The sequence below is a fragment of the Schistocerca cancellata genome, chromosome 8, assembly GCF_023864275.1.
Source record: "Schistocerca cancellata isolate TAMUIC-IGC-003103 chromosome 8, iqSchCanc2.1, whole genome shotgun sequence".
In the NCBI taxonomy this organism is placed as follows: domain Eukaryota; kingdom Metazoa; phylum Arthropoda; class Insecta; order Orthoptera; family Acrididae; genus Schistocerca; species Schistocerca cancellata.
In genome coordinates, this window is record NC_064633.1 from 396,582,726 (window position 1) to 396,726,904 (window position 144,179).

General features: G+C 41.1%; 1 protein-coding gene across 1 annotated transcript; it reads left to right on the forward strand.

The window, feature by feature from the left end:
* Nucleotides 1-18,640: 18,640 nt before the first annotated feature.
* On the forward strand, nt 18,641-83,438 carry LOC126095591 (sialin-like). The gene is made up of 8 exons (XM_049910364.1): nt 18,641-18,793; nt 22,102-22,335; nt 22,415-22,502; nt 27,876-28,120; nt 51,362-51,517; nt 56,950-57,292; nt 65,690-65,931; nt 83,283-83,438. The coding sequence occupies exons 1-8, from the start codon at nt 18,641-18,643 to the stop codon at nt 83,436-83,438; spliced, it is 1,617 nt and encodes a 538-aa protein (XP_049766321.1).
* The last annotated feature ends 60,741 nt before the right edge of the window (nt 83,439-144,179 follow it).

The window sequence follows — 144,179 nt, forward strand, 5'->3', positions numbered from 1 at the left end:
GTGAGCGCCACAATCAGGACTGCATACGACCGAGGCACACAGGGACAACACCCGGCATCATGGTGTGGGGAGCGATCTCCTACACTGGCCGTACACCACTGGTGATCGTCGAGGGGACACTGAATAGTGCACGGTACATCCAAACCGTCATCGAACCCATCGTTCTACCATTCCTAGACCGGCAAGGGAACTTGCTGTTCCAACAGGACAATGCACGTGCGCATGTATCCCGTGCCACCCAACGTGCTCTAGAAGGTGTAAGTCAACTACCCTGGCCAGCAAGATCTCCGGATCTGTCCCCCATTGAGCATGTTTGGGACTGGATGGTGCGTCGTCTCACGCGGTCTGCACGTCCAGCACGAACGCTGGTCCAACTGAGGCGCCAGGTGGAAATGGCATGGCAAGCCGTTCCACAGGACTACATCCAGCATCTCTACGATCGTCTCCATGGGAGAATAGCAGCCTGCATTGCTGCGATAGGTGGATATACACTGTACTAGTGCCGACATTGTGCATGCTCTGTTGCCTGTGTCTATGTGCCTGTGGTTCTGTTAGTGTGATCATGTGATGTATCTGACCCCAGGAATGTGTCAATAAAGTTTCCCCTTCCTGGGACAATGAATTCACGGTGTTCTTATTTCCATTTCCAGGAGTGTATTATACTAGAAATGACATGTGATTACATTTTCACGCAATTTGGGTGCATAGATCCTGAGAAATCAGTGCCCAGAACAACCATCTCTGGCCATTATAACGGCCTTGATACGCCTGGGCATTGAGTCAGAGCTTGGATGGCATGTACAGGTATAGCTGCCCATGCAGCTTCAACACGATACCACAGTTCATCAGGAGTAGTGACTGGCGTATTGTGACCAGCCAGTTGCTCGGCCACCATTGACCAGACGTTTTCAATTGGTGAGAGATCTGTTCAAACTGCCGTCAATGCGAACAAGAAGTGACCGAGACGTGTAACCAATGGCACCCCATACCATCACGCCGGGTTATACGCCAGTATGGCGATGACGAATACACGCTTCCAATGTGCGTTCACCGCGATGTCGTCAAAGGCGGATGCGACCAATATGATGGTGTAAACAGAACCTGGATTCATCCGAAAAAATGACGTTTTGCCATTCGTGCAGCCAGGTTCGTCGTTGAGTACACCATCGCAAGCGCTCCTGTCTGTGATGCAGCGTCAAGGGTAACCGCAGCCATGGTCTCCGAGCTGATAGTCCATGCTGCTGCAAACGTCGTCGAACTGTTCGTGCAGATGGTTGTTGTCTTGCAAACGTCCCCATCTGTTGACTCAGGGATCGAGACGTGGCTGCACGATCCGTTACAGCCATGCGGATAAGATGCCTGTCGTCTCGACTGCTAGTGATACGAGGCCGTTGGGATCCAGCACGGCGTTCCGTATTACCATCGTGAACCCACCGATTCCATATTCTGCTAACAGTCATTGGATATCGATCAACGCGAGCAGCAATGTCGCGATACGATAAACCTCAATCGCGATAGGCTACAATCCGACCTTTATCAAAGTCGGAAACGTGATGGTACACATTTCTCCTCCTTACACGAGGCATCACAACAACGTTTCACCAGGCAATGCCGGTCAACTGCTGTTTGTGTATGAGAAATCTGTTGGCAACTTTCCTCATGTCAGCACGTTGTAGGTGTCGCCACCGGCGCCAACCTTGAGTGAGTACTCTGAAAAGCTAATCATTTGCATATCACAGCATCTTCTTCCTGTCGGGTAAATTCCGCGTCTGTAGCACGTCATCTTCGTGGTGTAGCAATTTTAATGGCCAGTAGTATATATACACACTCGCAAACGTATATATTATTATAGACAAGTTCAATGCCTTTGAATACTGAACTTGAATTTCGTAATATTATAATTAGAAATGTTGTTTTACGACGATTACTTTAAAAGAAAAGCGCTTGCGAGGGATACGTTTTTTCCCTGAGTCCACACACATTCTGTATTCTTAAACATTTTAAAACACTTTCACATTTTAGTTTTTATTCCTGTGAGATTTCTGTTTGACTAGAGCACTTTTGTTCAGAAGTTTTTAACCATGGTATGATTACACGTGTTCCATGTAATTTTTTATTCTGATGAAGATTGCCCTAATGCAATCGAAACCATTGTCAATTGACAAAAAAATTTGTGCAACAGATGTGACTATATGCGTCCTATAATATTATGTATTACTTGAAACAATAGTACTGAATAGTGAAACAACGCGAGTTACAAAATGTGCAAAGCAAAACAGGAAATATTCCCTAAATACGACATCCAATTTTCTGCAAACTTAGCGCATGCTGTTGGTATTAACCAATTTAATAGAAAAGACGTTGCAGCAACAGCATTCCGAAATCAGGCCTCCACACCAGTACACACATCCACCTCAGCCAATGCTCGACACCCATGTCACTCTTTCACGCGGACTGATTAGTTGACAGGCACACAAACTTTGGACACCAGAGTGTCTCCTTTACACCTTAATGGGGCCAATATTCCAAACAAAACTGCCACTTCTCATACTGTCACAACCTTTTACGTGTTTTTATGTGTTCTGATAGACGATTCTGGCTTCTTCATCCTTACTGATTTGGGCTCACGTTATTCCAGTCGAAAAGTGGGAAGCGACTGTGAGCTGTCTAGTTACAGTCAGTCTTTGACACAAATTTGCTGTAGGCTAAATCTTCCTCGGCAGTATGCCTGGACTTGTTCCTGCAAGTTGTCCGCTGATACTTTGATCAACTCAGTATTGGCAAATTGCCATCAGTGATGTCTAGGAGGCTGCAGTAACTGTGCAGAGATGATGATGCGTGTACGGGATAGATTAGTGCGGAGAGCTGCATAAAAAACAGTCTTTGGACAAGACCACAATATCAACGATGCTACGTTTGATATAACTGATAGCGAAAAAAAGACTCAGCTGAAATTATACGATTACTGAAACCGTGGTTTCGCAAGCGAACTACATGTGCAACGATTGCCGACACTGACTTCAGCATAAAATGTTTTCCTGATGGGTCCGGATGTATTTGAAATTTCAAGTTCCCGATTAAGTACCCATCTAACTAGCTCAAACTTCATCAGTAGTACATGTATGACGAACAACGGGTTATTTTTCTGCTACTGTAAGACAAACGCAACAACGTGCTCGAAGGTGGACAAGTCATCTCACCTCAGTTCTATCAGTTCTCTAGAATTTTTCTGTCTGGGTTATCCAAAGTGTACACCACTCCCGTTGATGCAGTTTAAGAATTGGAACAGCCAGTTGTACATCCTTGCCGAGTTTTACGAGGTGATCCAGGTGTGTTTGAAAGAATTCGCAATTCACTCCAGAGACGGGAGCAGTACTCTAGCCAAATGCCAAAACGGCACGTGGAACATCTGTTTTAACAATAAACTCCAATATGAAACGTGCTGAAGAGTACTGTATTTATTGTTAAGGTACATCACGAGTAAAATTTGAGCTCAATTAGATGGTAACCTCTTAAAGCTTGTATTTCAAATTCGTTTGTACTATTAGGATATTTTTTTCATACTGAATTCAGTGGCGGCTCGGAACAATACATTTGCAATTATCTCGCTGCCAGTTGTATAATGGAACGTTTTTGCTCCTATTATAGAATTTTTTCGCACATGTCGGTTTTCGCTAATAGTTGTGAAAGAAACTGAACTGATCGCATGGCAGTATTAGCCGGGAGACCCCCGTCTGGGGTTGCGCACTTGTGCGTCGATGAAGATGAGACGAAATGATTAGGACAACACAAACACCCAGTCGACAAGCGAAGAAAATCTCTCACCCGGCCGGAGATCGAACCTGGGGACGCGCAATCTAGAGGCAACGAAGCTTAGCACTAAGACCACGACCTGCGAGTGCTACAATAATAGACCTTGTGAACTGCCGCAACTTATTTTGGTGCGCGTAGTGCTGTTATAAAACGTTATTCAGTTTACCTTCCTTGTAAAAAATCCTGCCCTTGCGCGTCCAGCGACGTTGTCGTGAAGTTGTCTGTTTGAGACGAAGATTCAGCGGAATAATTATCTAATTTGGATATCAGTACAGGGATTTTACGGGGAGGGGGGGGGGGGGGGTAATCAGGAACTGAAATTACAAAGCCTGCAATGAAAAGTGCACATATACAACCAATATTTTTCGACATATCCTCCATATCGTTTAAGGTATTTGTTGCTTCGTGGGATGAATTTGAGTATATCTTCCTTGGAAAAAATCCTGCCCTTGCGCGTCCAGCGACGTTGTCGTGAAGTGTCTCACATTCTCGCCTGGAGCGATTCGTCGGCCTCCTAGGTGCTCCTTGAAGTGAGCAAAAAGGTGAAAGCCGCTTGGAGTGGAGAGAAGGTGGTCCATGACGTTCCAACGAATCTGCTTCAACACCGTGGTGGTCTTCGTGACAGTATGAGGCCGCGCTTTGTCGTAAAGGAAGCTGATGCCCTCGGTAACAAGTCCTGGCGGTTTCCTCATGATTGTTTCGCGCAATCGTGTCAGGGCCTCGCGCAGTATCGGTCAGTGGTCATGGCCTTCCCCGTTCCAAAAACCCCACGAATATGAACCCACACTGTGCCATAACATTGAGGCCATCACCCTCCCGGAGGATGGCGTCACCTTAAGCTTCTTTGTGTTTGGAGAGGATGGTTGTTCCCACTCCATTGACGACTGCAGGCAGTGTAGTGGTGGATCAGTGTTTCGTCACCCGTGACAGAGCGCTGTAGAAAACCGTTCTCGTCCGTGGAGAACCGCTGAAAAATTTGTAGATTACAGCCTATGTGCTTCTCCTTGTGTAGGTTTGTCAGCTTTCGTGGAACTTTCCGCTACTGTAGGATATTGTGAACAATGTGACGAACTCTTCCGAACGACATTTCCAGTTCGGCCGTAACGGGATCGACGTGCTGCCCTGAATAAGCTCGGCCGGCCGCAGTGGCCGAGCGGTTCTAGGCGCTTCAATGTAGAACTGCGCCACTGCTGCGGTCGCAGGTTCGAATCCTGCCTCGGGCATGGATGTGTATGATGTCCTTAGGTTAGTTAGGTTTAAGTAGTTGTAAGTTCTAGGGGACTGATGACCTCCGATGTTAAGTCCCATAGTGCTCACAGCCATTTGAACCATTTTTTGAATAAACTCCTCCACGCGAGCTGTGTTTAAATCTGTTGATACCGTGCTGGTAGGCAGTTGCGACCTTCGGTGACGATTTCCTACTGGCCGCTAACTTCCGGCAACATTATGCCACATACTGTTGAGACATGAAACCTCTATCAGCTGCCTGTGAATTTTAGTCACGGTTACAGGTTTCATCCACAGAAATAGAATACCTGAGCGGATTTTTCAGTGCGATAAGTTTACCAAACAACTCGTCATTTGTGTTTAGCTACAACTAGCGCAGTAGATGCTGGCTGGCTGAAGCTCAGCACAGTTGCCATTCGAATGTATGACGATTACTGCACACTGCTTATTTCTCTGTAAGAGACGGAACTCAAGGAATATCGGTCCTGTAACCTTAGTTTCTGATCAGCCCTCCTATTTCCTTTTGCGTCTGACCCAATAGTCGGCCAGGTTGTTGCGTCGTATCTTGGCGCTTTCTAAAGTAAGAGCTAGCATTTAGTATCTTTGGTTTAATCTGTCTGCCTGGAGTCGATGGGTTGATTTTTCCCACATTTTCTAAAGCGTGGTATAATTGACGCACAAAATTTATGCTGAGGTTTCTGGACGCAGCCTACTATTTGGGCGTAAGGGCTGCAGGATGACTGTCCCATGATGTTAGGTTGTTTTCAACGTCTTTTAAGTTGGAAAGTTGAGAAGCAGCCCTTTGCAGAAGAGTGGTTAGCAGGAGAAATGTAAGTCGAATGAGAATGCTTCCACTCTACTTTTGTTGCTGATTGTCTAAACGAATAGAAGTTTAAACAATTTAGGTAGTGTTGGATGAGTCGGATGGGACTAATCTCTGTAAGGTAGACGGCACGTCGTGGACTCTCTGGGGGTGAAGGTGCTTTTTGTTTGATACTGTTTCTTGTGATTCATATGTAACGAGAAAGGTATACTGGCACCACAGAAAGCTTTTGTGAATTTGCAAGTACGCCCTGTGAGCGTTCTTGGAAATCTGACCATTTTTCCTGGTGTTTGCGGGAGATTATTGTAGCTTATTTCAGTATGTAAACGGAGATGAGAATCTAATAGTCATGGGGGATAGGAATGTGGTTGTAAGGGAAGAAGGAGAAAGAATTGTGGGAAATTTTGGGCTTGGTCCTATGAATGAGAAAGGGAAACCCTAATTGAGTTTAGCTAGTAATAGGAAACACTCTGTTCAAGAATCACAAGAGGAGGAGGTATAGGTGGAAAAGGTCAGGAGATACAGGAGGATTTCATTTAGATTACATCGTTGTCAATCAGAGATTCCGAAATCAGATACTGGATTGTAAGACGTACCGAGGAGAAGATGCAGACCGAAATCACAATTTAGTAGCGATGAAGAGTAGGGTGTAGTTTAAGAGACTAGCTAGGAAGAATCAGTATGCAAAGAAGTTGGATATGGAAGTACTAAGGAATGAAGAGATACGTTTGAAACTCCTTGAGGCTATGGATACTTCGATAATGAATAGGTAAGTAGGCAGTTTAGTTTCAGAGGAATGGACATCTCTAAAAAGGGCAATGACAGGAGGTGGAAAGAAAAACATTGGTACAAAAAAGGTAACTGCGAAGAAACCATGGGTAACTACAGAAATACTTCAGCTGATCGATGAAAGAAAGAAGTACACAAATACTCAGGAAAATTTAGGAATACAGAAATACAAGTGACTTAGAAATGAAATAAACAATAAGTGCAGAGAAGATAAGGCAAAATGGCTCCATGATAAATACGAAGAAATAGAATAAGAAAGCACTGACTCAACATGTCCGAAAGAACAGATACAATCTCCATATATAATTAAGGCTAACTGACCATTGAACTTCTTCTTCTGTGCGGATGCACACGCATTGCCCGAACTCTTACGGGACTCGGTAAGATTGTCTGCCGCGAGTAATGAATGTAGTGGGCAGGGAATTATGAATGTAGTGTGTGGACATTAAGTTGGGAATGTGGGTCTCAGAGGGAGCGTGTAAGGGGTAAATCCGTGCAGTCGTACTATCCTCTGTGCCCTCGGTGGCTCAGATGGATAGAGCGTCTGCCATGTAAGCAGGAGATCCCAGTTTCGAGTCCTGGTCGTGGCACACATTTTCAACTGTCCCAGTTGATGTATATTAACGCCTGCTGACAGCTTAGCGCATTGATTTAATTATCATTTCAGGGAAGAAAAAGGGTGTTTAGTATTAGAATCAGAATTTAGAATAGCTTTGGAAGATTTAAAACCAAATAAGGCAGAAGTGATAGTTAACATTGCATCAGAATTTCTAAAATCACTAGGGAAAGTGGCAACAAACGATTATTCACATTGGTGTGCAGAATGTATGAATCTGGCCATATACCATCAGACTTTTGGAAAAACATCATCCACACAATTCCGAAGAAAGCAAGAGCCAACAAGTGCGGGAACTATTGCACAATCAGCATAACAGCCCATGATCCACGTTATTGAGAAGAACAATATACAAAACAATGTAAAAAATAGAATCTGTTAGATGACGATTAGTTGGGCTTTAGGGAAGGTAAAGGCAACAGAGAGGCAATTCTAACGTTGATTATGGAAACAAGACTAAAGAAAAACTAAGACACGCTCATAGGGTTTGCCGAGGGATTCGTGGCGGGCCGCATCAAACCAGTCAGAAGACTGATGACTCGGAGGAAAAAAAGTTTGCACCTTAATGAGTGCGTACGTGTTTTGTAGGCAAAATAATCTTATTAAATCGTAGAGGTTTAACACCAGAGCTTTCACGCAGTGTTATTTTGCAGTCGCGCACAGAAGACAGAGAAATGAAAGAGGTTCACTCCCAAGCCCCCCTCCCCCCTCTCTCCATCATACTTAGTTAACTTCACGAGACGACGATAACGCTGCAGCACAGATCAAAATAGTATGAAGCCCAATTAAAAAGAGTAATGAAGAAGGTAGATGTATATGAAGAAAGACTACACAACACAATGTCTGATCAAAAGTATGCTCATACAGTTGTGTAGGAAAGGAGGCGGAGAGGCGGGGAGTATTGGGTTATCAGGAAAGATACAGTTAACAGCATAATGGTTTGATCAGAAGGGCTTAGTGACTTCGAACATGGACTAGTCATTGGAAGTCACTTGACAGGGCAATCTCCTCGTCGCATCCCCCACCCCTTCCGCCCCCGCCCGCCTCAGATTTAATGATAAGGTGGCGCGGTGGATAGCCCATCAAAAGCTGAACACATATCAAGCATGCAAACAGGAAGGTGTACTGAACTGTGAAAAGAAAGAAGCAAAATCGTCACGGTGGACAGTCCAAGTTCAAGATGTGCAGTATCGAGCGACGTGAAATAGCCAAGGTGTCTTGTTCAAAGCTCTCTCCTGCTTCGTTTTTTTTTTCCTCGCAAAATTATGAACTGTCCGTCTGGTCATTGATGTGCCTGTTCACTGAATTCAAATTTGTGTCTATTTGGTAGAGTAACGTCCGTTTGCAACAGCAAGATGTAAGGAAGTGATCTCCAGACGCACGTAACTCCTATTTGTTCTACATAAGGACAACACGTTATGGTACTGCGTTCCGTTTTGAAAGTTTTGACTCTTTAATTCTTTTGTTGTAACATGGTTCACACCCGTTTATTTGTTATCATTTCTGTGAGAGTTCTGTGCGGCATCTCGCCTGCTCTCAGTATTCGTCACATTTACTTGCGGCAGTAATATGGTAATATATTCTTACCACATGACTCGTATTCTGTAACCATGTATAGTGCGACAATTGCCAAGACTACAGAAGGAGAACAGATGCGTTAATGACCGCATGGAAAGTTCACAATTTTGTGGGGAAAAAAGGGAGTACGAGGGAGACTTCAACACGGATCTTCTGCTTTGCAGTCCAGCACCGTGACAACACTACCATGACGCCGTACCTCTTCCAGCTCCCTCGATGTTGCACATCTTGCGCTTGGTTCGTTCACTGTTTGTATTTTGCATATTTTTTCACTGTTCTTATTCCTATGCTAGCTCTGTGTTCAGATTTTGACGGGCTATCCAATGGGCCATTTTACCACTTTCCCAACTCATATTGATTTCTACAGAGTAGATTTCCGGTCTCCGAAAATGTGATAATACGTGAAAAGAAAACATGTTCCAAAAGTCCACAACAGAGAGACGTCAGAGATATAGGCCTACAGTTGTGTGCGTCTGTTCGACGACCGTTCTAGAATACGGGACTTACCTGTGTTGTTTTCCATTCATTAAGAACGCTTCGCTCCTTCAGAGATAACATCAGCTTGATAACATGGCTGTCCAATCGTAGCGGGTCTGTTGATTTTTTTTGGGGGGGGGGGGAGGGGGAGGGGAGGCAGTGCGACGGGGAGTTTCCTTTGTGATTAACAGATCTATCGGGGACATTTCAACTCTTCTACAGCTACCCGAATCGACTGCTGGTGATTTGATGCTCCAAAGTGGAAACACGAAGGAGCTACCACAGCTAAACCAGGTCCAGACTGATCTCAGGTACTGACGGACAGCGAACATCGAGAATAGGAGATGGTATTTGAAAAAAGATGCTTGAAACAAGCGGAAGGAATCACTCGCGGGTTCCATAGTGCGACCCGCAGGTCAGAAGCACAGTGACTGGGCGGAAGGAGTTAAAAAGAATGGGATACAATGGTCGAACAGCTCCTCCTAACCCACACGTTTCTTTAGTTAATACTCAGCAACGCTTGAGGTGGTATAAAGAGCAACCCCAACTGAACAGTGAATGACTGAAAACAAGTGATTTAGAGTGACGAATCACGCTACACCCTGCGACAACTCCGTGGAAGCTCTTAGGGAACGATAAATGCTATCAGGTATTGCGTCAACAGTGTGGTGTCACGGTATGGTGGTGTTTTTCGTGGTTGGGCTGTGGTCTCCTCACTGCGCTTGGGAAAACGCTAGATGTGGAAAGATATGAATACGTTTTACAGCGTACCTGTTTGGAGCGTTGTCCATGGAAGACAAGGACATGCGTTATATCGCTGATCCCGTACTTGATTTGAATTTATCAGAACGTTCCACATACTGGGAAGTTTAGATTTTAGCTACTTAACGGTGAAGTGGTTTTAATTCTCGCATTGTATGTAGTTGAGACAATATTTCTCGGCATTCAGGCGCTGATGAAGGAACTGCTTTTCAGTAACTGGCTCTATCAAGAGATATTGTATCCCTCACAAGAAATAATCGGTCATTGTACCTCGGTTCTAGCTCGTCAACAAAGAGATGGTTATCAATTTAAAATATTACACATCTAATGGACATATATTTTTATTCTAACAAGCACTTTACATTTTCGTATGCCTATATCACACTAAGACTATGCATGAAATATTGCTCTAAATCAACTGTCACAAAGTAGAAACAGAGCCTGTAACTTAGTCTCGATTCATCTAAGAGTAACGGCCACCTATTTGTTCTATATCTCAGTGTCAAAAGACACCTCTTAGGAAATTATTCTTAAGAGAGATGTTCTTTAAATTTGGAAGGCGATACTTTATGAGGAGTGGTTGACAAACCAGTGACATTAAAATGATAAATTGAATAACGATTCTTCCAAGCTGTTTAGGCCCAGAATGACAACTGTCAATTTTTAAAAGTAAGAAAAGGTTGATTGAATTAAAATTCCGTTTCTGAAGCTTATAGCTCAATCATAAGGTGCCACCAGCTGATTTATTAATTTGTGGCTGGGTGACAGATTGGCCAGTTAATCGTAAAAGAAAAAAAGCACACGACTGTACGACTCACTCGGTGCAGTGAACGGGGCGCCCTCGCTTTCCCAAGTCATATTGATTTCTACAGAGGAGATTTCCGCTCTCCGGAATAATACGTGAGCAAAAAACATGCTCCAGAATTCCACAACAGAGAGACGTCAAAGATATAGGCCTACAGTTCTGTTCGACGACCGTTCTTGAATACGGGACTTATCTGTGTTGTTTCCCATTCATTAGGATCGCTTCGCTGCTTCAGAGATAACATCAGCTTGATAACATGGCTGTCGAACCGTAGAGGGTCTTTTCCACTCGTCACTACTTGGCTTGACACATACCTCTCTAAAATTATAATTTAAGACCAGTTTTGAACTGAGAGGAGTAAAATTAAGTTGGAAAGAGGGGAACACACAAATGGGTGCCATACTAGTTATGACAGGCATGGATGAACTGAGATAAACGTCGTCATAGTGTAATATACACTAAAAAATATAAAACTATGCACCATGAAGGAATTATCCGAATGGGGCGGAAATCGGGAGATATGAAGTACATTTACAGGCAAACAAGTAATTAATATTTCAGAAAAGTTCGATGATTTATTCAAGAGAAAGAGCTTCATAAATTGAGTAAGTGAATAATGTGTTGGTCTACCTCTGCTCCATACGCAAGTTATTATTAGGCTTGGAACTGATTAACAGTGTTATTGGATGTGCCCCTGAGGGATATCATGTCAAATTCTATCCAATTGGTGGGTTAGATCGTCAAAATACCGATATGGCTGAAGAGCCCTGCCCATAATGCTCCAAACGTTCTTAATTGGGGAAAGATCCGGTAAGCACGATGACAAGCAGCAGGAACTCTCGCAGTGTGCCGGGCATTATCTTGCTGAAATGTAAGCTTAGGATGATTTGTCATGAAGGGCAACAAAACGGGGCGTAGAACAGCGTGTCATCGATGACAACCAAAGGGTTCCTGCTATGAAAAGAAATGGAACCCTAGACCATCATTCCGGGCTGTCAGGTCGTTTGGCAGGCGACATTCGTGTTGGTATCCCACTGCTGTCCAGGACATCTCCAGATACGTTTTCGGTCTCGACGCTCATTAACTTTAGCAGAACTGTCTTTAGAGATAAGTCCCGCTTCGAAATGAGTCCCGATGAGCAGTTACTTTTCGTTTTGTCTTAGAGTATACATACAGTTGAATGTGCCGGTATTGTTAAAATCATTAGTTGATAAGTCAGCAGAATATACTACCAAAGGAAACGAAACTATTGGTTCATATTAAATCCGATTATATAATACTTCTCACGGATATACAAATTAATTAAGTAATTCATGTGAAATTCACATGTGAATAAAACAAAACAAGATCACTGATCAATCTCATTAAGAGGCCAGTAAGACAATACATTCTACTCTCGTGGATCGGGGCCACAGGAAGTCAAGCAAAAGATACATCGTATCTAATAATATAATTTATATCTAACATATAATTTATTTATTTTTTAAAATCTATATGAATATGCAATACAGACTGTCTTTTATTTTTTTAATTAAATACCGTTTGAAGATTGCTGATATTTCAAACTATGATTTCACAAATAAAGATATTTGAGTGAAATTACAGAAACTGATCTGAATCAACAATACCTAAACGAATCGAACATCTCATCTCACAATGCATTGCTTACCAAAGCAGGCTCAGTGCCACATCTGAAATCAGTGCTATCACCCATAGAAGCCTATTTCCTCCTAGTACAGCACCAGAAGTCGGAAGGCTGCTAACGTCAGAAACTCGCATCTGCCTCCCTCGGGGCCTAGCACTAGAATCTTGCATCTCCTTCCGTCTTAAACTAATCTCAGAATGATCTTCATACTTCACATCTGAGCTCTCATCAAGCTTCGGGTAAGAAAACCGCTCCAGCTTGTTTCTGGCCAATTATCTTCTTGCAACAACTGAACGATCAGTCACCTTCATATCCTCCTAAATGAATTTTTGAAATTGGCCAGTGGAACAGTGGGAGATTGACTTGTTAACATACCCTCCTAACAAAATATAAAATTAGTTGAGTGGGATTTTCCACGTAAGGGGACAGAGGGAGCCAAACAGCAAGCGAGACAGCACTTGTTTGTTCGACAAATCGTTCCAGTACCAGCTCGTCGTAGAACTTGGGTCCTTTGAAAATTTTCTTTTGACTAACTTGGGGCTATACCACAAAAGGTTGCTCCTCGTTTCACTACTTAAAGGAAAGACGCATAATTACACAAGAGAAGGGGCGTGGCTGAAATCTGAAGAACGATTTTGTTTTCCAAGTCGCCTCACACCACAGAATTTGAAGAAGTAACGAGCTCCATACTGTAGAAGAAAAATCTTCCATGGCTTGGCCGCAGCCCAGAGTGGCTTGGTGATCTACTCAAAGAGCGCTTGTGTGGAAGGGTAACCCCAGCTTCCTTCATCTACGGTGACGAATTCGTTTTCCATCCATAAAGACTTGCCAGCTGTAGCGCAAACCCACAGCTGGCGTGAGGCCAAAAGCGAGCATTAAGTTACTAGACAAAAATTTATTATTTTATAGCGAATATTAATAATGGATCATACTCTGCCTACATCAAGAGATTTAACTATTACAGTCGGAAAATGGGATGAGGTACGGTTGACATACTGAACTTCTGCTGTTGTTTCTGCTAATTATTACTACTTTATCCACTTACTTCTTTTCTAGAGGCAGAAATTAATCAAGAAACAGAGGTAGAGGTTGATCTCAATGAAAAAACCCAGCCAAGAATTGGTGGGATCGTTTTACAATGCTACTGAACTTTGTCCACTGATACTCAACATTGTTTGTGCTGGAGATGAAGTTTTCATGCTGACCACGCAGGTGATCAGACATCTGTTTCTTATCGCTCTTCCAAAGCAAAAAGATATTCCTAACTTCCTTTGTATTCCTGTTTACAGCCGTATTCAGTGATGTTGTAACGACCTTATGATCACTGATTCCCTGTTCTACACTGGGTCGAAAAGTTCGGATCTGTTTGTCACCAGCAGATCTAGGATGTTACCTACACTAGTCGCTCCTCTGATTGAATGCGCAAGGTAATTTCCGGAAAAGTTATTTGGAACAATTTTACACGACTCCCTGTCCCCACTATGCTCTCTAATCACTTGAGTTTCCTAGCGTACAGATGCTACGTTGAAATCTCCACCTGATACTGAAACATGACCGGGAAATTTACGAAATATTTTCGAAGTTTCATCTAAAAGGTTCCGCCGTTACTGGTCCTGAGATACAACACCTCTCTTTGTTGACAAGAAATTAAGAAATTAAAAAAAAAATATTTTCACCTAAAATGAAACAAACACTAGACGGGTAGTTTGTCCTTCTAAATCTATACTTTTGCTATATAGTTCAATATGGTACAAATAGAGAAAACTCCAGACGCCACCTGCATGCAAGATTTTACTTGTAGAATGTCTAGATGCAGGCTCGTCCAAAGTGTGCCCCTGGGGCGCTAGCGCCCACGATCGCCCGAGGCCAGCGCCCCGGACGATTTCGTATAGGCCGGCCGGAGTGGCCAAGCGGTTCTAGGCGCTTCAGTCTGGAACCGCGCGACCGCTACGTCGCAGGTTCGAATCCTGCCTCGGGCATGGATGTGTGTGATATCCTTAGGTTAGTTAGGTTTAAGTAGTTCTAAGTTATAGGGGACTGATGACCTCAGCTGTTAAGTTCCATAGTGCTCAGAGCCATTTTTGATTTCGTATATTGTCGCAGTGGCCGAGCCGTGTCGCTTAGCTGGCCGTGCGGAACGCCCGCCGCGCCTCACTATGCCCCTGTACACGCGCTTCTTACGGACGACAGACCGCCGCACCAGCAGCAGTTAAAAGCATTGATACGAAACAATGCCGTTAGTCAACAGACGTAAAGCTACAGTGGATCAAGGTGGATGGTCAAGAGCAGCAGACAAAAAGAAAGAGGAGCGGCGCGTCCGCACTATTTAAAACTGAGTGGGAAATTAATTTCCTTTGTACTGCTGTCGAAAATCATACCAAATGTTTAGTATGTCATCGGAACCTCATGTGTTTAAAAAAGTACTCGATTGAATGGCACTTTAATACCTGCTACAAATATCAGTTCGAATATTTGTCGCAAGAGGTATGCCAGTGAAAGCTTGAAGAACAGAAATAAAATTTCAAGCAGCATCACTGTGAACTAAGTGTTTCCTATCGTATGACTCTTAATTATTTATAAAGATGACAAATAAAACTATATTTTATAATCCGACATGTCACTTAGCAGTGTGCCAGTTATCGAATATCAGATTGTCAGCAACAAGGAACATTTCTTTTCGGTTAATTTTTATATTTGGGTTGCATTAAATCGCGTCGCACAGACATAACAAGAAGTTTCAGGTGCGTTATTTTTTGCCACTTTCTGAAAACCCTTCACAAACGCTCTCTCGGGCAGCAAAGTGTCATTAAGAGTCATTCTTTGTTTTTGTATATTTGTGTTTTTATGGATGGGAAAACATATGTTACAGTTTGATCTATGTTTCCAATTAATTAAAACGCAAATGTTCCAATAGATAAAAATTTATTTTGCGACCACATTTCACTGTCCTCGCCAGCGTCTAACGCCGCTTTTCAGAGAAACTGGAGGAAAACGCACCTAAAACCAATCTTTTTTTGTTAGTTTTTATTTGAGTTTCAATGAATGAAACAATTAAATGTTAAAATGATAAAAGTGTTTAAAAAACAGGATTGTACAAAATTAATTGTATGTTCTTTTTTGCCGTGGTAGGAGCAGGAAACAGGTGGGCAAAGTTTGTGCGCAAGCTACAAATTCTCGCTGAGAATTGTGAAAGCAGCCGGCCGCGGTGGTCTAGTGGTTCTAGGCGCTCAGTCCGGAACCGCGCGACTGCTACGGTCGCAGGTTCGAATACTGCCTCGGGCATGGATGTGTGTGATGTCCTTAGGTTAGTTAGGTTTAAGTAGTTCTAAGTTCTAGGGGACTGATGACCACAGATGTTGAGTCCCATAGTGTTCAGAGCCATTTGAACCAATTGTGAAAGCAGGGAATCCCTTTGCGGCTGGGAATCTCATCAAGGATTCCCTGGTCGACTCGGCGGCTTGTATTTGCCCAGCAGACCCCACAGAAAAATTTGAAAAAAGAGCTCCTTCGCCTCAAACTGTTGCTCGCCGAGTTAAAGATATGGCCTCAGATATGGAGCAGCAATTGATGGAGAGAGCGGCAAACTTCATTTCATTTCCTATCGCCCTGGACGAGTCCGCGGACGTTGCGGACACATCTCAGCTCGTCATATTCATTCGAGGTGTCGACGACAATCTGCGTGTCACAGAAGAATTTCTCGACCTTATACCATTAAAAGACACAACCACGGGTTTGGATATTTTTCTAGCCGTAGAAAACGTGTTATAATCAGTGGGCTTAAAATGGGAACGCGTGGCCAGTGTAGCAACGGATCGAACCCTTGCGGTACGATGGATACGCACTGGACTTCTGAGTTTCGTCAGGTCAAAAATAGCTGAAGTTGGCTGTTCCTAATTCGCGGCAATCCATTGTCTGATACACCACCAGGCACTTTGTGCGAAGATTGTCAACATAAAAAATGTTATGGGCACAGTTCTTCAAACGGTTAATTATCTGAGATTGCATGGAGTCAAACATCGCCAATTTAAAGAATTTCTGGCTGATGTCGAAGCGGAATACCCGGACATCCCCTACCACGCCGAAGTGAGATGGCTGAGCAGAGGAAAGGTGCTTCATCGGTGTTTCTCCTTGAGGGGCGAAATAAATACCTTTTTGGAAATAAAAGGGCATCCAGAAGAACTACTTTGTGATCCTAAGTGGGTGGCGAATTTGGCTTTTTTGAGTGACCTTACTGGTCATTCAAATACTTTGAACATTTCACTCCAAGGCGACAATCACACTGTTGTTGATTTAGTGCAGTCGATTCAAGCAATAAAAAAAAAGTATTTCGTGGGAAAAACAGTTGCGGGTGAAGAATTGTGGACCCTCTCCTGCACTAGACAGCGTTTAAGAAGATGTAGATTTTTCAGATTATGTTCAAATCATTTGCGAATTACAAGAACAGTTTGAAAACACATTTTTGGAGATAAGTGAGCTTCAACCGGCCTTAGATATATTTGTTTGCCCGTTTTCCCTTCGGGCAGAGGACGTCTTACAATTTCTTCAACTAGAGCTGATCGACCTGCACTGCGATATCCGCCTAAAGGACCGCTTTCTTGTGTGTAAAACTTTGGATGACTTCTACAGCTGTCTTCCACGAGAGAAATATCCTCTTTTGCACAAGCACGCGGCTAAAGTCCTCTCAATGTTTGGCTCCACATATATTTGAGAGCACTTTTTCTCTCTTTTAAAGCTAGCTAAAACTACGAACCGTTCATTACTTGGCGATAAAAATGTGACAAATTCTTTGAGGTTAGCAGTCTCATGGAATATTGTACCAAGCCTAGACAAAATCGTTTCCTCGAAAAAGAAAAACGAGTAAAATGTTAACTGTCTTCTTTAACAAAAATGACTGTAAGAATTAAAGAGTTTTATAACCTCAATTCTATTTTTAATAAGTTTTCAAACTTGGTCAGTTAAAATTATTACGTACAAAACAGCAAACTAAACATACGATTTCTAAACTCTGAAAAGGGACACAAAAAGCTGTAACACGAAGTACAACAAAAAATATTTACTTGTAACTACTAACAGTAAGAATGAGACTCTATATCCCTTACGAAAAATTATTTCTAAAATAGAATATTTATGACTATAGTTCATTTAAGAAACTGATATATTTTTCAGAAGACGCCTATTGTACATGTGACGAGTGTGCTTGTGCAGTACTAATAGAATCAACTTGTGGGTCAGAAAACTACTAAGTTATTATTCGATTCTTGTTATGGATATTGTTTCCTAAAGCTTTGCGCAGTAATTCTGCCACACGAACATTAGTTGTTGCCTAGACAGCAAATGGTTTGCTTGTTTTACCGCTCATCGACCTCTTTTACAGAGGTGCGCTTTCTCTGTTATTTTGTTTACGTTGGATATGACCGCAGGACAGTCCAGAGCAGTGCTGTGCGGTCTCACTCGCTCCTCGCTCCGCAGCTCTCTCTCTCTCTCTCTCTCTCTCTCTCTCTCTCTCACTCCTATGCCGACACTAGCGACACACGGTCGCGCATCGTGCGCTGAACTACACTGCCTTGCGCCCGCCGGGCGCAATTCTTGGATGAGCCTGGTCTAGAGAGAGACCAGACTCACAAGTTGGGATGGAGGCAGATCAGCAGAGATTTCTTAGTCTTGGACCAATGCAAACACACCATATTTCATGACCAGCTCGTCCCCTGATTCAACGTCACTGTGCGATTATGATCCCCAGTAATCTCTCCACGCAACAAAGCAGAAATTGCAATTCCCGCAATTATCGATATCTACAAACAGAATACAAAATTCTTCCGTATCCTCATACTGATCGTTACAAATATAATTAATAATTTCTTTTCATTATTATGTAGTCTTATAAAAATGTATTATTATAGTGAAAACCAATTCGAAAAATGAGAAAAAAGTTTGAAATTCTTTACGATGGTGCAGAGTACTTATGTTATACATTTTGAAAATATTAAAAAGAATAAACAATACAAATGATGATTGCATAAAGAAATATTGCTGACAACTTTATCCTTAGACGTGCACATGTTACATTTTGCAGCTCTCTTTCCACTTCGGTATGCTATAGCAGCGATGGGTATACTGGCAATCCTCTCCCAGTATATACTGAAGGTGACTCTGTCGGTGGCTATTGGTGGAATGGTCAAGCAAGTATCTCAGGAAACCTCGGCGGATGAAACTTGTCCCCTGCCAGACACTGCAAGTATTAACTCGACAGACAGTGAGGTATGTGCAACTGCAGTAACCATAAAGTACCAAGAGTAGTGTCATCGATCATAATTTATCGAATATCACTGAGGTGACAAAAGTCATGAGATACATCGTAATATCGCGTCTTGCCTCCTTTTGCCGGCGTAGTGCGGCAGCTCTAAGTGACATGGACTCACAAAATCGTTGGAAGTCCCCTACAGAAGTGCTGAGCCATGCCACCTCTATAGCCGTCCATAATTGCTAACGTGTTGTCGGTGAAAGATTTTTTGCACGAACTGACCTCTCGGTTATGTCCCATAAATATTCGACCGGATTCTTGTCGGGCGATCAGCGTGGCGATCTGCTGGCTCGAAAGATCCAGATCGTTCTTCAAACCAATCGCGAACAGTTGTGTCCTAGCCACTTTGGGAACATGAAGTCCATGAATGGCTGCAAATGTTCTCCAAGTAGCCGAAAAGACTATTTGCAGCCAATTATCGGATCAGTTGGACCAGAGGATTAAGTCAATTCCATGAAATCACAGCCCACAGTACTATGGAGCTACCACCATCTTGCACAGTGCCTTGTTGACAACTTCGGTCCATGGCTTCGTGGGACTGCGTCACACTCAAACCGTACCATTAGCTCTAACTAACTGAAACCAGACGTTCCCACGGTTTTCCGGTCGTCTGGAGTCCAATCGATATGGTCACGTGTCCAGGAGAGGCGTTGCAGGCGATGTCGTGCTGTTAGCAAAGCCCCTCGCGTCGGTCGTCTGCTGCCATAGCCCGTTAATGCCCAATGTCGCCGCACTGTGCTAACTGATACATTTATCATGCGTCCCACATTCATTTTTGCGGTTATTTCACGCAGTTCTGCTTGTCTGTTAGCGCTGACTACTCTACGCAAACACCGCTGCTCTCGGTCTTTAAGTGAAGGCTGCCGGCCACTTCTTTGTCCGTGGCGAGAGGGAATGCATGAAATTTGGTATTCCCAGCACACTGTTGGCACTGTGGATCTCGGAATACTGACCTCCCTAACGATTTCCGAAATGGAATGTCCCATGTGTGTAGCTCCAACGAGCATTCCACGTCAAAGTCTGTTAATTCCCGTCGTACGGCAATAATCACGTTGGAAAACTTTTCACATGAATCACCTGAACACAAATTGCAGCTTCGCCAATGCACTACACTGCCTTTTTATATCTTTTGCACTCTATACTACCGTCATCTGTATATCTGTGATCGCTATTCCGCCACTTGTGTCACCTCAGTGCAATAAATAGCGCAAATAAAAGAATATCTGAAATGAAAATAAAACTTTCTTGATTTAAATGAGTGGACGCCAGATGTTGTTTTTTCCCCCCACATGATAAGTACTTCTTTTCTCCGCTTTTGCATTTATCTGATTGTTTATTCGATTAATACGAAATCAATTAGCCACATGTTCCTGATTCACGAAGGTACCTATATTCTGTTCAATTTTATATACTAAATGTACGTTTCGAAGAAATATAGTTTCAAAATTTTATGTTTTGTATGTCTCACAATAAAAGACGAAATGAGTGTAAGATAAAATTGGAGATGTTCACTGCAGAGTTATATATTATCTATTCCACAGATTTGATGACGTTTGTGGATGGAGTAATTGCGGTGGTGGGTTGAGATAACAGATAGTTGCTTTCTCCCTTATTATGAAGTGTACAGCGCATCTGTACAGCACAATATTCACAGAAATAAAGGGAATAGTGAGCTTTACATAGCTCAGAAAGGTGGTTCTACTGAGAGTCCACTAACAGTAAATAAAAACAAGGCAATATGGGGAAACATTGTGCCTCGTATTAGTGGGAGCTTCGAAAAGAAAGAATTAATCCTGACAAAAACGATTTCAGTGTGACACACGATTTCTGGCACGATGATGTTAATGAAAAGATATTTGCTGATAACATTATCAGCAACCTATGGCCTCTGTTTTTATTTTTTACGATGTTGCCGCTAGTCGTTTCCATAATGGCGTGTGGTGCATGTTATTGGTAATAGTTAACTAGTCACACATTACTGTGGGTCGATGAAAATGTAAGAAAACGACATGTAGGGGACCGCGTTGGATAACGTAGGAGTGTATGGCCTGAGTACTGGAGCTTAAGAAATGGATATTACGATAGTTGTGTCGTGTGAGTTAGTACCTGGCGCCTACAGAGCGGAAGCAAGATTCAGGAATGGATAAGGGAAAGGAAACGGGAAAGGAAACGCCATTACCGGTTGGGAAGAGTTCTACTGCATGAAGATCTGAGAAAGAACATATGCGGAACCTACTTTTTGGACGGGTACAAAGCATTGAGAGCTGAAGCACTGATATGACTTGCTACAAATGGAAACATGATTAAGCGTTGATGAGCAGAAAGGGGCGAGGGAAACTTTTAGACTATCATCTGAGCGGAACAGAGGTTATACACATATTCAAAGGCACAGTGAACTGACTTCGGTTAAGACAAGGTGTAGCAGGTGAATGAGATTATATAATTGCTCGTCGGTGGAATATTTGGAATGAGAACTACGTTGCTAGCAAGAATTCATCGGTAAGAAGAAGGAGCTGTTCAGTGTGTGTGTCGATGTAGAATGGATTCAGGCGCACTGGTGAATACAGATCAGGAGGATGTTGCACTAGGACATTTGGAATAAAAGAATGTATGATGTAGACAATTTCTATAGCCCTGGGTAGTAGCTAATGGCTACAGTGGTGTTGTATATTTATATTAATCACATTAATATCCCATTGTAGCACAGACGCAAGTACCGACAGGCCTGACAGTAGTTATTTTAATGTGTGTTACTTGGGAAATGGTTGGCGTTGTGTAGTCAAAAGCCAAAACTGAGCTCCTCAACACTTAATTACTTTTGTTTTGTTGCTGAAGAGCAAGATGTTCAGCACCCGGAATAACATCTTCATCACAAGTGGGAGGAGTGCGATTTCCATCCTCGTATGAACATCCTGATTCAGTTTAGTTAGGTTAAATCAAGTGAAGTAAATACTGAGAGGGATCCTTCAACACTGTAGCTGACCATTTCTTATGATTTGAGCGGACACCACTTTACTAAGGAATGCTACATCGCCACGGACAGAATGTTGACCTATAAACCATAAGTGTTCTTCTCTTTTTGTTTCATCGAATCTGCGTCATTTTAACTCATTATCAAGCTACCATCATGAAACTAATAGATCGATGGTGGTAAGACGACACTGGGATGGGAAGTTATGTCACTACAAAAAGATGTGTTAGAGCTGAGGCTCGTATCTTTCCCCTGTAGCTGCTGAAGGATTGTGTGTCATGTTTTGTGTTTCAGGGAGGACAATTTGAATGGGATGAGGACATGCAAGGTTACATATTGTCCTCCTACTACTACGGGTACGCAGCTGTGAACATAATCGCTGGTTACCTGGCTGCCCGGTACAGCGCCCGTTGGGTTTTCATCACAGGGCTGCTCGCTGCCGGTGTTTTCACGGTCGTGGGTCCTATCTGTGCCGATGCTGGCCCTGTGGTCTTCATGATAACACGCTTACTCGTAGGCACATTCTCAGTAAGTATTGTCCGGATGCGACTCCTATTCTGGAAATCGTGATTTCTAAAGTGCTAAACCTATTACAATATCTTTTCAGGGTGTTATCATACCAGCAATGCACGTGCTACTTGGCAAATGGTTCCCTGAAAACGAGCGACAAAGACTGGGAGGACCCATTTTCTCAGGTAATGTCCGCTGTCAATTAAGTGTGGCCAATATTCATATTTTTTTTTTTTTAGGGCTGGGGAAGGAAATTTTTCTTTAAATTTTGATTTTCTAAATGCACAGGAGTTATTCTTCAATCAAGGCTTTCTTTCACGAGATAACCAAATACAACACTGAGGAGCTGTGCGTAGGTAATAACATCACTTTGTCTCATTGTTGTCAGAGAAGTTAGAAAGAGCCCCGAACGAATTCCGTTTGAGCTAATGCATTTTATCTAAAGAAAATGCTGTCATTATATATATTGCTGTGGTTTAAAATGGTGACATACTTTTTTGCGGTCCCATATGACATCACTCACTCAGAGAACTGCCATAATGATGACGGAAGCTAGAAATAGAAATAAATCACACGCAAACCTCACAAAATGTTTAAAACGAGCAACCCAATATACACGTAGAAAAAAGTGCAACAGAAATTAAATTGTCTCCTCATTAGTATTCCTGTTAAATGTCATCCACTAGCACAGTTAATTTAATTAATTTGAACGAAGTATATTGGAAAATAACTGTCACTACTAATCATCAATTGTTGTTTTACCTTAAGGGTTGCCACCTCAAAATGTGAAAATATAATTTCGGTTTTAAATACTCACCTACTTACTACTTATGATTTTTGTCAGCATGCTAACACTGTTCGAGACAGTTACCACAGCTATAGTTATGTGGACGACACACTTGCAGTTTGGCCCTCTGACCAAGAAAACCTACAAAATTCCTGTGCCAACTAAACAGCATACATGACAACGTTATGTTCACCATGGAGGTGGAAGAAAACGGATGCCTACCACTCGCAGACATTCTGATAAAGAAGAACCTTGTTGATACCCAGGTACATTCCGTCTACATCAAGGAGACATACATGGACGTGTGCCTAAACGCCAAAAACTACCAATATCCAGAGCAATGCAAATTTGTACTCACCAGTCCAGGACACTGACCCAAGCTGTATGCATCAGGGAAAGTCTGCCTACCGAGTTACAGCATCTGCGCCAGCGGAGCAAGAGGAAGAAAGAAAACATCCAGAAGAAGAAACAAAGCCCTTGGCGTTCTTTCTGTACGCAGAGACATCAACAGCCAAGATTGCCGGGATAAAGGAGAAGCACAATATGAAGACTTTTCCGCTCAACGGTTAAAATCAAGATGTTTAGATCAGTCAAAGAACAGTTAGGGGTACGGAAACTTGACGTTACATCTTCGTTTGCGTGTGTGGCAGGCAGTACCTCGGCCAGACGCAGCGATGCATCTCGTAGTGAAGTTCAGAATATATGAGGAGAGTTCGGCTCGGCCAAAGCGGTGGCAGAGTACAGCATCACATGTTTGTTTTTGAACAGAATAAGATACTGTGCCGTGCCACAGGGTTCTCGGATTTGACTATCAAAGAGACAGTGGAAATAAGAGTACACTACGATCTTTTCAACTGGGACATTGGTTTCCAGCTGAGCTCCTCATGGGGTGTGGTGTTGGGAAAAATGGGTCTCGAACGCTCTGACGTCAGAGCGGCAGAGACTGCGGGGGCAACAGGGAGGAAGCACCAAGACTCGATGCCCAGAACCCACATCATCCGCGGGGGTCGGGAGGGGCGGGGGGGGGGGGGGTGGCAGCACACCACTGGCAGCGACGTCTATTCCGGAGGCACATGATTGGCCCACCTGTTGGCCGCTCGGTACAGGTGTCTGCAGTCCAGCTACTCACACGAAACCGACAATTCGCCTGAAGATGACGAGTAGAAAACTTGTCGAGTCGTTGCGACAACACGATGCCGGAATTCAGCTGATATCCCGAGAAAATTTCTTCAACGGTCTGTCTTATCAACATTGGTGACGCATCTTCAATAAAAAATACACCATCAACTTTGAGGTGTCAACTGTGGACTTTACCATTGTTTACAATTTAGGACTGGTTGTTGAAGGTGTAGCGTTATTTGTTTCAGCAACTTACGAATATACTTATTATACTTACTTTATAATTAAGCTGGATGTGATGCGTGGAAAACCGAATGAGTATACAGAGAAGTGTTTGGCAACTAATGTCATCTTATTAGAAAGATATTTTATCACCGTGGATAGAAACATACGACGGACTCAGTCGAGCAGACCACATACAGCTGGCCAAGATTGTCGACTAAAAATTATTTGCATAATAGAATTCGACGAAATAAGGTAGATTATTTGGGAGAAAATTCGCTACGAAGCACCTACTACCTTGTTGCCAATGAAATGTGTACCTCGAAGGATGCTATCATTGTTATATCTGTAACCATTATGATCCTCTGTTCAAGTTTTTGTTGCTGGTCGGCGCCACAATCGTTGCACTGCAGTCGTTGGTGACGGTGGAAAATTCAAAAATGCAAGACGATGAGAAACTTAGAAAAAAATAAAAATTTAAAAAAATCCATATTATTCTGAAATATCAGGTACGCCAAGATAACTTGTAAATCTTTTTACTGATTACCAGTTTCGACAGGTTTGTGCTGTCATCATCGGATGTTTAACACATTAGCAGAAGTGCCAGATGTTTACAAAATTGCAAGTCACATAGTGATGTTACGTCATTTTGCAGTAAGAGGAAGCAAGGAACATCAAGAAGTCAAACATAAAAACACGACAAATACAAAAGATACATCGTGTTGTGCTGATGTCCTAGCATACTTGTCCACTTAATGGTCACTATAGTGTTAACTGGATGAGTGGGCTAGAATCTAAGCACAACACGATGTATGTTTTATATTTGTAGTTTTTTTATGTTACTATAGATAAGGAGGACTTGGCCTGTTAAGTTATAGATAAGGACGCTGATACCGCCATCTTGGATGGTGACATCATGGGTAGGTCACTGACCTAGATCACATGACCTCATGGATATAAAGAAATTAATACTTTTTGACATTTGAAGGAAGTGAGTCAGAATGTTTATAGATATACTACAGCCGTGTTGAGTGTACCGGTGAAACAGAATTTACCCCTCCCTCCCTCCCCACTCTTTACAAAAATAAGAAAAAGTGTCCAACGAATGGAGCGAAATTTTGAATCCGGAGTTCATTTGAACCAGTGGATTATGCTATAACAGACCATACATGCACTGAAACTGAAGATCGTCACGTTTAACAGTTGCTATGATTTTAGTTTATTGCTAAGGAATGTAAGTTGTTTATGCAAATAATGAACTGAATATTAATTTCGACAATTAGTCATTTGTCTTAAACTACGCCGTTTAACATCTACTATTTTTCAACAGTTCAGTGCGTGAAACAATTGAGGACACATTTCTATGTACTTGCTACGAGCTTCGCGCTTACGATGTATGCGAATGCAATGGCTTAATGGAATCATGAGCAGGAGAGGAAGGATAGTAAGTAGGAATGAAATTTAACATCTTGTCGAGACTTGGACCATGAAAAGGCAAAGCACTAATTCCAATGGAGAACAACGGCGAAAGGAACTGCCTCTCGCTTCATAGAAGGATCGATCCCTGCACTTCCCCTCCATCTTTAGACAGAGAGTTTGGGAAAACAGAGGAAGGTGGCTTCGGAGGAATTGTGAACAATTTCCTCTCAAATATGTGTTTATTGTCACCGACCATATGTGCTTTAGTTTAGATAATTGTCTGAACTTTGGAGTTCTTTGTGAGAAAAGATGGAATACATAATTTTTAGATGTGAATCCAAGAGTACTACAAAGTGTGGCTACTTAAAATAGCAACTGCTGTGTTTGAGGAATGTGAAACCTTTCGCTCTAGAATTTATAGTACGAGAGGAGCGGCTGGGATATTACTGCTATGAAAACTTTCCCCGTATGGGATGAAAAATAAAAATATTGATTACTGTGCAATGCCACGGCGGACGAGGAAAACTTTAAAGGTGGGAAACTAAGCAAAAAAAAAAATGAAAAATAGATAAATGAAACTAACGATTACTGTCAAAGGTATAAATTACGTTTTCACGCAGTTATCAGGTTACCACCTATTAATATCAAGCCACTGAAGTGACTGCGGACGTCAATGTTCGAAGGTAATTGACCGACCAGCTTAACATGATACTTACGTAAAAAAATTACGTAAGGAATGAAAAGATATGATCGGTAAATCGATTTCAGAGGGCTTCTGCTTTATGATATTCAATAAGTAACGGGAGAAAATGTAATGTGTTTGGTCATTCTACCCACGAATAATTTGTTACCAGTCCTTTCTTTGCGGCTTCTGAAAAGAAAAATGTAAATATTCATACAAAGTTATGCTTATTATCGTGGGATATGATACTACAATTATTAAATTCCATTTACACATTTCCAAAATAATCTTCTATTTTATCTAAAGTTACGGTGCCACTCAATGGCGAGAAGACTTAAGTATGGTTCCATTTATTTTACAGCAAAAACATACAGAGTTCGTTTCCGTTTGGCCGCTTCAGAGAAAGACTCTGACCAAACGCTTTTACTATGATTTTAGTTACGAAACTTGTTGTACATAGAGAAACAAAAACAGGAATTCATGCGTATCACAGCATTAATATAGTTCTATTGCTATATTTTCATCTCACACTTAAGACGGTTATGAAGCTACACAGGGGCGAAGCATATGTGTGTTTCATTGTTAGCACGTATAACGATGTAAGTGGTAGAGTGGAAGGCGAAAGTCCTCATTCGAAATTCCCCTTAGCGCATTTTTCAACACGATAACATCATATCACTTACAGCCTTGAATGTATGGGCAACCTTCACAGTACAAGAAACATAGTTCCTACCCCGTCTTGACTGTAGATAAGTGTCGCCAACCTGAAGGGTAGAGTCTCTTCACAATTAACTTTAAACACTTTAACGTGGTTTGCAGAGCTCATTACTACTCGCCTACTGACGCAAATAGAGGGGAGAGAAAGAGAGAGAGAGAGATAGATAGAGATAGAGAGATAAAAGTAGTTTAATAGTTCGTGAAATCATCAAAACCCTATCTGATTTGATTCCCTGACGTACATACGCCTTTTTTGTAGTGTTGCATGGCGTCCCAAGAAATGTTCTGAGGTCTTAATCTTTTATCTATTTAATCATTATAGGTACAATAATTTTGTGGTTTTAGGTCTCATGTGACACTTGTCCATAACAAGTAGATGATTATTTAAAGCACTTACTTCCTACTTGATGAAATGCCCCTAGACAATTATAATTTTGGGGAAAGCAAAGGAAGTTACATAAGGGAATGATGGTGTTACTCAGCTGTTTTTAAAATTAAATCAGTTTTTCTTAATGGTCTTACACAAACTACACTTTTTACTTACAAACATGTGTTCTAAATAGCACATATAAGATATAATGGATATCCAATTTCTTTCATTTCATTTTGCAGCGGCATACTTGGGCACCGTAATATCAATGGCATTGTCTGGAACCATTGTGAAGAACTTGGGCTGGTACTCTGTGTTCTACATTTTCGGCGGCGTCGCAATAGTTCTGGTGATTCCATGTTTGTATTTTATCTACGATGAGCCTGAGTCGCACCCTAGGATCACAGAGAAAGAAAAGGACTTTCTTTTGACTCACACTGGTAGAGATCTGACAGAAAGCAAAGAGAAGAAGGAGCTTGAAAAGGAGGTAAGTAGCCTGACGCCGGAGATTTGACACTGAGAGCTGCAGCATGCCGTCGCAGGTTGTAAATACACAACATTTGTTAATTGCAACCACATAAGCCGCAATTAACCCAATTGCTACTAAACCTAAAAATGTTCACTTCAGGCATCCAAAACTGTTTCAAAGAAGGAAGGTCTCGTGTAGTATTGTGGCTGGGAGACGTCGAGTGATGGTCTAATGATAAGTTCACATGACGGAAGATCGATGCGAATTTTCAAATCGCCTGTTTAGACATCAAAAAATTCAACAACCGATCACACGAGCGAGCGAATTTATACTTGCAGATGAACATGCGTTAATGTACGGTTAGAATTGTAGATGTCGCCCGTGTGCTGTTCAGTTGACCGGGTGTTCCCGTCGTATCTTCTGTCGCGTGTGTTTTTTGTTGTTTTTTTCTGTTAAATTTGTTAATCGATTTTGAACATCACTCATATATATAACCAGCCCAAGATCCATAGAAAACAAAAATCATATCTTACCTCGAATGCAATTGAACTTAAGTCAATGATCTAAGCAAATTAACATATTCAACATCGGTATTTTATAATGTAAAAAAAAATTCTATTTCCTTATATTGTTGCTTGACTGTCTATTACAAAATCGTATAGGAGCTTATACACTTTTTGTCTTCTGTTGGTAAGAGAGTTTTAATGTTTGTCGGTAAAGCGTTTACAGTGGTCAATCAGATACTTATTAGTTTTGCAGTTTCTTGATCTCTTCTGTAGTAGCCGAAGAAAGTGTGATCTACATCTGCCTCACAATCGAATTGGCATTAACAGGATGTGATCAAGTTGAGGAATGCCGGTATCTCCCACCATTGAGCTAAAGTCACCCAATTTACACTAATTTATTTTTTGGACATTGCCGAAAGTAAGTGAAACCGAAGGCGAGAATATTGACTTCGAGCTACTGATGGATGAAGTGGAAGAATATAGCGTCGTAAATATACAAAAATATAATTTTGGGACGGTGAGGTTGGGAAGAATTGATCGTCTGTGAGGAAAAGATTCAAGGAAAAAATGTAGGGAAGAAACAATGATTAACAAATGGGGCCAGTACTTTTGTTCATATCATGCAGTCTTCATATTCAAGTCTATCTTAATAAACAAAATAGTTGTCAATTTAGCCTGAACGTCAACCACTGATGAAATGAGTCGTCCACTATGAGTAGCATTTATACCTTTGAGATATCCTTATAAGAGATCTTCGTGTGTAATTCGTCTCTCATTCCAACATAGTTGTGAACTATTGTAATTACCTTTACAATGTGTTCGGCGTCGTCCACATTGACATCTCATGGTCTATGTAATATTCTCCCTCAGTACACGCTATACTTAAAGTACACTCAGGATACCTATGTGCTGAAGTTAGCCGACAGTTAAATATTTTTTGTTCATAGTTTAGTTGCTTTTCGCCGTAGGGGTTCATTAAAGTTTCCATCAGCCCAAATGCTTCGTCAAATACTATCACATAAGGAAGTGCCATGTCGTGGTTTTCTGTTACAGCTCTTTGTTTTGGTACATCCTACAATTTTTCATCGAGAGGACGGAATCTCTGAAAATTCCTGAGTCGCTGTCTTTTCCATAAGAGCGAATGTCTACCAAGATAAGGCGACAGTCAGAGTCACACGGCGCCAACAGAACTACAGATAAAAAAAAGTACTTGAAGCCTCCAACTAACGAATAGGTCGCCATCAACGATGTCACGTATCCTCATTCCATGAGACACTGCAGAGACGTTGAAATTTAATCTAGGAGATTGGCGCAAAGTCTTAACACGCTCTCTTTCCCTCTGCCGGCCAGTATTGGCGGAAAAATTTCTTCTACCTCGAGTCGGGCGCTACCACATCGTAATGCATTAGCGACGTGGGCTACTGCAGCAAATTACTGTTTCATGGTCTGCAGACGACGGCCCGCGCTGCTGAAAATTATAACTACATGAGCAGCACAGCAGCTCACAAGAAATTTTATCAGACCTGTGGTTTTCAACCGGAAATTTGCTAACAACAGAAGCCACACTCATTGAAAAATATGGGAGGTTTTATACTAAATCCAACTAACAGAGAAGTTTTACAGCTACCCAGATTCACACGTTTTCCTCTTCATTACAGTCGCGGCACTGGTGCGTCCTGTCGGCCCTCGCCTAACCCTTATGTAGGGGGTGCCTCCATCATACATTTGTGTATGAAACTGCACCAGTAAGCAATTTATTTCACAATATTTTAATTAGTCAGGCATTAACTGAAAATGTAGGTGCATCGATGAAACAGACGCGTCGATCAAAATCGTACCAAGAACACAATTCTCAATGGATCTAGTAAGAGTCTTGCTTACAATCCACTACTTTATACAATAAAAGAAACGAGTTTACTATTAACAGTAACAATCACAGACCTTGATTTTTGAAAGGTTTTTCCTGGTTTATTTTCTTGGACAAATTCACCGCCTGGGCCATCACAAACAGACTGGTGTATAAACCGGACTAGACCAGGTTATTCTTTTCGCCTAGCGGCCCACCTTAGTCGCCCTACCACCAGCTGAGGTCCGTGATACACCAGTACTATGAACAAAGATACTCGTCTAACTTGGTGCAGTCAAGTCGATGACGTTTGCTACTGGGCTATGGGACGCTTGCACCAGCTGTTTCTCCTTCCATCACCGACCCGACAATGCAGCTAGACGTTGGTCTCACCTTTTACAAGATGCTCTTGCGGCCGCTCATCGATTATGCAGCTGTCGTCTGAGGTAACGCTGCGGAACAGCATGTCGCTCTGTTCCAGCGAGTTCAAAACTGGGCTCTTAAGAAGGAACTGTAGTTACCTCCAGACTCTCCAACAGAGCTGATTCACCTGGTGGCATGTGTCACATACTTACAGGAGCAGTTCCACGAAATGTCATGGACCATCTTCGACAGAACAGAAGACTCCCGGGATAGATCTGGGCACTGGGACACAAAGATCATCGGCGCATCCTGTGGAGTTGAAGTGTCGGCAAGTACCAGAAGGAAGGGAAGGAAACAGAGAGCCAAAATGACATCCATGCATGAGGTGGAATAGTCGACGACTCGAAGATAGAACGAACTCCCAAAAGGTTTATTCTGCACCAAACTCTGGGAAGAAGTAAACCGGCCGAGATCTCTCAGCTGCTGTAGAAAAAGTCCTCCACCCGCTGTGCACCTAGAGCGTTACTGCGCTACCTGTCCAGCACGAAATGATGAGACCAACGACTAATAGTTAACGCCTGCTAAACGCTTTGTGCCACAGTTGTAGTTACAACTGGAGGTATAGCGCGACGTGCTTGGTATCCCACACCTGGGAGGTCAGCATTTCCGTTTATGTTAGCAGCAGGAACCAGTTCTGGATTAGTAAAATGCGTTATCGCCTGAAGAAGGCGACAAAATGGACCGCTGAAATACTGTGTAAAAATGGTTGTATCATTCAGCTGCTGACACGACAAGAATTTTGTAAGCTGCAGCTTGCCTTCTGCAAGCATGATATGGAGCTTTAAATGCAACAGTACATCAAGGAATTCGGGCAGTGATTGCGGTCTTCTTCCAGAATTCTATTCAAAGCGATGGGCCACTTACGTAGCATCAGTACGAGGCTGGATGCCCGCCTTTTCAATGTAGGCAAATCTGGTCTTTGGCATATTGAGAGGTGTATTGGTATTTTCCTCAGTAAGCCGTCAGAGACTGACCGCAACATTCGTGACACAGCAGTTTTTCTTGAATATATTCTTATTTCCAATATAATAAATTTCCTTGAGACCGAAAAGCTTCTGTCCACGAGTCAGTACGGTTTTAGAGAGCATCGCTCGTACGAAACTCAGCTTACTAACTATGGATGAAGGTTTGACAGGCAGATTCCACATTTCTAGATTTCCGGAAAGAATTTGACACGGTGACCCACTGCAGACTGTCAACGAAGGTACGATCAAATGGAATAGATTCCCAGATATGTGTGTGGTTCGAAGACTTCTTAAGTAACAGAATCCAGTACGTTGTCTTCGACGGCTAGTACTCACCAGAGACAAAGATACTGTCATGAGTGTCCTAGGAAAGAGCAATAGGACTGCCGTTATTTTCTGTATACATAAATGATCTTGCGGACAGGGTACGCAGCAATTTACGGATATTTGCTAATGATGCTGTGGCGTACAGGAAGGTGTCGAAGTTAGTGAATGTAGGAGGACATAAAATATCTTAGACAAAATTTTTAGTTCCTGTGATAAATGGCAGATAGCTCTAAATGTAAAAAAAATCTTAAGTTACTGCAGATGAGTAGGGAAAACAAACCTGTAACGTTCGGATATGGTATTAGCAATGTCCTACTTGACACAGTCACGTCGTCTGAATATCTAGGCGTAATGCTGCAAAGCGACATGAAATGGAACGAACATGTGAGGGTTGTGGTATGCTAGGCGAACGTCTGTCTGTCTTCGGTTTACTGGGTGAATTCTGAGAAAGTGTAATTCATATGTAAAGGAGACCGCATTTGGAAAGCTATTACGACTTATTCTTGACCACTGTTCGAGTATTGGGATGCTTACCAGGTCGAATTAAGGGAAGACATCGAATCAGTTCTGAGACTGGATGATAGATTTGTTACCAGTAGGGTCGAGCAACATGCAAGTATGTCTCAGATGCTTTGGGAATTCAAATGGAAATCCCTGGAGGGAAGGCGAAATTATTTTCGTGGAACACTATTGGGTAAATTTGGAGGACCGGCATTTCAAGATGACTGGAGAACGATACTGCAGCCGCCAACATACATTTCGCGTAAGGACCATGAAGATATGATAAAATAAGAGAAATCAGGGTTCATACGGAGCCTTATAGACCTTCTCTCCTCTAATTGTGATTGGAACAGGAAAGGAAATGACTAGTAGTAGTACAGGGTATCCTCCGTCATGCACCGTATTGTGGCTTGCAGATTATGTACGTAGACGTAGATCCAAGAGCTGCTGTGTGAGGTTAGGCATCTGCAACCACCTCACAGTAAGTCCTTAAGAACGGCAGGGTGTGCAGTAGCAGAAGTCAACTGTTCATAACCAGACATTCACGTCACGTTCAGTGCATTCTCGTTCCGCAGTGCCAAGGTGTATCAAATCAAGCCCTGTCGTAAAATGCAAGTTCAACGTTCACTGTCTCTAACTAAGTAAATCAACTAAGTAGAGCAACTAACTAAATGTAGAGCAAAATGTCAAAATACTCCAGCGATTAAATAAAGGGCAAGAAATGGATTTCTTAGGGGAAATGCAGATATATACACATTACAGAAAATACGAAGACAAGATGCTAAACAAAAAACTTGAAAGTTAATTTCTTCAGATGCTACGACAATGTACTTCAATAAAAGTAGTAACACATATAAATAAACACCATTGTAAAATAAATGTAAGCGAATGCATGTTGTTAAGATAAATAGCTTCTGTACAAAAGCATATCTGTGGAGGACCTGTAACATATCACTGTCAACTACATCTCAAAACATCTTTGCAACAGTTTGGTTGTGTAAATTATTCTAGGTGTGTACTGTGCACTAAAAGTTGTGAGTGATGTTTTTCATGTGTGAGACTCAGCACAAATCGATCATAAGAAAACTTTAAGTACACGTGCTTCCAAATTTTGCCGATTTTACCGATAAGTAACTGAAAATGCGCTTTTGTTTATAAATTGCAGTAAAGCCAACAAAATAAAGCAGAACCTCACACATCGAAAACATTAGGAAAAATGGCATAATATTACGAAAAATGGCATAATACAAAGAAACACGCACTTGAAAATAGGAATCATTTCCCGAAACGTGTCGCGTAAAACACAAATGAAAAAAAAAAAAAAAGAAACTGAGCAGCAGTAGGTACGACAGTGACACAACGAACTGTTACGAACTGGTTTCTCCAAGGACAGCACCGAACCAGTCGCCCTGTAGCGTGCATTCCACTGAACCAAAACCACCGCCATGTGCGACTTCAGTGCTGTCAAGCGACCACTTATTGGAGAGTAGTGTGGAGATGTGTTGTGTTTTTTGATGAAAGCTGGATCTGCTTCGGCTCCAGTGATGGCCTCGTGTTGGTTAGAAGGAAGCCAGTTGAGTGTGTGTGCTACGCACACTGAATATGCAACTGAAGCTATCGTCTGGGGTGCGATTTCGTATGAAAGCAGGAGCATTCTCGTGGTTACCCACGCATTCTGACTGCAGATTTGTACGCCAGTGTGATGATTCGACCTGTTGTGCTCTCATTCACTAATAGCATTCCAGGTGGTGTTTTCCAACAAGTTAACGCTCGCTCACATACTGCTGTTGTAACCTAACATGCTCTACAGAGTGTCAACACGTTGCCTTGGCCTGCTCGGTCACGATATCTGTGTCCAATCGAGCACATATGGGACATCATTGTACGATATCTCCAGCATCATCCACAACCGTCCCTGTACTGATCGACCAAGAGCAATAGGAATGGAACTCCATCCCACAAACTGACATACGATACCTGAACAACACAATGCATGCACGTTTGCATGCTTGGATTCAACACCGTGGTGGTTACAGCGGGTACTAATGCACCAGCATTTCAAATTTGCAATAGCTTATCTCGCGCGTACATTAACCTGTGATCGTGCCACGTTAATCACTAGACAAATGTATTCCAGAAATTTCATTATTCTGCATTGATTATTTCTTGGTAATGCTATTTTTTTCCGTCAGTGTAGAACTATGTAGGATGAGTTGCGTAAGACGTAATCAACGAGTCGGTGGTTGTCCCTCGTCGAGGGTGCTGGAGAGCTCCTAAGGCCCAGAAGAATGCTCGAGATCATGATTAATTTTGGTAATACATGTGTCAGTTTCAAAAGACAGACATTTGAGATAAATAGGAATTGGCCAAGCTAATTGCGAGTGCAGAAGGACTACAATGCCTTATATTATGTTTCTCCGTGTAGGATCGATATTTATGAAAAGGGTGTGAATGGAGGTAGCAGGAGGAACAATGGCGGTGCATGATGTCGTGGTATTCTGATGCTCCTGTTTGGCATGCACACAACGATGTGACAGTCTGTTGCGGAATAAATTGAATCGTCTACAGAAATTTGTTAGCATATAGCACATTGGTTTAACAAGCCACGGCTGCAAAATTCTAACATGAATTCTTTACAAACGAATGGAAAGACTGGTAGAAGCCGACGTCGGGGAAGATCAGTTTGGATTCCGAAGAAATGTTGGAACACGTGAGGCAATACTGACCCTACGGCTTATCTTAGAAACTAGATTAAGAAAAGGCAAACCTACGTTTCTAGCATTTGTAGACTTAGAGAAAGCTTTTGACAACGTTGACGGGAATACTCTCTTTCAAATTCTGAAGGTGGCAGGGGTAAAATACAGGGAGCGAAAGGCTATTTACAATTTGTACAGAAACCAGATGACAGTGATGTTATTCAATCTGTATATTGAGCAAGCAGTAAAGGAAACAAAAGAAAAATTCGGAGTAGGTATTAAAATCTATGGAGAAGAAATTTGAGGTTCGCCGATGACACTGTAATTCTGTCAGAGACAGCGAAGGACTTGGAAGAGCAGTTGAATGGCATGGACAGTGTCTTGAAAGGAGGATATAAGATGAACATCAACAAAAGCAAAACGAGGATAATGGAATGTAGTCGATTTAAATTGGGTGATGCTGAGGGAATTAGATTAGGAAATGAGACACTTAAAGTAGTAAAGGAGTTTTGCTATTTGGGGAGCAAAATAACTGATTATGGTCAAAGTAGAGAGGATATAAAATGTAGACTGGCAATGGAAAGGAAAGCTTTTCTGAAGAAGAGAAATTTGCTAACGTCGAGTATAGATTTAAGCGTCAGGAAGTCGTTTCTGAAATTATTTGTATGGAGTGTAGCCATGCATGGAAGTGAAATATGGACGACAAATAGTTTGTACAAGAAGAGAATAGAAGCTTTCGAAATGTGGTGCTACAGAAGAAAGCTGAAGATTAGATGGGTAGATCGCATAACTAATGAGGAGGTACTGAATAGAATTGGGGAGAAGAGGAGTTTGTGGCACAACTTGACTAGAAAAAGGGATCGGTTGGTAGGACGTTCTGAGAGATCAAGGGATCACCAATTTAGTATTGGAGGGCAGCGTGGAGGGAAAAATCGTAGAGGGAGACCAAGAGATGAATACACTAAGCAGATTCAGAAGAATGTATGCTGCAGTACGTACTGGGAGATGAAGCAGCTTGCACAGGATAGAGTAGCATGGAGAGCTGCATCAAACCAGTCTCAGGACTGAAGACCACAACAACAGTAGCACATTGCTGTAATTATCTGGTTTTTGATAGCGTTGTGTTGGGTGTAAAACACAGGAGAGTTGATGCAGTGTACATACCGTTGAGAAATTATTTTACTGGTAGAAGTTAAGTCTGATTTCCATTAGCCCAACTGCTCGTAGCAGTTGCTAAGTCCCGCAGAAATACCTAGAGCCATCTTCGCTCATACACTGACGGAAAAAAATCGCAACACCAAGAAAGAGTTGCGCGACATAAATGAAAGTTGGTAGGCATATTTCTACACCTGAGAGATGATGTCTACGCAGTAGCGCCATTATGAGGATGCAAATCAGGTGTGCTTTAAATTACGGTGTAATGGTCGTGAGCGTTAGTTACCTGCGAAACCGGACGTGGTTAATTAATGTTAGTCGAGAACATCTTGCAGACGACAAAGACAGCATTATCAGTACCTCATTGAGTTTGAATGGGGTCGTGTAATAGGGCTAAGAGAATCTAGATGTTCCTTCTGTGATATTCCAGAAAGACTTGGCAGTAATGTAGCCAGTATACATGCTTGCTGGCAGCGGTGGTCACGATAATATACGGTCGTAAGAAGATCGGGCTCTAGACGGCCACGTGCCACTACCGAGAGCGAAAATTCTCGTGTTCCGCCGAGACTTTAGCGCACCGTACTGCGTCTGCAGCACCAGTTTGAGCAGCAGTTGACATCACAGTGACACAACGAAGTGTTACAAATCGGTTACTTCAACTACAGCTCCGAGCCAGACGCCCTGTAGCGTGCATTCCACTGATCCCAAACCACCGCCATTTGCAGCTTCAGTGGTCTTAAGCGAGAACTCAGTGGAATGCAGGATGGGAGTCTGTTGTGTTTTCCGATGAAAGCTGGCTCTGCTCCGGTGCCAGTGATAGCCGTGTGTTGGTTAGAAGTAGACCAGTTGAGGGCCTGCAACGAATCTGTCTACATACTGCACATACTGGGCCTACAACTGGAGTTATGGTCTGGGGTGCGATTTCACATGAAAGCAGAACTCTCGTGGTTATCTCACGCATCCTGGCTGCAAATTTGTACGTCGATTTGGTAATTCGGCCTGCTGTGCTGCGATTCATAAACAGCATTTCATGTGGGGTTTCCCAACAAGTTAACTCTCGTCCACATACTGCTGTTGTGACCTAACATGCTCTACAGAGTGTCAACATGTTGCTTCCGCCAGTTCTATCTTCACATCTGTCTCCAATGGAGCACATATGGGACATCATCGGAAGACGACTCCAGCGTCATTCGCAATCATCACTAACCGTGCCTGTATTGACCGACCAAGTGCAACAGCCATGGCACTCCATCCCATAAACTGACATCCTGCACCTATACAACACAACTCATGCTCGTTTGCATGCTTGCATTTGACATTCTGATGGTTGCACTGGTTGTTACTGTATCAGCACTTCACATTTGTAATGGATTATCTCGCGATGAGGTTAACCTGTGATCTTGCAATGTTAATCCCTTAAATATGTTGCTCGCGAGATTTCATTACCGAGATTTCATTACCGATTTCCACTTCGTGCAACTGTTTTTTACTGGCACTAACCACCCTCCTTCACCCCTGGTAACGCCAAGTGAACGTCAGGTTGCACCGTAGTTCGGAATCCACATCCACTACGGCTAGAGTAGAGACGGTTTAGATTGGGCCATGACACATAGAAGTCATGGCAAACAGAAACTCTGCCCCTAGCGATATTTCTTAGCGTATAAATTTTATTTTATTTAATAAACCAGATATCATGCAAAATCACAAGGCATTATTTTATTTAAAGTTGAGTGATTGAAAAGTTTGGTGTCGGACTGGGATCTGACGCTCCTGAGACGATTTAGTTCCATCACTTTGTTGTTTTCCACAAGATTCCTAACTCTTCAACATCTCGACGAAACGTTCATACATGAGTTCGACTCCTGGTCTGGCACAAATGTGTACATTTGTGGACAGAAATAACTGAGATGGCTGAGAGAGGAAAGTTCTGAAAGTTATTTACTCTGGCTCGATCGTGCGTTCATTCACGAGCATTCAAATTTGCCTGCTTTTTGGTCAAAACTGAATGTAATGTCCTCTGTTATAAAAAGTTGAACTGAAATAGCTATTGCGAACAGCGTGTCTCAGTACACACATTTACATAAAGACAAAACTGACTGGCGTTCACTGTGCAGGAAATTAAATCGATTCTGTGCACGCCCAAAATTTGAAACACTGACATTACATAACTACAGTATGAAACACACACTGTTCGCTGACTCATTAAAAATCTAAACTACACAGAAAATGCTTAAAATCTGAGCGGTGGAAGTGTGAGATGAGAAAGGAAAGAACCAACAAAATATGAAAGAACCTCGCCTGAAGAATTACCGCTTAATCAGCAGCAAGAGCACAGAATGAAGAAATCACGCCATCTAAAATACACTAAATTAAAACTAAACTACTGGGAGAAAGATTGAAATGATATTTTCCTACTAAAACAGAAAAAACTCCTTACTTGAAATGTGAATATTTATTCGTTCGTTACAATGACTATTCCAGATTTTAAATTCTTATTTCACAAGAACTTAAACTCACAGAAAACCGAAAACTTTTGTTACTTTACAAAAGTCTTTCAAGGCAGTGCCTTTAAGATTATGGAAAATAAAATGAATTAAACTGAAATGACCTAAACTGAGGTGGGGAGGTACGCGCCAGCAATAATTATTATCTTAAAACATATTCATAATGCAAATCCGTTCGCTCTGTTTCGTAAACGCTGCGTTATAAGTCCTCCCATGAGATTAATAATTCCTAACAATTTTATTCAGCAAAATCCTTCTCTAATATGCACTACACTAAAAGTTCTGCCAACTTATCCCGTGTCCAACACTCGACTACCCTCTGCTCTTCACTTGTGCCATAGATCTCAAGTTCAGAGATACTAGTTTCACTGTCATAGGTGGACTATTCCCCAGATGTGACACGTGACTGCTTCGCTCTCGTAACATGAAATTTCCACCCATTCCGAAAATATTCGCAAATAAATGCCCAGACCACCTTTATATGTCCACCTTTCATTTCCCCCCACCACCATTTGATAAAATACGCTTTTACGTTTTCTTACAATGTGAAAACTACCAAATTTGACAAGATACATAAATATATAAAATTTTACAAAATATGTAAATTGGAAACATGTACATAAAGGAATAGAACTTGTGGTTTTTCGTTAAAAGTCTGTGCACAGGGTATTGTCAATTTCTGAATAAACACACAATTGAAATACTTATTCATCACACAAAAAAAAAATGTCATTGCAGAATGGAAGTCATTGCAGTCCATGTAAATTCTTATCACAACTAACATCTGAACAGTCCATGATTTGGCTCAATCAATATGCATCACTATATTTGTCTATGAAACTGACATTTCAGTCTCTCGAAGTCCACTAGTGAAGTAACATCACCAATATCGCAGTAGCATGATTAGTGAGGGCTGGAGTTCATCCAAACAACCAGCAAAAACTTATCTTCAAGTGCAATGTCAAACAGTGGTTTGAGTCTGGGCTAGCGACTAACAGAAGCTTCTCTGGGAATGGAACATTTAGCAATAGCTGAAGTCTGATCGAGCGACCAGCACTGAAAATTGTCTTCTGTGAACCATAACTCATGTTAGCAGTGGTGAAGATTCAAGATCAGGAATGTTACTACAAGTCCTTCACTAACTAACCTTCCATAACAAATTAACATCTTGCCCAATATAAATTCCCATGCTCATTGAAAATTGTCTCTTGCAATACCGACTGAGATTTTTTGGCTGACAAGTAAACTGTCTCTTGCCTGCTAATGTTACATATTGGAGATAAAACTAAGTGATGCACAGAAAATCACGGTGCAGATAACGACACAGTCCTTCATTCACTAATCAGACGAAAAGTTATACCTAATCTCAGAAAAGTGTGCACTAATTGTGTTATCCCTGTCACTTGCAAAAATATTACAAAGTATGAAAATGATACAAAATCTTTCCACATGACACAGGAATATATCCACAAAAAAGAATACCATAAACATCTCTAAGAGATTACATAAAACATGAAATACGCACTTATTCAATACGCAGATAATAATGAAAATTCAAATATTCACAATGAACTGTTCATGATAAAGGAAACGGTGTGACACATTGGACAAGCAAAGAAATTACATGAGATAAAATAACAAATCAACAAAACAAGAAACCTAGTACTGCAATGAGAACAAATTCCTGTGTTTAGAAGAAATCGAAAACATATTAGAAATTGTTTTCGCAGCGTAGAGACGGTTCCATAAAATTTCGGGCGTGCAGCAGCATGAATTCAGCTTCTTCTTCGAATATTTCGGCTGAATACCGTGCAGCCATCTTCTGTGTGACACGAGGTGACTGACGCTCCAGCACTTGCCCCGTCCTTTTACAATCGAGGATCGAACCACTGCATATGCGGCCAAAGATGCACAAGGTGCCAGAGACTTTGATAGGTGGCAAAGAGGTGTCACATATGCATGGAAATTAAATCTATGGCTGCACAGTCGTTCCACACGGTGATATCGATGTGTCATGGAGAGCTGCACTGTCGCCACATGTTTGTGATTTAATTACAGAAGCTGCCCGATTCCATGATTTGTCCAAGCTGAAGCCGCTATCTCTATTAATTAAATTCGTCGCCAACCGAATGTCAATTGCTTCTTTCACTAATGAGTCCCAGAAAGAAGTAGTCGAGGCTAAATTTTCGACATTATCGTACACCACAGAGTGTACGATAATGTAGAAATTTTAGATTCGACTCCATCTTTCTGGGACCTAGTAGTGAATGAAGCAATTGAAATTCGGTTGTCGAGAAATTTAAGTAATAGAGATAGAGTCTTCAGTTTGGGCAGATCATGGAATTGGGCAATTTCTATAATTAAATCACAAAGACGTTGCGACAGTGCACCTCTGTCAACAAGTTGTGCTCACCCAAAATTGTCAAACATCGCCATGTATGCATCAAATATATATTTCATCATCTATACTCTAAAATTTCCTCAAATTACTTCCGCCCTTCAACTTATTAAATCTCACAGAAACCACTTCCAAAATCTGTTATTTATCACTTATATTTTCCTAAAATTTCATCTTTTAATCGTGTCTCTTCCAGAGTATTCACATTATACCTCAAACATTGCTCAAATTCAGACCTAAACTTCAGGATATCCACATTATTGAAACAATAAACTCGAAACCTTTTTTTCTCAGCTGTGCACTTTTCAGATCATCATATCATACAAAACCATATTTTTTTAAATAAAACCTTATATCTCGCATTATCACTTCAAATCATTTCTTTAACTCTCATTTTCTCAACCATGGTTAACCTCATCTTCACATATACCCCTAGTAGCTTATTGCTAACTCATGAGTTTCTACCTTATATACACATTTCTTAAAGTACAGAGATCACGCTAAAATTAGACCGCATGGAGTGGCCATGCGCTTAGAGGCGCCATGTCATGAACTGCATGGCCCCTCCCACCAGAGGTTCGAGTCCTCCCTCGAGCATGGGTGTGTGTGTTGTTCTTAGCATAAGTTAGTTTAGGTAGTGTGTAAGTCTAGGGACCGATGACCTCAGCAGTTTGGTTCCTTAGGAATTCACACACATTTTAACATTTGAACTAAAATTAGAGTAGCACATCACACTCATTCAGACAACACAGAAAAAAAGCAAATCATCTAACTGCAAGCAGAAGAAGCGCCAAGCAAACTATACAACATGACATCTTAAAGAAATTTCATCACTAAAGAAACACCTAAAAGCACAAAACCATAGAAAAGTAAGTTTTCCTAGTACATTCAACAGTGTATCACAGCCTAACAAAAGTTGGTTTAACCAATGAAAAATGTATTGCATTTCAACATAAATCAATCTGCCAGGCAAATGAAGAAAGATGACATTGAGACATAAAAGAAGAATAAATATATGATTATCTACACTAGTTTACTTAGATTGGTGTACCATGGCACTGTCTATACTAAATATGTGTTTTATAGTAAGTTAAAAGTGTTTGCTGGAAAATACTGTTATTAATTATTAACTTTCTCGTTTCTGTGAGAGATTACCTCTCTCATTTTTCATAATTTTTGACCATATCTTTCCCAATGATATTTCAGAGTGTAAACATTTTTCATCATGCACTTTCAAGAGGTTTGGTGAACAGAAAAGGAGGATAAAGATCAGTACAAAATGTAAAGTTTACAAAAGTATTTAAAGAAAATTTGCAAGAAATACTTAGTCATGCACACAAAACATCATCCACAAGAAATATGGTACTGATGGTCAGTGAAAGCAACTAAGTGGCGAACTGTATTCTAGCTAACATTTTACTAACTCACACATCAACTCTTTCAGATGTTCAAGCAAAAATTTTCATATAGAGTATGTAAATCATTTCATATCATTCAAGCATTTCGTATGACATCAACTCTCATTCACTTCTTAGCTTGCAACCTATTAAATGTTCTATTCTTCCAACAACGTGTGCCAACAAAAAACAGCGTCCCTAACCAATCCCTAATCATCATTACTTCAAATATCATCAATGTACTTATTGATACTTATTCTCTGCTTAGTCTTTACAAATCGATAGGTAAGAAAAGCTACATAGTTAGCTGCTTACTAAGAAAATAAATTTTACTACTACTTCCATTCGTCATTCAAAACGAAGGAGCTGGAATAATGTTTATTGCTGTTCCTTTACATACATCATGGAATTGTTTATGGTACTCTCAATATACTTGTTTATCACATACGAATGTAGTAGAAAGCAAAATTTTTTTGAGTGCCTAATGAGTTACATAAAATTCCATACATCTCACTATCTACATTATCAGGTATTGCCAACATAGTATTTACTCAGCAAATTGTGAAATATGGTGCATTCATTTGGATTTCCTTGTTCATAGTGTTTCAACTATTACTGCATTCTCATGCACTATTGTTTTAATTCTGCAGGGTCTGTTGTAGAAAAGGAAGAATTTTTTATTAGGAGACTTACCTTTACTTGATACTGCATGAGATTTGCACAACTTGTTAATGTCTTTCATTGTACATCTGATGAGGTTGAATGTGGAGAATATAATGAAATAAATATTGGCTGGACCTGTATCTCTTTAATGGATGCAGCCATACAGTGGATGAAAACTGACGATCGTTATCTGATGTGACCTTGTCAACATGTTGTACGGGGTGTAAAAAGTTCTTAATGAATACTTTGGACGCTGTTTTATCTGTAGCCTTACGCAAAGGGGCCAGTGACATAAATTTAGATGTCTAGATGTCAACTCCACTGCGACGAAAGCATCAGAAAAACGATTTCTGGATCTAACTAGTGGTCCTAGTAAATCTACAGTTGCTAATTCTTTTAGATTTAGCTTGGAAACAGTGGGACACAATGTGATATGGTGGAATGTTTGGCTTTTTGGCAGAGGTTACACTTCACAATTACTTTTTGTATTCTTTTCTCCATGCAGTTAAAATAGCATGTGGTTTGTAATTTGAGGAAACATTGCCATTGTTAGAAATGCGCATAGCTTAAATGTCTGTATCATATCAACTTATTGAAAAATCCCTCTGGAACACACACTACCCAAAGTATACCATTTAAGTGCTACGTTTAAAGAAGATAACATTTATGAAAAAATTGTCTGATACCTGTATTTCTCCTGGGGGATTTCTCCTAATGTGATCTTCATTTTGTGCTTATGCTATGTCGAGTAATGAATTTGAGATAAAGTTTTCGAAAGCTACTTTTTGTAGATAAAGCAAGGTAAAACGTATGTCCTATAAAGTATCTGTTTGTTATCAGATAAGCCAGCTGGGGTACAAGGTAAAGCATCAGCAATGATGTCTTTTCCAAGAATGTAGCAGATAATGAAATTAGGTTCCTGCAAGGTCAGTGTCCTACGACATAATGTTTCATTGTTTAACTTGCAGGTCATTACAAACTGTAAAGCTTTGTGGTCTGAGTAAACTTCTGTGTGCTTGCTGAGTAAACAGTATCTTAATTTCGTAAATGACCAGACAATGGCTAAGGCCTTTAATTCTGTGACTGCGTAATTTCTTTCTGATTTACTTAACACTCTACTGGTAAGCACAATAATGTTTTGGACAATGATACCATTCTCAGTGTACTCTTGGAAAAGATGAGCTCTGAGTCCTATTTATGAAGAATCTGTAGATAAGCAGAAATCTTTTGAGAGATCAGGATGAGGTAAAATAGGTGTGGTGAGCAATGCCTCTTTTAGTGTACCATACTCCAATTGTGTTTGACCATTCCAGTGTCAAATGGGGCTTTTGCCTGTCAAAGAACTTAATGTTGGCGTAGTCAATATTTTGTATTTAAAAAATCAACAGTAAAAATTTGCTGTTCCTAAAAAGCTTCTGACTTGTCATTTACTAGTAGGTGGTGGAATAGCTCTGATTGTTTCGTGTCTTTCAGGGTCAGGTGCAATATGTTCTGGTGAAATGATATGGCCTAAACATTTTATACTCATCTTAACAAAATTTCAATTCTCTAAGTTTACTGTCAAACTTTAAAATATGATCAACATAGGTGGCAACATAGGTGGTGATATGTCTCTTTAGATAGTGTGGAAAAATAATATTAAATCCACGAATAATTGCTACAGATGAGACGTTTAAACCAAAAGGCAGTTTACAGAACTTGCAACTCATTCGAAAGCACAAAAATGCTGTGTACTTCTTGCAGTTAGGATGTAACTCTATTTGCCAAAAACCAGAGTGTAAATCTACAGATGACAGTTCATGTACGCCATAGAAATTTTGTAACAATGCTTCACACGTCTGAGGTCTGTCTGTTTCTGGAAGAATGACAGAATCGATCTGATGAGAGTCCAAGACCAATGTATTTGAACCGTCTCTCTTTCATTAACATGCAATGGACTGTTGTAGGTTCTGACAGCTGGCTCAATAACGCCGTTTTCTAAAACTGACTGTACCTCAGCCTTCACCTTTTCTTGGTAAAGGACCAGTATTACATAAGGTCTTACACAGAATTTGTTGTGCTCTCTAACTGGAAACTGGTACTGAAATCCCTTGATGGTGCCAGGTCTATTAGTAAACACCACCACATGTTCTTGTAAAATTTTGCTTAGTTCTTTCCTATCATGTTCATCACAATACTCTGCCTCCTCTATCTTTCGCTGGATTAGCGTACTTAAATTGATTACCTGTCATAATTGTCGTTGTTTGTCCAATAATAAGCTGTATTACTGTCGACAGAATGGAGTGAGCATTGAAAAGAATCATTATGTAGGAAACATAGGCGGTTGAGCTCTTCTTCTTGTGAACTTATCCAGTCTTCAAATTTTTAAATGATATGTTGGTTCAAAATTGTTTGATTAATTTTTTCATCATTAAAGTTAATTACTGCTTTGTATTAATTGAAGAAATTGACACCTAAAATTATTTGAGTAGAGACCAATGGCACAAGGAGAAATTCATGGTAATACTTTGTTCCTGACAAGTAAATTCCAAAAGGGTCACTGTCTAACATCAACAGTTTTTCAGGCAAAGTATTGTTTTTCATCAGTTATTATATGCTGACTTGCTGATAACTGAATTGCGCCACTTGAGTCCAAAACTGCTGTGAAATTATTATTAGCAATGCAGATGTTGATTACAGGGTGCACAGTTTGTTTTGGTCCAACTTTGTTTTCCATCATCAGAATGTCCCTAATATCTTCGAGTAGCATAAAGTTAATAGTTATGGTAGCACAGTGATGTGTTCGCTATCTTTTTCTTTCAACTGCTGATACCTGAAGTTATTGTTGATTCTTTTTATCCTGTTGCTGACTGACATTGTGTGTCATTGATCTAACTTCGATTATCTCTACATGCCATTGTGGTGACGATCTACCAGAGTTCTGCCATATAGACTTGTTTTGCTGACTGTTATTCTGACATTGTGCTAGTTATTATATTTATGAATGTTTCCAAAACGATGTTTATTTTAAGAATAAGACTTCGAATCGAGGCTTCTGAAATTGTGCCTGTCTTTATAGTTGTTTTGGTGCCATACTTGTGTTTCGTAAGGATGTTGTTTATGGTCGCGTCTGTCATTGTTTTTACCATGAAATGTATTATATTATATACGTTGTTCCTACTGTCATGTCATGAGTATGAGCATTCGTATTAGCAAACTTACCATAAGCAGAAAATTTTCTGTTGAATCATGATCACTGTCTAGCTCCAATTCTTTCAAAAGGCTCAAAAATTCTTCTAAATCGTCCTTACACCTACTTGCCAACATTATTTGACGTAAATGGGTAGGTAATTTCTTGAGGTAAATTCTAATTAACTAAGATGGGTTGAGCGGATGGTATAGATATTAGTTCCACCGTATCAATTCTCGAAATACTGTGCTGGACTTGAGAATTCCGATTGTTCAAAGTTGTACAACATGATTATACTGTGCTTGATTCTATCCTGCTTTGATGTAGAGCAATATGCAGTTAAAAATGTATGATAAAAGTCCTCTTTTGATTAACAATATCTTATAATCGATCTCATTCTGAATGCTGGTTCATTTTCTAGGTATCCACACTTAAATTCTAGCTTGGCTTTAAGGGGCAATTTGGTGGTAACGCATAGATAAATTGATCAAGCCACTCCATAGGACGAATTTCGCTAGTGAAATTTCGGACAACTTTGAACTTCCGTACCGTGAGGAAGAGTTTACAATCAAATGTGTTTTTGCGTCTTAGCGCAGCGTTATCGCGGTTGCACCAAGTGCTTTGTTCGCCGTCATGCCTTGACATGTGAAACCGTTCACTTTGGTAATCTCCCAAACGCCGTTAAGTTACTACTGTCTGCTAGGTTTTCATTGTGTGGACTTGTTTTACAATGTATAAACTCTTTTCTACGGTTATTTTGTTCAATTTTTTTTCAGTACACAAAAGTTGTGACTGTACGGTTGAAATATCAACCTTTTGTTGTTTATTAATTTTTATCTGATTTTCCTTGAAATATTTCAAACATTGTTATCCGGCTGTGTCCCAGAAGCGCACAGGCACTGTGCATTCGGAATCTCGATCGTTGTTGGCAAACAAATTTGTCAGTTTTGTGTACAGTTTATCTATTTGTTTGGAAATTTACTTATTTTTTCTTTCCGTACTTCTGATCGTAAGTGTAAGGTTTCGAATTTTTGGTAATTTCTTTGACGTTCTCTTGTAATAATGCGGTCTGCTCTTTAATCTCGGTAACTATTTCGTTGGGGACGACCTCGCTAATTTTCGCCATTATATCTGAGCGATCGATTTTTTGCGTGTCTTTAATTTGCTCAATTCGGTTTCTAAAACATGTAATCGGTTAGCAATACCGTCAAACACTGGTTGAAAATCCTTCATTATTTCTTCCCTGAGTTCGCCTTGTATCTCTTGTGTCCGTTTAAAGTGCTCACCTGTTTGTTCTTGTGACTATTTACGGTCTTCCCTGAACTGTTAAAAAGGTACAAATGGTTCTAAGTACTAATGGACTTGACATCTGAGGTCGTCAGTCCCCTAGACTTAGAACTACTTAAACCCAACTAACCTAAGGACATCACACACATCCATTCCCGAGGCAGGATTCGAACCAGCGACCGTAGCAGCAGCGCGGTTCCGGACCGGTGCGCCTAGAAGCGCTCGGCCACAGCGACCGGCTCAACTGTTCAAATTGTGCATTATTTTGTCTTACGTCTGTTTGACCTGCTCGACTGTCCTATCTTGTAGCAGTTGCGACAGTTTAAGCTATTCAAGTAGCTTTTGAAACATCAGTGTTACGTTTTGATCTGAATTCGTATTGTTCGACATAGTTAAAGAGTCCGATTTGCCGGAAACAAACGATGCTAAACCTGAATCTGTGTTATTCGACTGCATATCCGTATCTATGTTATTCACTGTTTGCTATCCGATTTACTTATTATGAATTGGCGACTTATCGCTAACCGACTCTTGTTCGGTATCACCCGTTTCGGAAATTTGTTCTATTTCTGATGCAGGCTCGTTTCCCTGTGCTTGCGTAATTAGATTAAGTTCCGTGTCGCTTACTGTATTGTTGCTAAACGGTAACTGTTCATTATTAAATGAGTTAAATGAAATGTTTTTGTTGTGTTGCGTCAGATTCTGAACTGTTCGTCACCGCGCCACACGCGTCTGGTATTCATTGTTGTAACAAAGTGAGATTGACAACCGTTATCAAAAAGGCTAAAACTGTAATACTGTTTATTGCTCAGATTAAATTTCTGAAAATGCAGTAACTGAAAATATGACGTAACCGTTGCCTATCAGCAAAATCCAAAGTAATTTTTTTTACTTCGACACACATACTAAATATTTATCATATGTAATGAATATTCGTCACACATGAAGTACATGAAAACAAATAAAATTTCGCGTGTAACAATTACACAAAAACTAACTGTAAGGAAAGAAACATGAAATTATTAGTACATAAGACATGCGCTGTGCTGTGTTCTGCAGCAAACGAAAATTTATCTTATTGCTTTTCAAACGTGCCAGCAGACAGTCCGAAGCAGCTGTAGACAAGTGAAAGTTATTTCCTGTGATTCGATCGTTCATTCATTCATGAGCATTAAAATGTTTGCCTGCTTGTTACTCAATACTGAATGTACTGTCCTCTGTTATAAAATTACTATTGCGAACTGCGTGTCTCAGTACACACATTTACATAAAGACAAAACTAACTGGCGGTTCCTCTGCGGGAAATTAATTCAAAACTGTTACTAAAAACCACTACCAAATTAAACCGTGCACTGCCCAAAAACATTCATGTTTCTTTCCTTATAGTTAGTTTTTGTGTAATTGTTACACGTGAAATGCACTCTGTTGTCTGACCCTTTAAAAATCTGAATTAAAAAGAAAATGCTTAGAATTTGTGCAGTTGAAACGTGAGATGAGAAACAACCAACAAGATATGAACGGAATCTCACCTGAAAAATTACCGAATAATCTGCAATAACAGCAAGGCTTGAAGGAATCGCGTCAGCTAAAATACGCTAAAGTAAAACTAAACTACTGGGAGACAGATCAGGGTGATTTTCTTATATATTTCACAAAAACATAAATCTCACAGAAAACCGAAAGCTTTACTTTCTTTATAAACGCTTTTACGAGCATTCAAATTGAAATGAATTAAGTTAAAATGACTTACACTGACCTTAAAGACATATCCACAGTGCAAATCCATTCTCTGTGTTCCATTAGTGCTGCGTCTCTATGTCCTTCCACTAGATTAATAATTCGTAACAAAACAATTTTTTTCAGCAAAATCGTCCTCGAATATGCACTACCCCAATAGTTCTGCCAGCTTACTCCGTGTCCGGGTCTAGTAAAGCAAGGAATACAACCCGTCGGCTTTGAGCAATGACGTCATACATTACTCATAGATAGTAATATCTTCACTTTGAGCCATAGATAATAAAACTGTTCTTTGTTCCTGATAAGCGCTAGCATTGTACATTAAAATAATTGAATGTGACTTTAAAAGAGATCGCTACGTATTGCTGAAAATATTCTTCGTGTGCGATTATTAAAGTAATTGGTTGTTTCTAATTCATTCGGTACGTAATTTCATTCTTAGTGATATTGAAGTAGTTTGGACTATTAGTTTTTTTATTTTAGAACAATTTTTGGGTCTAGTGAAGCACAGCCATAGATAAAAAAAACAGTTCTGTGTTCAGGATAAGCGCTATCATTGTACATGAAAATAATTGAATGGGATTTTAAAAGAGATTTCTACGTATTGCTGAAAATATTCTTCGTGTGCATTTATTAAAGTAATTGGTTGTTTGCAATTCATTCGGTACTTAATTTCATTCTTAGTGATATTGAAGTAATTTGGACTATTAGTTTCTTATTTTAGGACAATTTTTAGTATCTCATTTTCGTTTGTAGGTATGGATTTACCTGTTCCGAAGAACATTGGATGATTTGAGACAGGCTGTGGGCATAGACATGTTGGCCACGATTTGTTTTTTTTACAAATGTGTGGTCTTGTTGCCGAGTATGTTCGGTAGTACTGCTATCTACGGGAGACCAGACTATTAGTGGTAGTGGAGGCGAAAGAAACAACACATGTAAAATTTGTATCCCGTGCTTCAGTTGACCTATATAGTTCAACTGAACGACAGGATAGTAATACTGACGAAAACGAAGAAATCGAAGTACGCTAAACTTGTATCCCGTACTTCAGTTAACCAATACCGTTCGAATGAGGTTCGAGATAAACCCATATATATATATGTGACGTGAGGTATTCTATTCTACCAATATTCCCATCCACTTTCCCCCTTCATTTTCCACAGAAATAATACTATACAAACACGCGATATTCTTAATGTGAAAATACTGCTTGCCTTGATATATATCAACCGTATTTTTTGTCTGTCATATTCCTTTGTTTCTGAACACTTCTGTCAGCTGTTACATCTGTGTATCTGTCAGCTGTTACATCTGTGTATTAAATGATCTACGGCAAATTCTGACGTCATTGGTCAAAGCCGACGGGTTGTATCCCGTGCTTCACTAGACCCCCCGTGTCCAACACTCGACGACCCTCCGCTCTTCAACTGAGCCACAGATACACGATTTCAGAGATAATACTGTCGCTGGCGTACGTCGATTATTCCACAGATGTGACACACGTAACATGAAATTTCCACTAATTCGGAAACTATCCGCAAAGAAATGTCGATTCCGCCTATACATGTCCACCTATCAGTCCTTTCTACAAGAAAAGTTTTAGGAACTTAGGAGTTTTTAGTCTAGCGAACGAACACTGTAATCTTTGGGGATAAAAACTGTAAGTGTTCTTAATTCAACAGGATGACCTCATTCGAAACCCGTGGCCTCTCATCCTGACGTGTCCTGCTATGTGGGCGCACAATATAATTTCAATTGGAGGGGCGTGGGTCAACTACACACTGCTGTCTGAGTTGCCAACCTACATGGAAAATATACTTCACTACGACATTGACGAGGTGAGTATCTCTATACCTCAGCTGGGAAACAGACACACTGTCAATGTCGGTGACGAGTATATATCACACTTGTCCACCTTTGTTTCAGGCTGGTCTCATCTCAGCACTGCCTTATCTATTTGGTTGGATGAGCTGCAGTATTTACAGCTTCCTGACAGAGAAATTAACACAGAGAGGCGTACATATTATGACTATCTTCAGAATATGGGACGCAGTGTGTAAGTAGACCTCCTAATAAACAAGGTATTTCACAAATCGCATCACAGACTTCTGGGAATTGTAGAGGGGACTTAGTAGATAAAATTTTAACAAGGAACGGATGTCCTCCCAATAGCGCCTTACTAATAGCTGTAAAATAAAATGGATCATCACTACTGAGTAAAAAGTTCTCGGTTTACTTGCCATGTCAAAGTCGGATAAAATCCCGAAACTCCGATCATTGCCTCCTTATAGTCGTTCGGTGCTAAGTCTGACTGTCGTAAAAATAGGCGAGGCCCCCACTTTCAGTACAGAGGACGGCGTTTGACTGGCTGTATTACGTCATGATGGCATTACGGGAATGATACGTACTGAAGTGGGTCCCTCCACGTCCATAGATTATACAGGGTGTTCGGAAATTCCCGTTATAAAGTACTAGGACTTGTAGAGTTGAGTGACAACATAATATTCTGAATAGGAACCCGTGCCCGGAAACGTGCCGTTTCCGTTGTAGAGGACGGTTTCAGTTCAGCCGTGTAAACATGTCCACGTCAGCTGAGGGAGAGAGAAAAGTCTGGAGAGTCGATTCTCCTGGTATGTAATGGGGTAGACAGAATGACGTATGCCTTTCTGGGAGACCTATTCAGTGCATGTGCGTTTCCCATACAGTAAACATCGTTTGGTACACGTTCTTGGAATAGAGAGCCAGCTAGTGGGTTGTATTACCCAACTTTTCCCACAACGTAGCACGCCATAGCACAATGTTTGTTGCCAAAGTTACGCAACAGCTCCGAGAAACAGGGACTCTCACCCAGAAGAGGCAAGACTCTGGTGCTCCACTGCAATGCTGCACATCCGAGTGTGATGAAGATGTACTGCACAGCGTTGAAGACAACCAGTCAACGAACACTCGAACAATTGCGTGTGCAACAGGTATTAGTCACAGTATAGTTTGGGACGTTCTCCGTGAGCAACAATTACATTCGTACCACTTACAAAGCGTTCGCGCTATGGGTCCAGCCGCTTTTCTACAATACGTTGCCTATTGCACGTGGTTTCCCACCGCTGCATCGACACACCCTATTTTCATGTTGAGTTCCGTTCATAGATGAATGTAAGATCAATAGAGACTGTGTTCTGGATTCTCGAAACATCCATATCTCGGCAGACGAAAAGGCTCGTGCCACGCATGTTCAGGGATTTCAGTACTGATTTGGTATTAACATTTGGGCAGATATTATGGACGATCATGTGATTGGGCTTGAGATGTCTGGAAAACGTGCTGGCCTGGACAACAGCTGAACACACCGCGTATCGAGCTGTGTCAGGAAAGCACGGCTAGCATGCAGCCTTGCATTATCTTCTTGGAAGATAACGTCACGGAGGCGTCGAAGATAGAGCGCAGCCACTGGCCTTAACACGTCGGATGTTTAATGACTGCTGTCCAAAATACCGGCTATGCGAACCACTGGTGATCGTCCGGTGTACTCTACAGTACGCTACACCATCAAGCCAGGTGTTGGACCCTTATAAAGATGATGAATGCAATAATTGGTTCTCATTGGAGCTTGCACACATAAGCACATCCATACCAACAAGACTATTTCTTGAATCAATGCACTTGACGATACTGCATGGTCTTACTATCAGTCTATCTGTCCTTCTAGGCAGCAGTCGTTTGATGGCCAATGGAGGGGGGGGGGAGGGGCGGGAAGAGGGGTGGTTCACTGAGATCGTGCATGGCGTTGCGTATAACCCCATTGAAACTATTTATTCCGTATAGCACGACAATCCTGACCAACGTGAGCGGCAACACTGAACGATAAACTGCAGTCTCGATATGCTACGATCCTAGCACTGCCGAATTCCGAGGAGCATTTCAAGACGTTACTCCTTCTTACAGAGGCATAACGCTGTCTTCTGAGATACATCTAACATTCACATGTAACTGTTGGATGATAAATCCGCTTCGTAGCTTTTCTGGCGTTACTCCCGCCTACGTCATGCGGTTTCGATTAAACGCGAATTTGCATATCCAAGTGTGTAGTAGGGGAGAGTGCTGTACCGCGAAACACGTTTCAGAATTTCATCTCTAGCCATCTCTGTAATAGAACTTTAATAGATTTGCTTTCTGGCATTCACCTTTTATGTGATACAGGCTTTTTCTGGAATTACAAGAATTGATACAGAAGATTAAGGTCTTTCGAATTGTGGAAAGATATTCAAAGGAACAAACATTTGTTTGAAATTTAAAAGCGTTGCAATTAAGAAAAACTTCTCAATGATGTATCTAACGATCTATGTGATTGATTACTACTCTTCTACGAACCAATAACCGCAAGCGAAATCAAATTAAGCAGAAGTGTTAATAAAAATCAGTTTCCTATTAAATACACTCCTGGAAATTGAAATAAGAACACCGTGAATTCATTCTCCTAGGAAGGGGAAACTTTATTGACACATTCCTGGGGTCGGATACATCACATGATCACACTGACAGAACCACAGGCACATAGACACAGGCAACAGAGCATGCACAATGTCGGCACTAGTACAGTGTATATCCACCTTTCGCAGCAATGCAGGCTGCTATTCTCCCATGGAGACGATCGTAGAGATGCTGGATGTAGTCCTGTGGAACGGCTTGCCATGCCATTTCCACCTGGCGCCTCAGTTGGACCAGCGTTCGTGCTGGACGTGCAGACCGCGTGAGACGACGCTTCATCCAGTCCCAAACATGCTCAATGGGGGACAGATCCGGAGATTTTGCTGGCCAGGGTAGTTGACTTACACCTTCTAGAGCACGTTGGGTGGCACGGGATACATGCGGACGTGCATTGTCCTGTTGGAACAGCAAGTTCCCTTGCCGGTCTAGGAATGGTAGAACGATGGGTTCGATGACGGTTTGGATGTACCGTGCACTATTCAGTGTCCCCTCGACGATCACCAGTGGTGTACGGCCAGTGTAGGAGATCGCTCCCCACACCATGATGCCGGGTGTTGGCCCTGTGTGCCTCGGTCGTATGCAGTCCTGATTGTGGCGCTCACCTGCACGGCGCCAAACACGCATACGACCATCATTGGCACCAAGGCAGAAGCGACTCTCATCGCTGAAGACGACACGTCTCCATTCGTCCCTCCATTCACGCCTGTCGCGACACCACTGGAGGCGGGCTGCACGATGTTGGGGCGTGAGCGGAAGACGGCCTAACGGTGTGCGGGACCGTAGCCCACCTTCATGGAGACGGTTGCGAATGGTCCTCGCCGATACCCCAGGAGCAACAGTGTCCCTAATTTGCTGGGAAGTGGCGGTGCGGTCCCCTACGGCACTGCGTAGGATCCTACGGTCTTGGCGTGCATCCGTGCGTCGCTGCGGTCCGGTCCCAGGTCGACGGGCACGTACACCTTCCGCCGACCACTGGCGACAACATCGATGTACTGTGGAGACCTCACGCCCCACGTGTTGAGCAATTCGGCGGTACGTCCACCCCGCCTCCCGCATGCCCACTATACGCCCTCGCTCAAAGTCCGTCAACTGCACATACGGTTCACGTCCACGCTGTCGCGGCATGCTACCAGTGTTAAAGACTGCGATGGAGCTCCGTATGCCACGGCAAACTGGCTGACACTGACGGCGGCGGTGCACAAATGCTGCACAGCTAGCGCCTTTCGACGGCCAGCACCGCGGTTCCTGGTGTGTCCGCTGTGCCGTGCGTGTGATCATTGCTTGTACAGCCCTCCCGCAGTGTCCGGCGCAAGTATGGTGGGTCTGACACACCGGTGTCAATGTGTTCTTTTTTCCATTTCCAGGAGTGTACAACATGTACAAGAGCGAAGAAGGAATAATAAGAGTGGAAGACCAAGAACGAAGTGCTCGGATTAAAAAGGGTGTAAGACAGGGATGCCAGCGTGGCGTCAGTCCACACCGCTGTAAGTTTTCCTACTCCCAAAAAAGAAAAGTGCAGCACGTGACGTCACCGCCCTCTACATGGAAACAGGCGTGCGGAATGCAACGATTGAGGAAAGGCGTAAATAGATTTGGTGTTTCCAGATTAAAAATTTCATTTCGCAGCGGAGTGTGCGCTGATATGAAACTTCCTGGGAGATGAAAACTGTGTAGACCTTGACCCGAACTGTGGACTTTTGATTTTCGCGGGTAAGTGCTTCACCAACTGAGCTACCCAAGCACGACTCAGGAACGCTCCTCACAGCCTCAATTCCGACGGTACCTCGTCTCTTACCTTCCAAACTTCACAGAAGCTCTTCTGGATACGTTGCAGAATTAGCACTCCTAGAAGAAAGGATATTGCGGAGACATGGCTTAACCACAGCCTTGGGGATGTTTTCGGAATGAAATTTTTCACTCTGCAGCGGAGTGTGCATTGATATTAAACTTCCTGACAGATTAAAACTGTGTGCCGGACCGAGACTCGAACTTGCGAAACATCCTCCAGGCAGTCGGCTCTCAGCCGTGTTGTGAAACGGACGCGCGCGGGCCTCTGTGCGGCGCTCCGCAATCGGGCTGTTGTTTACTCGCGCTGGTAGTGGTATTGCAGTGTAAACACATCACATCGAACGACGATGGCGCTTTCTTATAGAATAGCAACGATTGAAGTTAGTTCGATGCCTAGTAGGCACGACCTAAGGCATACGAAGTAGAGCGTTTCCTGCGTGAAGTAATGCACGTCGATCCACATGAACTTACCGGTATACATCTTTCGATCGTTTCCAGCACAGTTTACCTGAAACCCTGAAACTTGTCGATGAAGCAGCGCTCGAACGACTTCTTCGCCGTTCTACTGATGGATATCGTTTCCACCACTCTGACGGCAACGTGGGTGTCGTGACTGTCGACCATGCAGGACTCGGAGTTCGGAACATCGAGCTGCCGTTTGAATTTCCGGCTACGCTAGTCGAAAACGCTCTGCAGCCTTACGGGGAAGTATTAAGTCACTTGGAAGAAAAGTGGCATATGTTCGAGACGTATCCTGTAATGAATGGAGTGCGTCAGGTGCGAATCGAGCTGCGTAAACACATCCCATCGTACGTGACCGTTGGTGGCTGTGGAGCGATCGTCATTTATGATGGTCAACCGCGGACTTGTTCAGAGTGCGGGCAGGAAGGGCATGTACGCTCTGAATGCCTGCAGCGACGCCTCGCAACCGACAACGCTGCCTATTACGTACGTTGAGGCAGCGATGAACGTGTCGTACGCGGACGTTGTTTCCTTCCAGTTGCCGACCCCCACGGGCCCGGTTTCCGCGCCCACGACGACGCAGCCTCCATCGGTACCGTCACTGTGCTCGACAGCAGAGACCACGTCTGCACCCCAGCCGTGTGAGGAAGGAGAGCATCAGCAAATCGATTCGAGCTCGGACACGGAGATGCGGGAGGTGCCTACTGTTTGTCGTGATCCACAGGCCGCGGACACGCGTTCCTGCAAGCAGAAGTCGCCCATGCGACGAAAGAAGAGGAGGCTGTCTACAGGAAATGATTCGCGAGATGGTGACACGTTGCAGGAGGACGAGGAAAATCCATCTGCGGCCAGGGCTGTGGACCTCACACCAACGGTTCCTGGTTCGCTGCTGGCAACGTCCGCCAAAAGAGAAAGCCAAGTTGACTATGCTCAGCTCACCGATGAGCTCCCTTGCGACTTTGTGGCTAAGAGAGCGGATGAACGTCATGCGTCGCCTAATGTATCACACCTCAGCTTGGTGATTGGGCGTCCGACATGGAGATGGAGAGAATGATACCAGACTCAACCAGATGCCCGCGGCCGGCGGATCGTTGGACGGACATCTTGTCTCTGCCGATCAATAATATATACGGTGCGGGTGACAGGGACGGTCGGACGGACGACGAGGCGCATACTGCCTTAAACGACTGCAGGATACGTCATCGTACTATCAAATGACCACGATCAAAACATAGTTGTTAAACTACATGATTTGGGCAGCAGTCATTGATATGGTGTTTCTTCAAGAGATAAGGCCTGATCTGCGCCTGGATGTTTATGGATACGTGTCTTATATCAACCCAACTTCCGACGGTGGTGGTGGTACTGCCATACTACTTCGCGATGGCATCGAACCAACGGATATTCAATTTTTGCCATCAGCGAGAGGCATTGCGCTCACCATAGCCACAGTCTGCCTTGAATCTGCATGCCACATCTTCTACTTCAAAGCGTCGAGAGTGAACAATCTATTACTCCACTGAGGTAGCTGCATTGTTTCAAGGTGCTACAGAGCACCTGGTGGTGGGCAGGGACTTTAACAGCGTCTTACGTCCTGAGGATCAGATCCCTCACCACGTCCCATGTCCAGCCCTTCATGCTATCGTCAGAGATTTCGCTTTGCATGTGTAGTGTCGCGGAATAGTAAAGAGCTGGAAATGTGGAATATTGTCAAAGTTTCGTTGCCTATGCCGAGAGCCAGAGGCAGTAGGTTAGCCAAGAGGTAAGAGGATTGCACATATCGGAATGTGTCGTCACGCAGGGGCAATGGCCTGGTTACACACAACAGGGGAGAGAGAATTGCTTAGCACGCGGGTTTGTGTTAGATGGAGACTTTTGTAGAGTGCAAGACAGAGGCATAGCGTCAGCTGTACTGCATTTCACAACTTCGCGTAAGTCTGCCGTAACAACACGTAACTCTGTCGCAAGAACACCTAAGGGGCGAGTAAGACAGATGAATCAGCAGTATAAGTGAAACGAATGCGTTCATTACAAACGAGCATGACGTCAGGACGTCGCTCGTGCTTCCTTTAAATACGCCAGCTTTGATAGCAACAAGACACTTGCAGTTAGACTTGCAGTTAGATATGTACTGGGTAGCTGCGTAGCGCTCAGCTCGGTGATAGACATGTTAATCTTTATTAAGGAGAAGTTGCAGTAAGGGCGGCCCATCCAGCAGCAGACGTGAGCGGACAGTACCAGCTCTGGTCCTCTCTGCTGCCGCTGTCAATCATCAACTCAAGATTAGCAGACATCGCGGCAGACTCATTCGCCGCCAATGCTGACCACATCAGTGAGCCGTCGTCGAGATCGTGCAGGGCCTAGGCCCTGTGCATCCGCCGTCACAACTGGGTGAGCCGATGATGCTAGGGGACTGCAGCCTGTTCCGCCTGTCCACCGCGGACGAGACACCAGGAGGAACAGGGAAGAAGACGGGGTGGGATAGAGTACATTCCGCACTACGAGAATGCCTCTCGTGTCGACAGCGCCGGGACTCCAATCCGGAGCCTCCCACGCGCAGCGGCTTGCTGTCCACAGCCGAGCCGGCCGGCCAGCCGGGCGCCACCAGCCACGCGCGGCCGAAGTACGAAGTAAGGACATTCCATCACTACGTCAAAGCACGTGGCGCTGTGCTAGCAAGACTGTGCGGCCCAGAGCTGGTGTCATCGCTACAAGTCAGCGAGGACTCGGGGAAGGTCGTTGATATCACCAAGCTACATTGTACTCGGCAGGAATAAAGGTGTTATGAATTAATAATGTTTCTTTGGCATTTCTGACGCGTCCACAGTCGTTTCCTAGCATCCTGACAACTGGAGAAGTCACCGCTCGGCCTCCAGTCCACCGTAGGCGACTGGGACCACCGGGGCGCCTACACATGATACATGGACGCTAATCCACAGTGACCGACGCGGATACACACACTTCACCAGCCAGTCGGCCAGCAGGTTGGACAGGATTTATGCCTTGCGAGGTCTTCGGGCAGCAACTGCGGTGCTGAGCTGTGGCCCACTGCATTCACCGACTATCAGGCCTTCATCTGCCACGACAACAGATGAACCGTAGTAGAGAACCTTGGACTCTTAACATTAACGTTCTTTGGGCATAGGCTTGCCGTATATCCGTCACTGATACCTGACACATGTGTGAGCAGCGGCACAATTGTGGACATACTGCGCCAAACCAGCTCTTCGCTGCACCCGCATGGCGTATGGACGAGACAGAGTGCTTTGACTCCGATCCACCTCTGAGTTTTAGTACACTGTCTTGCGGAACTAGCGTCGCAACGACCTTCGCCAGAGCACCAAATGGCCGTCCACTGGACACAGGTATGGGTTCTGCAGATCACGGCTGGCAGATTGGACTTCACGCGCCTTCGATCGAGACGGCAAGATTACATCCCAGAGGAACACATCGTCAGAGAACGGAGACACCGTCAGAGACGAGTCATCACGGCAGTTATTTCTGCAGACGGCAGAGACACTCAACGACGTCTCCCATGCCCTCACACTGTCTATCTAGCAGATCAACGGCGTGACAATGACATTGAGGACGTCCTGCACGACCTGTCACCTTCGGGTAGGGCGCAAGGCGAAGCCACATTCTTGGAGGCCGTCACGCGTGAAGGAATGTGCATGGCCCTCTCGCGGGGCGCAAGAAACAAATCACCAGGACCTGATGGTCTTCCGCTTGAATTTTATAGTACCGTTTCTGACCTGATGGGGGAAGTTTGGCGGCAGATGTGCTGTGAACTCCTGGATCCGTACTTCCGCGTTGCCCCCGACTTTTTGGAGGGCATGATCATCCCTGTGCCAAAACCAAACGGAGGGTGCAGACCGCAAGACTTCCGGTCGTTGACGTTATTGAATTCGGATTACAAGCTGTTCGCCCACATTCTTCGTGCTCGTCTCCTCGCTATTGTCAAAGATGACATTCATGCCGACCAAACATGTCTGGGAGGTAGCAGTAACATACACACAGCGTTAGGCTCTTATAGAGATGTGGTGGCGTTCATGTCGGTATGCCACTTAGAAGGCGCCCGCGTGGCGGTTGACCTAGACCATGCATTTGACTGAGTTGCACACCATTTCTTGCAGGCTGCCTTAGGGAAGATGGGACTGTCCCCAATATGGGCAGGTGTGGTTCTCCGTCTCATCAACAGCGCCCTTTTCACAGTTCTGGTCAATGGCTACCGCTCGCCACTGTTCACTATTGAGCGCTCAGTGCGACGAGGATGTCCCCTGTCAGCCTTTCTCTTCCCCGTCGCCCTAGAGCCTGCAATTCATGGTCTAGGACAGCGTTTGGAGGGCATTCACCTCCACGATGAGCATTTTAAATGTTGTGCCTATGCGGACGATGCAGTATTCTTGGCGAGACCAGCAGAAGATATATGTACAGCGATCGCGTGGCTTCAGCAATACGGAGAGGTGGCCGGGAGCCGTTTCAACCAGCGAAAGTCGCACTACATGAATGTGCGCAGAGGACTGCATTTGAGTACGCCAGTGCCCATTACCAAAGTCCCGGCGATGAAGTGTTTGGGAGTGACCTTCCATGGGATCGCGCAGCATACAGCAGCAGCTACGTATCGCAGACTACTTAATGTGATCCGCACACAAGTTCGTCTCCATAACTTTCGAACACTTGCCTAATCATGCGGGTACCTTTTGTCAACGTCTACCTCGCTCCGAAACTTATTCATTACACACACGTTCTCCCGATGGCTTCTACGGTAGCTACCAACTTCCAGGCGGCCTTCGGTCATTTCGTCAGCGAGGGTAGGGTGTTCAAGAACCGTTACGAGACGCTAACGTTGCCCACACAAGCAGGCCGCATTTGAATGATAAACGTGCACAACAGGGCGCGCGCTCTCTTCCTGCGAACGACGCATCGCCTACGTACTTCGGACAAGGACACCCTCCCTTGTACACTGATTCAGGAACTGGTGCCTCAGTCCCTCCGTCCACCGGTTCCTGTTGGACATATCACGCCAGCAGTGTGTCACATTCGCTCCTATCTGATCGACATGAGTTATTTGTTGGATGTCTTGCCGACCACACGGGATCCTAGCACCAAGGACTTCTACCGCTACCTTCAACGGACGCTGCCTGCTAATGTGGTTGAACGACGACTTCCGGCAGGTGGCTGGAAGCGGGTGTGGAATAACATACACTCCCCTTTGCTTCCCACCACGGTTAGGACGCTGTGGTATGTGATAACGACTGGAATATTCCCCACCCGACAACGTCTACACATGATACATCTTGCCGAGGATCCTCTCTGCCCCAGATGCGCCACTGTCGACACCGACATGCACCGTTTCATTAGTGGTACGGCTATCGACTGCTGGCTCCTACACGGTGCATGTCGGCATTGTTGCTGCAACGGACGCTTCAGTCCCTAGAGCCCACCGAACTGATCCATCTCGATATCACTTACTTCCTTGCTACTCGTCAGAGCGCCACGGTGTGGGTGAAGGATAATGCATTGTCGTACTTTTTTAATGAGATGCAGGGTTGTTAGATTGCCGGCATTATTTAACGAGTAATTACACGATTTTACGACGCAAAGCATCGTATGGTACGCTCTCTGAGCGTTACTTGGGGCCGTTGTTTACGCGCTCTCCAGACCATTGGGGTGTACCGGGTGTGAGAAGAGACTGAGATGTCGTACATGAAGGACTGATGACAGACATCAACGGTAATTATAGGGTGTTTCATCCTTGCTGAACGAGAAGACAACCAGGACATCCCGCCATCTGACTACGGTGGACACCCCCGAGAGAAAAAAAATATAGAACAAAAAAATAATTATAAATAAAAACATAAGAACAAAATGAACAACAAATCAAATATAATAAAGTACTGTACCCCTTTATCTTTTTCTTTTTTTTAATAAAATGTTCAAAAAAAATGTTGGTAGAGCACTTACCCGCGAAAGGCAAAGGTCCCGAGTTCGAGTCTCGGTCGAGCACACAGTTTTAATCTGACAGGATGTTTCAGATGTGGTCTTAATGGCACAACAGGTGTTTTGGATATCGTAATTTTAATACTGACTATTTCAATTACGTAATGATCACTGACTGTAAACAATTGCATTTGGGCTCTGCGCTATGAGAAAATACATGTTTGATGTGAAGGCCAGACATGTTATAACATAAACAGTAGAGAGCTATATAGAAATATTACGTGGACTTTTTCCGACTTTTCTGTTTCATTTTTCCTTAGCTGTTTTACCTAAGTTAGACCATAATGTTTGGAATATTTGTAATCGAATAGGTAATGTTAGGTTGTGACCTGGGGAGGTGCTCCGGGACTTGGGCTTCGCTAATTTCATAACAGAAAAGAACTGTCTGCGCACATACACAGTATCTGAACAGCAAGTGCATAAAACCTCGGATATCTGCTTTGGAGACCAACTTGCAGAAATCAGCCACCTCCTTGTGGTTATATATGTCCTTCAACAAAACGTCTCACTGTTAAATTTAATAGTTGCATTTGGTACGAGGTACGAACGTTGTTAACAGCCACTGGATACGGGTTGTTAAGTCCTGAAACGTAGTGGAAGAGTTTCTACATCTTCAAACCCTGACTAAAACTGTTTACGTAGATACTGTAGAATTTACACATATTATTTGGATAGACTAGTATCCAGATACTATCTGGATACGCCAGTACAACTTCGGAAAACGCACAGTGTTCCAGCCGGCAATTGATTCGTCCACAGGTCCAATGCCGTTTTGAATGGTTTGATTCTGTAGTAGGTATATGTTATGATGAGGCCCTTACGTTGGACTGAGATATTTAAATCGTTGAAGTGAACTGTTAATTCAGCAAGGAAAGCTAAGTCACAAATCCAGTTTTTTTTTCTTACAACTGAGGAACATGCTGGTTTTGATTAGCCATGAACAATGTTATTTCGTCTCTTAACGCAAAGAATCGATCTAAAACCTCACTCCTGCTTAACCAGCGCACATTACAATGGTAAGGGAGATAGCCATACTGTTTGCCACATACTACAAGAAAAGTTGTAGACTGTCTATATACGGGATGAGTCATGTTAGACGTAACATCACTTTTATTTTGTGAACGGTTTACACTCATCGATACACGGTTTTCGTGAAATGCTAGAGCGACGAGGGGACGTATTAATTGTAGGATGTAAGGTCCACCAATTATGCAAAACACCGATTTTTCCAAGTTGCCAAGCATATTTCAACACCTCTGTGCCATCATCAGTGGGTTTCCGTTTTATTTAATCTGTAATGTGAACATTTTACTGAATGATTACAAAGTTATGTGGATATTTAGTTCAAACAATAATTCATTTATTTTTATTGAGCACCTGGTGAGTATGATTTGTCAGGACCAGTTGTGTATTATTTATTACAGATAGCTTGTCATCTGCAATCAAACGATGTTGATAAGAAATCTTGGTGGGAGTTAACCTATCGTCTAACCGCCGGGTGTCTTCAATGTAAACGAAAACAATGAAGATACTACGCGTCTTTTGCATTATTTAATTACAGATCTCAGACTCTGGATATGGTTTCTAAAGACCGGCTTTTGAGCTGTTGATAATACTGACGCATCCCTCACGACCACTTCTACCACATCTCAATAGAGGATACTCTGGGCCGTTTTATTAGCCACAGTGGTATTGTTGTATCTGTAAAAAGGTGATTAACCAGATTATTGGACGTGGCGATGGTTCGAAACCACGTACTCCGGTTAAATGTGCAAACTATGGAAGATCCATTCGTTTGGGTTCTAATTACGTTGTGCACGTCACTGAAGAAGCCATCAACTCGAGTTAGCAAGACAAGATTTGTCTATAGCAGCAACAAAACACACGGAGGTAACAAAAGTCATGGGATAGGTATATACACATATACAGGTACGGGTAGTATCACGTACACAAGGTATGAAAGGGCAGTGCATTGGCTGAGCTGTCATTTGTACTCAGGTGTTTCGGTTCAAAATGTTTGCGGCTAGAATATGACCGGACGACGGGTATTATTAGACTTTGAACGCGGAATGGTAACTGGAGCTAGACGCACGGAATATTCTATTTATGAAATGGGGATTATGAGAGTCACAGTGTCAAAAGTGCGCCGAGAGCACCAAATTTCACTCATTAACTCCTACCGTGAACAACGCTGTGGTCGACGACCTTCACTTAACCATCCACAGCAGCAGCGTTTGCGTAGAGTTGTCAGTGCTAACAGACATTCAACACTGTGTGAAACAATATCAGATATCAGTGTAGGACGTGCGACGAACCTATCCGTTGGGATAGTGCGACGAAATTTGGCGTCAATCGGCTATGGTAGCAGACCGAAGCGAGTGCCTTTCCTAACAGCACAACATCGCCTTCAGCACCTCTCCTGGGTCCCTAGAGGACTCGAAAACCGTCGCCTGATGAGTCCAGATTTCAGTTGGTAAGGCTGGTGGTAGGATTCAAGTGCGTCACAGACACCCAAGAAGCCAGGGACCCAAGTTGTCAACAAGGCTCTGTGGAAGCTGATGTTGGATCCATAATGGTCTGGGCTATGTTTACCGATCACTGACTAGAAATAGTTATGTTCGGCTACTTGGAGAACATTTGAAACCATTCATGGACTTCAAGTTCTCAAACAACGATGGAATTTTTGTGGATGATAATCTGCCATATCACCGTTTTTCGCAATTGGTTTGAACGACATTCTAGAAAATTCCAGCGAATGGTTTGGCCATCCGGATCACCCAATATTCATCCCATTGCACAATTATGGGACGTAATCGAGAGGCCAGTTCGTGCAGAAAGTCCTGCACCGGTAACACTTTCGCACTCATGGACGACAACAGAGGCAGTATGGCTAAATATTTCTGCAGGGGACTTCCATCGACTTTTTGAATCGATGCTACGTTGAGTTGCTGCACTTTACAGGCTAAAGGAGATCCGACACGGTATTAGGAGGTATTCCATGACTTTTGTTCCCTCAGTGTACGTTATAAAGTTGTAAGGTTTAGTTATAAATAAAAAGTACTTGTAAAATAAAGCAAGTAAACATGTGTTATGTTTAGTGTCATTAGCACTTTTCCCATCCCTAACAGTTTAAAATTCTTGTAATCCTGAATGGTCCGGGTCGTCACTCTGAAGTATGTTCGTTTTCGCCTACCATATGTTGTACAAAGCACGACAGACCGTTCTGCACATCTTGAAAGAGTAGGAGAGTAATAACAATGCGCTTGAAATGTTGGCAGCTTGCATCGGGCCTGCGATCTGCTTCCTGGCGCTGACCCTCATCAACTGCGACGTACCGGCCATCATCACGCTGTTCGTCTTCACCATGGTGTTCCGCTGCGCCATATACGGGGGTTCCTACCTCAACCACATCTATCTGTTTCCACGGGCCTACGGAAGTGCGGCTGGTCTCAACCTGACTCTGGGCAACTGCTCTGGGATCGTCACTCCGATAGTCACAAGCGCGTTTGTATCAGGCCGGGTAAGTACTTGAAAACTGGCTAATTGAAAGTACTAAATGGATTTTTTTGAAAAAAAAAACGGAAAACCTTGTACTTTTTCTTTGAACTGAGCTGGGCACATGAAATACGGGAAGTCCGTAAAATTTTCTGAAAAATATTCCCCTTTTTATACAGAACGCTGTCCCACGAGTGACATTCGTAACATAATCTGATAACTCTTTAATTGAAATATTCAAGAGTAGGAGATGCTATCATTGCGCAAGGGGAAGAAAATTGGGCATGCATGAATGTTTGAATGAAAAGAATGCGATCTCCATCGTAGGCAGATCACGTACTAGGAGGATGTATAATCTTACAGAGTGAAAAAAAAATAAAAATAAAGACTTTAACCTCACGTCCCTTCTTAAAAAACGCGAAATACACTGTAAGTTATATATGATGCACCACGAAAGAATTATCAGAACAGGACGGGAATCGGTAGACGTACATGAACAGACAAATAAATGATTACAGTTTGAAAAAAAGTAGATGATTTATTCAAGAGAAACAGCTTCACAAACTGAGCAAGTCAATAACACGTTGTTCCACCTCTGGTCCTTAAGGAACCAGTTATTCGACTTGGCATTCGCTGATGGGGTTGTTGGATGTCCTCCTGGGGGATATCGTGCCAAATTCTGTCAAATCGCCGCCTTAGATCGTCAAACTCAAGAGATGGTTGGAGGGCAATGTCCATAATTCTCTCCATGTTTCCAATTGGAGAGAGATCCGGCGACACTGCTGACCAAGGAAGGGCTTGGCAAGCACGAAGACAAGCAGTAGGAACTCTCGCCGTGTGTGGGCGGGCAATATATTCCTCGAATGTAAGCTCAGTGTGGCTTGCAATGAAGGGCAACAAACCGGGACGTAGAATATCGTCGACGTACCGTTGTGCTGTAAGGGTGCTGCGGATGACAACCAAAAGGGTCCTGCTATGAAAACAAATGGCATCCCAGACCATCACTCCTGATCGTCGGATCGTATTGCGGGAACAGTCAGGTTTGTATCCCACTGGTGTCCGGGACGTCTTCACTGTGGAGTCTCATTGATTGGAGTACAGTAGTCTTCAGTGATGAGTTCCACTTCTAACTGAGCCTCAACGACCGTCGAAAACATGGTTTTTGTCTTAGAGTGTATAATGGTCACATCGATGTTGATCCAGAAAAGTATTTCTTGTAGTCTCGACAATGGTGACTTACCTTCCAGACTGTAAAATATTGCAAGGATTAAAAATACCTTATTTCTGCTGATGGTGGTTGCTTTCACGTTGCCCAAAAAGTCCGCTAAAAGGAGAATTGACTAACAGTTCCTGCTCAGTCACGTAGTCTCGCGAATGAATATCAGAGCACATGTTCAATCCAAATGCTGTACTGATTTCAGAAATGACTGGGGGTGGGAATAAACTTTAACTACTTTAGTGAAGTTACTGATTCCTCGTCTTCTAGACTTTCATCTTTTGTATTTGCCGTGCTTGAACTAAAACTTATTGGAAATAAAGTCCATCTCTTATGCAGGACAATGTTTTTTCATAGTTTCAGCACTTCTGCGCCATAATCAGAGGATTTTCCTTATTCAAGACTGTAAAAAGTGAAAATGCGCTGCTGAAAAAAATAGTGCACCGTTTTAGATGTTTCCATTCCACTCAACATTTATTGTTGCAACTGTGCATATGATGTACATGAAATTATTACACTTATATATCAATAGCACATGCGGTACTGAGATGCCAAATACCGACGCATGATGAAACACCCATATTAGTAGGCTAAGTGGTACAATTGCAATCATTTCGGACACATGTTATTGTAAATGGAAATATATTGAGAAAAGAAATAATTTTAACCATGACACTTGTTCTTGGATGTTTAATGAATATGTAACACAAATATTAGACAGTTACAAATGTTGGTATAAACACTAAAAAAGGTTACAGAATTGAGAAAAATCAATCAAAAATGTACCACACTAGGTACAAATGTAATCACTTCCTGGTACAATTTTGATCACTGGCATCTTTCACATAAAAAGTACTTTTTACCTCGGGCACCAATGCATACTCTGTGGTACCAAACATTGCATTTTTGGCAGCGAATCCAGTCACCCTTAGCTACTAATTTTGCACTATAATAATTCAATAAACAAATTCCACAATTACTCTCGTTGTTTTCTGGCGATTTGAAGCTTGGTACACTTCTTTCATCATTAGTCACAGACGTACATTTCTGTTTATTGTTTTTGTTGCATTTGTTCATTGCTTTTCTTGTGCCCTGTTGAAAAAGTTTTCTCTTGCTGATGAGGTCTTCCAGGTTTCATCTGAAGTGAGTCTAGCTGATGTCAGTGTTTACCTCTTCCGAGACGATAATTTTTTTTCTGTGGACTTGGCAAAATGTTCTTGACAGCATCGTGCTGAGAAATGGTACTGGACCCTGGCATTACGGATTTGCCGTGTTCTTTAGCTACATCTTTTGAAGATAAGGTTCTTCTCTCATAATGCTGTTAGTAGCTTGACTGGTGGAGATTGAAGGATCAGGAGCCTCGAATAACGTCGAAGGTGCAGTTTTCTCCTCGGGAACAATGCCTTTGCAAAAGGGCATTATTCCTGTACATTGGAACCCTTTGACTGCGCATACAACGGACGCAGTTTTGCTTCAGGCATCACAGAAAATAGTACAGAATCGTTGTTTTGTAATGCTTTCATTGGGATTGCGATGAATCCAGTCAGTTGCATTTCTGTGATACTGAGCCTTTAGGGTCTTGAAGAAAGTTCTATCTAATGGTTGCAGTACATGTGTACTGTGCGGAGGCAATCCCAAAACTTCTCTCCCATTTTCCCGACAATATACTATAGCACCTAAGCTGGTATGGCTGCCATGGTTGTCAGTATTAAAAAGTGTAATAGGGCTACCCATTGTTTTGTATTTCTTGAAGTGTCGAAGCCAGACCAAGAACAATTCTTCATTAATGTATCCCGATTCACTCATCTCCGTAATGGAACCAGGAGGTAAGCCATCTTGAAATTCAGGGCGTTTCCTCAGTCCTTTAAAAATTACCATTGGTGGTAAATATGTACCACTTGCATTCATGCACGCAGCAACAGTCACATTTTGTCCTCGTTCCACGTTTGTTAGTGAATCAACTTCTCGCTTTCCTTTACGACTTACTACTTTTGTAGGTCTGTTGTTAAGAGGAAAGCCGGATTCATCCATATTATAAATACACTCTGGTTTATCAAACAAATCACATTCCTTTAAGATTTCTTCTAAATTCTGAAAATATTTACTTACTTCTGCTTCATTTAAGCCTTCAGCTCTGGCTCGCAAAAAGACCCTCGGGTTTCTCAGGCTAAGGTGAGTGTGTCTCTTAACTAATGCTCTAAACCAATCGATTCCAGCAACCTTGCTTTCTAAATTCCATGGATGTTTCAAATTATTTTTCTCAGTTAACCGAAATGTAGCTTTTCTTAACTGGAGTGACGACAGAGCCAATCCTCGCTGTTCTAGAAACACAGCTCTCTGGACCAAAGGAATTTCCATTTCAGAACTATAGGACTAGTTGCAGTTAATCCAGCTTGCATTTTCATTTTAATTTGCATTTTACCAAGTAAGGTGCTGAAAGGAATGTCATATAATTCTGAAGCAGTTCGAAGGCTCAAATGTCAACTCATTACACTCTTTATTGCCTCATCAAATGCAGCTGGACTCCATTTATGTAGATTTTTTTTCCTCGTTTTCGTGGCATCTAGAAAATAAGAGGTGGCTTTAAAAAATCGCGTAGGAAAATGTTTAAATATACAGATTTTATTTGCAATAATTGTGTATAATATGTCTATGGTAACCAATGGTGACGGACTAAACTATAGAACTGCATTGATCGAAATTGTACTAGGGTATCGAAATTGTACCGTTTTTCGGATCGATAATGTTCTATTGCCGTGAGTGAAATCACGAGTAAATAGTAGTGAATTGTGCCAAGAGATGGCAGCAGATGTCACAGAGGCTCTCTCTGTAGGTGCCTCAGAATACGCCCGAACGGAAAACGAGTTTCTAACCTCACTAATATAGAATTTTGCAAGAGCCTGGAAACTAGGAAATTTATAAAAGCGCGTTAGACTAAGTAGCTTCACTTACCTCTTAACAGGAAAAATAAAATTATATCTCCGTAGCACAAAGTGGTGTATTCTTGGAAAAGACAGGAGGAGCTGTAGACACCTGCTACGCTACAACGCCACACAAAGGCAAGTGCTACCAACACTACGAGACTGACATATGGCGCGAAACCTTATGTTGGTCGGAATTGTACCTATATCGAAATTGTACCACCTTACCCTATGTTGTGTAGCTCCAGGGGCGGAAATGCAGGAGCTGACAGTGGCATCCAGTCGAACGTACAGATGGTGAATACTATCCTGTGAAAAGTTACGCCACACCTGTTCGACCTGATCACGTAGTTCCGTAGGAGTTGTTGGCTGACGAGTCGCACGACTCACTTCTCGCCCCATCGTATCACACATGTACTCGGTTACAGACAAGTCCGTCTTGCAGAGCAGTTTCACGGTCTGTGTGTGGGTGAGCATTATCCAGTTGGAACAACACATCACCTTCCTCTAGCAAGCATGGCAAAAAGGTCTAACAACATTCTGCACGTACCGAATGCTGGTTAGTGTCCACTTCGTATCTTGCATATCTGATGGAATAGTGTGTCTACCGTTGATGTCAACAAACGAAAGTCGTCTACTCCAAATGCCTTGTTACGACTTAAGTGATTCAATCTTCCTCAATTTAGGTCAGTTTCTCATGTGTTATCTAAGGAATTTGTTGATCTATTACTAAATCTGCTGTTAGGATTAGACCTTGCAGAACAATTCTCAACCAAAGGTATTTAGCACCACAAAGAATTTAGATTCAGATAAAAGAACAATAGACAGTGTAAATAATTTACTTACAACAATGCGGGGGCGGCTGTGTAGTGTGTGCGGTCATAGGTTATCGAAGCAATTAACATACAGTTGTCATCTTTTTCCCTATTAGAGACTGAGTATGGGTTATGATGATGCAACAAACAGCTGCTGTTGAATTGTGTCCAGCAAAGGAGCTTTTCAGTTTGCGACACCCATAAGACAGAAAAGAATAATAATGATTGCAACCGCTACTGAAGAGTTGGGGCACCCAAATAATTTCTCCTGGTCTTAATATATGACGTTCGGGCTGCCGTCAGTGAATCTGAGAACTATTCATAACTACGATTTAGCTTCGTCTCCTAGTTACAGAAATTCAAATAAAGCAGGAGACGCTTAGGATACAGCTAAGCTCTGGAAACATTGTTTCTGCCTTTAACTAGAGAACTGACAACATCCTAAGTGCGAACTTTGACTTAGTTCCTGCAGTGACAGAGAATTATCCTGCTATATTCATTTGATATTTTTCTGTCATTTTGATTAAATATTGTGAATGTTTCTCACTCAAGAGGTGAAACAGAGTTACAAAAGTTATGTCTTTGAGCTCAGGAAGCTAGTTCTAAACTGAAAATACAATTCTCACCTTTTACATTGCAAATTATCCAACTTGGTCGTCATTGAGGCAAAGAAAGAGGTGCATGCGACCGTTGTCCACTAGGACAGAGGTATTGTTCACCCTTCAAAGGGAAGACTATGGCAGCTGTCGGTTGAAATCATTCTGGAAAAAAAACTTCTTCTATCACAGCTTTACCCTAAGGCAGATCAACTATCAGTAAAGGAATCTTTAGAAAACTTCTCCCTCTGAATTTTTTTTTCTATTTAGATTCAGTACACTGTAGATCTTAGAGCGAAAAACCTACAGATGTTCACACTTGCTATTGCTGCCTTTTCTGTTTCTGCAGATATACTTCTTAGTTTTTTTTAAAATGGAGAACCAACTGGAATTACTTAACTGGGGCAATGATTAATTTCCAGGATGAGATTTTCACTCTGCAGCGGAGTGTGCGCTGATATGAAACTTCCTGGCAGATTAAAACTGTGTGCCCGACCGAGACTCGAACTCGGGACCTTTGCCTTTCGCGGGCAAGTGCTCTACCATCTGAGCTACCGAGGCACGACTCACGCCCGGTACTCACAGCTTTACATCTGCCAGTATCTCGTCTCCTACCTTCCAAACTTTACAGAAGCTCTCCGCAGTATCCTTTCTTTCAGGAGTGCTGGTTCTGCATGGTTCTCAGGAGAGCTTCTGTAAAGTTTGGAAGGTAGGAGACGAGATACTGGCAGATGTAAAGCTGTGAGTACCGGGCGTGAGTCGTGCTTCGGTAGCTCAGATGGTAGAGCACTTGCCCGCGAAAGGCAAAGGTCCCGAGTTCGAGTCTCGGTCGGGCACACAGTTTTAATCTGCCAGGAAGTTTCAATGATTAATTTGTTAATTAGATTTCGTTACGTGTCTGCCCACACTGCTACATCTCCGTATTTTCGAGGTAGTTCTGTAACGATACTTCAGTATGACCATGGACTGCAAGCAATCACAGACGGTTTTTATACCAAAAGTGATTAATATCTTGTCAATTCGTGACAATTTTGGGTCTTATGTATTATGAGTACTTGTTCTATTGTAGAAGACGTCTGTTGTAAGGTCACCATGGTAAGTCGCAGTTCATTTGTGTTAGTAAAGTGTATACCTTATACCGTTTTTTCGTTAGTTTATTGAACACAACAGATAAAAATAGGAAATAAGTTAATCGTCAGCAATATAGTCTCGCACATTATCTTGCATCATCGAACTTACACTGCACTCATTCGCTTGTTACATTTTCTTCACAGCTTTAATTGAACTGTTTTTTGGTCACTGAAAAGATTTTCTTCCATTCTTTGCTTTTCTGATTTGAAACTGTACGTTATTCGCAGTTTGTGTTTTCGTGTTTTCTAATCAATGTTCCACTGTCTTTTCATTCGTGTTATTGTATGTTATGCGGTGTCCATGAAAGAATTCTTAAGGAAAATTGCTTTAAGTGACTAGTATTAAAAAGAATGTCATTTTGTCATTATGCTAGCAGTGTACGGTATGCTAATAACCGAAACACCTCTGGTGAATGAGCTGCCTGTATGCAGCACACGCAAGGCATAAAAAACAGAATGATCTACAACAGCTAATGAAGAGAAAGGCCATCCAAATAATTCCCCTGATCTTTATTTATGATGTTCAGATATAGTCGGTGAGTCTGGATATTATTCGTAACTATGCTTTAGATCGAAATCATCCTTACAGAAATGAGAATAAAACTCTTGGCTATGCCTCAGACATTTCGATTGCCGGTCGATGCAGTAACAGATAGCATCCATGTCTCTTTGAAAGGCGAGATTCTCTAGTGCTAGTCAATTCGCCACATCAGCCGCGCCAATTTATTCTTCCTGTCGCTAGTCTAATGGAGAATTGGCAACATTATAGAATACGCTTGACGACTATGTGATCGGCAGTTTACTTCCTGGTCTGGTGCCGAATTGTACTGCTAAATTCACTTGAAATTTCGTTATCATTTCCTATAAATAACGTGACTTATTCTCACTCAATGTGTTACATTCTGGTGTCAAATTTATTATTTGAGTCCAGAAAGATCAATCTGTGAAGAATCTACAACTAATCTCATATTTAAAATCAGTAATTGTCTCTGTTAATGAAGAGTCCTGCAGTGAGAGCGCACTGCCAGCACTGGCTCGTTAGCTAAATGGTAATGTGACTGCATTGCACATAGAACGCTACATCATTAGCTCTAGGTACTAATCTCCCTAGAGACCAGACTTTTTTGTGCCCTTTCTACTTCATCTATTGCCGAGCTCTAAGCTTCCAGATCGAAAATCAATAAGGAAATCAACTTCACCATCTTAAGTATCACTGCAATTTCCATTTAATACCCCCACCCCCCAGATCTGAAGGTGAAAAATTTAAGAAACTGCGATCTTGCACCCTTGTTGATACTTACATTTTCCTGCTCATTGCGACACACATCTCTTGTAGTCTTCAGTTGAGACTGGTTTGATGCAGCTCTCCATGCTACTCTATCCTGTGAAAGCCTCTTCATTTCTGAATAACTAATGCAACTTACATCCTTCTGAACCTGCACAGCGTATTCATCTCTTGGCCTCCCTCTACGATTTTTACTCTCCCTTCAGTACTAAGCTGGTGACCCCTTGATCACTCAGAACGTTCCTACCAACCGATCCCTTCCTCTTGTCAAGTTGTGCCACAAACTCCTCTTCTCTCCAGTTCTATTCAGTACCTCCTCATTACTTACCTGATCTACACATCACGGCTACAATCAGAAAAGACTTCCTGACACTTAAATCTATACTATGTTAACAAATTTCACTTTGTCAGAAACGCTTTCCTTCCCACAGCAAGTCTACACTTTATATCAGATTTGACTATATTAGTATTTGTTCCATAAATCATGAATACGACACTTCGTAATGATGTGGAACATGTCAGGTTAATAAAAGGCGTCTATACAAGATATTACATTACACAAAGTATTACATGACACTTAATATTTTTTGGTGTGGAGGGTGGGGAAATTACCCACTTACTATATCAAAAAATACATCTAATGAGTAGAAGGACTTGCCGTTTAGAAATTCTTTTAATTTCCATTTAAATGCTATATGACTATCTGTCAGACGTTTGATGCTATTAGGTAAGTGGCCAAAGACTTTTGTGGTAGCATAATTTACCCCCTTCTGAGCCAAAGTTAGATTTAACCTTGAGTAGTGAAGATCATCCTTTCTCCTAGTGTTGTAGCCATGTACACTGCTATTACTTTTGAATTCGTTCAGATTGTCAGATTGTCAATAACAAATTTCATAAGTTAATATATATATTGTGGAGCTCCAGAAATTATTCTGATTACATACTTTTGTGCAATGAACACTCTTTTACTCAATGATGAGTTACCCTAGAATATGATGCCATACGAAAGCAGAGAATGAAAATAGGCGTGGTAAGCTAATTTACTGTCAAAATTTGCAATGACCCTAATAGCATAAGTAGTTGAACTCAAACGTTTCATAAATCTTCAGTGTGTTTTTTCCAGTTCAACCCTTCATCAAAGCATACACCTAGAAATTTTGAATATTCTACCTTAGCTACCGATTTCTGATCGAAGTATATACTTATTAATGATGTCATTCCATTTACTGTGTGGAACTGTATATACTGTGTTTTGTCAAAGTTTAATGAGAGTCCATTTGCAGAGAACCACTTAATGATTTTCTGAAAAACATCGTTTGCAATTTCATCAGTTAATTCTTGTCTGTTGGGTGTGATAGCTATACTTGTATCATCGGCATAAAGTTCCAGCTTTGCATCTTCGAGAATATAGAATGGCAAGCCATTAGTATATATTAAGAACAGCAGAGGAGCCAAGACCGAACCTTGCGGCACCCCATTCTTGATTGTTCCCTAGTTTGAGAAATCACCAATTTTTTGCATATTATGTGAATTGCTTATTTCAACTTGCTGCACTCTTCCAGTTAGGTATGATTTAAACAATTTGAGTACTGTCGCATTCATACCACAGTACTTGAGCTTATCTGTAAGTATTCCAAGATTTACACAGTCAAAAGCCTTTGAGAGATCACAAAAAATCCCAACGTGTGACTTCCGGCTACTCAGAGCGTTTAATATTTCATAAGTGAAAGTATATAAAGCATTTTCCGTTGAAAAACCTTTCTGGAAACCAAACTGACATTTTGTTAATACTTTATTTTTACAAAGGTGTGAAGCTACTGTACAATACATTACTATTTCAAGAATTTTGGATAAGGCAGTCAGAAGAGAGATTGAGCGGTAGTTGTTGACATCCTCTCTACTCCGACCGTCATCAGTTATTTTGCTCCCCAAATAACAAAACTGATTTACTACTGTAAGTATCTTACTTCCTAATCTAATACTCTCGGCATCACCTGATTTAATTTAACTAAATTCATTATCCTCGTTATTCCATTATCCTCAAAGTTTTTATTTCATCTCCATAGAATTTTATTCCTACTCCAAATTTTACTTTCGTTTCCTTTACTGCTTGCCCAATATACAGATCGAATAACATCAGGGTTAAGCTACAACACTGTCTCACTCCCTTCCCAACCACTGCTTCCCTTTGATGCCCCTCGACTCTTATAATTGCCTTCTGGTTTCTGTACAAATTGTAAGTAGCCTATCGCTCCCCGTATTTTACCCCTGCCCCCTTCAGAATGTGAAAGACAATATTGCAGTCAACATTGTCAAAAGCTTTCTCTAATTCTACAAATGCCAGAAAAGTAGGTTTGCCTTTCTTTAATCTTTCTTCTAAGATAAGTCGTAGAGTCAGTATTGCCTCACGTATTCCAATATTTCTACGGAATCCAAACTGATCTTCTCCAAGGTCGGCTTCTCTCAGTTTTTCCATTCGTCTGTAAAGAATTCGTGCTAGTATTTTGCAACCGTGACTTATTAAGCTGATAGTTCGGTAATTTTCACATCTCTGAACACCTGCTTTCTTTGGGATTGGAATTATTATATTCTTCTTGAAGTCTGAGGGTATTTCGCCTGTCTCATACATCTTGCTCACCGGTTCTCCCAAGGCTATCAATAGTTATAATGGTATGTTGTGGATTCTCGGGGCCTTGTTTCGACTTAGCTATTTCATTGTCCTGTCAAATTCTTCACGCAGTATCATATCTCCCATTTCGTCTCCATCCATGTTCTTTTCCATTTCCATAGTATTGCCCTCAAATGCATCGCCCTTGTATAGTCTCTCTGTATACTCCTTCCACCTTTCTGCTTTTCATTCTTTGCTTAGGATGGGTTTCCCACTTGAGCTCTTGATATTCATACAGGTGGTTCTCTTTTCTACAAAGGTCTCTTTAATTTTCGTGTAGGGAGTATCTATTTTACCGCTAGTGATACATGCTTCTAATACCTTACATTTGTTCCCTTGCCATCCTTGCTTAGCCATTTTGCGCTTCCTGTCCATCTCATTCTTGAGACGTTTGTATTCCTTTTTGCCTGCTTCATTTATAGCATTTTTATATTTTCTCTTTTCATCAATTAAATTCAATATCTCATCTGTTACCCAATGATTTTTACGAGCCCTCATGTTTTTGCTTACTTAATCCTCTGCTGCCTTCACTATTTCATTTCTCAAAAAATGTTTCAAATGTTTCTGAGCACTATAGGACTTAACATCTGAGGTCATCAGTGCCCTAGAACTTAGAACTACTTATACCTAACTAACCTAAGGACATCACACACATCCATGCCCGAGGCAGAATTCGAATCTGAGACCGTACTGGTCGCGCGGTTCCCGACTGATGCGCCTAGAACCGCTTTACCACAGCGGCCGGCTTTCATCTCTCAAAGCTACCCATTCTTCTTCTACTGTATTTATTTTCCCTGTATTTGTCAATCGTTCCCTGATGCTCTTTTTGAAACTCTTTATAACCCCTGGTTTGTCCAGGTCCGATCTCCTTAAATTCCTACTTTTTTGCAGTTTCTTTAGTTTTACTCTACAGTACTATAGGACTTAACATTGTGGTCAGAGTCCGCATCTGCCCCTTATCATGTCTTACAATTTAAAACCTGGTTCCTAAATCTCTGGCTTACCATTATGTAATCTATCTGAAGCCTTCCAGCGTCTCCAGGACTCTTCCCAGTATACAACTTTCTTCCATGAGTCTTAAACCAAGTGTTAGCCATAATTAAGCTACGCTCTGTGCAAACTTCTACCAGGCCGCTTCCCCTTTCATTCCTTACCCCCAGTCCATGTTTACCTACTACTTTCCCTTGTCTTACTTTTCCTACAGTCGCGTTCCTATCCCCCAAGACTACTAAATTTTCATCTCCCTTAACTATCTGTATAATTTTTTTTTATCTCACGATACATTTATTCAATCTGTTTGTCATCTGCTGAGCTAGTTGGCATATAAACTTGTACTAATGTGGTCTTCGTGCGCTTCGTGTCTGTTTTGGCTATAAAAATGCGGTCTCTATACTGTTCGTAGTAGCTTATCCGTGTTCCTATTTTTTATTAATTATTAAACCCACTCCTGCAATACCGTTATTTGATTTTATATTTATAACTCTGTATTCACCTGACCAAACGTCTTGTTCCTCCTTTCACCTTAACTTTCTAGATCCACAATTCAACTGGTCATGTGTGGCGTTGACTCATTTGGTAACAACTGGGTTCATTTTAGACTGACTCTCACTGCGAGGTGTACATATTTTTGTGGTAATCCCGAAATGCTTCTGGTTAGGACACAGGACTTCAAGTAGACACTGACATCTGGGGGTCAAAAGCGCGTAATATCTTCCTAATCCGTGGTGTCGGGTAGACTCGTGTTACATACACTATTTGTTTATTAAATTAGTGTTTAGTCGTAGGGGTATCTTGGTAAGTTGTAGTTCATTTGTATTAGAACAGAGCATATTTTATGCTATTTCTCGTTGGTTTATAGAATATTATAGTAAGACGTAGGAGAAAAATTAATCATCAACAGTCTATTCTCCTCCTAAATTAATTAAATCAGCAGAATGTAGACGGTTTTTCTCATGTAGTAGCAACTCCGATTGCAGTTGTCTTGATTGCGTTTTCGTATCTTGTCACCGCATGGCATCTCGGTTGTTAATAAGAGAAGCGATCTGTGACAGCCCCAGCCCTTCGATGCAGTGCTTAACACAGAACATCATCTTTGTGACACTAGATGCATAACCTTATATTTTGGGAACTCATACTGGTCTATGCTCTGCTTTTTACTAGCGCCAACCATAAATTTGAGTTTATGAGGTTAATACACAATAGTTTAACATTACTTCCTTAAATCGATTTTTTTTCCTTTTTTTCATTTGTAGGTCGGCTGGTTGTCCTTTTTTTAAAGTCTCTTTTTCTCAGGAACGTGTAACGGTATAAAGATGGAATTTATGTCAGATACTATTGTTTACGTTCTTTGTCGATATAAAAAGTTTAAGACTAAAGTCACTGCAATCAAAAGATACTGCCATATGTGTTACATATTTTGATAGCCTCAAACTGTCATGAAATTCAATAGATTGAGGTCTGGGTGGACTAGCTGTAAGGTGTGTGCTTGCAGTACGATTAATTTCAGGAACGAGTCTCGTTCAGATCATGTATTTTTCAGTCTTCCTTTGAACCTTATCTTAAGCTCTCAACAATATGAGATGTTGCCCGATACAACAAGTGATTCGGATACCAAGTTAAACAATACGTTCCCTTTCTCCGGTGGGATCTCTTGGGTAGGCTAGGGACATGAAAGGAGCAGAAGTGGTGTCCAGTTGAAAGACCTGCACCAGGCCGTTGAGACACACGGAATTATTATTATAATCTATTAACAGAAATTATGTTTTGACGAAATCTTCAGACCGTGAGTTCTACTTTCTTTTTTTTTTTAGGTAAACTTTACCTTGGTGGGTTACATACATCAAAACTCTTCACATAATATGCTGCATGAGAAAAGATCATTACGCCCTTACCTATGTAATTACATGAGATAAAATGCGGTATAAAAACGTAAAGATGGGAATTTGCTCGATATGTGGCCTCTGCTTTTATCCTGCACCACAAATAACATAAATACATACATCAGCACAGAACAGCAGTGGAAAGCAACACTTCCTTCAGAAACTTCCGTATCCTACTGCGTTTCCAGTTCGTGCAGCAGGCTGTTATGTGATTTTGTTTCCGTAATTACAAAATGATGTGAAAAGCACGCATTGTGTAGTGATGTGATCAAGCAAGCAAGTGTTAAGGGATCATCTGCACGCTAAAGCGATACCATAACTTCTTGGCGCTGTCAAAGACATGATATAAAACGCTATCGATAAACAATACGTAGTTGCGGTGAAAAAACAGCAGATATTGTAATATTGTACTTCAGCTCTGACTCCTCTCACGCTACTCATAGTGGTGAGATAATCTGTTTCTATATGGACGCATTTCGTCATTGCTCCGCAACTCCAGACATTTCGTTACATACTGAACATAGGCAGATTTACAGAGGCGCAACGACGTACCCATTTATATTAATATACTGCCAAGCAACAATTATTATTTATATGTAAATGTCTGTTCATAATTTATGTGCATATGTGCTTTGTTGAATATACAGGGTGGTCCATTGATCGTGACAGGCCCAAATATCTCACGAAATAAGCGTGAAACGAAAATCTACAAAGAACGAAACTTGTCTAGTTTGAAGGGGGAAACCAGATGGCGCTATGGTTGGCCCGCTAGATGCCGCTTCCATAGGTCAAACGGATATCAACTGCGTTTTTTAAAAAATAGGAACCCCCATTTTTTATTGCTTGTTCGTGTAGTACGTAAAGAAATATGAATGTTTTAGTTAGAGCACTTTTTTTATCTTTGTGATAGATGGCGCTGTAATAGTCACAAACGTATAAGTACGTGGTATCACGTAGCATTCTGCCAGCGCGGACGGTATTTGCTTCGTGATTCATTACCCGTGTTAAAATGGACCGTTTACCAATTGCGGAAAAGGTCGATATCGTGTTGATATATGGCTATTGTGGTAAAAATGCCCAACGGGCGTGTGCTATGTATGCTGCTCGGTATCCTGGACGACATCATCAAGTGTCCGGACCGTTCGCCGGATAGCTATGTTAGTTAAGGAAACAGGAAGTGTTCAGCCACAAGTGTCATCGCAAGAAGCTCGCGCAATTTTGTCTGTTCTCTCGAAGACAGCTGTGACTCTTGCAGTGTTGTAACGTGTGAACACTATCGCTCGAGATGGTCGGCGGATCGCAATCAAACACCTCGCTGTACAACTGGACGTCTTTATAGATAATGCTGACAAACTCGTCCACCAGTTGGGGTACTCAAAGGTGTTTATCATCTGGGTTCCTAGTCGCGAGAGGACCAAAAGCGGAATGAAGGACAACTTGTTCAGAGTTGCTTGCACGTTACGAGACTGATCGCGAAAATTTTTCGTCGAACATCGTCACAGCCGATGAAACATGGGTTCATCACTTCGAACAGCAAATAAAACGGCAATCCATGGAGTGGCGCCACATCATCATTCCTCCGTAGAAAAAGAAGAAGTTGACAGCCGCACCCTCATCCGTTAAAGTCGTGGATATGGTATTCTGAGACTTCGAAAGGGCTATTCTTTTTTATGCCCTCCGTCATGGTGCAGCTATCAATCCTGAAGTGTATCGTGCTACCCTGAGGATACTGAAGTAAGGGTTGAGCGTGTTCGTCGCCAGAAAAATACAAACGATATCTCCTTCCATGAAAATGCAAGACCTCTCACAAGTCTGCATACCCGAGAAGACTTCACAGAACTTCATTAGACTGTTGCTCCACATCCACCATACGACGCGCATTTCGCACCTTCCGACTGTCATCTGTTTGTCTGTTTGGCCACAGGAAACAGTACGTGGATGTTTGGAGGTTACTGATGCAGTAAGATTTTGCCTTCGACGTCGTCCAGTAGAGTGGTGCCATGTGGGCTTTCAGGCCCTCTTAGTAGGGTGGAGATTATGTTGAAAAATAGGGTTTTGTAGCCAAAAGAGGGGGGAATAATATGGTGTATTGGAATATTGAATGGAGCCAACCTGCTTTTTTCAGAAAAAAAAACGGGTCGCATTACTTACTGAATGCCCCTCGTTATTCATAAGGTATCAATTGCTACTGCGTCTCATCGGGCTGTATTGCACGACAACACAAATTATGAGTAAAGCTTAACTGAAACAACGAGGGTTTAATTTTCTAGTCAGACTTTCAACGTCCAGATCATGTTTAAGTATCGGAATGATCCTTCTGAAGCGCCTCCGTTTCTTGCTCTAGTATTTAAGCAGTGCATTTTTTTTCTCCCTAAAGCTGGAACACCCTATATAACAGGCTCACGTGAATACAGAAAGTGTATCATTTTGCATTGTAGTTTCACTACATGGCCGCATGTTGTTGGTGGGAACAAACTGAAGTATGATAATCGTTTTCCTGAACCCACACACAGTAGCAGCTCAACGTTGTGTTGAGGTGGAAATCAATGGGTCTTTCATAGTTTACGACCACAAAGCTGTTCATTCTGGTTGGTGTCAGTCGATTTCTATCGATTCAGTGAGACATCTAGCTGAGTCTTCTTAGAGCGCACGTTTATCGGTTGTAGCTGTTAACTGAAACTGCAGACCTACATCAAGTTTTTTATAAGCTACACATGATTATTTCTTTCTGTTTTACAGTAATACAAAGACGAAATGAAACTGAAGAGCTTTCATCATGTTAAAGTAATCTTGTTTCCGTATAGGAGTAGTTTACCACAACCCTTACATAAATATATGACTGTGGTGTCTATTCATTTCACATGTCCAAAATAATAGAAATCATTTTGATCCAGCAGCCACTATGAATTAAGATACAAATGAATTACAGACATTGGTTGCAAATTGACATTGATTTAAATCATTGGGGAAGTCGAAAATTTGTGCTGCATCAGGATTCGAACCCAGGTCTCCTGCATACTATTATGATGCACTGACCTGTGCGTCCGGACACAGTGGTCATAGTAACAATCGGACTACCCTAATACACCTTCCACCAGGCCCAAATTCTCGACTTATCCACACACCACTGTTGTAGTGGCCCTCTCCCATATTTCATCGATTGTCCGTGTGAGTTCGGGCCTGGTGTGCTCTGAAGAGATCATTGACTTCCTCGCCTCAATTATACATATATGGGTGGTGTCTTTTCCTTTGGACAAAAATTTGGTCCAGCAGCCACTAAAAATTAAGACACACAGAAATTACAGACGCTGGCTGCCAGCGGGCATCGATTTAAGTCGTGCAGTTGCGATGACCATTGTGTCCGCATGGAGCAGTGGTCAGCACTTCTCCCTAGTAAGCAGGAGACCTGCGTTCGAATCCCTGTCCGGCGTAGATTTTCGACTCTGCCCATAGATTTAAATCAATGCTATCTCGCAGCCAGTCTCTGTATTTTATACTGTGTCTTATTACATAATAGATGAAGTGAAATATTAACTCTTTTCTGTAAGATGTTAATGAGTTTATATCCTCTATAGCACTGAATTTTCATGTAGTTTTTTCCCGTTTTTGCATTTAACCTTTGCTTGTTATTTTCCACTTCAATTCTTGAAGTTCAGTTATATTTATTATATATGCCACATACATGTTTTTCTTCTTCTATAACTGTTAATGTCTTGACGGTTGCACGCCGCCTTCTTTGAATACCTACTGCTTTTGATTGTACTTACGCTGTTCAGTTCTTATGCAACTGCGATTAGCATTTTACCTGAGATGCCTTATTTTATCAAGAAACATTAATGAACATTTGTTTTGTAATTCTGTTACAGCAAACAATACAGCAGTGGAAATACGTCTTCTACGTGGCGATGACATTGTCAGTTATACCGTATTTTGTGTTCCTCATTTTTGGTTCTGTTGACGACCAGGAAATTAAATGGGAAGAGCGCAGAGAGAAGAAGAGGAAACAGAAACTGGGCCAATAAGTATGATTCTGAATTGTGCTGACGCTGTGTGGTACATACGAGATAGCAAAACGCAGCCGAAGCCAATAAGAAACTCGTCGTACTTCAGCCGAGATGCATGTGCTGGGAGGAATTAAATCACGTCACAAGGACGCAGTCAATGCCGGGTGACTGAATACGAATCAGTGCACATCGAAAGCAACAGTTTGTGTCAGTCTTTGTCGTGTTATGGTTCTATGAGTTAGTTAGCAGCGACGTGAACAGATCAAGAAGAACGTATTAAGAAGCGAGAGAAGAGAATGTGTGATATTGACACACCAGCACTTCTGACATGTTTATTACTACTAGAATAAATGTTCCCGAATTTACGTTAAAAATCTAATACTAAGTTCTTATGATATATTTGTAAGGAAAGCTATGAGAATCTCTTCTGCATTGCGAATATCGTAGCTGAGTCCACCTTTTTAAAATTCGGGAAAGATTGTTTCTTTCTTGACTGGGACACAGTAGTGTAAAAACTGATAAATGAGGATAGAGCATAAAAATTCTGATATCATTTATAATCTGAATTTCAAGTCTTTTACTATCTGCAATGAAACTGCCTATAGCCATATGATAATGTAAAAACTGGGTTACCCTTATGTTCATTGTTATGAGTGTGCAATTACCTTAATGAGCATTAATTATTTAATTTTTGCAATGAAGTCTACAATTTCGTCACTTCTCTCTTTTCTTTGATGTTCAGTATTGTAATACATCTTTTCAAAAAGCTTTGTGCTGCATTACACAAATTGCAGACTTGTGAAAACAGAATCTTGCAGGATTTGAGGTCTATGGCCTGCTTTCCACAGAAACAATTGTTTAACTGAATCACATGTAATGAACCAACAGTATGAATATTTAATGGACTCTATAAATGTATAAATGCATGTCATCTATCTGACAAATGATTTCAGTGACTTTCAATGCTTCAGTATATAAGTTTTTAGTTCAGAGTGATTGTCAACAGATTCATGAAAATCTCGTTTTTGATTGTCTTCCTACTAGTACATATAGCTGCATCCCTCCAAGATTTCTCCTTTTTGTTTTATTCAATGACACTGAAACAATGGCAGCAGGTTTCAAGAGGGCAAAAGACTTGCCTATACGCACTAGCATAGCCTATTTCTTCTGCAAACAATAATTTCATTATGACTTTCGAGACAAGACATTTTTGGCATGATTAGTAAATGATTAAGAGTATGTGTTACTTGCAAAATATTTTTAAATGCCCAATAACACTCACATAATCCAATCAGTTTGTTACCTGTTATGATAATCTTAAATGTAACAAATTTTCAAATTTAGTGTTGTTCAGTAAACTGTACTAATATTTAATTCAAATGTGAATATTTATTAACATTTTCTTAGTGTGTTATTCATTTGAGATGTTGTCTTTTCAATAATTAATGTCCATAGTGAAAACTGTATTTGCTATCGCAGATCAACTGACTTACAAAGAATGATATTTATTTTTAATTTTTAAAAATAATGAACTGTTTATATGAATACAAATAATCGTAAGTTATCAATTCATTGTATTTTCCAAAATGGAGTTTTCTGTGCATCATAGACTTGAATAATTGGTTATTCTAACGTCCTCCATGGATAAATTATATATAATATTGTATATAAAGGAACTGTTCAAAGTGTCACTTTCATTGTAACAATAACATTGAATCTTGTAAACAACAAAAACGTCTCAAAAGCATAAATACAACTGTCATAGTATGATATGTGAGTGTGTAACTATCCTGACAAAACTATGAAAATAGATTTTTAAGCCAGCGTAATGCTTTCATCTATTGTTCTTTCCCAATACATCGTAGAATTGAGTACTTCGCAACACAAGATGTTACTGAGTCAAAAACATATATTTTCTCTTATAAAGGAGGGAAATGTAGTGTTAAGAAGTACACGAAGCTATTATCTACAGACTTTTTTTGCTTCTTTGTAATTTATTTCTTATACCACTACCATTTAAAGGAAAATGCAACTTTCTTCTATTTTAACTGGTTCTGTTGTCTGTATTATCATTTTATAGTTGACAGTTAAAGAATCATCGATCTTCCTGTGTCCCCACTAATCCAACTGTATTCAGTAACGTCACCAACTTCATAATGTAACGGCCACCCCCATCTGATATTTCTTAGCTAATAGGACTTCAAAGTTGTAAGAAAATTGTCCATTCCATTATGGCAGTGTGGTACAGCAACCATTTTGAATTATTTCAGAATAAAATCAGTCATGGTTGCAAAGTTACTTAATATCAAAAATACGTTTCTCCATTTTGGGGCATCTTCAGGCTGTCTACGAAACAAGAAAACAATCTGTCAGAGACACACAGAGGAAGGTCCATGGTCCTATCTTGTACGGCTGTGCAGGTAGAGTAAACAAAATGTAACAGAAACTTACGCAAAGGTAGTTGAAATGTAACTCATCCGTCATAAAGTGGGCGCAAAAGTAACTCGATAAGTTATCCATCCACCATAAAATTATGTAAAATGGAAAGGGGACCTAATTAAATGAAGCATTAAAATTAAAAGAACTTTTAAATATTTAATGAATTAAATTACAAGAACTGAAATTAAAAGAAGGACTGTTTTATAGACGTCTGATGACGCCCCAAAAGGGCGAAACACGTTACTGAAATAAGTTTGCAACCAAGTCTCCTTTTATTCTGAAATACTTCAGTTAATTTTACTATTATTCAGCCAAGATTCTGTCATCGTTTCCACTTAGATCATTGTAGTCGTTATAGGCTGTGTGGAAATCTAAGTGGTGGATAGTACGAATACTATCGATTCTGTAATTGATTTAGGTTCAAATGTTTACACATACAACATTTATGCATGACTCAGTTCCGGAGGTCTACAAACGCTGTTGCAGCCAACAGTGCTGTACGCGTTGTCTGACTCTAGACGGCCCTCCTGCTGCTTGACCTATATGAGTTTTACAGCTCCCCCTCCACCCCCTCTCCCACCCCCCAGCTGATTTCAAGAGTGGCGACGGCCTCCAGACTTGGACTTCCGTGCAACTCAGTCCCTCAAGCAGTCTTTGGGCACGACTGACCAGTTATCCCTTGGTGCATCAAAACTAATTACCACTCATAATTCTGTTAACTATAACGACACGACGTACTCAATACTTCTCGAATTCACTGGAGAATTATCAATGCTGAAAACAGATCTCCAGACTCGAAAAAGTCTAGAATGATACATGCATACGAACAGATAATAACATAACTACAGAACTACAGTCAAAGCAGGAAGTTCACAAGCATTTTCAAAATTGTAGCATTTAAAGTGCCTATTTTAGTTATTGAGATCTTTAAAGAAATAAAATGAGTTTCAGTTAGATGGAGTTCCTTCACAGAAACTGGAATTTTAAAACTTTAAAACAGAAACTGGATTTTAAACCTGTAGCGAGGTATTAGGTGAATAAACTGATGCACTAAGTATTAGCCGGCCGCGGTGGTCTAGCGGTTCAGGCGCTCAGTCCGGAACCGCGCGACTACTACGGACGCAGGTTCGAATGCTGCCTCGGGCATGGATGTGTGTGATGTCCTTAGGTTAGTTAGGTTTAAGTAGTTCTAAGTTCTAGGGGACTGATGACCACAGATGTTAAGTCCCATAGTGCTCAGAGCCATTTGAACCATTTGAACCACTAAGTATTAACTCACCGATCACTAGCCAGTTTCTTTCTAATCTGATGGACATTACACACTTATGGTGATCTCTATGTTGTAATAACCTCAATGACAGAGTCTACTGCATACCGCTTTCCCACAAACTCCTTACTTTTCGACGTTCATTTACTCTGTTTTTTGAAATGGCGCTTTGAGATGAGTTTGGGATATTGACCAGCGGATCTAAAGTGGAGCCTACAGTTTGCAATCATTCAAAATGCATTCGATATTCAGTCGACACCTATACCATCTCAGTAGGACAATCCAACGTAGATACAAAAAACAATACGTATTGAAAGAAATGGTGAAGCTCTCCATGCATAGTTTTCACCAACTTCCTTTCTTTATGATAGGCTCTACACTACTGCCACGACCAAGTTCACAGGATTTCGTAGCTGTTGAGTAAACACTGTACCTACTGGAAATGTTCCATATAACGTAGGAAACTCGGAATCAGTTTCTGAAAGTTCATCAAAGTACACCTCCGGACTCATACTTGACTAACAACATGTACAGTGTCTTTCACGATGAACATCCTTGATCAACTAAATTGTTAAAAGGTTTTACTACGACGCCAACGTAGTCAGGCTCCAAACCAACATATCCGCTACAGCTCCACCACTTCTGGCATCCTTTTGGGCACTGATCCAACTGTCTGCTACGACGAAGGGCTGCTACTGGCTGTTTCACTTACCATCACTGACAGACTTCCACATATCTTTCTTCAGTTGGCATTGTTCTAATATATTGTATCCTTTCGTACATACATATGATATACAGTCTCTGCCTACTTCCCTCTTTATTTGATCTTGTTCCACTTTAATACCTACAATATTTTACTTTAAACTTTCAAATTGGCCTCACCGCTTTTTCTACCAATCATCTGACTCTCGAAACATCTCCTTATTTGATCATTCTAAAAACGACACCACACTGTCACCACACTGCACAACACTCTGCACCCGAAAAGTTTTCTTATTCGCTAAGCGAAGCATAATCGTTATAATAGTACTTATTACATTTACTCTATAAACAAACTGAGGAAAATTGAACACTTGTTTTATATAAACTTTAATGGAAAAGAAACATGTATTTAAAAAATCACGAAGGTTTCGATCTAAAGCTCAAACATTCTATACGTTAGAATCCTTTAAGATATCGTACACATAAGTAGAACAGAACACCTGTAAATGTTGTGTTACACTGCAATCTGGTTAAATAAAGTAGTTATGAAGGAAAATACTGATTTAATCAGCTTACTGATTTACCAAACATTGTTCTGTTAGGTTATTTTTCGTTGCCTTCCATCAATCAGAGAAATAATTATTCACACAAAATGATTGGAGGGGGAGGAAGAAGTAACAGCAGTTTATTGTGGAATCCTAACTATTGCGAAAAAACCGTAAAATACAGAAAAAAGGTTTTTACACAAACCAGCCACCCATAGAATGACGTATCAAAACTTTTACAGTGTCATATATTTGCAAATTATGTTCATGTAACCTTACATATTATTAGTTTTACTCTTAAAGAAATATGAGCCTGAGTAAACCATATCACAGTAGCTACAACATGTTCCCTTGTTTGCAACTATACTGTCAATAATTAGGTCTACATGTAGTCTATACTATCAGTAGGTGAAAGTATTCGTGTAGATGTAGTCTCAGAATGGACGGTCTGATAAATTTGCCGGAGATCAGATAAAACGAAGAAAAGGAGTTTAAAAAGATTACGATAGCATCAAATTAAAGGGACTGCAGGCAAATAATGCTGATGGTGAGTTTGATAAGAAAGTATTTTCATCCATTTTACAGTAGTGTATTTGACCCACCGTCAAGAAAACATATCACCTGTTCATCAATTTCAGAGTCGTGACTACGATATTTTCACAGTCCTTTGCTAGATAGCCTTGTTGAGTCGTAGCATTTATTGGACGTAAATTTCCGCCTTCACTCCTTCGTCCCGAGCTAGCAGTTCGAGGTAGATCGCGCATGTCTTTCTTGAGGTCGAAATTGCTCTTTGAAATTGCTTAAACCACTTTTAGCAGTCCTAAGAGGTATCGCTTCTTTGGCATCTACTTCACAAAACTCTCGAGCAACTTATGGGACTAGGGCGCATTGATTACACGCAAGAAGCAGAAGGTGTCACAGTTGCTTTTTCTTGTGGACTTGCCACTCCTTGTTAATGACCTGAAAAGACCAGAAAGTATATCAACATGAAAAAAATAAACATGTTATTTTGTAGAGAATATGATTCTCTTTCGAATGACATAAAACGCATTGCCAAAACATTTTATTTCTCACTTCAAAAACATGCGGGGACTTTTGGGCAAACCCTATATATAAGAGAAAAAACCCGATAACATGCCCTACTACATCTCTTATTAATAATGGATTGTACTGGAAAAAAATAAATGTAAACAATAACTGCGATAAGATGTTAAACTTTATTAATTATACTGTTATGGTTTTTAACATGGCTGTCAATCAGCGACTGTTGTATGATATAAAATTTTGAAAAACACAGCCCTCAGTCGCGAACACAATTAATTTGTAACCTAGGTTTCGGTGTCACAGGGGACACATTCTTCGGACAAAATTAAAACTAAATGTTACAGCAAAACGTACCAAAAAATACGAAAGCTGCGGTCATACCTGACTGCGTCAGATAGTCAGAAATTAGTTTTAATTTTCTCCGAAGAAGGTGTCCCTTTAACACCGAAACCTAGGTTACAAATTAATTGTGTTTGCGTCTGAGGGCTGTGTTTTTCAAAATTATGTAATACTGTGATTTTTTGAAGATTTTTTTAAGGTTAAAAACTACTTATTCTTATCTGGTGCAGTCGTATTACTGATATAAAGTTTAGCTACGTGTCAATAAAGTCAAAAAAGTATGTTGTTTACCACATTTTACGTTTTCTTTACGCTACAACTAAAGCAGTAGTGCTATTTTGTACACCAGAATAGCAAACTGCTGACTGAGTCAGTTTAAATTGAAACATAAGCGTGAGGGCTATCAGTCAGTTATTAATGCGGAAAACATTGCCTTTTCAATCTGCCAGAGAAAAAGAGTCATTTACTAAAATTTTCTGATTTTTGTCTGAGGGTCAGCTTTGAGAATCACCACAAGCAGTATTACGCCATTTTATTCTATGCTGCAAGGGTTAGTACGAAAAATTTAGAATTTATGACGTTACATGTTTTTTATGTTACATTTGGTATCTAATGTCATGGCGATCGTTGTAATCCTTATTGTTTCTTAGTTGTACAGTTCACACTGGTTCCGATTTCGCGAACGTCACCTTGCAGTCTCCTGCATCTGTCAGCCTTGTAGCCCTTTGGGAGTGAACTTTCGCCTCTTAATGAGATTGTTCCCAGCAGATCGTCAAGTCGGAGCTTGCCTGGCGAAATATTGTGGAAAAGTGCTGTGATACCTTCTTAATCTGGTGCTTGGGCAAACTGTCGCGGTTTATCATGGATTGGATTGGAAATTCTACTTCTCCAGACGGTCAGGATTGTATCAACAGAGCAAAACGTACTACAAAGAAGCGTAATGGGTCAAGTGTGTGGAGGAACAGTTACGTCTGTTACTGTCGTATAAACGGCTAACAGCTTCGACACAAAGAGAAGGAGCTCTTTTTTCGTGCTGTTTCCGTCGTACAACGTAATAATTACAGTCAGCTACAGATAACCAGGTAATTTAGTAGTCACGGAGCATTTAAACACGTAACACTCCGCTTTGGTTCCACAATCGAAATATTATACAATACCTATTCCAGTTCAGAACTTTTACAGAGGTAGTCGTAAAGATTTTTTTTTATAGTTAGGTCAGGGACACGTAGTAAAACGAATGTTAAAATTTTGAAGAGAACGGGTAAGCTCTGGAAAGGAAATCGATAGCTTGTATGAAAAATTTCACAGAATATCGAGCCTTTATGTGTTTCACTTCTACAAATGCATGGGTCCAATTCTTAAAAATGCACCTACATCCCTATTGTCGAGAGAGTATTTGCAGGAACCTCCCTGTTAATTTATACTTGTGTGTGTAGAAGCTGCAGAGCGTACAAGAAGTAAAGATGTTCAAACACCGGTTATGAGAAGTATTGTTCTGATGAATGAAGATTACATAAATGAATATCTGGACAAGCTGTGCAAGTCAAATAGGGCCATTTTTGTCTGCCGAATGCTCGTTGCATCATGAACAATACTGTAATGCAACAACAACGTTTGCCCAGTCTTAAGGTGACGATCTAGAGCGCAAGACGCTCGTATCGGGTCATAGAAACTTACTGTTTCTATAATGAAAAGCAGATCGTGACAGTTTTTGTTACAATGCCCCAATATGCTATTGATTTCCTGATTTTATTTTATGTAAAGTAAGATTCCGAAGTGTATTCTAAAACTTCTCAATACGGCACTTGAAGATGCATCCTCAAAGCAGTGAGCAGGTGTCTACGCGTATAGAATTGCATAGCGACGGTAGACAATGAAAAATTCGTAACTCGATCTGGCTTTTGAAAACCTTGTGATTCTAATAACCAGTAACTCCATTGCTAAAGAGAGATATGGAAGAACAAGAATTTCTCTTCACTGTCAATAACTATTCTTGAACTATATAGTTACACAAGTAGCAACATTATCTGTACCACTTTTATGCTTCCTCTGTGAAATGTAACAAACAGAAGTTACGAGATTTCCATTGCCTACCACCAGTTGGTGTCAGATGGTCGTGTAGCTTAGAGCAGTGGGCTGAGTGGAGCGGGACCATTTGGAGAAACTGCTAGTTCTCTTTACCGTACAGCAAGGACTCCTCGCTGTGTAGGAGCCAAACTATAATATTTTATTACCAAATAACGGAAATAGACCGTATGCAAAGGTGTGGGACAAATGGCCAAATACTTTTTCTGTATTACCTTGACAAGGTGTCCAGGAAGCCCCCGTATCCGTTTTGACTTAACACAATTTGGGAAATACGAAGCTGTTTTATTGACTCCCTTCCAAAATGAGCAACTGAATTGCAGATATCGTGGTCGAAAATGGATGACCACAATAAAAAAGATTTGAAAGGGAAATGACTTAGAACAATGTTTGTGAACTAATAATTTGACAACAACATTAACCAGTGGGTTCCAGTCTGACGTGCTTCGTTGGTACAATTTTCAGATAACATTTGAAGTATCTAGGAGCCAAGTTTAAGTTTTTTATCGTTAGATTAACAGAATGAAGTACCATTAAGTAAATGCCGGCGACATATGTTCTGACAAATTCCAGTTGATGTTTGTTTTTTATGTGAATTTTACGTGCGATACAAATGACAGATCTGATACACAAGAGACATCTAGGTAACACCTGGTGAAATTAGTATGAGTAACGCTAGCATCTGCTAGGTGGCGTTATTTGCATACTTTTCTGTTGTGTGAGAGCTAGCAAATACCAAAGATGAAATTTGCCTGAATGTAAATAACAGTTTAAGTATTTCTAATACTTGTAAGTGTTAACTGTGAATGTTATTGTAATGTTATATACACTATCCAATTTGTTTAAAGAGAGGGAATAAGAGAAAATTCGAAGTATTATTTTCTATTAACGGATTAAGTACAGACAGACTGGTGAGAGTGGCAACACTATCAAAAGAATAAAGACTCTGGGATTCTGGCGAGACAAACAACACATTAGTATGGCGCGAAGAATAATTAAATATCAGTGGAACTCTGTGGCTATGGTTGGAATAGTGAATATTTGTAGCATGTATTTCGGTTGGGAATAAATGTACAGGCATGCAACAAGAAGAACCCAATGAAGCAATTTGTTGAAAGCCATAGAAGCCTGGAGATAACTGGTAGCAAAGTTATCTGTTGGCATGGGAAAGATCACTATATGTGTCGCATCGTATATTACGAGCGGACGAGCTCCTCGGAAATGGACAGATTTTACAGAAAAGATTTGTGCCAATTTATTCTTTTGCATTAATTATTCGTGATCTCTCTTTGTCAAGTGTCATGGCTCTCTTGGTGCAAAACAGAGCACTATAAATTTTTGTCTGGTAGTAACAAACTCTTTCCTTGTGACCTACGTACATTGAAATGTCGTTGTTGTATGTTAATCACGGAAGGAGAATACCAAATGTAGGCCTAACAAAGAGGTAGAGTGAAATGTGCAACCGCCTAAGCTAAAGGTATTGTGCCACTTACTATACATAAATCTTTTAACTGTTAGGAAACAATTGGACGGATGAACCACAGATTTTGGCCTCACACTTATTTCTAAACGGTATTTTGTGTTGCAAGTGAAAGAATGCATCTTAATTGTTTATGTACAGGATTGGTACAGATATCTCGAAATAAAAACTAAGTAGAAGCTTGAATTTTTTCTGGAAGTTGTTTAAAGCAGGGTTTTAAAAAGATATTGCTGTCTTGCATTATGGTTAAAAAATCTCTTTTAATGATGATTATTAAAAATTACAGTAATTAACTCATAGTTTTTCTATAAAATGGTCATTTTTTCAAATTTAAGTGATAAGAACAGTTCACCTTTTAGTTAAGTATGTTTTAAGACAGTGTAGAAAATTTTGCCCTCTGTCTTAACAATTTTTAACCAATGTGTACCAGAATGTCAAAAAAGTTAACTTCTGGGGAATTCAAGTTAAAGTTAACAGTTGTAGACCTCTTATTTGGGTTTTGAGTCTTTCTACGTAATTAATTCTCTAATAATAAAGTTAGGGACAAAATCATAAAAACAAACAAGTGAGAAGCGAATTCTGCTTTTAACGGAGCAGTCTGCGAGACTTGGGGGCGCCGTCATGTGTGCAGACACTTTTAAATTCCTCTAACTTTGTGTTTTCTTCAGTAAAATTTCCTCGAAGCAAACTTTCTCTTGTTCAGAAAACTACAGAAACTTTTTTAGAACAACTCTTGTTCACGTAATAGTACTTTTAACACAGTTAAAGTGAGGAGGACCTCTGTCATTGATAATCGACGAAATTTAGAACTCAAATCTTTGCTAAGTGCCTTGGTAATAGGGCTGATGAGTGTAGAACATACTACTTTTGCTACTATTCCAACTGCAAAGCTTTCGCTAAGACACAGAATGGACTCAGAAGTTGTCGAAGAAGAACAGTTGATGAATTCTATGCGTTATTCAGTAAACGAGTAGTCGAACTGTTTCACTAATTGGCCAAGTTGCTTTGCTTTCTCACTGTAGTGGTACAAAGAACCTGTAAATTAGAAAGACTGAAACTAATATCCTTTAATGTAACTTTGACGTTGAATAGTGATAAATGTTGTATGATACTGATTGTTTTACGAATAGAGGTGATAATTCTATTTTTGCTTCGGACACTGACTTATGAAAAGAAGTTTTTAGCACCACTTATTACCGTAGAGTGCTTCAGTTTGGCGAATATTTTCTGTTGTTCTTGAATTGAAGTAGATGAACGTAATATTCATACCAGTCACAATACTGATACCTTACGTCATATAATTCACAGGTCATACTTGTATTTTTAATACCATTTGTAATCTGAAAATATCTGTGGCATGAAATTGCTCACTTTTTGGTTTGAATAGGCTAGAAATAGGACCATGGTTCGTTTTCATGGACGGATCTTTTGGAGTCGTTGTAAGACTGGGGCATAACAGTGTCTCATACAAGACCGTTATTTTCTCACGAATGTGCTGTGTACCGTAGTTTACACTCGAGGACGTTGTTTTCTCGTTCAAAGAAAATATGCGTTACATGCAAGAATTGAAAAGGAACATATTTCATGTTATGATATGAGCCAGGGTGTCATCACGATACCATTCAGAACCTACGAGTGAGTGTAAAAAATTATCTACTCTTTTCATTCTGAAACGTATTTACAGAAAAAGGTGGTTTGTTACCTGCACTATTTTTCAAGATATTCTCTTTCTTTTTAAGGCGCTGTGTCCAGCAGTCGACAGACTTGTGTAGCCCAGCGAAGAAGAAAGTTTTCGTCTAGTTCCATAGCCACTTTTGCATCGTTTTCTGCATCTCCACATCTGACAAAAATCGACCTCCAGGCAAAGCATACTTGAGCCTTCGAAACAAATGAAAGTCGGAGGGAGCAAGATCTGGACTTTAGGGAACGTTCCTCAGCAGCTCAAAACCTACTTTACTAATGGCTTCAGTGGTGTGGCGAGCCATGTGCATGTGGGAAATGTCATGCAATAGCTACACTTTCTTTGACAACAGATGTCGTTTGCTGTAAACTACTGGCTCGTAGCTTATTTTCTGACACTGCACCGTACTTTCCAGTACAAGTCTATTTGCGTACCGGAAAATGGTTGTAACGTTTCCCTGACCAGTGGTACAGTCTTGAATTTTTTTGTCCCCTTGGTGTTTCCACCGTATGTTCTGGCGTTTTGATTCTGACTCATAGTGGTGTCAGTCAACAGACGAGGTCGGCCAGTACGCTTTTGTGCTGTACGTGTCCCTTCACGTTTCCACTTCACTATCACATCGGAAGCAGTGGACCTAGGAATGTTTAGGAGTGTGGAAATCTCGCGTACAGACGTATGACACAAGTGACACCCAATCACCTGACCACGTTCGAAGTCCGTGAGTTCCGCGGAGCGCCCCATTCTGCTCTCTCACGATGTCTAATAACTACTGATGTCAGTGATATGGAGTATCCGGCATATCCGGCATTAGGTGGCAGCACAGTGCACCTAATATGAAAAATGTATGTTTTGTAGGTGTGTCCGGGTACTGTACATAGTGTACAAGTTCACATGCGTTCACCTTGGACTTTGCCTGGATGCACAAATGTCACATATACCTGTACACTGACGAAAAAAGTCGCAACACCAAAATATAATTATTGTATAGGTAACATATGTCATCATCATCATCATCATCATTTATGACTGATTATGCCTTTCAGCGTTCAGTCTGGAGCATAGCCCCCCTTATACAGTTCCTCCATGATCCCCTATTCAGTGCTAACATTGGTGCCTCTTCTGATGTTAAACCTATTACTTCAAAATCATTCTTAACCGAATCCTGGTACCTTCTCCTCGGTCTGCCCCGACTCCTCCTACCCTCTACTGCTGAATCCATGAGTCTCTTGGGTAACCTTGCTTCTCCCATGCGTGTAACATGATCCCACCATCTAAGCCTGTTCGCCCTGACTGCTACATCTATAGAGTTCATTCCCAGTTTTTCTTTGATTTCCTCATTGTGGACACCCTCCTGCCATTGTTCCCATCTACTAGTATCTGAAATCATCCTAGCTACTTTCATATCCGTAACCTCAACCTTGTTGATAAGGTAACCTGAATCCACCCAGCTTTCGCTCCCATACAACAAAGTTGGTCAAAAGATTGAACGGTGCACAGATAACTTAGTCTTGGTACTGACTTCCTTCTTGCAGAAGAGAGTAGATCGTAGCTGAGCGCTCACTGCATTAGCTTTGCTACACCTCGCTTCCAGTTCTTTCATTATGTTGCCATCCTGTGAGAATATGCATTCTAAGTATTTGAAACCGTCCACCTGTTCTAACTTTGTTCCTCCTATTTGGCACTCAATCCGTTTATATTTCTTTCCCACTGACATTACTTTCGTTTTGTGTGGGTTGGTGTGGGTTCCTGTAGTCATGTACTAGTTCATGAACCACGGGCAACGTATGAGTGGCCAAGTAAGTGGTCCCGACAATCGGGATACCAGTTACTTTGGAATAAGGCTGGGCATCTCGGACCTATTCTGAGTCGTGGTCACCTTTGTGCTCATACGGCAAAGACTACCAAATCCACCGGTTAGTCCCTCAGCCGTTAGGAGTAAAACCCAATGGGACTCGGGGCAAGTAAGGCTAGCAACCTGCTTCCCTGGTACTTTAAATATGATGCTGGCAATAATCAGAGCAAAATGCCTCGGTAACATATGTAGGTGATTAAAATTGCAGAGCATAGGTTAATGTAAACTCTAGATCAGCCATTGCAAATGTGAAATGGTGGTACATTAATAACCGGTGTAACTGCCAGAATGTTGAGTGTAAGCACGCAAACGTACATGCAATGTGATATACAGGTGCCGGATGTCAGTTTGTGGTATCAAGTTCGATATCTGTTGCACTTGGTCGGTTGATGCAAAGACAGTTAGTGCTGTTTTTGGATGAAGCTGGATATGCTCGGCTGGAGACAGATCTGGTGGATCGAGCAGGCCAAGGCATGTCGACACTCTTTGAAGCATATTGGTTTGCAACATTTGTGTGTGGGTGAGCGTTATCCTGTTGGAAAACATCCCCTAGAATGCTGTTCATGAATGGCAGCACAGCAGGTCGATTCACCAGATCTACAAATTTGTAGGTAGGGTGCGTGAAGTAACACGAGAGTGCTCCTACTGTCATGCAAAATCGCACCCCAGACCAAAACTCGTGGTGTAGGCCCAGCGCATCCAGCACACAGACTGGTTGGTTGCAGGCCCTCAACTGGCCTCTTTCTAACCAACGCACGGCCATCACTGGCAGCTAAATAGAACCATCTTTCATCTGAAAACACAACAGACCTCCATCCTGCCCTCCAGTGAGCTCTCGCTTGACACCACTGAAGCCGTAAATGGCGGTGGTGTAGGGTCACTGGAGGGCACGTTGTAGGCGTGTGGCTCGGTGCTGTCCTTGAAGTAAGCGATTTGTAACGTTCCATTGTGTCACTGTGGCACCAACTGCTGCTCAAATTGCTCCTGCAGATGGAGTACCATGCGCCAGAGCCATACGCCGAACACGATGGTCTTCCCTCTTGGGAGTGGCACGTGGCCATCCGGAGTCCGGTCTTCTTGTAACCGTACATTCTTGTGACCACCGCTGCCAGCAATCACGGACAGTGGCTACATTCTTGCCAAGTATATCTGCAATATCGCAGCAGGAACATCCAGTTTCTCGTAGCCTTATTATACGACACTGTTCAAAGTCAGTGAATTGTCGATAATGGCGTATTTGTCACCTTAAAGGCATTCTCGACTAACATCAACTTCCAACGTCCAGTCTGAAAGGTAACTAATACTGACCATTGTTACAGCCCGTATTTAAAACCGTCCTGACTTGCATCCTCATAATGGCGCCACTAACACCACTGTTATGCGACTTTCACGAAATTTGAATGAACATAACCTTTCAGATGTAGAAACACGCCTACTTTTATGTCGCGCAACTACTTCTTGGTGTTGCGATTTTTTTCCATCAGTGTATTTCACACATATATACATGATGTCACAAAAAACACCGACAAACTTTAGGAACAGGTTTCTTGCACCAAAACAAGAAAAAAATGTCAAGTAATCAAGGGCTCTAAAGCGTTTACCTGAAGAGCTATGAGACTTGTTCATCTGCGAAGAAATCTCTTCTAGTGCAAGCTCTTTTGTTTTCATATTTTGAAAGGAGGTAGTATGGTCCAAAACAAGGAGTTCCTTGCGGGGTGGGGAAGTGGCTCTGTACGTAAAAAACAGTATTTCATTTGCGTCCATAGACGTGTCACGACACTGCACTGAACAGATATTTGAAAGTTGTGCAGCATTAGTTGAATTTAGTGAAACTAAACTTCTAATTGCTGTTGTTTATAGGTCCCCTAACTCCGACTTCAGAGCATTTTTGCTTAAGCTAGAGAGGGTTCTTGATTCACTTTGTAGGAAGTACCAGAAATTAGTTATATGTGGTGACTTCAATATTAATTTTGTATATGATTGTGCAAGAAAAAGAATGCTGGTAGATCTCCTAAATTCATATGATCTGATGCAAACTGCGTTTTTTTTTCAACTAGGGTGCAGGGGAACAGTAGCACAGTCATAGACAATATTTTTATTCATTCTTCATTACTAGATAGGCATTCTGTTAGTAAAAGGGTGAATGGTCTTTCAGACCATGATGCACAAATTTCAACACTAAAAGGTTTTTTTACTCAAACCAATGTTATATTTAATTACAAACTACGTAGGAAAGTTACTCCAACAGCAATAGAGAGTTTTTTTAAAACTTGTCAAGGAACAAGAGTGGCAAGATGTTTATAGTGCCGATAATATAGATGATAAATACAATGCTTTCCATAACACATTACTCAAGCTCTTTGAGAGTTGCTTTCCATTAGAACATTCTAAACGGGTACTAGCAGTAATGGACAGCCCGGTTGGCTGACTAGTGGGATAAGGATATCATGTAGAACAAAGCGGGAATTATGTCAAAACGTTAGAAGTAGTCACAATCAAGCTACAGTAGTCCATTACAAACAATATTGTAAGGTGCTTAAAAATGTTATTAGCAAGGCAAAAAGTATGTGGTATGCAAATAGAATAGCTAATTCACAGGATAAAATTAAAGCCATATGGTCAGTTGTGAAGGAAGAGTGTGGTCAGCTGCATAAGGTCGATGATATAAAGTCAGTTCGCAGTAATAATATTTCTGTTACTGATAAATCAGATATATGTACAGTATTTAACAATCATTTTCTGAGCATTGCTGGTGAATTAAATAAAAATTTAGTTTCTACAGGAAATCATATAAATTTCTTAGCAAATGCCTTTCCGAAATTGACGTCTGAAATACCCCTTTGTGATACGGACAAGAGGGTGATTGAGTCAATAATTAAATCACTGAAGACTAAGGACTCTCATGGTTATGATGGAGTGTCTAGCAGAATAATAAAGTACTGTACTGCACATATTAGCCCTGTATTTAGCCATATTTGTAATTCTTCCTTTAGGAATGGTCAGTTTCCTGAGCGATTAAAGTACTCAGTAGTAAAGCCGTTTTATAAAAAGGGAGAAAGGGATAATGTAGATGATTTTAAAACTATTTATATGCCATCAGTGTTTGCAAAAGTTATCGAAAAGTCTGTGTATGTAAGGTTAATTGATCATTTTATATCACACGATTTTTTATCAAATGTACAGTTCGGCTTTAGAAGTCGTTTGACAACTGAAAATGCTATATTCTCTTTTCTCTGTGAGGTACTGGATGCGTTAAACAAAAAGTTTCGAACGCTTGGCGTATTTTTTGATTTAACAAAGGCATTTGACTGTGTTGATCTCACAATATTGCTCCAGAAGTTGGACCATTACGGAATAAGGGGAGTAGTTCACAATTGGTTCACTTTAGCAACAGGCAGCAAAAGGTCATTATTCACAATATTGATTACGGCTGTGATGTGGGATCTGAGTGGGGTACTGTCAAGTGGGGGGTGCCCCAGGGATCAGTGTTGGGGCCGCTCCTGTTCCTTATTTATATAAATGATATGCCCTCTAGTATTATGGGTAACTCTAAAATATTTCTCCAGAATGAGATTTTCACTCTGCAGCAGAGTGTGCGCTGATATGAAACTTCCTGGCAGATTAAAACTGTGTGCCGGACCGAGACTCGAACTCGGGACCTTTGCCTTTTGCGGGCAAGTGCTGTAAAATATTTCTGTTTGCTGATAACACTAGCTTGGTAGTAAAGGATGTTATTGACTCGGTTTCAAGTAGTGCAGTACATGACCTCGGTTCATGGCTTGTAGAAAGTAAACTAACGTTAAATCACAGTAAGACTCAGTTTTTACAGTTTCTAACACACAATTCAACAAAACCTGACGTTTTAATCTCACAGAACGGGCATATGAGTAGTGAAACTGAACAGTTCAAATTTCTAGGTGTTCAGATAGATAGTAGTTGTCGTGGAAAGCCCACGTTCAAGATCTTGTTCAAAGACTTAGTACTGCCATTTTCACTATTCGAACGGTATCAAAAGTGAGTGATACTTCGACACGTAAATTTGTCTACTTTGCTTATTTTCATTCACTTATGTCGTATGGTATTATGTTTTTGGGTAACTCTTCCCATTCTAGAATGATATTTTTGGCTCAGAAACGGGCGGTTCGGGCAATAAGTGATGTGAGTTCACGAACCTCTTGTCGACCTCTGTTCACGAGTCTGGGTATTGACATTGGCCTCTCAATATGTATATTCCTTATTGTCGTTCCTTGTTACCAATATTAGTTTATTTCCAAGAATAAGCAGCTTTCACTTGGTTAATATTCTGCAGAAATCAAACCTCCATTTGGATCGGACTTCCTTAACTCTTGTACAAAAAGATGTGCAGTATACTGCCGCATCCATTTTCAATAAGCTGCCACTCGAGTTCAAAAATCTTAGCAGTAATCCACGCGCTTTCAAATCGAAACTGAAGAGTTTCCTCATGGGTCACTCCTTCTATTCTGTCGAGGAGTTCCTTGAAAAATTAAGCTGATTCTTATTGTATTGCGTTTACTTGAACTTATGGGCTGATTTTTTCAGGTTCATGAACATTTATTTTTATCTGTTATTACTTTTATGTTGTAAGTTCATGTACTGACACGTTCCATGACCTTGTAGATTTGCTCCTCAATTTGGTCCTACGGAACTTCACGTGTAAACATAATAAAATAAAATAAAGAAAAAATTTCTAGTAAACGTGGGCTCCAAAATGCAGTCCTTACGATCTATGAGTACTTTTTCAGTAGTAGAGATGTGTTTCACACTAGCAAAGATGAACCACTGTTCATAACTCTTAAACCATTGATTTTAGATACCATGTTTAGTAGGCTTTTTTTGTCAATAATTCATCCTCCCAAAATGTGGAAAGCAAAGACCTTGCAGTAGGACACATATTTCCATAGTATCGAAGATGAATAAGTGCTCATACCTCCAAACGTACGCATTTTAGAGCCCATGTTTACTAGAAATTGTTTATTTATTTCTGTATAATGAACATTTGCTTAAAGTCCGTCTCTTTTTTCGTGGATACCCTGTATACGAAGCGTTTAGAAGCCAAACCGACTAACTCCAACAGTTAAAAAAGCGTAACGACATGGTTGGGTTCCATCACGGAATACGCTGGATGCGTGTGCTTCCAAAACCGGATTTCGCAAACCGATCTACCAACACTGCTTCTGGTTGGTCATGTAAACACTCCAAAATCGAGTCTGGAAATTCGTTTCTAGCAGCCGGTTTTCCACTTCCACAATCGATTATCGCTCCCACGTAAACGCAAATCCGTTTTTGAAGCGTACTTGGTCTGTCAAGTTACGTCTTGTTTCGAAAATATTCGACTAATACGGAAGTAGTGACTTAGTGTGCAATGAAAGTGAAGCAGATATATCAGACTGAGAATGAAGCTGTCTACCGTTAATATTTAAGTGAAGGCATATTGCGACCGTGCCCTCTAAATCGGAATCTGGAATAGCTACTTAGCAGACGCGATATTTCACTAGGCTAGCAAATCCGCTTCAGATCTTAACATGTGAACACAACAGCAAAATACGGTTTCCGAAATTCGGTTTTTGACTTTCGAAAGATGTGACACATGCAATCGTAGTGAGTGACCACAACGACTAACTCCACTTGTAACACCACAGCTCTTATGCTGTATGAATTTATTTTGCTTTTGCTTTATTTAATATTACATTGTTGATCTTCTGTAAGTGTGATTGAATCGATAACATAAAATTGTGTACTCTTTTCTTTATATAAACTTTGAAGTCATGTTTTGATTCTATGCAAAGTAGTGTATCTGTAATTTAAAGTTCTTTGTCCCATTTGGAGGGAGCAGAACTTATTGTATATAATTGTAATTTTGTGTGAATAATTTTTTGTAGAAGTGTCAATATGTGAAAATGTTCTGTTTTATTTAATGTATTTATTTGTTATTATGTAAATTGCTGATCCTCACTTAGGGCTCTTAGTTATTCTGTATATAAAAGGTGTAGTGGTTCCCCTCAGGAACGGAAATCTGTAGCGCGCGCAAATTGTGGTTGGCATAGGTGGAAAAGGTGGAACTGATAGTCAGTCGGAGACTAGCCAGCAGTCGGAGACGAGCAGTCAGTCGGAAAGGAGCTACCAGTCTGTGCACTGTCAATGTAAAGGTGCATATCGTGCTGATTCAGAGAGAGGCTTTTACTGCTTCTTTCCAATGCCTCGGATGGGTGGATAAATAGCTGGATCTATTCTGGAATTTGTATGAATCATCGCCATGAAGATACGATAAAGTCCGGCAATTCTACCTGTAATTCCACCTACCAACATGCAGTTGCCACCACATTGCGCAATCACTGTAACGTAATACTATATTGATGTACAGTGAAGGATCAGCCTAATGGATGTGTTAGTGTGCTGAAATATAAGGTAATTCATATCGGAATTTATTTACCTACCTTGATTTTACTCCTCATCATAACACCTCTCAGGGTCCTCTCCGTTTGAAGTAAAGTGATTACCGAGTGTCCTTACTGAAAGTACGTTGCAGCCTAGAGCTTTGTTAAATAATGCCTCTTGAACTTATTAAAAAGATAGTTAAAGCTAATGTGGTAACAGAGTGAGTTAAAGCAAATGTTATTTGTCCAATAATAATTTTCCTATTGAAACTGTTATTTAAAGTGCTGTTACTAACTCCAAACTTTAGGCTGAGTCTTATAAAGTAAATGATCACGTTGTTGTCTGTAGTAAATTCTAAAAAGGAGAGTCAGTTTCTTGCAATTTTGTCAACATTGTGTTTCGTTGTAGTAAAAGTGAGAAAGCTGCAGTTGTGAAACGTTACATTCTCATGTATGCCAAGTGTTTGTCTCTCTTGTGTGCATATTAACAGTATAAAGACCACTCAGTTTGTGTAAACTCTGAAAGTGATAGTGTTTTTCTGTACCTGTTATAATTTTGAAAATAGTTCCTACTGCTCTAACTGTTAGCTTCAATCTTAAAACATATGTGTGTTAGAGTTCATTGCACTCGCGTGTTGCTAAGTCTAGGTTGTCTGTTGTGTTGTCCATTATAGTTACTTATACCTACTTTCATAAACGAGAATGTTAATCTTTCTCTTGCCTAATTAGGCTGGCGACCGTTTCCCTTATTATAGGAATAGTATAGCTAGGCAAAATTTTGTTTGTCACTATTCCAATATTTACGTAATTCTTACTTTCATTTCCGATAAGCCACCTCCGTTAGGAACAACACGGTCAAACTAACAAAATTCCTCTCATAGGGTAACACTGCTCTGTTGCTTTGTGCCATAGTTACTTTTACAAAATTGTTTCATGTTACAACCTGCTTCTGGCATTGAGGTTATGGTACAGTAGTAGCAGAAGGGAGTGTTATACACTGTTAAATGTTTTGTCGTTAGAATGCGCTATCTGCTGTGGCAACGAAACGTTTTACCAGTGGTTTCAGTGGCCATAGTGATTAACTTGGTTAGGTGGTTGATTTTGGGAGGTGGACCAATCAGCGAGGTCATCGGTCCTATCGGATTAAGGAAGGATGGGGAAGGAAGTCGGCTGTGCCCCTTCAAAGGAATCATCCCGGCGTTTGCCAGAAGCGATTTAGGGAAATCACGGAAAACCCAAATGAGGATGGGGTTTGAACCGTCGTCCCCCATAAAGTGAGTCCAGTGTGCTAGCCACTGCACCACCTCTCTCAGTCAGAGTGATTAACCTCATGGCTCCACGACAGTCGATGTTGAACTGACTTCGGGTTATAATTTTGCCACTGTTTTGTATTTTCAAGCTTTACAGTGTTTCTGTACGTGGTATTTCTTATGTTTCTTTTTTATTCCTATCAAAAAATAACCTACAATGAGTGAAAACAGCAGCTAAAGGGTAGTTTTTGATGACTATTAAGTACCAGTTTCAGATTTAGATGAAAATTCTGAGAAGTCCTCAGGATTATGACGTCGAAAACTAAACATTTTAAATAATTTGAGCAAAACAGTTACTTTGCTTTTACAGACACTGAGGTTGGGCCTATGCTGGTGCCTATTAGAGGCCATAAACGTAAAAGATACCCTGATAGTAGGAAGTGGGCAGCTGCGAAGAAAACGAGATTTTCTGCTGAGGAGCATATAACTAGATCAGGCAATGTAGTCGCTGCAAAAATATTCAGTGATTAAGAGTGTAGGAGTGCAAGTGGACGCAATGACAATACATCGACAGATGAGAGGGAAACACTTTTCAAATAATTATACAGTTCGAGAAATCAGACTGAGCAAAACCTTTTTCTCGATGGCTGTATCAGATCAAGAAGTAATCTGAGACGTCCAGGAAGCCAGAGTTTTGCATTTCTTCACCGAATCAAGAAAGATGCTATTCGAAAACGAACTTCAGGCATGCTTTCACCTGCCTTATGGTCGAATTCATAATTTCAGCATTAATGATGACTTGAGTTGTATTACGGATGGAAGAGGAAAGTCAATCCCGTGAAATGAAGATGGCATTTGCGATGGTGAAAATCACATAAAATCATTTCCTGCTTTCCTCAGCCACAAGACGAGGACTCACGGACCTAATAGAAAATATCTGAACCCACACCTTCCTATAAGGAAAATGTGCGATTTATACGTGTTGTGGTGCTGCGAAAAGCAAAAACCGTTTGTAAAAGAGAAACTATAATACCAAATATTTTAGACTACCTTCAATATGCAACTTAAACGCTCGAGTGAAGAAACGTTCCAAGTGTGCGACAGGTTCCAAATTAGACTTTTGTTGGTAAACGAAGATGAAATGAAGCCGCGCGGGGTAGCCGCGCGGTCTGCAGCGCCTTGTCACGGTCCGTGCGGCTCCTCACGTCGGAAGTTCAAGTCCTCTCTCGGGCGTGGGTGTGTGTGTTGTCCTTAGCGTAAGTTAGTTTAAGTTAGATTAAGTAGTGTTTAGGCTCAGGGGCGATGATCTCAGCAGTTTAGTCCCATAAGATCTTACAACAAATTTCCAAAAGAAAGGAAAATAATGGGAACTGAGAAGGAGCTGCATCTAAGAATGGCACTAAAGGTCCGAGAACATTTAAAAGAAGATCGGGGTAGATGCTCCGCTCAATACTATGTGTTAACTTTCTATTTATAGAAAGCTTTGGGTTTCCCAAATTGGTTTACAAACGGAACTTGTATGGCTGTGATTGAAATCTGGATTCGCAAGACAGGCGGATCAGATTTTGGAAAGGGGCCAAGGTCAATTATTGTTAGTTATACCAGAACACACACAGCTTTATTCCTCAAACCAATGAACAATTTTCTCTTTAAAACAACAAAGATCAATTTACGGTTGAGGCCCCAAGTAACTTCTCCAGAATAATTTTAAAAGATTGTTTTTAAAACACCAAGAATGAAAGTAACGGCTGAAGGCCTTACTTGAACAAAATTACAATATCTTCTTGGCTAAAGACCGAAATAATCTTTCAGATCAGCTAAGGAAATTCTTAAAAAGCCATACATTTACAAATTCCGGCTAAAGGCCATATTAAGGAAAATTCAAGTTAATTCTTCGGCTGAAGGCCCAATAAAATTTTTTTTTACATAATAAATGAGAGGCTTTAAAGATAAGCTTTTACACAGTACAACAGAAAAACATCTTAAGAAAACTTGAAGTATCTTGCCTGCTGAATAATAATTACTCAAGAATAATTAAAGACAACCTTAAGATAAGCATTTACAGAACACGGCTGAAGGCCATTTCAAGAATTCAAGATAATTAAAGATATACCTTACAAACAAGAATTTACATATTAAAGTCACAGATTCTGAAACATATGCGGCTGAAGGCCTAAATACAGAGCAACAAGAATTTTAAATGAACTACTGCTGAAGGCCCAATCTTAAGTTGTTATGAAGTTCGGCTGAAAGCCGTAATTGTACTAAACATAAAACAGACAATATTAATACACGGCTGAAGGCCTGGCACAGTACCTGCGACCAAATAAAACCACAATCACAAACAACAAACAGTTGTGCTTATAAGTGTTCCAAGGATCGGCCTGGGGAGGAAACTCTAACCACAGTTTAGGTGAGACAGCCAGCCAAGCGTAACACTAAACAATCGGTTGCAGCACGACCAATGGACGGCTGAAAAACCTAACACCCGCCTAATCAATTCCCTTCCACCTGACCAACAGCACGACAACCAAAGGTATCAGCGAAGACAAGGATCGCAGCAGGATTACGTCTTAATAATTGGCATATAAACACAGTCAAGGCACAATAAACACTCAAAGAGAAAAAGAGAACTACACCAAGCTGTCGAACTAGAAGCCGTGCTGGACAGCATCAACACGGCGAGGATAAACACACTGCTGCAAAACTGCGCTAACGACCAGAGCAGGTAACCGGAATGTTAATGGCTACAAGGCAGAAGATACCGCTGATGCACTTCACTAATAAATCGTAATCATTTCAAAGGTTAAACACCATTAAAACAAAGGCGTTTTTCGTTGCGATGGGATCTTCTCATGAGATTTCAGTCACTAGTTTTCTCCTCCGATTGTGAAAACGTTCTGTTGGTACCCACCTACATAGGGAGAAATGATCATCACGATAAAATAAGAGAAATCAGGGCTCGCACTGAAAAATTTAAGTGCTCGTTTTTCCCGCGTGCCGTTAGAGAGTGTAATGGTAGAGAGACAGCTTGAAGGTGGTTCATTGAATCCTCTGCCATGCCCTTTATTATGAATAGCAAAGTAATCACGTAGATGTAGATGTAGATGTAGATACAGGGAGACCGCTGCGAAATTTTGCTGACTCCAACACACCATCACATTGCTGATTGCGGGGACAGCCCAGGATGCAACAATCAGCAAAGAGATGTTACAATGGTTGAGCTTTCATGACAGGTTCACTGATTACTCAACTCCAGTATGCAGTTCTCGCAGCTAGTGCCACACAACTCCTACCTCGTGTGCACGCCGCCAGTGGGCCCGGCCAGACCACACGCCACAGACTTCCTCGCTGCTCCGCCCCAACTGACCAACTGCTCCACACACACCATGACATGAAAATATAACTGCTACACCAAAGACGTTACGGTAGTACAAGTACCGATAAACGCTGCTGCTGCCACAGACAGAGGCGAGTGAGCAACTTGTTCAGATAGTAACTGAGGGAGAAATAAGACGCCACTCTATGGTGACAAAACGCCCAAAAGGAAAAATGACATTAGCGTGAGCCGAACACCGCTAAACCTCGCCCCCTCAAACACCAACCAAGAGGGGGGGGGGTAGGGGGGTAGCTCGACAATCAGACTAACCAAATTTAACTTGGCTAAGGTGGACCTGGTACTGTTTACCATTGCGGTTATCCTTAACCAGCAGGTTCACCTGGTTCAAAACATGCACAATGGTGCAAGGCCCCAAAAAAAGGGGAGTGTATCTACTAAGATTCCCAACACGCCCCTGCCTCCCAGGAAAATTACGGACATATTCCTGATCTCCTGGCCATCCCCTAAAAGCTCGCTGATTACAACGCTCAGTTTGTTTATTATGGGCCTTGAGTATATTACGCTTGGCACGGTTCCAGTTTTCCCTGACGAGTTGAGGGGTTGTTAAAATGTGTGTGAAATTTTATGGGACTTAACTGCTAAGGTCATCAGTCCCTAAGCTTACACACTACTTAACCTAAATTATCCTAAGGACAAACACACACACCCACGCCCGAGGGAGGACTCGAACCTCCTCCAGGACCAGCTGCACAGTGCCTGACTGCAGCGCCCCTAACCGCTCGGCTAATCCCGCGCGAATTGAGGGGTGATATCCACCGGAATCAAATCTTTAACTCCCCACAATTTCTAAAGCGGGGAATTGACAGGATAGGCAAGAATCAAGGAGGCTGGAGTGGCTTTTAAGACCTCATGGTTGGCAGTATTGGAAGCAAAACTAAGCCAAGGCAAACTAGAGTCCCACTTACTAGGCATCTTCTGATGGTAAATAATCAAAGCGGATTTGAGATATCTATTGACCCTCTCTGCAAAGAATTCCTACGGATAATACTGCGTAGTAGTGATATACTTAACACAATTTCGAAAACAAAAAGCCTTGAAGGGAGCTGTAAGGAAGGCGGGCGCATTATCACTAGCTGTTTGTTTGGTCGGTCCAAAAACAATGAAAACATTAGTTAAGTGCGAGATAGTAGTAGGGAAAGTCACGTTACAGCTCGGAAGGAGCCAGGTAAATATAGAAAACGCATCGATAACAACCAATACATACCGATTACTCCTCTTAGTGCGAGGTAAGGGCCCTACATAATCGATATAGAGTTTGCGCATAGGACAGGATTCGCGCTCAGAACTCAAGACACCCTGTTGAAGAGCATTCTGAGGTTTGACCACATTACACATGCAACACCGAGAAACCATATCTCTCATGTCACGGTCCTTGGAGGGGCGAGTCAGATGCCCTTTAATTTTTTGCAGGGTCTTATAAGTTTCTAAGTGGTCGCCCACCAATGAATCTTGAAAATAACCTAAAACCGGGCGCACCAGAGCTACTGGCAAACAGATTTTAAATTTCTTAGCACGTTCAACCCTTTTACACAAAATGCCCTGCTTGATAACATACTCATCTGACTGTTCCCCAGCCAAGAGGTGTTACTTAATGGGTGCCCAAGCAGAGTCCTGATCCTGATGCTGAGCAATAGCATCATCAAATAGACGGGGAATCTCACTTAATATGCTACAACTGAGACTGCCTGACTCTGCCTCCGGGATGTGCTCACTAGGTGTAGCCTCAGTGAACATGCGGCTGAGGACATCTGCGAGGACATTTTCAGTGCATTTCACATGTTAAACTTCAAATTGGAAAGCAGAAATGCGAACTGCCCACCTGGCAATATTGCCAGTTTTAAGTGGCCTGGCTAATACCCAGCTCAGCGCCTAATTGTCGGTTTCTAGCTGAAAAACCCGATGCTCAAGGTAGAAGCGGTACTTCTCCAGTGCGAACAAAACGGCCAACGCCTCGCACTCGTAGACGGAATATTTGAGTTGGGCACCAGCTGTCAGACGACACGTGTAGGCTAATGGCTGCCTCTGACCCTCGAACTCCTGGAGGAGCACAGCTGAAATATTGGCATTAGATGCGACAGTTTGGACAACAAACCTTTTATTAAAGTCCGGTACGCCGAGAACGGGAGGATTGGCTCTTGGGTGGGTCCTCATTGAAAACGCACTCCTTTCCGGCGCAATTCATTTAAGGGGGCCGTCAACTGAACAAAATTATGGACAAAATGCCTAAAATAGTTGACCTATGAACCTAGTAATTCCACGTTTATCAGTGGGCGGAGGCAGAGCTCGTAATGATTTAGTTCGCTCCTGGTCGATGAAAATACTCTGACCTGACAGCAGGTGACCTAAGAAGGATACCTGCTGTCTGGCTAACGTCACCTTACTGGGTTTAACAGTTTACCTGGCTCCCAGTAATCTCAAAAAAAACTTGCTGGATATGCTCCAAATGGTCCTGAAACGAACGGCTATAAATAACTAAGTTATCCAGATAATTATAGACACACTCTAATTTCAAGACCCCAAGCATCTTATCCAGCAAACGAGTAAGAACATCTGCATCATTAGCCAAACCAAAGGGAACCCTGTTAAACTCAAACAGATTCCAATCTGTACAAAATGCAGTAACTTGTTTGCATTCCTCATCTAATGGAATCTGATAATAGGCTTGGTTCAAACCGAGAACAGTAAACCAATTAGCACCGGCAAACCGCGTAAAGGAGTTATGAAGATCAGGTAGAGGAACAGACTCGGGGAGAACATTAGCATTCGGGTGACGGTAGTTAACAACAGGCCTGAAATCTCGCCCCTGATCCTTAGGAACAAGGAATACAGGAGAAGCACAGGCAGCTGTCGAAGGCCTAATAACCCCTTGCTCAAGCATTTTGGATATTTTAGCTTTCAGTGTTTTCACCTTAGGGGGTGAGAGGTGATATGGGGACTGCCTAGCAGGAATATCGTCAGACATGCGGATATGGTAATTAAGAACATTCGTAACCCCCAGCCTATCACAAAGAAGCTCCAGGAACCTCTGCAGCAAATTCTGTAACTGAGAGGCTTGATGTGGGGAGAGATGGGGGAGATCGATTAGGCATAGCCTCAACCGCCAGGATGCCATCTCGAGGCACAGAACGTTTAGCACATTCATAAAAACCAAATTTCTCTGCAGGAGCGAACTTAAAGAAGAAGGTGTGCCCAGAATAATCCAAGACTCACCCAGTTTTATCGATGAAATCAAACCCAAAATTAAATCGACCGGCAACTTCTTGACCAAGGCTAATGATAAAGGCCAGGAAAAATCCCCAACCGATATACTCTCCCAGACCCAACCATGCAGAGGCAACACCTGGTCACTGGCCATCCGACATCTCTGCATCGGAGAAGGGACCGACCGAAATTTCGTAAGATACCCAAATTAGTGAAATCATTCCAAGCTTAATAGTGAAAGGGAGCTACCAGAATCCAAAAGCGCGCAAATGGTTTCCCCATCTACTCGATAACAAGAGTGATGATGAGGGAGCTACAACACGGGCACACCAAGGTTTAAAGGCTCGATCCCGAGGTCGATGGCCAGATTGGCGTCATTTGTAGGCTCTGGGCGCGCGAGGTTGAACGCAACAGCTCACCAAATGAGCCGTGCTACCGCATCTGAAACAAAGCCGGGGTTCCCTCTTAACGATCGCAGCCGATGTAATCAGTTCGGAATCTCGTTTGGCAATGCCCGTGGCCTGACCCTCAACGTTACGGCACATATTATCCGCAAGCAGCAACGCACATAGCGCTACAACAGCGGCACGAAGCTCTTCCCAGGTTGAAGGACGTCACGAAAAACAAAGTGTGACTTATCTGCTGCCCGCATTCCCCTAAGAATAATAGACACCAATTATGGCTCTGGCAAATCGATCAACAAGGCCAAGCAGGCCGTCTGAACTCGGTTGATATACTGATGCAACTGCTCTTCATTTTGTTGCATCTTCCAGATGTAACGACATTCAAACTGTTTCCGAACTCCAGTGGTCAATCTCTGGCTAATGACAAGCTCTCTCCATTGCAGTAAGGAGAACCTTCCGCCATGGCTCAGGACAGGAGGTACGCATCTCATCTCTAGCTAATGGATACAACATTGACAACACTAGGTGATGCGGAACACGAAAGGCAGCCACATGTTGTTCAAGACGAACCAGCAACCACAGTAAGTTTTTGACCTTCTCAAGCCGATCTACCACTAGTCCAGTAATATCCCGAAAGAAATACGCCAGAGGATTAGGCAATTTGGCAAAGGCTGCGTCTAGCTCCACAGAGGATACAACACCACCCTCAGACTGGTTCTCAGTGTTGTGGATTGGCAGGAGAGCCAACCCCGTGTTATTAGAGGAAGCCGAAAGGCACGCGTTTTAGCTCACGCAGGCTGGCGTGGGGTCTGGAACAGGACAAGGAAATTAGACTTTAGCAAAAAACGTACGTAGCTGCTGGAATACTTAACTTTAATCCATAAATGGTGAACATCGCTCTTGACGGTACATGTTTTACAGCATCAATAGTAATTAGTAATGGCGCCTTGCTAGGTCGTAGCAAATGACGTAGCTGAAGGCTATGCTAACTATCATCTCGGCAAATGAGAGCGTATTTTGTCAGCGAACCATCGCTAGCAAAGTCGGTTGTACCACTGGGGCGAGTGCTAGGAAGTCTCTCTAGACCTGCCGTGTGGCGGCGCTCGGTCTGCAATCACTGATTGTGGCGACACGCGGGTCCGACGTATACTAACGGACCGCGGCCGATTTAAAGGCTACCACCTAGCAAGTGTGGTGTCTGGCGGTGACACCACACTGAGTTCCCCTTTGAAATAGCGAGTCCCTCTCCTCATACCTTCTGCCATACAATTCCAGACATGTAAGCTTAAACTGCAATGCATTAACCAAAGACCTCAACTCGAAGGTTAATTTTTTTATGTTGCTCTTCCAAACATAGCATACCAAAATCCGTTATCCGATTGCTTAAATGTGCTAACTGTGCCCGCACCCAGTCCAATTGAGTGTCACTCGGTTGAGTACATTCCAAAACAACATTGGTGTCCTCAAGGCCTTAAACAAATATTTCAAGGCTGCTTCTGTCTCACCCACCCCCGCCGGTGTAACGTCCACAGGGTGGAGAATGGAAGCATACAAGCGGGCCACTAAGTCCGGAACACTGCCCTCAATCGGCTGGCGCCTTATGACCAACTCATAAACAAGGTGGTCTTTCCTCAACAGGCCGATCCCCAGACACTGCCTGACCGCCATTTAATTTGTCACATGAAACAATTAACAACCAAAGCAATGTTGTGCAGCACTAACAGAAGTAAATTTCGTACAAATAGTAAATGAAATGGGAGTGGCGCACTCTGCTACAAGTTGAATCTGGGTTCGCAGGACAGAGCGGATCAGGTTTTGGAATGGGGCCAAGGTCAGTTACTGTTAGTTACACAAGAACACACACAGCTTTATTCCTCAAACCAAAGCAGTTTTCTGTTTAAAACAACAAAGGTCAGTTTTGCGGCTGAGGGACCAAATAACTTCTCCAGAATAAGTTTAAATGATTGCTTTTAAAACACCACGATTTAAAGTAATGTCTGAAAGCCTTACTTAAGCAAAATTACAATATCTTCTCAGCTAAAGGCTGAAATAATATTTCAGATCAGCTAAGGAAATTCTTTAAAAGCCAAGAATTTACAAATTCCGGCTAAAGGCCATATTAAGGAAAATTCAAGTTAATCCTTCGGCTGAAGAGTCAATAAAATTTTTTCTTTACATAATAAAAGAGAGGCTTTAAAGATAAGCTTTTACACAGTACAACAGAAAAACATCTTAAGAGAACTTGAAGTATCTTGTCGGCTTAAGGCCCAAAACAATTACTCAAGAATAATTAAAGACAACCTTAAGATAAACATTTACAGAACATGGCTGAAGGCCATTTCAAGATTTCAAGATAATTAAAGATAAACCTTACAAAGAAGAATTTACTTATTAAAGCCACAGATTCTGAAACAAACGCGGTTGAAGGCCGAATATTAAGGTCAGATACTAAACATAAAACAGACAATATTAATACACGGCTGAAGGCCTGGCACAGTACCTGCGACCAAATAAAATGACAATCACAAACAACGAACAGTGGTGCTCAGAAGTGTGCCACGAGTTGGCCTGGGGAGGAAACTCTAACCACAGTTTAGGTGAGACAGACAGCCAAGCGTAACACTAAACAATCGGTTGCAGCACGACCTACGGACGGCTGATAAACCAACCAACCGCCTAATCAATTCCCTTCCACCTGACCAACAGCACGACAACCAAAATATCACCGAAGACGAGGATCGCAGCAGGATTGCAGGTGCGGTGGGCGACGAACTTAGCAGTTCTCGCGGCTAGTGCCACACAACTCCGACCTCGTGTGCACGCCGCCAACGATCCTGGCCTGATCACACGCTACAGAGACTACCTCGCTGCTCCACCGCAACCGAGCAACTGCCCCACACACACCATGACACAGAAATATAACTCCCACACCAAAGAGGTTACGGCAGTACTAGTATCGATAAACGCTGCTGCTGCCACTGATGGAGGCAAGTGAGCAACTCATTCAGATAGTAACTGAGGGAGGAATAAGACGCCACTCGATGGTGACAAAACGCCCAAAAGGAAACATGGCATTAGCGCGAGCCAACCACGGCTCAATGATTTTGGTGTTCATGTGTTTGATAACAAAAAATCTTAAGTATACATATTGCCTGTAACTCAAGGTTCAAGAGATTCGCAGGCAACATCATCTTCACTAATAAAACACATGACTGTCCACGACAATAACGCCAAACATACTCGCATGTACTCTGACTGATGCGACGATCAAAACAGTAACATCAAAGCTGTTCTCTGCCTTATGAAGTACCTGCAAAATCTGACTGGTAACACTGAAACTATCGACTTGAAGTTCCTTGTGCCACGGTGCAGTTACCTTCCAAATGATTCAGATTTTTCTTTTATCGAAAAAAGAGCAAAAACTAGTAGCCACGTCTGTTCTCCAAGGGACTGTTATGATATTCATATCTTTAGGAAAAACAAACAAGTATTTTCTCACAGAAAACAGATAGTTTCGGTGCGGGCAGTGGCGGGTTAGACCTAAGCTGTTTTGGTTTTCCCGGTTCTCGGCGCTTCAGTCTGGAATCGCGCTACCGCTACGGTCGCAGGTTCGAATACTGCCTCGGGCATGGATGCGTGTGATGTCCGTAGGTTAGTTAGGTTTAAGTAGTTCTGAGTTCTAGGAGACTGATGACCTCAGAAGTTAAGTCCCATAGTGCTCAGAGCCATTTGAACCATTATTAGTTTCCCTGTTAAAATCAAATCAAATCACTACAACCTGACAACCAGGAGGGATGATCTGTGTGCCATTTAGTTTCAAAGCAGGACCGTTTGGTGGTCACCCGCGGCACCTTTGGAACACATCAGTAAGTCGACGATATTCTACGCCACCTTTTGTTGCCGCTCATGTCCGTCACCTCAAAAGTGTTCAGTTGGGTCACGTCCAGAAATATCTTACTGTCCACAAACCATAGCCTCACAGTTGCTGCCTATGACAGGATGCATACTCATGCTGAAACAATCACTGCCTCCAAACTGTTCCTCTTATTATGCAACACAAATGCGGTGAATTGTGTTCATTTCCTTCCGCATTTAACGTTTTCTTAAGAGGAAGAAGGAAACCACACCCTAAGTATGAATAACAGTCTCATAGCGCATCAACACCTCGTCTGGGCTTCACTGTGTACACAATACATGATTGCAGGTAGCGTTCTCCAGGCAGTCGCCACAGCTCAAACTTTTTGTTGGATTGCCAAAGGGTGTAGCGTGATTCATTACTCCAAATCATTCGTTTCCAGTCAACCACAATCTGGTGGTGTCACTTGTAACGGAACATATTAAAGGCTTTACTGTACCGAAGTATGCGATACCCTCCAAATTCAACCAGTTTAACGAGTATTTATGGTTATAGAAAAGTTATTGTGTATGTTAACAATGATTGCATAACATGTCTGCATAAACAGTCAACCCATTAAATTATACTGAGTAACTGACCCACACAAAAGTTTATATCACTTGATCACTGATACTGCAAATGTCATCATGTAAAAACACTAAGTTTATCTTAAATAATTAATATGAAGTACGAAAAATAGTGGCCAACTTAGGTATTTTGGATCTCCTTAAATAAAAATCACCCAGTGAAACCTATTTTTTCACTAGGAGCGTTTTCACTCAGTATTCACGAAATCAATCCTATTTTAGACGAAAACCAATGTAATTCTTAATAATTCATGTTATTTACTTATTTATGCAAATTAGAGAAGTCAATTGACAAACTTCTAAAAAAACGGCCTTTTTGTAACAAAGAATTATTCTGTCAAGTCAACAAATCTGTCTGTCATTTTAATAACATGTTAAATTATGTCATTCGATGCAAATTAATAACTTTTCTGCACAAATTATGATAACAGATGTACATGTGACTTGTAAACTATATCTCTTTTTAGTAGTTCTTTGACACTGTTATAAATACAAGCAGCAAGAACGGTCGGGAGGCAGTCGGAATGTCACTTTGGTAAAGTGTGTTTGTGTGTTATTGTTTGAGGTGGATAAACAATGCAAAGAACATGTAACGGAAGTACTACTTTGTGTTGAGTCATGGTCTTTGGTGGACAGTGGAATTAAGATGGCCACCAGAATAATAAATATTTGAAGTTTACATATTTGTTGGTTTCGCTCGTTCTTTATCATCAAAAGTACATAAAAAACACGGGACCTCATGTTTTTAACCCTAGACAACCAGATGTAGAGCCAGCATCAGCATCGAGAGACAGCAGCGATCCAGCAAGTAGCAGCGATTACTACAACACAATGCATTTTAATGGCGCCAACCTAATGTCAAGCGCTAACAAGCTCCGTAAATGGGAGTGAAGTAGTGCGATTATAGCAATTAGCAATATCTACGACCAGGCGACCATTACACACTCTTTACAACACATCAATAGTCACTTAGTGTTTGACAGCGGAAATGTGTGGCTTTTGAGGGGCTCCTCGACCACTGTACCACATTCTTTTTACCCTTTGCGCACATTGTGCTAGCTAGTACCACTTTCAAACTCAAGCACTATACCTTCCGCTGATTTGATGTTAATTCTCACTGTCACCAATCACAATGCTCGACAGTCCCTCTCCATCTGTGGTTGGGGTTTGCCTGCTCTTCATTTAACTGTCGTTGTTCCTTTGCGTTTCCAATTCAAAAATGTTCAAATGTGTGTCAAATCTTATGGCACTTAACTGCTAAGGTCATCAGTCCCTAAAGTTACACACTACTTAACCTAAATCACCCTAAGGACAAACACACACACCCATGCCCGAGGGAGGACTCTAACCTCCGCCGGGACCAGCGCCTTAGACCGCTTGGCTAATCCTGCGCGGCGTTTCCAATTAATGATTACATCACCAACAACTGATTCGTGTACCTTTAAAAGGGTTGAAATGCCCATGATAGATTTGCTACTCTGGTGACATCCGGGGACTAGTCCACGATACTGTCTCATGAGATATAACTCCTGAGGACACAGAACGTTCATGAGGTATGGTTATATTTTTGCGCCGTACCCTCAATCAATCTATCATACTAAATGGAGATTCACACCACGACGCCAAGAATAACACCGCTGTGCTCCTCTAAAACAATGGAAGTATGGGATTTCTTCCGGTCACCTCCTTAGCCAACTGCAACAGTTATTCACGGTAGTGTGGAACCACGATTCATCACGAACACAATGCGACGCCATTCATTAGCAATTAATAATTCCTGGTCACAGCACTAACTCAAATGCTACCTTTCGTGTTGTGGTGTTAACAGCTTCTACGCATGGGATGGCAATTTCCACATCAAGCTGCTGCTAATCTCTGGCCACTGCTGCAGGATGACGCAGAATTTGCCACAGAGTTCATTACTTGTTCCCAGATGTCAGAGGGTTAAAATGTGACTGGTGCGTAATACAGCGTTCCTCCCTTGTGGTGGTCAGATGTGGTCGACCGTAATTTGTGAACGAGTGTGCCTAAATTCACGTTCCCATACACTCCAACATCGGGCCACTGTCACATCTGGACATTGCACGATTCTACTTGCAGGCCGAATGGACACCCTTAATGAGGCCCTTTTCAAAGTCTGTCAAGTACTAATAACGCTGCATCAAATGAGTATGTGTCATCAGCGTGGCCTTCACTCAACAACTGACGATGATCGCGATCCTTATGCACACTGCCAGGCCTGATAACAACCCTTAATACGAACGACATTAATGTACTGACGTGGCCATTCTAGGTGTTAGAGAGAATTTAATCATTTATCTACCCGCCCATGGTGTGTGTACCGTATGAAGTTACAGCTACATTCGACCATGTCTTCTGGGTGTTTCGCTTCTTTTGTTAGGAAGTGTACAGTAATCCCTGATTAGCCAGAACATTATGACTACCTACTTAATAGCCGATATGTCCACCTTTGCCACGGATAACAGCGGCGAAGCGCCGTGCCACGGAAGCACTGTGGCCTTAGTAAGTCATTGGAGAGGTTGGCAGCACATCTACATACAGAGGTGTAGATGAGGTAGAGAGGCGATAAGCTCTGATGCCACATTCAATCACATCCCAGATGTGTTGGATCACGTTCAGATATGGCGAGTAGGGGACCAGCACATCGATTGGAAATCGCCGCTCCATGACATTCCCGGCCTTGTGACATGGCGCATTATGTTGTTGAAATATCTCACTGCTGTCGTGGAACATGACCGTCATGAAGGGGTGCATGAGGTCTGCAACCACTTTACGATATTCCTTGGCCGTCATGGTGCCTTCCGCGAGTTGCTCTGGATGCACTAATACCCACATCAGTGTTCCACAGAGCAGCTTGTCCCTGTGTAACGTCTACGCTCGGGCGTACGTTAACTCTTTAAAGCCTGTACTATGGTAAGTTGACGGGCTTCACCTTATAAGAAAGGATTTTAGTAAATATGTTGACCGCGTGTACCTGAATGGAGGCAAAATCAGACTTACACCCACTCAGTAACAACAATGATACGTCAAGCAAGTCTAAAGTGCAACTACACGTTAGGACGGGCAAGAAACATATGCATTTATTTTACCTGGCAAGATTAGGGCCTTCAGGCCCTCTCTTACACCTAACCAGGCATACTCAGATTCAACAAATTTCAGTTTCTACAGAACATTAAGGACATATAACATGTTATACAGTATTAATGTTACAGAAAAAATTAGAGATTAAAAAAGTACTACAATGATAATTATAACAATCAAAAAGTAATTATAATAATCAACATACACAGCAGATGCTACCAATTGTTAATAATACGATCGCCAGCCTAATTAGGCATTAAGTGAGTTTTTTCCTTGTACAAGTGGATGTACGTACAAGCATAACAACACGTAGTAATACCGCATTATATGGTAAATTTTAGAACCAGAAAAATCTACTGAAATAATATTTTCACTTCCTGTACTAATTTGGACAAGCTATAAATACACAACATTACACTATAATGATTACTACAAACTGCGTTTTGTCTATTGATGCGACTGAAATCGGGCATAGGTTACCCTAGAAACAGCACATTTGAAACACACATACAATGTCAATTTTCAGAAGGGTAAAACACTGATAAATTTAGGTTTTATATTGACTTTAACTTTGCTGGTCAAAGCAGTTCAGTACACTTCAGGATTCAAATGAACAGAAAAGAAAGAAAGGAGAAGGGGAGGGGGGGGGGGACCCTGAAACTGTTTTGATCACTGTAGTGAAAGTTTGATCATTGAGAGCCTTAAGCATTCTAGATTTCCAATATATGATTTACCACTCTTTTTGTCTTATTTCCTGCTCATTTAACTACTGTTATTTGTGTCTCAATTTAAATAAACTTCATTACTAAACCAATTTCAATATTATCTTCCAACTTGGTCAGACCTATATTATTCGTCCAGTATTTCATTAACAACAAAGTTCTTTAAACATCATTCTAACATAGATAGGTCTGCAGGTAATGATTATTAACATAAACTTTAAATCTTCATCTTGGGATACTCGGATTGCACAACATGTGGAAAGGACCCTGTCTAGGTTAGTAGTGAGGATAATTAATTGATAGGACAGTTCTGGTAAAATTTAAGTTATTATTGAACAGTATGTAGCAAAAGTGACACTGGTCCACACGAATACAGTACTGAAAGTTTCAACCTGTTCGTATCGATGAGGCGGTCGGCAAGCAGCGAGATGGCGAGGCACAAAGCACACGTGCAATTACAGCAATGGCTCATGAAATATCAGCACTTTACTTCTTCATGACGTCGCAATGCTTTTCCATTTAGTGCCTATGGAATATTGTCATGCTGTATAGACGTCAGAAACAGCGCATCCGAGGCTCAACGAAACCACTTTTTCCAGGAGAGCCTCCTCGATCTAGCACGTGTTTCTCAGATCGATGCCCAACTCCGACTAACTCTGCTGAGCCCGTTGTGCCGTACCGTGCCCGTGTGCATTTTCCCGCGCTCGCCTGCCTCCACCTTTTACCGCTCCCCTACAGACAGGGTATTCACCAAAGGTTTTACATTCTACTTATCCTAATACATTACCTACGTATGGACCAGGCGTACAAATACAACTTTCACATCTTACAATAGTTTCAACATTAGGTACACTTCCCTTCGATTACAACATTACTTGAAATTTGACATAAATATTAAAATTTACATCGAAATTTGTTTATAGCTTTTTCAACATAATGTCATGAAACGAAAAAGAAATGAAACCAGAATATCGATTATACTAATTTATCGAAATTCAGAAGACAAAAATTTATTACATGTACAGTAGGATAACGTTAGTGTTGTTACACATGCCCCTGTTTCCATTAAATTTCACTAAGTGTAAATTTGATGAGAACACTGAACTTTATATTTATACAGTGGTTCTGAATCTTTGTGTGATTGTCCCATCCAAAAATAATTTATACCACAAACTTCCTTTCACTCACTTTACATAAGTCTATAAATTTTTAACATATCAAGAACATTTACCTATTGTTTGCTTAAGTGCCTTTGGCACAGTCCAACCTCCAATCGCAACATTATTTAAGTAGCAAACTACTCATCATTGTTCAATTTCTCAGACAAATAAAAACCAAATTTGGAACACAAACACTGATTTACAAATGCAAATACGAATATCTATATACACTATAAAACAAATTGTTGCTGCTTGCATTGAATGGCAGTCCATTATCTTATTTACTAAAAAAAACACACAATAATATTTAGAAAATTACTACACACATTTGCTGCCTATTATTCAGATTTGGGCAGTCCTTTTCACCTCATATTGTCACATCTCCTGTATCACACTTACAATTCTCCTTTGACTATTTATCTGCCCTCTTTGGTGTTTGGCAGTCCTTTATATTATGGCTCATACACTGCTCATTTTCATTTTTGACAGTCCCATCTTTTATCTGGCTGACAGCATTCATCCTTTCTTTTCAGCCCTTTTTCTCCATACCTCTTTACATGTATAGTACAATTGGTAATCTGAAAGTCACATAATTACATTAGTACACTGATATTGGTCTACCTATGTTACAAAGGTTTGTTACATTTGGCATATATTAGCTTCAGCATAATATGTAGCATAATTGCTGTAAATTGTTTTCTGATTGTACTTAGTTCACTCACTTCTAGGAACATACAGTTTCAGGTCCACAACATTTCTTACACCTAAAGCTCTTTTGGATTTTGGGTAGATCAGGTAGTAAGCATTATCATGTGGAATGTTCTGTATTATATACGGTCCATTATAAATATATTTAAATTTGGAAATTTCATGGTTCAGTTCACTAGATTTTTCGTGGGTTTTTAAAAGAACATAATCTCCAATTTTAAATTTTGAAACTTTCAGATTTTTATCATGTCCTTTAGATCTCGATTCAGGTTTTTGCTTTGCCCTATTTCTGACTAATTCTTTCTTTTGACTCAACCCCAAGCTTGTACAAGGCGGGAACTCTAGTTTTTCCTCAATTAAACTTACTTCTGTTGCCTAACAAAATTTCTTCCGGTGGGAACCCAGTAGATTCATGATGTAAGGTGTTCATGACGTTCTCAAAGTCCAATATAAATCTGCCCCAGACTCTAAATCATGCCCCTTCCTGTTTTTTCCACAACGCACCTTGGTCGACTGTGACATCATCCCAAGATACGTTCCTGACCTGTGAATTTCTTATATCTGGCGGCTTTCTAGGTTTCTGGAGTTCAAAGTCTTTACTTACTTGAACTCTTTGCAAAATATACACTGAGTCGTCAGGTGGCTATTTCTTTCTTTGTTCAGTCTCAACATCTGGATTTTGTTTTGAAATTTCGTCATCATTAGGTACAATATCGCAATTAGCTGTATTCCCGTTATTTTCACTAGTACCGAAATACTCGTCCTCTGAACTGTCGTCCGAATTCGACCATTCTGGATCGCTTTCAGGTTCTAACATAAAAGCTTTTCAGAGACAGGCACTAAGTTCTTCCTCTGCGTTTTCGTCAGGTTTAGATTTTAACTCAGTATCCTCTTTCGGCAAAACGTCCTCATTATCAGCTTTACTCACATCTACTGTTACTTCATATTTAGTGTAATCCTCGTGGACTTCAATTACTTTCAGGTAATTACCTGCTCCTTCCTCATGGTGCCTTTCGGTAGCAGCTTGTACTGTTGGCGGATCGTTAACAGAAGTTACTTCCTCGTCAATGCTTAGGATTTCATCCTCCAATTCCTTCCTACTTGTAATCATCGTCCTATCGGCAGCACGCGTACTTTGCATGGCGCTATTTACTCTCTCCTCTTCAATTTTGGGCCACGTCACCTTATCGATGTCCCTATTATTTCCTTTTTCACTAATTAACTTCCTTGTCTCATACTCCTTCTTAAATTCTTCCCACTCACATTGCTTGAGGCCCTTGTACAGATCGTCGATCTGCACACACTAATCAGTTACTTCTGCTAGTTCATTCTCGCCTTTTACTTCATTGCTATCACTGCTAACCGCACCTCTCTGCGTATCCACAGTTTCATCTACTATTTCCTTCGCCACGGGATTACCTCTCGTAATGTATGCACCAGTTCTTACGGCAGTGTTCTTATCTAATGCTGCCGCATTGCTAGCGGCTTCTCTCTGAACAGCTGTTCCGCTAGGCTGGGCCGTTGCCCTCTGAAGCTCCACTCGCCTGTTAACAAGTATTGCTCTGCGCGGCGAAGATGACTCACTAGCGCTCGCACCTGGCGCTTGGCCCACAACTATGCGTTGCGTCGTTCCACGCCTGTCTCTAACCTGTCTCATAACTTTACTGTCGGTCCGGTAACTTTTCTTAAATCGGGGCCGGTATGTATTGTCCGCTTCCGTTTGGCCCGCAACGTTCGCGGAAATCAGTATCCCGCGTCGTTATTATTTTGTGCAGTGTACCCTCTACCGCGACTTATATAACTTCCTCTTCCTCTTCCTCTGCCTCTTCCTCTCTGTATCATATTGACGCGAAACCCATTGCCGTCATTTCTCTCATCATTATTACGATTATTTCTGTTGCCAAAATTCTGATAATTGGCACGACTTTCGCGCCAGTGGTCTTCGTCTTTGACCCTTTCGAGAAACGCTTGGAAGCTGCGATGATTGCTTCCCACATATCTCTTTGAATCTTCTGGAAGCTTTTTATATATCTCCCATATGATTTCTGAATCGGATCTTCTCCCTCTTAAATGCGTCAACTTTCGGTACCAATATTCGCAGAAATCTTTCAAAGAATTCCTGCCCCTGTTATCATGAAGTTTGGCCATGATAAACTCGCGCCACAAATGATCCTGTTTTTGTTCGGACCAATATTCTTCCGTAAACTTTTGCTTAAATTCTTCGAACGTCATTCGTTCGGTATTCAAATTAATTCCCCAGCGCTTAGCGTCACCTGCTAAGGCGCTAATTACTACGTTTATCTTTTCCTGATCAGACAAGTGTTTAGGAAATATTCTCTCGCAATTTTTGATGAAATCTAACGGAATCCATCCTTTATGTTTCTTGGCAGGATCGAAGCATTCCTCACCCTCTAACAGCTTCGTGAATGGTGTGCCATTATATACAACACCAGGTCTATCTTTAATTTTACCCTCAAGATCGAAAATTTTGCCTTGAATTTTCGATGTATTTTGTTCACACTTTAGTACACATCCGGTCACCTTTTCGCCTAATTCTCTTTCAGTGTCTGAAACTGCCTTTTTCAACGGTGATATTCCGTGTTGACATTCGTTTACGATCTCAGTTTTAAGACCGAAAACTTTTTCGTCTACTTTCGTTTCAACTAGAGGCTCTACTTTCTCTTGGATGTTGAGAATTTCAACATCAAACCTACTGTTAATGTTGTCAATCTCCCCCTGCATAGTATCCATATTTTTATTAATAGTGTCAATTTCAAACTTCATATTATTTACTACAGAGCTTAAATTACCCACTTTTTGTTCTATCTGTTCTATTTGTTTACTAATTTTAATTCCTTGCTCTTTGACCTGTACTTTAACCTGACCAACTTGTATTTTAAGTTGCTCGTCAACGTGTTTTTTAAGCTGACTAGCCTGATCACTAACTTGTCTTTGAAGCTGATCATTCTGTGTTTTGAGCTCGTCAACATGTGTTTTAAGCTGATCATTCTGTCCTGCAATTTGTTTGGTTAATTGTTCAAATAAATCGTTCATGCTTAAAATTTTCACACTGTTTAGTTCTACGGAATCGGTGTGTTCCGATCCTACTTCAAAAGTTTCTTTCGGTTCTTTCTTTATCTGTGGAGAATCAAACAGGTCAGTGGATTCGTTTACGTACCCACTATCGTCTACAAAGTCATCCCCTACTTCTTGTTTTATACCTTGCTGTGTTCGAGGCAATCTCGACATTTCAATCTGTTCGTTAACATGTTCGTGATACTGTATATACGCCAATTGCCTTTCGCTAACGCCATCTGTTAACTGGCCTCGTAAACTCCTGCTATTGCCATGCGCCTCTTCCATTACGCTCGGCACATCTACTCTGTCTACTTTCCTGTCCATACTGAATGCAAATTACACCACACTACCGTACTTGACGTTCACTGCTATTTATTTTACTGAATAATATTGTAATTCGTGCCACTGAACATCCACTGCTCGGTATTCACATTAATTTGTGACTGACAACTGGGTGTCCTGTCACCGGGAAGCCACTTGTAACGTCTACGCTCGGGCGTACGTTAACTCTTTAAAGCCTGTACTATGGTAAGTTGACGGGCTTCACCTTATAAGAAAGGATTTTAGTAAATATGTTGACCGCGTGTACCTGAATGGAGGCAAAATCAGACTTACACCCACTCAGTAACAACAATGATACGTCAAGCAAGTCTAAAGTGCAACTACACGTTAGGACGGGCAAGAAACATACACAGCAGATGCTACCAATTGTTAATAATACGATCGCCAGCCTAATTAGGCATTAAGTGAGTTTTTTCCTTGTACAAGTGGATGTACGTACAAGCATAACAACACGTAGTAATACCACATTATATGGTAAATTTTAGAACCAGAAAAATCTACTGAAATAATATTTTCACTTCCTGTACTAATTTGGACAAGCTATAAATACACAACATTACACTATAATGATTACTACAAACTGCGTTTTGTCTATTGATGCGACTGAAATTGGGCATAGGTTACCCTAGAAACAGCACATTTGAAACACACATACAATGTCAATTTTCAGAAGGGTAAAACACTGATAAATTTAGGTTTTATATTGACTTTAACTTTGCTGGTCAAAGCAGTTCAGTACACTTCAGGATTCAAATGAACAGAAAAGAAAGAAAGGAGAAGGGGAGGGGGGGGGGGGAACCCTGAAACTGTTTTGATCACTGTAGTGAAAGTTTGATCATTGAGAGCCTTAAGCATTCTAGATTTCCAATATATGATTTACCACTCTTTTTGTCTTATTTCCTGCTCATTTAACTACTGTTATTTGTGTCTCAATTTAAATAAACTTCATTACTAAACCAATTTCAATATTATCTTCCAACTTGGTCAGACCTATATTATTCGTCCAGTATTTCATTAACAACAAAGTTCTTTAAACATCATTCTAACATAGATAGGTCTGCAGGTAATGATTATTAACATAAACTTTAAATCTTCATCTTGGGATACTCGGATTGCACAACATGTGGAAAGGACCCTGTCTAGGTTAGTTGTGAGGATAATTAATTGATAGGACAGTTCTGGTAAAATTTAAGTTATTATTGAACAGTATGTAGCAAAAGTGACACTGGTCCACACGAATACAGTACTGAAAGTTTCAACCTGTTCGTATCGATGAGGCGGTCGGCAAGCAGCGAGATGGCGAGGCACAAAGCACACGTGCAATTACAGCAATGGCTCATGAAATATCAGCACTTTACTTCTTCATGACGTCGCAATGCTTTTCCATTTAGTGCCTATGGAATATTGTCATGCTGTATAGACGTTGGAAACAGCGCATCCGAGGCTCAACGAAACCACTCCGACTAACTCTGCTGAGCCCGTTGTGCCGTACCGTGCCCGTGTGCATTTTCCCGCGCTCGCCTGCCTCCACCTTTTACCGCTCCCCTACAGACAGGGTATTCACCAAAGGTTTTACATTCTACTTATCCTAATACATTACCTACGTATGGACCAGGCGTACAAATACAATTTTCACATCTTACAATAGTTTCAACATTAGGTACACTTCCCTTCGATTACAACATTACTTGAAATTTGACATAAATATTAAAATTTACATCGAAATTTGTTTATAGCTTTTTCAACATAATGTCATGAAACGAAAAAGAAATGAAACCAGAATATCGATTATACTAATTTATCGAAATTCAGAAGACAAACATTTCTTACATATACAGTAGGATAACGTTAGTGTTGTTACACCTGTCCCACAGTAGAGGTGTCAAGGAGCTATGGAAGATGTCACATTCGCGTCCTCCCATCGGCATGATGAAGAAGGTATTGGGATTTATCAGATCATGCAACGCTCTGCCAATGCATCAGTGTGTAATGCGGATGGCCCATTTCAGTCGTAGTTGCCGATGTTGTGTTGTTAACATTGTCACATCCGTGGGCTGTTGGCTTCGGAGGCCTATCCTTAGGATTGCATCTCCCTGAGGGCAGGCAAACAGTGTCTTGTCTATTATGGCTCGCTGTCACCCGCAAGACAGCGCTAGTTGACGCCGCCACCCGACTGCCTTTGTTTGCTGCCTGATTAGGTAGCAACGGGAAACTTTCTGCACTGGTTCAAGTCGCCTCATGCTGCCCCCCCCCCCCCCCCCCCGCCTCATCTGTACAGGAATAACACATTCTTTCTGTGCGCACTCTAAGGTTGTGGGATTATATGCTCATCAGAGAAAGAAATTTTTTTTACGCTAGCTTCACCTCTCAAGGGTATGAAGCATGCCAGGAACGACAGGTGTTTCAGATCCACATTAAAGTATAGGTGCTATTTTACTGGTAGAATTACTGGGGTAGGTTAACAACATGAAAATTGCCAAAGGGTGCCCAATAGAAAGAATTTGCAAACGAGCGGCTGAAAATCTCTTTTGGGGGACTCCAAGGCAATCAAAGCGCACGAATTCACTATTACGAATTTACTATTATCGCAATACGCTGTGCTTGCAGAAACTCCCTGGGTCATTGCCAAGGGTTATGCATCAGAGACCTCCGACCTCAACATAATAAACAAGTTGATTCGCCAATTTCCCATTAGTATTACCATCAAATACCAGCACAATTTCTAAAAACAGTTGCACTAATAACTCTCTTCCATCGGAGACCCGTTAGGCAATAGTAGTGATGCTCTAGCTATGCAGGATGTTAAGATAGTGTTCCAAGTTTTGAGATGTCGTAGCGAGCGTGAACCACAAGAAAACAAAAACGTGCAATAGCCTTGAGCTCTAGAACGCATACCTTAAGCGCTATGATCAGTTGTTCACATTTGCTACTATCTTTTTTCTTGAAAAGTGCTCGCAGCTCTTAAGGTATACATTTCAGAGCAGATGTTTACTTGATTTTGTTGTTGTTTTGCTTCACACTATCAACGCTCAGAGTAAGAAAAGCAAATAACTTGCAGATGTTTTCAAAGTAGCGAAGATGAAAAACTACTCTCAGAAGTAAGGATTTTAGAGCCCTGCTTACTAGACTTTTCTTTTTGTTTTGTCCGAAATACCACTGCTGTGGAATACTTTTATTGGCACAGGATGTCCTTCCTAAGAGACATCTGGCACTTTTTCTCAAATGCAGCTTCGTTTTCGTTTTTACCATGTGCAGCGGGAGTCAGCCCTAACAAAAGTACTGCTCGTTAAATTTTTCATACGACTCCCAACCTCAATGGAAAATAGTGGTTTGTTTCATGTTACAATCAAAATGATTTTTAAAGTGGAATTTTACGTGCTCGTTCGATAGAGTGGTCCCAAATTAGTCTGGTGCGATATTAGTTTTATCGGTATGTATTAACAGTGACAGTAAAACTGGGAGAACAACCAGTACTCCAGCAGCGACAGCAGTGTCCTGGTCGGCGCTGGCTGCTACCGCCATAAAGCAGCGCTGCTCAGTTGCTGCTGGAATACTGTTTATCCTTCGCGTTTTAAGGTCCCTTTTAATTCATGTCCACGTCACACTAGATTAATGTGTGCCCTCTCTATTGAATAGGAACGTAAAATTCCGTTTTAAAAATCACTTTCTTTTTAATAGGTAACAAACCAATGCCCTACGTTTACCCTGGGTATTTCATGGAAGACGTAATGAGTAGTATTTGTCTGTGGTCACTCCAGCTACACGTCGCAGAAACAAAATTGCAAATATCTGCCGGAACACTAGAGAAAATGCCCCTGAACATTTTTAGAAGATGTACAGGGTGTCCCACCTAACTGCGCCACCACATATGTTTCCAAAACGAAACAAAATGTGAAAAATACAAATGACCGGGAATGCCCCTATGACAGGGGCTCACACATGGGCGGATATGCACTAAATGGCACATGTATGTTTCTTCTACTGGAATGAAAACTAAGGTGTAATTAGTGACGGAAGACTGCTTTACACTGTTCTAAACCTCATACCTTCTGAAATAGGTAGACTTTAAAGGATAGAAACTGCGCAACAGTATCTGCCTTATTTCGCAGAGCAAAGGGTTGCCTACAGTAGACTTCAGGGAAGTGTAGACAGCCTGCAGTATCGCATTACAGCATGACAGCAGAAACTGTGACACCGTTTCCATTATTTAAAGTCAAAGTATTTCAGGAGATATTAGGTTTAGAGCAGTGAATCCAAGCCTGGGATCACTAATTGTACCTCTGTTGAAAGTGATGTTTATTTACTTGCAGGAATTGTGAATTCTTGCCCATTGTATGAGCTGCTGACAAAGCTGCATCCCTGGCCAAATACATTTTTCACATTTTGTTTCATTATGGAAATATATGAAGTGTTAAAGTTTTTTGGGGCACCGTATATATAATTGAAGATATATTCGGAAAAACGGGGTAGCCCTCAGATGTAAAAGCTAAGAGATAAGTGTTGCGATCTGATGCTGGGGACGGAAACTATCAAAATTGACATTGGTGTCATCCTCAAGTGATATTTACGGTAAGACCAAAGTCAATTTTGATAGTTTCATTACCCAGCAACAGATGGCAACACTTATCTCTAAGCTTTTACATCTAAGGGCTACCCCGTTTTTCCGCGCATATCTTCAATTAGATATAATTTTTTTTTTGTATGAGAATTAGCCAGTTTTTTGCACATGTCTTCAATTGGTTTTTACTTTTTACCTGATGGAAAACATCGTCTAATTGGAACATTATGTCACAGAATAATAACAGAACAAGTTAGTGTATTGCAATAATTATTATCTTTTGTTCTAAATAATCTAAAGGAATTGTTCTCGTTGCAGTTTTAATGATTTTATGATTGCTCATTATTCTAAGAGGCCAAGTGTTGTACTACACTTCAACGTGACACAGATACATGACACTATTTTTCAACGTAATCAGGAAGTCTATGTAATCAGCAGTCGGAACATTCCAGCAGTCTGCGCGTTCCTCGACAACAGAAATCCGCTCCTTGGTCATGGAGCCATTCAAGAAAGGCGATGTGAATGTCTACATAGTTGAAAATTCTATTTTACTCCAGACCAGTGTGTTGAAAAGATGGTGAAAAATCTGGAGTTCCCGATCGGCACCACCCACGTCTGTGCGGTCTTGCTAAAATTGTTGACACCATTTTACTCCGTCAGAAAGCGACATAGCATCTGGTCCACAAATCACTAAAAGTTCACGGTGACTGTGTTCAATTTAGTCGTTTTGTCTACAGGAATCGTACTGTACCGCGTATTTCATTTTTGGAGTACTTTGCCAGTTGCTTGTGCCATTTCACTCCTATACTATGATGTACCTCTTACCTGTAACACAAGAGAATTGTGTCTGCAGGAACTTGGAACATTAACTTTCTTCTGACGGTGCGCCGCTACCGTTGCGCAGTTGTCCTAACTTGGAACGACAAGTGGAACTTATTTACTGAAATCCCTACATAATACAATCTACTATGTGATCTGTATGGCATTATACTTTTTTAATCGACGGATGTACTGCGTATGTAATAAGAAACTGGCGTTGATGTATACATTCGGGTGACAAAAGTCATGGGACAGCGACACGCACTTATACAGATGGCAGTAGTATCGCATACACAAGGTATAAAAGGGCAGTGCACTGGTGGAGCTCTCATTTGTATTCAAGTGAAAATGTTCCCGACGTGATTATGGCCACACGACGGGGATGACCAGGCTTTGATTTCGGAATGGCCGTTGGAGCTAGACGCATGGGACATTCCATTTCGCTCCGCGTAAAAGGAGGTCAGACTCGATATTATTAGGTATTCCATGACTTCTGCTACCTCAGTATATATCTCTAGGCCGCGGGAACCTGTCGCATCACATGCATCATCTCGTAACAATTTTCTTTGTTCTCGATTTTGTAGATCTTGCTAGTACGTACTTAACCTGTTGTATTCGAATACAGTTATAACGAGATACAATGCAATGTTACGATCACATCTTGTATGATGGCATCCAATGTTATCAAGTTCTTGCGTATCTCATTTGAGCTGGGGATTTCTTATCGCAAAATAAAATTAATTACATGAAGGAAAGATATACCTGCATTCAGCGATTAAAAGGCAATGGAAATGAAACTTCACCGTACCGACATGCTTCTGTATCACAATTTGCACATTTCCCAACAATTTTTCGGAAAATTTCATTACAGGTATCCTTATAATTGACACCAATATGCTCTTAGTACCGAAGCCATGCAATAATATTACAAAGTGCAACGTTCAATTAAAATAGACAATTTTGAATTAATACACTGACTGTAAAAATAAGTGAAGCACCCAGATGAGGATGGGGAAACGAAATGAAACTTAGTGGATTGAGGGGATATGTGATGTTATTTCAGTCATTACAACATCGGTCAAATTTATAAAGAACTTGGCAGTATGTGCTCCTTTTTCAGTTGACTTTGCACCCTCTCTGACCTGTCAGCGCTCTTCTGATTGCCAATGACGTCAGAGATCCATTATGTCATCTCTGAAGCAAGATGTTCCACAACTGTTCTAAGAGGTCGTTGTCACCCGGAAGGAGCTGCACCCACACATGTTTTGCCTGGGACAGATTTTGGGATGTTACTGACCACGGAGATGCGTGCCGTTTTTAGCCGAACATTGTTCTGTGGAAAAATGACACTACTATACTATCGCATGGGAGCTAACAAATGAGGAAGTAGGATGTCCGTGATGTACCGCCGTGCCTTCAGAATTCCCTTAGTCACTACCAGCTCATGACCTGAAGTCACACCCCATGATTTCCACACCATGATGCTAGGAGTAACACCGAGCTGCCTCTCCAAAACATTAGAAGAATAGGATCTCTCGCCTGGTCGCTGCGATACGCGACAAGTAGGATCAATAATGATAGTGCATAATAGCGATTCAAGACAGAAAAATTCGGTAGGTAGCCATATTGCGATATTAACGGCAGTCTATGTATGTAAAAAACGAGGGATAGTAGAAATCCTTGGGAAACGGAAGAAATACTGAATTTAATTGATGAAAGGAGAAAATATAAAAATGCAGTAAATGAAGCAGGCAAAAAGGAATACAAACGTCTCAAAAATGAGACCGACAGGAAGTGCAAAATGGCTAAGCAGGGATAGCTAGAGGACAAATGTAAGGATGTAGAGGCTTATCTCACTAGGTGTAAGATAGATACTACCTACAGGAAAATTAAAGAGACCTTTGGCGAAAAAGAAACCACTTGTATGAATATCAAGAGCTCAGATGAAAACCCAGTTCTAAGCAAAGAAGGGAAAGCAGAAAGGTGGAAGAAGTATATGGAGGGTCTATACAAGGGCGATGTACTTGAGGACAATATTATGGAAATTGAAGAGGATGTAGATGAAAATGAAACGGGAGATATGATATTGCGTGAAGAGTTTGACAGAGCACTGAAAGACCTGAGTCGAAACAAGGCCCCAGGAGTGGACAACATTCCATTAGAACTACTGACAGCCTTGGGAGAGCCAGTCCTGACAAAACTCTACCATCTGGTGAGCAAAATGTATGAGACAGGTGAAATACCCTCAGACTTCAAGAAGAATGTAATAATTCCAATCCCAAAGAAAGCAGGTGTTGACAGATGTGAACATTACCGAACTATCAGTTTAATAAGTCACGGCTGCAAAATACTAACGCGAATTCTTTACAGACGATTGGGAAAACTGGTAAAAGCCGACGTTAGGGAAGATCAGTTTGGATTCCATAGAAATATTGGAACACGTGAGGCAATACTGACCCTGCGACGTATCTTAGAAAATAGATTAAGGAAAGGAAAACTACGTTTCTAGGATTTATAGACATAGAGAAAGCTTTTTACAATGTTGACTGGAATACTCTCTTTCAAATTCTGAAGATGGCACGGGTAAAATACAGGGAGTGAAAGGCTATTTACAGTTTGTACAGAAACCAGATGTCAGTCATAAGAGTCGAGGGACATGAAAGGGAAGCAGTGGTTGGGAAGGGAGTGTGACAGGGTTGTAGCCTCTCCCCGACGTTATTCAATCTGTATATTGAGCAAGCAGTAAAGGAAACAAAAGAAAAATTCGGAGTAGGTATTAAAATTCATGGAGAAGAAATAAAAACTTTGAGGTTCGCCGATGACATTGTAATTCTGTCAGAGACAGCAAAACCTGCAAGAGCAGTTGAACGGAATGGACAATGTCTTGAAAGGAGGATGTAAAATGAACACCAACAAAAGTAAAACGAGGATAATGGAATGTAGTCGATTTAAATCGGGTGATGCTGCCGGAATTAGATTAGGAAATGAGACACTTAAGGTAGTAAAGGAGTTTTGCTATTTGGGGAGCAAAATAACTGATGATGGTCGAAGTAGAGAAGATATAAAATGAAGACTGGCAATGGCAAGGAAGCCGTTTCTGAAGAAGAGAAATTTGTTAACATCGAGTATTGATTTAAGTGCCAGGAAGTCGTTCCTGAAAGTATTTGTATGAAGTGTAGCCATGTGTGGAAACGAAACATGAACGATAAATAGTTTGGACAAAAAGAGAATAGAACCTTTCGAAATGTGGTGCTACAGAAGAATGCTGAAGATTAGATAGGTAGATCACATAACTAATGAGGAGGTGTTGAATAGAATTGGGGAGAAGAGGACTTTGTGGCACAACTTGACTAGAAGAAGGGATCGATTTGTAGGACGTGTTCTGAGGCATCAAGGGATCACCAGTTTAGTATTTGAGGGCAGCGTGGAGGGTAAAAATCGTAGAGGGAGACCAAGAGATGAATACACTAAGCAGATTCAGAAGGATGTAGGTCGCAGTGGTTACTGGGGGATGAAGAAACTTGTACAGGATAGCGCAGCATGGAGAGCTGCATCAAACCAGTTTCAGGACTGAAGACCACAACAACAACAACATGTATGGTACGGTAATTCTCTATCTAGCTGCTGATAGCTTCCGTCCTATGGAGAGAGGGATGGCACAAAATGTTTCTGAGCAAATACATAGCAATATGGTGGAATAGGGATTAGTGGTCACCTGGTGGTTATAGTGAGACTGACAGCCGAAACATCCAAAAATAGACACAACAGATATCTATGTAAAAAGACGGAGAAAAATTCGCTTGACGCTTTCTAAGAAACTGTCTCAATTCTTTCCAAACCAGCTGTATAGGAATAGACCAGACGTGGAAATAGCACCGACGGTAACAGACATTTACCAAATAAGTTAGTTACTGACGGGCCTGATGCCCCATGATACACAAAACAGATCAGAACACTGTTGCATAAGCAATAAAAAACATGGAAAATTTTTAAAAAAAGTACGCAGAATCTCTAAGATTGGCGGTGTTTCAAAGAAGCTCCAAATTAAGTGCAGTCTTCGGTGCGAGATGGTTTTAAAAGTTTCCACAACGAGGCTGCGTCTGAAAACCTGGCAGAAAATCGAAAGTGATTCTGCTCATATGTAAAGTACACCGGCAGCAAGACACCACGAATACCTTCACTGTGCGATTGGGATGGTAGTAAAACTTTCTCGCAGCTTAAAACTGTGTGGCGGACCGAGATTCGAACTTCGGACCTTTGCCTTTCGCCGGCAAGTGCTCTATCTCTGAGATGCTCAAGCACGACTCACAACCCATCCTCACAGCTTTACATCTGCCAGTACCTCGTCTCCTACCTTCAAAACTTTACAGAACCTCTCCTGCGAACCTTGCAAGAGCTTCTGTGAAGTTTGGAACGTAGGAGACAAGGTAATGGCAGAAGTACAGCTGTGAGGATGTGTCGTGATTCGTGCTTGTGTAGCTCAGTCAGTAGAGCACTTGCCTGCGAAAGCCAAAGTTCGCGGGTTCGAGTCTCGGTCCAGCACACAGATTTAATCTGCCAGGAATTTCACATCAGCGCACACTCCGCTGCGAAATGAAAATTTCATTCAGAGATGGTAGTGCTAAGGATAACAGTGCCACTAAATCGGGGTTATTGAACACGAGTTTCCGAATTTCCTTCATCAAAGAAGGGAAGTAAATATCAGAGAATCTGAATCAAGAACAGCTGCCAAGATGAGTAAGTTAGAAGTAGATATCCTCGTGTAGTGAAAGAAATTAAGTCACTTAATAAAATCAAGTAATCCGTTTCTGATTGTATACCAGTTAGATTTCTTTCAGAGTTTGCTCATATAATAGCTTCGTAGCAGTCATCTGTATCTAAAGACTGGAAAGCTGCACACGTCACACAATTGCACAAGATGGAACACAGAAGAAATCCGCTGATTACAGACCCATAAACAATAATCAGCCCGAACATTACGAACACTGACAAACTATCGATATAAACACGTCCAGGCTATAGGAGTGTCACCTGGCGAAGAATGGCTGTTGTTCAGTATCAGTGAGCGTGCTTTCCGTACGTAGAATGGGGAAGGCATGCGATCTATCTGAATTTGACCAAGGGGAGATTGTGATGGTTCTGAGGCTTGGTACGAGCGTTTCAGAAACTGCCTGACTTTGAAAATACGCCCAGATGTCGTGGGGTTGGGCAGCTACCCCTCATTACATAAGTAGTGGGACAACCTACATACCACTTGTAACGGAACATATTAAAGGATTTACTGTACCGAAGTATGTGATACCCTCCAAATTCAACCAGTTTAACGAGTATTTATGATTATAGAAAAATTATTGTGTATGTTAACAATGATTGCGTAACATGTCTCCATAAACAGTCAACCCATTAAATTATAATGAATAACTGACCCACACAAAAGTTAATATCACTTGATCACTGATACAGCAAATGTCATCATGTAAAAACACTGAGTTCATCTTAAATAATTAATATGAAGTACGAAAATTAGTGTACAACTTAGGTATTTTGGATCTCCTTAAATAAAAATCACCCAGTGAAACCTATTTGTTCACTAGGAGCGGTTTCACTTAGTATTCACGAAATCAATCCTGTTTTAGACGAAAACCAATGTATTTCTTAATAATTCATGTTATTTACTTATTTATGCAAATTAGAGAAGTCAGTTGACAAACTTCTAAAAAACAGACTTTTTGTAACAAAGAATTATTCTGTCAAGTCAACAAATCTGTCTGTCATTTTAATAACATGTTAAATTATGTCACTCGATGCAAATTAATAACTTTTCTGCACAAATTATGATAACAGATGTACATGTGACTTATAAACTATATCTCTTTTTAGTAGTTCTTTGACAATGTTATAAATACGAGCAGCAAGAATGGTCGAGGGGCAGTCGGAATGTCACTTTGGTACAGTGTGTTTGTGTGTTATTGTTTGAGGTGGATAAACAATCCAAAGAACATGTAAAGGAAGTTGTGTTGTGTCATAGTCTTTGGTGGACAGTGGAATTAAGATGGCCACCAGAGAAATAAATATTTGAAGTTTACATATTTGTTGGTTTCGTTCATTCTTTATCATCAAAAGCACATAAAAAACACGGGACCTCATGTTTTTAACCCTAGACAACCAGATTTAGAGCCAGCATCAACATCGAGACACAGCAGCGATCCAGCAAGCAGCAGTGATTACTACAATGCATTTTAATGGCGCCAACCTAACATCAAGTGCTAACAAGCTCCGTAAATGGGAGTGAAATAGTGCGATTATAGCAATTAGCAATATCTATGACCAGGCGACCATTACAAAAGTGGGGGCTGGTCCGGGATCTTTAAGTGCATCGATGATAATAGTGCAGCGATAAATTTCGTAAGTGCTTAGCATTCCAAAAAAGTTTATTTGTGCAGTGTGGCAACAGTGAAAATATGTCAAAAATAAATAAATAAATAAAGTGTGTTTGTGCGACTACCAAAAACCATCATCACACCGCTCGGAAGATTAACGTCTGGATTATGTCAATGGAATTCATCAATCAAGACTTCAGCTTCGATAAAACCGAATAGAAGTGAAGAAACCAACAGGAACACCGATCACGACATCATAGCATAAAGCAAGGTATTTTGTTGTTGTTGTCATTTAAATTAATTAATAGTTAACATGTCTCTACCTGAGAGTGATGAGATCGTAGGAAATGTAAAAATTGAACCAGGGGATGGTGAACAATTAAACTTAACAGAGTGGCTAGCAGGGTTTGCAACTTAAATAAGCTCGCAACTTAAACAATCCAGTGAAGAAGTACGTTTGGATTTTAAACAACTTAAACAATCCAGTGAAGAAGTACGTTTAGATTTTAAACAATTAAGTGTGAAACTGAAAGAAAACACAGATAGACTGGATAAGTTAAGTTGCAATTTTGATGTATTAAGTACTCATCTCAATGAGAAGTGTGAGGAAATTAAAACTACCCTCAGTAAGGACACTAGAGAACAGTTGATACACTTCAGAAAAGAATTTCAAGTTAAAGTTGAAAGTTTAAATGAAAACATACAAGCTAACACAGACAGCATTGCTGTCATCTACAACAGAGTAGATACTGAAGTTGAAAGATTAGATCAGAGAATAGACAAAACTTCAGAAAACCTTAAACAAGAATACAACCTGTATACCACCAATGTAGATACAAAAGTAGAAAATATACACACTAAATGTACACAATTGGAGGACGCATTGATGTCCAAACAAACGATTTACAATCAAAATACAATGTATGGGCACATCCAAGTGAAATGCTCTCCTGGTGAAAATCTGCACCCTATTGACTTTATTCACCAATGTAAGGATATGTTTGTGGTAGGAATGTCAGATAACATAAAAATTAAGTTAGTAAAACGGTTTTTTGAAGGGGAGGCCCTATCCTGGGCAAATGAGAATAATGATTCTTGGAATACTTTTGAAGAGTTTGAAGCTAAATTTATTTGCAAATTTTGGTCACAATCCATACAAGCCAGATTAAAGTCAGAATTTCTAAATGGACCAGGGTATAGAGGGAAAGTAGGGGGAATGCAAAAATTTTGCAGAGATCAATTGAAAAAACTTGCTCACTTGAATAACTCTTTTGATATTATGACACAAATTGATGTTTTAAAAAGAAGGTTCCGAGAGACTGCAGTGGGAATTGGTCCATGGACCAGACGATTCAATGGAAGAGTTCCTGAAATTTGTAGATAGATTAGATAGGGCCTTGGAAAGAGAAAATAACCAAAGTTTTGGCTCTGGCAACAACCAGTATGGGGGGTGGAACAGGAATGTAAATAGAGATTATTATGGGAGGAGAGACTTTGAAAATTCTGGAAATAATGCTCCAAATAGGGGAGATAGGAGATATGAAAATGATTTCAGAAACAATACACAGGAGGGAGGATGGAGGAGAGATAACAGGAATGATAGAAGTAGGTATTGGGGAAGAGAACAAGATAGAAGGGGGTTTGCTGAAACTAGTGAACAAAACGACAACTACAAACGGGCAGACCGAGGGAACCAGCCGGGAAACGGTGGACAGTCCCACTAGATGTCCGTAGTTTTGGGCTAGACAATATTATGATAGGACAACACATAACCGAAACTGGAAAAGGAGAGGATACAATGTAAAGAGTAAGTACCATGAAAACACTGATGTTGTTAGAATGAATAAATTAGAATTTAATAAAAGGTTTTGGGATACCATGAGTAAAAGTGATACAGTTAATAAAAACAGTTTTCAAGCACAGGTAGTTAGTGAAAGTGCAGAAGTTGAAGGTATTGCAGAGTTCCATAGTTGGGCTAAAAAAGATACTGGTGTTAATATCAAGTCAGACACACCACAAATAGAATCTATTTTGGGGGGTTTATATGATAAGAAGGGGGATGACGAAGTGTTTAATGGAGCCAAAGACTCAATTGCTAAGATTCAGATACATAGGGGGGAAACAGAAGATGGGGTTGTTGCGGAGGAGGAGGAAGAAGTAATAGAGGGACATTTAAATAATGATCCTAAATCAAGTGATGTTGTTGATGAGAGTGTGGAGGAAGAAATAAAAGTATTTGTACAATTGAAGAGTGATGATGAGGTAAAGGTAAGTGGTGTGACAAACATGGGTCATAATGAGGTTAATGTAAGTGAAGTGCAGACTAGGGAATGTGTATCTGAGGACAAGCTATTGCCAATTGGGAACTATGAAACACTGATCTATGAGAATGGTAATAATAATAATATTAAAGAAAATATAAAGGGATGGAATGTAAATGTGTGTTTTCAAGAGAAAGGGGAAAAGTTTTTAGAAGTTTTGTGGAACAACTATGGAAACTGTATAAACAAAGAGGCCTTTTGGAAAGAATTAGCAAAGGTAAGTGCAACCTTGTATCCTACATGGTGGACAAGAATCCGTAGTGGACTTTATAAAAAAGGGGGTGAAAACAGTAGTTTAAGTGACAACACAGTGTTAAAAGGAACAGGTGAAAACAAAGGTTTATGTTTAATTCTCAATGCTTTGCAAACAGAGAGGGGTGTGTCCAAGTGTAGGAAAGAGACATTAGACTTAGGAACTAAAGAAATTTGAAAATGATCTATTGTTTGAAAATACTGAAATAGACAAAGATGTTGAGCTAAGTTGTCCATATGTTAAAGTAAACATTTTACATTGGTCCATTTGAAATAAAAGAAAGCCCACATCCTAATGCGTATAGACTTATCTTTCCCAGATCAAGAAGGTTATTTGGATTAAGAAACATCACTGAATTGAAACCATATAAACATGATTAAGCACATTTCTCTGTTTGAATACAGTTACTGGGTGTGTCAAATAGCAACTACCACTCATCCTACAGACCCTGGAGAAGTTCCAGATATCTGAGAGAATGTTTTTATATTTATATTGTCACTATTGAATATTAAATTTTGAGACATCTTCTTTACTTGCAACGGGCAAGAAGGTGACAAACATTTATTAATTTCCTTTTGTATTGTTGAATATGGGACATACTTGCACCAAATAAAAGACAATGAAAAAATTGTTGTGCAAGACCCATCATTTTGTTACTATTGTGTTCTTAGGCATAAGATTTGTGTACAGTTTTCACAGCTAATCAGATGTTCACCAAGTTTGATGTTTGTGTTATGTTGTGACCAATTTAAGTGTCCAATTTTAGTATTAATATGTTCTTGTACTGTCTTGACTATGCGTCTCAATGGGAGCCAAGTTTTTTAAATATTTCCTTTTTTTGCAAGTGCATATTATATTCATACATGTGACTTCTCTAGTGTTTGTGTTTATATATCATGTCCATACTTATATTTATGTTCTTTGTTTTCATTTCTTTTATGTGGCTCAAAAAGAGCAGACAGTTGCAATATTTTCCTATGGACATATGACCTGTCCATCTATGTAATATATTTATGTTCTTTCTATTATCTTGATTAACCTGTGACTCAATGAGAACTGACTTTGAAATAATTTACATATATTTTTGATATATCTTAAAATCGCATGTGATATAATTGTGTCTGTTTCTAATCATTTTCCACGTGGCTCACTGGGAGCAAAGATTAACATTTTTTTTTACTTTCATATATTACTAATTATTTTTATTATGCTGTCATACTGCATGACATAACACAAAGTGCATTTGAAACAACACAACTAAAATATTTGCAGGAAAAAGTCATTTTGAAACGGTGTAACGGTCATTGCATACATTCACATTATGCATAGTAAAACAAAAAAAAATTTATTAAAGTAGTACTTTTCCAAATTTTAACCATTTGACACATTTGTCCTAGTCAGCTAATATCATTAACATTCTGTAAATGATATTACCCGAGGGGGGTATTGTAACGGAACATATTAAAGGCTTTACTGTACCGAAGTATGTGATACCCTCCAAATTCAAGTAGTTTAACGAGTATTTATGATTATAGAAAAATTATTGTGTATGTTAACAATGATTGCGTAACATGTCTCCATAAACAGTCAACCCATTAAATTATACTGAATAACTGACCCACACAAAAGTTAATATCACTTGATCACTGATACAGCAAATGTCATCATGTAAAAACACTGAGTTCATCTTAAATAATTAATATGAAGTACGAAAATTAGTGTACAACTTAGGTATTTTGGATCTCCTTAAATAAAAATCACCCAGTGAAACCTATTTGTTCACTAGGAGCGGTTTCACTTAGTATTCACGAAATCAATCCTGTTTTAGACGAAAACCAATGTATTTCTTAATAATTCATGTTAATTACTTATTTATGCAAATTAGAGAAGTCAATTGACAAACTTCTAAAAAACAGACTTTTTGTAACAAAGAATTATTCTGTCAAGTCAACAAATCTGTCTGTCATTTTAATAACATGTTAAATTATGTCACTCGATGCAAATTAATAACTTTTCTGCACAAATTATGATAACAGATGTACATGTGACTTGTAAACTGTATCTCTTTTTAGTAGTTCTTTGACAATGTTATAAATACGAGCAGCAAGAAGGGTCGAGGGGCAGTCGGAATGTCACTTTGGTACAGTGTGTTTGTGTGTTATTGTTTGAGGTGGATAAACAATCCAAAGAACATGTAAAGGAAGTTGTGTTGTGTCATAGTCTTTGGTGGACAGTGGAATTAAGATGGCCACCAGAGAAATAAATATTTGAAGTTTACATATTTGTTGGTTTCGTTCATTCTTTATCATCAAAAGCACATAAAAAACACGGGACCTCATGTTTTTAACCCTAGACAACCAGATTTAGAGCCAGCATCAACATCGAGACACAGCAGCGATCCAGCAAGCAGCAGTGATTACTACAATGCATTTTAATGGCGCCAACTTAACATCAAGTGCTAACAAGCTCCGTAAATAGGAGTGAAATAGTGCGATTATAGCAATTAGCAATATCTACGAGCAGGCGACCATTACACACTCCATGTTGCAATGATTCCAAATTTATTCAAGGTTACCGATTCAAGATGGCGGCGACAGATGTGAAAACATCGCAATGACATCATGGCATGACGTTCAAATTTTGGGGGAAAAATAGGTCAGTTTAGCTATCTCCACTAACCCAACCCCTCTTCTCCCCCCTCCTCTCCCCTCCTCTCCCCCTCCCCTCCCCCTCCCTTCCCCCTTACCATCCCCTCTCCCCACCACTATGAAATGGTGGGAAGTTCAAATTCCAGCAGTACAACGCAACACACCATGGCTACCTTCACTAACCTAGGAAAATGATGGGAAAAATGTCACTTGGGCCACCTCCACTAACCTAAGTCAACCGAACGCCACCCTTTCCTAGGAATTGGTGGGGAAAGGAGTCAGTCTGTGCTGGGCTGTTGGAGAAGGCAGGAGTGTACCTTATTTATTTTGTAACAGTTTACTTAGGGATGGATGTCACGTAGTTTACTTATTACACTGATACAAAACACTCGCTCTGATGTGCTTGGAGTCGAAATACACAGCCTAAAGACCTACCAACTACTCGTAATTCATCGAAATAATACAGTACACTAATATTCAGACACGCAAGCAACTCGTAAATTGTCAATTGCTAATCTTAAGATGTTGAAATAATGTATTGAACAGCCTATAGAATTCGAGACTACTCGTAAATCACCGAAATAATGCAGTTCACTGATGTGCAGACACGCTCACTAATTATAAACTGTCGAAATAATGCATACAATTTATTTAGGGACGGAATTCACGTAGTTTATTTATAATACTGATACAAAACACCCACCTTGGCGTGCTTGAAGTCGTACTAGACTAGTTTACAGACCTGCAAACTACTCCTAAATCACCGAAATAATGCAGTACACTGATGTGCAGAGACGCAAACAACTCGTAAATTGTCAAAATAATGCATGTAAAAGGCTCTGCAAATACTCTTGCTAATCGTCAACTGTCGAAATCATGCATTGCACAGCCTGCACACATGTACCCAAAATAATGCAACAGACCCCAAAACAACTCGTAAATTGTCAAAGAATAATGCATGTATAATGCAATGCAAACATGCTCACAACGCTTAAACAGCTGAAAATAAGGCAGTGCACAAACACTCACTGCACATAAAAAAATGCTTTCGTACTATTGTCAACCACGACATGTCAGCGAACTGCCCCCCTACAGAACTCCAAGGGGACGCAAGCTGGGTGGTGCGCAGTCCCACACGCGACGTGCCTCTTGGACATGCATGCATGTTTACCATTGTTCATGCGATACCTCTCTACCTGTTGATGCTGACATCACAGGTCGCGCTATGAAAAATCTGTTCCAATACTTCCCAGAATAGCACAGGGTGTATTGTTCCTAGCGATCCTAATGGTACATGTGAGCTGCATCTATCTGTGCATGCATTTACCTGCCCAGCATGGCTGACATACCGCTGTGAAATGTGAGCGTAACAACTCACCATTGCAGATGCATCTGAAACATTCTCAGTGATATGCTGATATCACATGGTTATGTACGTAAGGACCAAGTCAACCTCTTGGAAATTTTACAGTGTTGCAGAAATAGTTAACGGTCGCTTTTGTAGGAGCTTTCATGATGTCTCAGATGGTCCGTATGGAAATTCTTGTCTTAACAGAACCTGCTTAGGAAAATAGTGCAGAATAGCGCGGAATTCATTCCTCCTGATGGTCCTAATGAGGCACCCCTTTCAACAAACATCTCTGAAACGCAAATGTTCTCACCACTATATAGAGTCTCCTATGCCCTGTCACAAAGGATGTCTTGTGAATGAATGGAGCATTCTGATTGGACTGATGCGGCCAGTGTGGCAGCACTGCCAACTTTTTCTTTCTGGAGACGTGACTTTCAGTGGCAAAACTTTGTTTTACAGATCGCTATATTGCATTGACAGTTAAACCATGCAAAGTGGTCTACAGAATGTCGAATACAGAAAGACTCTTACTTAATTAGACTGCTCTTCCACTGAGGACAGAATCTTGAGTATTAGAGCATGGCCGGCCACTGTGGCTGATCAGTTCTAGGCGCTTCAGTCTGGAACTGCACTGCTGCTACGGTCGCAGATTCGAATCCTGCCTTGGGCATGGCTGTGTGTGATGTCCTTCGGTTAGTTAGGTTTAAGTAGTTCTAAGTCTAGGGTACTGATGACCTCAGATGTTAAGTCC

Excerpts from the sequence above, each read along its gene's own strand:
- LOC126095591 (XM_049910364.1), top strand. The coding sequence starts at position 18,641 with ATGGGTATACTGGCAATCCTCTCCCAGTATATACTGAAGGTGACTCTG. Across the intron at positions 18,794-22,101 it reads TTAACTCGACAGACAGTGAG|GGAGGACAATTTGAATGGGA; the intron begins GTATGTGCAACT and ends TTTGTGTTTCAG. Across the intron at positions 65,932-83,282 it reads GCGCGTTTGTATCAGGCCGG|CAAACAATACAGCAGTGGAA; the intron begins GTAAGTACTTGA and ends ATTCTGTTACAG.